Source organism: Perca flavescens, chromosome 9, assembly GCF_004354835.1.
Source record: "Perca flavescens isolate YP-PL-M2 chromosome 9, PFLA_1.0, whole genome shotgun sequence".
NCBI classification, from domain to species: domain Eukaryota; kingdom Metazoa; phylum Chordata; class Actinopteri; order Perciformes; family Percidae; genus Perca; species Perca flavescens.
Genome location: NC_041339.1, coordinates 37,778,951 through 37,923,129, shown reverse-complemented (window position 1 = coordinate 37,923,129; position 144,179 = coordinate 37,778,951). Strand labels below are relative to the sequence as shown.

General features: G+C 43.2%; 3 protein-coding genes and 1 long non-coding RNA gene across 13 annotated transcripts in view; all 4 read right to left on the bottom strand.

Annotated features, from left to right (window-relative positions):
* The window catches only part of LOC114561488 (polypyrimidine tract-binding protein 1), a 45,335-nt gene extending 41,638 nt beyond the window's left edge, over positions 1–3,697 (bottom strand). The window contains exon 1 of one of the 2 annotated variants that reach the window (XM_028587540.1): positions 3,616–3,697. In XM_028587540.1, coding sequence (XP_028443341.1) covers positions 3,616–3,623 — 8 coding nt within the window. In that variant the 5' untranslated portion in view covers positions 3,624–3,697. The remainder of the gene's footprint in view (positions 1–3,615) is intronic. The other variant, XM_028587541.1, reaches the window with a different exon arrangement.
* A 9,727-nt stretch (positions 3,698–13,424) lies between these two features.
* LOC114561484 (NACHT, LRR and PYD domains-containing protein 12) lies at positions 13,425–34,856 on the bottom strand. 6 transcript variants are annotated; one of them, XM_028587536.1, is made up of 15 exons: positions 34,750–34,792; positions 33,421–33,551; positions 32,921–33,024; positions 29,651–29,724; positions 28,356–28,449; positions 28,163–28,253; positions 26,714–26,802; positions 24,252–26,094; positions 21,261–21,434; positions 18,506–18,679; positions 17,190–17,363; positions 16,274–16,450; positions 14,699–14,872; positions 14,142–14,315; positions 13,425–13,711 (listed from the first exon to the last, which is right to left on the bottom strand). In XM_028587536.1, the coding sequence occupies exons 6-15, from the start codon at positions 28,243–28,245 to the stop codon at positions 13,684–13,686; spliced, it is 3,090 nt and encodes a 1,029-aa protein (XP_028443337.1). In that variant the 5' UTR covers positions 28,246–28,253; positions 28,356–28,449; positions 29,651–29,724; positions 32,921–33,024; positions 33,421–33,551; positions 34,750–34,792; the 3' UTR covers positions 13,425–13,683. The 6 variants fall into 6 exon arrangements, with proteins under 6 accessions (XP_028443337.1, XP_028443333.1, XP_028443334.1 ...); XM_028587532.1 differs by lacking the exon at positions 29,651–29,724 and having other exon boundaries at positions 26,714–26,829; positions 34,750–34,856; XM_028587533.1 differs by lacking the exon at positions 29,651–29,724 and having other exon boundaries at positions 34,750–34,856.
* A 9,143-nt stretch (positions 34,857–43,999) lies between these two features.
* On the bottom strand, positions 44,000–128,275 carry LOC114561480 (complement C3). Of its 4 annotated transcripts, none has more exons than XM_028587521.1 (47): positions 128,038–128,275; positions 126,825–126,914; positions 126,603–126,686; positions 125,855–125,997; positions 125,435–125,641; positions 122,829–123,849; positions 113,889–114,084; positions 113,568–113,730; positions 113,282–113,376; positions 110,452–110,540; positions 109,955–110,037; positions 109,751–109,838; positions 109,471–109,573; positions 109,242–109,362; positions 108,585–108,700; positions 108,058–108,204; positions 90,949–91,048; positions 90,727–90,821; positions 90,425–90,616; positions 90,195–90,350; positions 88,440–88,569; positions 84,252–84,320; positions 83,657–83,774; positions 83,454–83,542; positions 83,186–83,325; positions 81,738–81,950; positions 81,147–81,210; positions 80,955–81,044; positions 62,014–62,220; positions 60,752–60,827; positions 60,460–60,619; positions 60,224–60,319; positions 59,229–59,379; positions 58,609–58,694; positions 54,339–54,416; positions 54,085–54,240; positions 53,919–53,981; positions 49,438–49,519; positions 49,287–49,332; positions 49,031–49,121; positions 48,836–48,925; positions 48,647–48,749; positions 48,423–48,509; positions 45,745–45,837; positions 45,518–45,601; positions 44,709–44,853; positions 44,000–44,531 (listed from the first exon to the last, which is right to left on the bottom strand). In XM_028587521.1, exons 6-47 carry the CDS (start codon positions 122,903–122,905, stop codon positions 44,390–44,392), a joined length of 4,770 nt encoding a protein of 1,589 aa, XP_028443322.1. In that variant the 5' UTR covers positions 122,906–123,849; positions 125,435–125,641; positions 125,855–125,997; positions 126,603–126,686; positions 126,825–126,914; positions 128,038–128,275; the 3' UTR covers positions 44,000–44,389. The 4 variants fall into 4 exon arrangements, with proteins under 4 accessions (XP_028443322.1, XP_028443323.1, XP_028443324.1 ...); XM_028587524.1 differs by lacking the exon at positions 44,000–44,531 and adding an exon at positions 45,096–45,121 and having other exon boundaries at positions 44,763–44,853; XM_028587522.1 differs by lacking the exon at positions 84,252–84,320.
* Positions 128,276–131,771: 3,496 nt separating this feature from the next.
* On the bottom strand, positions 131,772–134,128 carry LOC114561500 (uncharacterized). The gene is made up of 3 exons (XR_003693368.1): positions 134,091–134,128; positions 132,332–132,499; positions 131,772–131,804 (listed from the first exon to the last, which is right to left on the bottom strand). It is a non-coding gene; the product is annotated as an uncharacterized LOC114561500 (long non-coding RNA).
* Between the last annotated feature and the right edge of the window lie 10,051 nt (positions 134,129–144,179).

Below are 144,179 nucleotides of genomic sequence, written 5' to 3'. Positions count from 1 at the left end.
TGTGCAAAAAACACACACACTCTAACACTCCCCCAGACCCCCCCACACAGAGACACACACACACACACACACACACACACACACACACACACTCCCCTCCAGACACACACACTTACACAGAGACACACACATACACAGGCACGCACACATACATACACACCCAGACCCCCCCCCCCCACACACACACACACACCCCTCCAGACACACACTTACAGAGACACACACACACACACACACTTGTAAAGTCCATTTACTCATTAATACCACAACACTTTCAGCTCCAAAGTTTTCATATTCACTCTAAGTTAATCTGTCAAGTACTGCAGTAGTACTGGTTCTAGTAGCAGCCCTGATGTATTTACTGCAGTAGTACTGGTTCTAGTAGCAGCCCTGATGTATTTACTGCAGTAGTATTGGTTCTAGTAGCAGCCCTGATGTATTTACTGCAGTAGTACTGGTTCTAGTAGCAGCCCTGATGTATTTACTGCAGTAGTACTGGTTCTAGTAGCAGCCCTGATGTATTTACTGCAGTAGTACTGGTTCTAACAGCAGCCCTGATGTATTTACTGCAGTAGTACTGGTTCTAGTAGCAGTAGTACTGGTTCTAGTAGCAGCCCTGATGTATTTACTGCAGTACTACTGGTTCTAGTAGCAGTAGTACTGGTTCTAGTAGCAGCTCTGATGTATTTACTGCAGTAGTACTGGTTCTAGTAGCAGCCCTGATGTATTTACTGCAGTTGTACTGGTTCTAGTAGCAGCCCTGATGTATTTACTGCAGTAGTACTGGTTCTAACAGCAGCCCTGATGTATTTACTGCAGTAGTACTGGTTCTAGTAGCAGTAGTACTGGTTCTAGTAGCAGCCCTGATGTATTTACTGCAGTAGTACTGGTTGTAGCCCTGATGTACATGTCGGTGTCCTGTGTAGGAGTGAGTCCTTGAAGCAGAGCTGAGGGAAGTTAACGTTAGATAAGAGAGGAATGAGAGCCGGCTGGTTGGGCCCAAGCTGTGAGTGTTCAGACTGTAAACCAGCTGGGAAAAGACCCCTCGGGGCAACAACGGGCCTGACACAGCACAAATATGGCTCACAGTGTGCAACTCACACTGCAGCCAACACAATATTTATTAAAAACTAGGGATCCACCGGTTACCATCCGTCTATAATGTTGTCAGACACTTAGAATAATAATCTGAGTCTGTCCAGGTTGGATTTTCTTATTGTTTAACATAGCCCCTAAATCACCAGCAACAAACACCACCAGACTCCATGTAAATAATCAGGACTTTTAGTGTGTATAGAGCCAGCATATCTCCACCAGACTCCATGTAAATAATCAGGACTTTTAGCGTGTATAGAGCCAGCATATCTCCACATGTAAATGGGTGAATTAAGGGTTTATTTCAACCAAACCAGAGGAGTGATTGTTGGAACAGTGGAAAGATGAACCAAGACGGCTTTTGGTAGTTTTATTTAGTTTCTGTCCACTTTGAATAAAGTGTGTTTTACGATGATAAAAGTCCTGATTATTTACATGGAGTCTGGTGGAGATATGCTGGCTCTATACACGCTAAAAGTCCTGATTATTTACATGGAGTCTGGTGTAGTTTGGTGATGGGGATTTCGGGGCTGTTTCATGTTAAACTAAAAGGATCTTACTCTTTAACTAAAAGGTCTATCTCTGTAGGGATCCATCCCATAATGTTGTCAGACACTTAGAATAATAATCTGAGTCTGTCAGCGGCAACAACAGAACTTTTAGTGGACATTAGTCCTGTAGGGTCAATCCCATATTAAAAACCAACAGTGGAAACAACAACCTGTCTGTCTTTAGAGGTGTGGTAAACAAACATATGAATATTATTGTTATTTTAATCAATGAAACATGTCCGACTCTACAGCAGCTGCAGGATGAACAGGTTGGTTTCATGTTTCCTCCCTTTGCCAACAACACAAAGGAGTTTCATTTCATACCGGTTCTGTCTTTCAGAGAGCTGCACTTCTACCTGTTAGAAATACAACCATTTAAAAACCAAAAATATATAAGCTTTGAAAACTACATTTAAGATACGGTCAGTTTAAAAGAAGACATGCGCCGTTTAACAACATTTGAGCATAATTTACTTTCTGTTCGCTTTCAACAAAAACGAACGTTACGCCAAACTCCATGTAAAACATCGCAATTTTAAAAGTTCTCTTCTTAATCCTCAGGACAACAAACAGGACAGAACATGGGTCTTTTCATTTAAACTAATCATCTGGAAACACTCTTCAATTCGGCACACATGCAACACACAACATGTGGCAAATAAAACTGAACTCCATATGAAATATCGTGAATTTAAAGTTCTCTTCTTAATCTTCTAAACAACAAATATGATAGAACATGACTCTTTCATTTTAAACTAATCAACTGGAAACTATATTCAATTTGGCACACATGCAACACACATTGTTACATTCATTCATAGTAAAAACTAGTTTTATGAGTGACTTCCGTTCGCTCTCAACAAAAAACCTTACGCCAAACTCCATATGAAATAGCATACTTTTAAAGTTCTCTTCTTAATCCTCACAACAAACATGAGATAACATGGCTCTTTTCAATTTAAATGGGCACACATGCAACACACAATTTCACATTCATTTTTTATTTTTAAACTATAGTTTTGAAAGTGACTTGCTTAGGAGACAAAACAATTAGCTTTTTCCCAACATCTGAGTTCCCGAGCAAGTAAAACTGAACTCCATATGAAACACCGTCATTTTAAAGTTCTCTACCTAATCCTCAAAACTACAAACGATCAGATTACGATTACTAAATTACTAAAAAATTACTAAATTACTAAAAAATTCTACTGGGAACATTATTCAATTCGGCATACATTCAACACACAATGTTACATTAATTCTTAATAAAAAAACACGGTTTTATAAGTGACTTGCTTAGTGACTTCCGTTCGTTGACGAGCATGTACAACCGAACTCCATATGAAATTCCGTCATTTTGAAGTTCACTTCTTAATCCTCAAAACCACAAACTATCAGATTATGATTACTACACGTTAAACAATTCCACTGGGACCATTATTCAATTCGGCAGACATGGAACACATGAAGCTACAACCATTTACACAAAATCTAAACTTATATATGAGAGAGACTGTATAAAACTGTAAAATAAACACACAGTGGGCGTGAGAACATCGTGAAGCTATACTGGAAGTTTTGCATGTTACTAAGTGATTCTTCCCACAACGTATCCTCCAATAACATGTTAAGAACACAGTAATATGTTAAATAAATGTGCGTTTTTCGCAGGTAAACTCGGCCACGTTTAAACTAAATGGCAGGTTTTGTTCAATGGAGTTTGGTGTAGAATTGCTCCCGCAGAGAATGGCCCGTTCCGAGGCTAACACTACAGCTAACGCGGCTAGCTTCCTGCTAATTACCACAAACAACAACTTTATCGACAGTTAAGCAAACAAGAAGAACACAAACTGCTCTCCGGAGAAACATTATCTGACGCCATGTTTGTGTTATTGCTCTCGGGTGTGAGTAACACAGCCAGAAACGACATATAATCTGAGTGTACAGGTAAAACGATGGGATAACTCACCCGTCCATTGCACAACACGGAACTACGGAGCAACAGGTTCCAGCCAGCGGCCAGGACACCAACCACCGCTGCTGTACACTGACAAAATGGCGACCAGCCCGGGGAGCTCGCTAATTGGACAGTTAGCAAAAATTGTAGGCGTTTCAATACCGGAGCCTGGCGCTGATTGGCTGGTTGGATACAGAGCCAAAACAACAACAAAGACCTGAAATTCCAGCGACCAAGGATTGTTCTATAAGATACATATGTTGGATGTGATGCTGTAGGCCAGGGGTCACCAACCTTTTCTAAACTGAGAGTTACTTCATGGGTACTGAGTCATACGAAGGGCTACCAGTTTGATACACTCTTCTGAAATAACAAATTTGCTCAGTTTGCCTTTAGTTATATATGATTATTAATGATTAATGATACTCATTTATGTGAAGACACTGATCATGTTAATGATTTCTCACAATAATTATCAACAATGACTTAACAAGGTGGGTAACCGATAATATCAATCTTCAATTTTCATTTTTAGAACAGGCCTGAGGGCTACTCATGTGGTCCTTGGGGGCTACCTGGTGCCCGCGGGCACCACGTTGGTGACCCCTGCTGTAGGCTATTTTTTTGTCAAGATAAGATTGAAAATAACATGATGTATGCATACAAGTATTTATTATTTTTTGGAAGATTCCATACCCATAAGTAAAGTCAGGAACCACTGGACACAACTGGGACAGAGATGGCAAAATTAATCCCAAGCTTGGAAGTATAAAGGTAAAAGTAGCCTTGCAAATGACAACAATTTTGTATGCAAAGCTACACTAATGTCACTAGAGTGCAAGCTGAGAAACTTCAGTGGACATGGAGAAAAGACTCTTTATATGCCATTCGCTACATTTTAAATGGATGTCTGCCAATAGGCCTAAAACATCCCATATATGATTATTGTGACAAAGACTGGGACTCCAGGTTAATAAGATTCTGACTGATATGAATTCAGTTGTGGTTCTGTGAGAATTCACAGATCCAGTTTCTCTTTATTAATCTTCCCCTTCACATCTAAAGGAATCTACATGTATGTGTGTGTGCTCAAATATGGCTTCTGGAAAGAAAATAAGGGATAAAATATGAATTAATAAACAGACAAGAAGTTCCTCATAATTTTACAGTTACAACTAACAACCACTAGATGGGAGTATGATAAATGATATGACAGCCAGCACATCTCAAACATGGAGTGCTAATAATAATACATGTAATATGTCAGGCTCACAATTTTTACAATTGAAGTGCTATAGAAGTTGGAGAAATTATAAATTCAATGTGCATTGCATTAAAAAAAATCTTTATTGATATGCAAATAGACAATAGACATCCAGCAAAAGAAACATGGCAAGTGATGTATGCCCTTAAATCTGTAGATTTGCATGGATTTGTCCAGAATCCCTTCAAGAACTCAGGAGCAACTAGGGTATACAGGCCTTGTGTAGTGTAAAGTGTCATAACGTTATTGTGTATAGGACAGTGAGTAAGTGTGTGTGTGTGTGTGTGTGTGTGTGTGTGTGTGTGTGTGTGTGTGTGTGTGTGTGTCTGGGATGGACAGGAGAGAGAGACTGCAAGTGATCAAATGTATACCTCAAAGTCTGTGTGTGCTTGATGTTGGGTGTGTGTGTGTGTGTGTGTGTGTGTGTGTTCTTGTTTAACTATATTTGTGGGGTCCAAAAACCAGGAGTCCAGTATACTTATGGGGTCCCGAACAGCTTTGTGGGGCCAAAATGCTGGACCCCCCCAAGTTTAAAGGACTGTTTGAGGGTTAAGACTTGGTTTTAGGATTAGGGATAGAATTAGGTTATGGTTATGGTGAGGGTAAGGATTAAGGTTAGGCATTTAGTTGTGATGGTTAAGGTTAGGGTTAGGGTTAAGGTTAGGCATTTAGTTGTGATGGTTAAGGTTAAGGTAAGGGTTAAGGTTAGGCATTTAGTTGTGATGGTTAAGGTTAGGGTTAGGGTTAAGGTTAGGCATTTAGTTGTGATGGTTAAGGTTAGGGTAAGGGTTAAGGTTAGACATTTAGCTGTGATGGTTAAAGTTAGGGTAAGGGGCTAGGGAATGCATTATGTCAATGACAAAGGGTGGTGATGGCGCAGTGGATATAACACATACCTTTGGTGCGGGAGACCTGGGTTTGATTCCCAGTGTGATACATCAACCAATGTGTCCCTGAGCAAGACACTTAACCCCTAGTTGCTCCAGAGGTGTGTTACCTCTGATATATGTAGCAATTGTAAGTCACGTTGGATAAAAGCGTCAGCTAAGTGAATATGATGGGTCCCCAAAAGATGTGCCAAATCTGTGTGTGTGTGTGGGTCCCCACAAAGATGTGTGCCAAAAATGTGTGTGTGTGTGTGTGTGTGTGTGTGTGTGTGTGTGTGTGTGTGTGTGTGTGTGTGTGTGTGTGTGTGTGTGTGTGTGTGTGTGTGTGTGTGTGTGTGTAACACATGCCCTTTTTTGGTGTAAAAATCAGCGCAGCAGTGCTGAACAGTCTCTCGCAGGCAGCAAAGGCAGGTAGTGCAACCCACTCTCATGGCAGTTCATGAAATGGTCACGTAATTTAATCTATTTGATTCGTGTACATGAACACGTTTATCTAGTTTTTTTCGTGATTGAAAAAGAGCGACTACGGTAGCAAGTAGTACGATAGCTTGAAAATCCACATAAGGAGGTTGGTTGGGGTGGATGGGCCAAAACAACACTGGAGACCCGGGGATCATGTCCCGCATGTTGTTTAATGCTTCCATCTTGTGGCCTCATCGGATATTACATCTTCTTTACATGAACTGTACGTTAAACTAAGCAGAAATGTATGGGCCATAACTACATAAATACATGCATACATGAATGAATGTATGTGTTGTATAATTAAATGTCTTAATTTGTATGTATTGATTTATATTTTAATTTTATACTTTTATGTATCCATGGTGGCACAGAAGGAAGTACATCTGTCAAACTCAGTCATCAAAAGTCAGGGGGGCGGGTTAAAGCTTCTGATTGGTGAATGAACATGTTACAGTCCCAGTAGGTTCAACTAGCTATTTGTTTGTGCTGTAATGAGTCCAGCAGATAGAGATTAGGCAGAAAAAAGGCATACGATTCAATATATGTAAAATATGTCCTTTTATTTCATTCATTTCTGTGTCACTAAGGGCTGATGTTCTTATTCTCTCATCTCAGTCTTCCATCACATGTAAAAAGGCATTTGAATTGACACTTGTGTACATTTGGTCCACTATAGCAACATTTCTATAATGGCACAAGCAAGATTTCATTCAGATCCTCCATGGCTACAGGCGCTGCCATCTTCTCTTTTCTTATTTCTAATTTCCTTATTTGATAGGTGCTTGAATCCCGGGCTGTATTCAGCAATGCCTACTACATACTACCAATGAATGGATATGCTGTAGTGGTTCCTACTGTGTTCATCACTAGTCTGGCAGTATGAAACTGTTAAATGGATTTATACTGCAATATCATTGTGGTCATTCAGGTCTGGGTCAGTCGCTGGTCCTCTACTGATTTCCCCGCTGGTTCTTCTGTCCATCTACAGCCTTCCTGTCTGTGCTTCTACGATGAGAAGTATATATTTAAATATATTAATACATTTGCTTGCGATGAGTGGCTCTCTCATTTGTCTCTATGTCTAACAGCTGTATGTCTCTGTTTGTCTCTATAAGACCTGACACACAATGGTCGACAGAAAAGCCAGTCGGACTGATCAGTCGGCTCCCCGAGGTCCAAAAAGTTGATTGGACGAACGTGTCACGTGGGTCTGATTTCTCCGGAAATTCAAAGCCAGACTGTCATGGAGGCTCGTTCAGAATACGATCTCATATCGTACAAAAATAGTTCACCAAAACATGTTTCTGAGAACATTTGAAGAAAGAAATAGGCCGTGCAGTTGCTGAATCTGTCTTCATTTCAGATCAAGGTCACTTTAAAAGATTTTCATCAGATTTTGAGAGACGCTCATTCCGTCATTTCCATGTTAGCTCTCCACCAATCAGATGAGTCATGGAGTCCGACTGCCCGCCCTCCGACCCGGCAAGTCAGGTCGGCCAAAATGAAGGCTGGCCGCTCCTCTGACGGACAACAGCACGGAACAGACTTGAGTTAACTCGGGTTAGAGGGGCTGTCCATGGTGCTGAAATGGACTGTTCTTACTAAAACAGAATTGGGCTGTCCATGGTGCTGAAACAGAGCAGCATTATTAAAACAGAGAGGGGCGGGGGGGCTGGCCAATGGTACAGAAATGGATAATTATTACTAAAACAGAGGGAAGCTGTCCATGGTGCTGAAATGGATAATTATTACTAAAACAGAGGGAGGCTGTCCATGGTACAGAAATGGATAATTATTACTAAAACAGAGGGAGGCTGTCCATGGTGCTGAAATGGATAATTATTACTAAAACAGAGGGAGGCTGTCCATGGTGGTGAAACAGAATTATTAATAAAACAGAGGAAGGCTGTCCAACAAAAAGCATTGATTTCAAAATTACAGAAGCCCTGAAAGGCAAGGCAAAATAAAAATAAAATGCTAGAAACGTTTATCTTCTAGATGGGAGATATTATCTCCTACGTACAACCTAAACCTTAAGGCTTAGTTAGGCTGTTTAAACGGCAAGAAAGTCATACAGAAGAAAGATTAGTGCTCAAAACAAAGGGAATTTAAAGTTCAGCCAAATGCAGCATAAACAAAAAGGTTTTACATTCTTAGTTAACTACAAATATCTTCTATATAACATGATGGAACGGTTCACCCCTGCCAACTTGGGTTGAACCGTGTTTGGTAGTTATCGCTGTAATCGCTTGGAAGTGATATTTAAAAAGAAAATTTCACACTTCTCTGGTGTACCTTAGCACTAAATGCAGTCTAACTGGAATTGAGTCAAACCATTACACAGATTGGCTGGTTGGCTTTTGTGCAAATAGGAATTAATTATAATCTATTAGCATTTTGGAAGATGACACACACACACACACACACACACACACACACACACACACACACACACACACACACACACACACACACACCTTCCTCTGCAGAATCAATCAAGGTTTATAAATGTTGGACTGTTCCTTTAACTGGTAGGAGAGACAACTCTGACATTATGTGATCAGTGAGTTTGTTATATTCTCTGAACATAAGTGATCTTAAAACTACAAAACACAAACTAAAGTCGTAGAGCAGCACATCCTGCAGAACATCCTAGATTATTTACACGGCAGTGAGTCCACACTGATCACATTTTATTCACTTTATTGAACTGCTCCATGAGTTCTTTTCCACTGTAAAAAGCTTTCTGACCTGTTTTTGTGTCAGCACATTTCATTTCTTTTTTTTTTTTAAACAGGAAAAGATTAAAGAAAATTGGGCCTGACTCAGTATAAAACTGATTTTCAGCAGGTTCCTGCTCTGCAGAACATAAACACCACATACACAACAGAAACTCCTAGACAGAACAGTAACAAACACACAGACCAGGAGAATGAGCAACAGGGCAAAGCCATAAAGCTGACTCAATGGTCACAGGTATACCTCTCCATTAAATAGCGAGCAAATGTTAATTTAAATAATGTTATTGACGTTAAAGTTCTGATGTGCTGTGGAATGTCATTCCAGGCTTTAATGAGCACATAGAAAAAAGATCTCTGTCCATAACAGTTTCTAAAAGCCGGTAAAGGCAAAAGTCTATTTGTAGCAGATCTCGTAATACGCTCGGACCTTGAACTGGGTTTTGGGACCAACGTAAACAGAGCAGCTGCAGTGTGACCATTTAAAATTTGATAATACAATTTTATCCCAAGGCTTAACTTATAATTCTGAAATGTCAAGGCATTACACAGAGATAGTGCAGTACAGTGGGGAGTCCATCCAGGAAGCCTAACATTTAACTTATAGGCTTTGTTATAGAGTCTTATTACTGGTTCAAGAATCTCATTTGTTGTGAGTGACCAAACAGGTAAACAATACGACAAAGTTGACATAATGATGGCATGAAGATAAGTCATTGAGACAGAGAGCAGCAAATATGGTCTAATTTTACTATAAACAAATACCTTTTGGTTTAACTTTCTGGTTAGGGTTTGGACATGCTCACAATAAGTGAGATGTGAGTCAAGAGAGACTCCAAGATACTTATAAGTGGATACAATTGAAAGTTTTTGATTAGAAAACATGATGGGATTGGATATGGATAAATGTCTCCTAGATGAGTGTAAGTACATGCATTCTGTTTTCATGGTATTAAGTGTTAAATGATTATCTTGCAAACAGTTATGTTAATGCTGGAGATCTTTGTTAAGTTTGTGATTAATTGTATCAATATTTGAGCCAGACAAAAAAATAACAGTGTCATCAGCATATAGCAGAGAGCTAGAAAAATTAAACACATAAGGAAGATCATTCATATACATAAGGAAAAGTAAAGGACCTAAAATACTGCCCTGTGGAACTCCCGTAGAACACACTCGTGGCTGTGATGTTGCTAAGCCGATTCTCACAGTCTGAGATCTTTCACTTACATATGATATAAACATATCTATTGTAGAGGAGGACAAATAAAACGTAAGAAGTTTATTTAACAAAATTTGATGATTAACTGTACCAAAAGCTTTTCAAAAATCTATGCATACAGCTCCGGGTAATCTGGCCCTTTTTTAAAGACGCACGTATCTTCTCAGTAAAAAGCAGCAGAGCCGACATAGTTGACCGCATAGGTCGAAAGCCATGCTGGTGATCACTGAGCAGATTATTGTCTTCAAGGTAATTGACTAGTTGATTATATAATGCTTTTTCAAGTAACTTGGAGATAGTTGGGAGAATTGCAATTTATCGGTAGTTAGAAACATTGGTTTGATCATCACTTAAAAATTGGGGTGATCTGGGCCATTTTCCACATGACAGGAAATACTGATTGCCTAATACACAGATTAACTAAGTGATGAAAAAGTGGTATAAGAGTACTGGCATGTGTTTTAAGAAAGATCATATTTAGATTATTTACATCACAGGCATGGGAAGCGTTCAAAGAACACAATATATAAATATTTTGTGTAATTTCAGAAAAGGAGAATTGCTGAGATGCCGTTGATACCGATGTGAGAAATGAAGGAGCAGTAAAACTAGAAGAATTCTTGTACAGATGTAATAAAATACTCAAAAGAATTAGGGATTTTATCATGATCAGTGAGAAGTGTACCATTTATGGATAGTTTTAAACTATTATTTTTAATTTTGTTTTCACCAGTTATAGATTAGTTTGCCATAATGTTCTTGGATTAGAAGCTGTTCGATTTGATATTCAAAATAAATTTGTTTTTCTTTGTACAATTCAAAATTACACTTGTTTCTGAGCTATAAAGATGTTTTTAATAATCTGTAGGTTTTCAGATAGGAGGCCTACTTTTTTTTAAGAGCTGCAAAATGTCTGGAGTTAACCAAGGTACTGTATTTTGCCTAATATGTATTTTACAGGTAGTGGTACATTTTTTACGTATTGTCTCCACTCTATGAAAATTTGACAGAACATGATCGGGATTTAGCACAGACATCTCATCACTCCAATTAGTATCAGCAAATTTGGCATTAAACAGACAATTTTGAATTTGGTACTTTAATATAATTATTTTTGTGACATTTTGGCTGTTTAAAACATTTCCTAATGACATACAGTACAGGCCAAAAGTTTGGACACACCTCATTCAATGAGTTTCCTTTTTATTTTTATGACTATTTACATTGTAGATTCTCACTGAAGGCATCAAAACTATGAATGAACACATATGGAATTATGTACTTAACAAAAAAGTGTGAAATAACTGAAAACATGTCTTATATTTTAGATTCTTCAAAGTAGCCACCCTTTGCTTTTTTATTAATAAGGGAAATAATTCCACTAATTAACCCTGACAAAGCCCACCTGTGAAGGTAAAACCATTTCAGGTGACTACCTCATGAAGCTCATTGAGAGAACACCAAGGGTTTGCAGAATTATCAAAAAAGCAAAGGGTGGCTACTTTGAAGAATCTAAAATATAAGACGTTTTCAGTTATTTCACACTTTTTTGTTAAGTACATAATTCCATATGTGTTCATTCATAGTTTTGATGCCTTCAGTGAGAATCTACAATGTAAATAGTCATGAAAATAAAGAAACACATTGAATGAGAAGGTGTGTCCAAACTTTTGGCCTGTACTGTATTTAAGTGAGTGATCCGAGACTGCTGTATGTATTACCCCAGATATACCATACTAGGAGGGTTGATTAGTGAAAATAAGGTCCAGGATAGAATTTCGTGTTTTACCAAATCTGGTAGGATCTTTGATTAATTGACGAAGACCAAATTCTATGGCAGTTGTGTTTAGATGAATTATCAATCCAATTCAGAATAACATCACCAAGAATAAGCTCCTTTGTTTTAACAGATTTTATTAAGTCAGCAAACTGCAATAAGTATGCAGTAGAACTGACGTTTGGAGGCTTGTGACAATAGTAACTGAGAATTGATTTGTAAAGTGAACAACTAATTGGAGTGACTCTGGTACTGTGGAAGATTTTACTATAGAATGTGTAGATTTTGCATTTACATAAAGAGCAACACCACCACCACCCATTTTATCAGTCCTGTCTCTGCGATATGCGTAGTTTTCAAAAGAAAGAAAGTTTTTGCAAGAAAGGAATCTGATATAACAGGAGTCAGCCATGATTCAGATATTGCCATGATATGAGCCTTGATATGCCGTTTGGGCAATGATGATTTTAAATTTATCCAGTTTGGGAACAAGGCTTCTCATATTTAGAGGACAAATTTTGAAACCTCTAATTCTACCAAGTTGGCATAAAGGAACAGAATTTTTCCTTAGACACAATGGTCTTTTTTGTGCTCTGACAGGTCTTAGAATTAGAGCCTGGAATAACAGGAGGAGATTTAAATAACAACTGAGGTACATTCGACGTGCCTATAGGTTGGTGAATGCACTGTAGTTGAGATCCTCCTTGTTACATCACTCCAGCTTTAGAAATATTAAAATAGCTGCACTTTGTATGTAGAAATTAATAACTTTACCTGTCCTTGTTCATGTAGTTTTCATAAGATCTGGGTACCAAAAGGATTGAATGAAGGGATCGTTTGACTGGAGAAGTTTGGGATCTAAACTGTAAAAAATAATGAAGGTAGCTACCTTTTAATTTCTGTAAATGTTATCTTAACATTAAAGCCTAAATTGTTGTTCTAAAGCTTTGCACCATGTTTGTATAATTCAAAAAGGGACAATACTAAATAATTTCTATTATTTGATATGGTCATTAAGTTATTTTTCTAAAGAAACATCCGAAACAGCAACACGTGTGATCAGAGGGTTGTTAAAACAGCAAAGAAACATGGCTGAAGGTTGTTTTGGGCTTTACTTCTAAAATGTTTTGTGTGGTTTTGTGGAGTAACACTCCGTTATGTGGCTTCACTTTTGTTTTGAAGGTAAATGGAAACTTTTCTCATGTGAAGAAAGTTACTGAATAAAAACAGCGCTGTTGTACAGAAAACATCTTAGTTTCTTTAATATGCAGATGATTAAAACTTGTCTTTTATATTCACACACTTCAGATACAACTAAAAATAAGTGCAATGCCACCGTCAAAGTGAACTCAGGTTTCCCACCAAAACAAGTTCTTTCCTGAGACTATTTAGCAGAGATACCGTCCCTGCGTCTGGAGCTTAGCACCACCCATTTGTTTGGTTTAAAGAAATGCAAACAACCCAGAGTTTTTTTCCCTCCTATCCCAGAATTCATCTGTGTTGTAACCAGACCTTCCTCCACAGCGCTGTGGAGATAGAGCTGGACAATAGAGACTAAGTGTTGAGCAGAAGGAGTGAAGGAGCCTCAGTGTGTCTGCAGAGACTTTGTAGAAGGACAGAGCAGCAGCAGAGCAGTCCAGATACACTGATGATACTCAGTCAGATCCAGAGGAGAACACACTGATGATGGAGGACTCCACATCTGGTCACAACATCCTCCTTTCTGATCACTCTGGGTCAGGCTCCTCCTTCCATCTGATGAGAGAAGAACAGGAGGAGATAAATGAGTGTTTCCAGAGATCCTGTTCATCAGCTGTCAGCACATCCAGTATAAAGAGCAGCAGAGACTTCAGTCCTGTTCAGACACCAAGTGGACCGGCTGTGTAGTTCAGCCTGCTTCCTTTCAGCTCCCATGTTAATGTGTTGGAGTGAAGATTTCACTGAAGTACAGGTAGAAGTTTCCTGCAGACATGAACCCAATAACCGTTGTCTTCACATCAACTCAAAGACATGATCCAACAAGCTTCTGGCTCATATGATTGGCTGTCTGTCCTTTCTCTCCTCTCCTAGCTTCACTGAGAAGGTTGGAGGTTTACAGGAAATACTGGATCTTTACTTTGATATTAACTGTGTTTTGTTCAATACTGCTGAGACCAGCATGGACAGACTCCAAAACTCTACTTACTCCAGAGTCTCCAGTTGATCGTTTGGACTCTCCACAAGATCACACAGCAGCTTCACGTCTGAACCCCGCAGCCTGTTGTCATTCAGGTCCAGCTCTCTCAAATGGGAGGGGTTGGACTTTAGAGCTGAGGCCAGATTAGCACAGCTGATCTCTGAAAACCTGCAGTCCTTCAGTCTGAAGAAAGAATAAATGAAGACAATTTTTTTTTTAATCCAATCAATACTATATTGATCCTTTAAAAAGTAACATTTGGAAATATGCTTTGGTTCATTGTTTTTGTGTGTGTGTGTGTGTGGGTGTGTGTGTGCGGGGGGGGGGGGGGGGGGGTGTGTCTGTGTGAGCGTGTTTGAGTTCCTGAGGGATCATTATGAATGATCAGACATTTGAAATACAGAAAGCAAATACATATTTCTATTTCAGCAAGTAAACTTTATCCATTTAAAAACCAATATTAGTTTAGAGGCTCTTCTGTAAACTGATGTGACCATTTACCAACAATTATAAACATTCATTTATTTTAACAACCAACATTGTACTAAATCCAACCCTATACTTACTTCAGAGTCTCCAGTCTACATTGTGGACTCTCCAGAAAACCACACAGCAGCTCCACTCCTGAATCCTGCAGCTTGTTGTAGCTCAGGTCCAGCTGTCTCAGATGGGAGGGATTGTACTTCAGTGCTGAGGTCAGAGAACCACAGCTGATCTCTGACAAACTGCAGTGGTACAAACTAAAGAAAGCATAGATGAAGACAAAAAAATGTATTTGTAATCTATTCAATAATATACTGACCCTTTAAGCAGCTGCATTTGGAAATATGCCTTGGTCTATTTGCGTGTGTTTCTTGTGTGTGAGTGAAACCAACAGGATGACTCATCTTTGGGTCTTGGTCAGGTGCCTTTGGCGTTGTTATAGACACAAAAAGGGGTGGTGATGGCGCAGTGGATATGACACGTGCCTTTGGTGTGTGAGATCCGGGTTCGATTCCCACTGCGATACATCAACCAATGTGTCCCTGTCCAAGACACTTAACCCCTAGTTGCTCCAGAGGTGTGCGACTTCTGACATATATAGCAATTGTAAGACGCTTTGGATAAAAGCGTCAGCTAAATGACTTTTAAATGTAAAAAAAAAAAAAAAAGTCTCCTTTAGTGTCATATTTACGCTACGTTCAGAAAGCGGGCAAGTTGTCCAAATATGATGTCAGATGTTTTCAAATAAGATGTAGACCACTTTCATACGCGGTCCCTGAATCAGACCAAGGTCTGATTTTTTTTTTTCAATGTGGCCACAGTGTGAACAACCAAGTTGGATTTTTAGGTCAATGTACATCAACATTTGTCACAATTATTCACCGGCGGTAGATAGCCCTAGACACACAGTTCCACCACTCCTGGCTTCATCTCTGCATCCACACAGATCTCTAGTGAATTTTCAGCCATAACCCAGCCAATTTGGCTGTCTCTCTTCATTGTTGTCCTCCCCAGCACTTTGTTACGGCCATTACACAAACAATTTGAAATAAAAGTGAGAATGCTTAATTCCTCCATAACTTTAGTGCAACAGCTTGCTGCGTCTGATGTCATTGTTCTTGTGCGCATGCGGGTCAGTTTGACCGCAAACAGTTCACACTGGAATCTGATGTAGTCCACATTTTAAAAAGGTAATTTTAACAGCCCAAAAAAAAAAAAAAATGGTGATCTAAGCAAAAAATCTGAATTAAGCATGAAGACTTGCGGTGTGAACGCATTGTTCGACATGGACCCTTGGCATATATATATATATATATATATATATATAACTTTGACAAACTAGTCTGTGATCATCTCAACATCCTCTGATCTTAACCATTAGTCAAAATAATTCACAATTTCTGCTTTCTAAACTAAAAAGATCTGGCATATAATTAGGTATATAGACCATCATATTTTTTAAGCATTAAAAAAAGTGAAAAAACTCTAAAAGCAAAGGGAAAATGGCCAAAAATGTTGAGGAAAATAGCACCAACCTTGAAAATAAGAACAAAAGAACATTTACAACTTGATAGATCTAAGTTATGTTGGTACATGAAATAGTTTCAGTTGTTAATTAAACATACAAGATCTCAAATGGTAACAGTCAGTGAACGGACCTCAGAGTCTCCAGTCTACAGTGTGGACTCTCCAGAAAACCACACAGCAGCTTCACTCCTGAATCCTGCAGCTTGTTGTCACTCAAGTCCAGTTCTTTCAGATGGGAGGGGTTGGACTTCAGAGCTGAGGCCAGAGAAGCACAGCAGCTGATATTTGACAACCTGCAGCGCTCCAATCTGAATAAAGAATAAATGAAGATTAAAAAAAATATTTAAACTATTCAATATATTGATCCTTATATGCCCTATACAGCTGCATTTGGAAAAAAAGCTTTGGTCTCATTTTCATCTTTGCATCCAAATTTGTGTGTTTTATCCATTTAAAACCCATTAGTTCAGAGAATCTTCTGTATACAGATGTGACCATTTACCAACAATTCTAAAGATTAATTTACTTTAAAAACAGTGGATATTTTGCTCTCACACACCTTGTGTTTGTTATTGATGCAAAAATGTGTTATGTCATGAATTAGGTATATACACCATGTTTTTTAAAGCATTAAAAACATGACAAAAATCTTCAAAAGCAACGGAAAAATTGCCAAAAAACAGTGAGGAAATGGCACAAAATAAAAAGGTGCATTTTCAATTTTGACCCCCGAAGGACAACAAGTTCATGGCCAATGTGAAGACAACACAAGGGTTAATAAACACAAGTCTTCTGGGACTGCAGACTAGATGTACTACAAGAAACATTCACAAAATGTAATTTAGCTAACTGCTATACATCAGAGGTCCCACACAAGTGTCTTGCTCAGGGACACATTGATGTAACGCAGTGGCAATCACACCCAGACCTCCCATACCAAAGGAAGGTGTCTTATCCATTATCGCCACCACCAGATGTAAGTTTGTGCATTAATTGGGTTAAGAACTTAATTAAACACATTGAGTCTATAACAGTAAGTGACCTGACCTCAGAGTCTCCAGTCCACATTGTGGACTCTCCAGAAAACCACACAGCAGTTTCACGCCTGAATCCTGCAGCTTGTTGTATCTCAGGTCCAGCTCTCTCAGATGGGAGGGGTTGGACTTCAGAGCTGATACCAGAGAAGCACAGCTCATGTCTGACAAACTGCACTCCAACAATCTGAATAAAAGAACAGATGACATACATAAAAATCTATTTCTCAGTCAATCAGAAAAATAGTAAATTGATCCTTTAAAAACAGCTACATTTGGAAACATCTGTCCATCCATCCATCCGTCCGTGTGTGTGTGTCCGTCCGTGAGTGTGTGTATGTTGGGAGTGAGAATAGGTTGGACAGGAAGCCTCGTACACATGTTAAAGTGTCATTGGTGAGAGATCAGACACGACTAAACCTACTTTAAACAGCTGCTTTTAGAAATATGCTTAACTCTCTCTGGGGTCCTGTATGGGAGTTTAAGTATCTGACAGAGACGGCCGTTATTATACTCTATAGGTTCTGTAAAATAGTGTTTTGAACGTTTTATATGAAAAGACCTTCTTGAAAAAGGCATTGGACTTCAAGGTCTTTTAATTTATATTTACTGAACATGTCTCCATCATATGTCTCAGTTTGAGTTCAGACTAAATTTGTTCAAACTGTTAAGACTGACACTTTAAAGTTGTTCTGATTTGTGCTCAGAGAAACCCAGAAAACAAGTGAACTGAAGGGAATTTAAAACTTCAACACATTGCCCAAAAATAACATGGATGCATGAATGTGATTCACATCTATAAGTAATGATTACTTTGATTGAACATTGGGTGTTTTATTCAATTTTAATGCATTTGAGTTTTTGTTCTTTTTTTTCTCAAATTGTTTCAAAACCGTATCCTGACTAAACTTTGACATAAACCAGTCCGTAATGAACTCAACGTCCTCGGATCCCAACTATTAGTAAAAATAATAATTCACAATTTCTGCTTTTGTAAACAAAAAAATTAGATATGTTCTATATATTGGGCTTATAGACCATGATTTTTAAAAGCACTATAACCATGACAAAAACCTTCAAAAGCAAAGGACAAATGGCCAAAAACGTTGAGGAAAATAGCACAAAGAACGGTTCATTTTCATTGCCAAGGGGAACAAAACACGAGGGTTAATAAACAAGTCTTCTGGGACTGCAGACTAAATGTACTACAAGAAACGTGAAAATATGAATTGAACATTTGCAACATTATAGATATGTTATGTTGGTACATGAATTAGTTTCAGTTGTTAAACCTATTAGATCTCAAATAGTAGCCGTCAGTGAACTGACCTCAGAGTCTCCAGTCTACAGTGTGGATTCTCCAGAAAACCACACAGCAGCTTAACACCTGAATCCTGCAGCTTGTTGTAACTCAGGTCCAGCTCTCTGAGATGGGAGGGGTTGGACTTTAGAACTGAGACCAGAGAGGCACAGCTGATCCTTGACATCCTGCAATTCTCCAATCTAAATAAAAGGTTAAATGACGATAAAAATCAATTTCTAATTCAATCAATATATTGATCCTTTAAAACCGCTGCATTTTGGAAATATCCTTTTGTCTGTGTTCATTTATATAGTGTGTAAAATCCATTTAAAACCAATATTAGTTTACAGGATCATCTGTATACAGATGTAACCATTTACCAACAACTAAGAGTGAACATTTTATAGTTTCTTTAAATGTCCCATGACATGGTGCTCTTTGGATGCTTTTATATAGGCCTTCGTGGTCCCCTAATACTGTATCTGAAGTCTCTTCCCCAGAATTCAGCCTTGGTGCAGAATTACAGCCACTAGAGCCTGTCCCAAAATGAGCTTGGGGGGTTACCTTGACAAACTGCCACTTTGCTTGTTTGAAGGCCATGATGTCTTTCTAATGGGCAGGCCAAATTCTCTGGGCGGGAAAGCAGAGAAAACTTTCCCCTTGTGACCTCATAAGGAGCAAGAATACAGATCGGCCCATCTGAGCTTTCATTTTCTCAAAACCAGAGAAGGATAACCAGGGCTCGGTTTACACCCATCACCATTTCTAGCCACTGGGGGACCATAGGCAGGCTGGAAGAACTTATTAATGTTAAAACTCATAAAAAAGTAAATTTTCAAGCCATGGGACCTTTAACAAACAAGTCTTTTGTGACTGCAGACAAAATATACTAGAAGAAACATGAAAATATAAATATTTGCAACTTCCTAGATTTAAGTGGTTGTCATTATTATAAATCTATAAGCTCTGTAAAATATTGTTTTGAGGGTTTTATATGAAGAGCCCTTCTTGAAAAGGCCTTTGACTTCAAGATCTACATACATACAAATTGAGACACTTGAGTTCCGACTAAATATTTTCACACTGTTCAGACTGACACACAAACCCAGAAAACAAGTGAACTGAAGAGAATTTAACAGTTCTGTTATGGATTTAAAGCTGTCAATCTTCCTCTATGATAGCATTCAAATTTCATTTATTTTTTATAATCAAATGATTTTCGAATATTTGATGTTCAAATGCACCCTGTTATCAATATGCAATACACCATTCAGGCTTATGCATCGTCAATTCCACTATAAGAATGTAGTTGTTACGCGTTCTGTCCACTAAAGGGACTTCCAACATCAGCCTGGCCTTAAATTAGACTTAAGTCATGGTGCATTGCATTTCTGGCACGCTGCTTTGTTTACATTAATTTTCCACCACGAGTACACAGCAACAAACACAAATCAATCTCTATAATGAAACATTGTGTAATAAGTTTATTGAAGCGGCTGTTCATCTGTTGTGAAGGCTAACTGTGCTCGGTTAGCACAATGACATTGTTAGAAAGCACAGCCGAAACGGTGGTCGTTTCTCAATACCAAGAATGCAAAGTACGGACTTGTGTTCTTGGGGAGAACGTTCTTGGTTGTTCTTGGAAGAATAAACTTACAAGTTCACAAGCACAGAAAACGCTGTTAACAGTTTGAGACGATGCGTCCTTCCTGTTATTGCTTAACACCCCCAGCACAGAGGCTACCTGCAAGGCTCCAAAATAACAGCTAGATATAAAAACCACAACAATATAACAACTTTGTATTAAAACAATCTCCGGACAAGAAAACCTCATAATGCTACAACTATAGCAATAATATTAAAAAATAAAACTAATTGAGCTTTAACTTTATTTTTTATGGTTTAGCTCAAACACCCTTTACTTATTCAAAAGAGTGGAACGCAATCCCTATTATTAGTGTATAAGTTTAAGTCAGTTTAAATAAAAAAAAAATAAAAAGGCATATGCACTGGTGTGTCCTATGTGTTCCCATTAGTATTATGTGGAATTATAATTTCTATATTATTGTAGTGCACTGTATATGCCCAGGGAGATGGAAATTAGAAATTCAAATTATAAAGGTTGGCGTCTCCCCTGTAGTCTACATAACATGTCATAGCATGTTACCACTTTATGTACAACTGTTCATTTATCATACAGACTGAAACTCAATTTCTAATAAATCAGAAAACAAATACACCAAAAATATGAACTAAATACTAAATATAATGTAGGCTATAGCCTATGGCATAATTTAAACAAGTCTCCCAAAAAGAAATGGGCATCAAGGCACTGGCTCAGATCTGGAGCTGGTCCCCGGGCGCTGTGATTGGCTGCCCACTGCTCCCTTCAGGGATGGGTTAAATGCAGAGACTGAATTTCACTACATGTATGTGTATGTGACAATAAAGTACCTTTATCTTATATAAAGTGGAAGCTAACGCTGTCAACTGTAGGGCAGCTAACAAACTTTAGCCATCTTCCTGAATGTAACAAGAACAAGCTTACGGATGGTAACATAAGCATTTTGGCTCGGTGGATTTTAAAGTCATGTTAAGCCCATCCTCTTTCCAATTTCTAGCCACAGCCTGTCACTCCCCCTGTACTAACATTACTCCGTACGTAGCGTTAGCTCCTTAGCCTCACAATGTCCGTTTCTCATTCCATTTATCCACTTCACATGTGAGTAGGTCAAGGCGGGAAGAGGTAGATTAGCACGTGTGTAAAATACATGAACTGACCTCAGAGTCTTCAGTCTACAGTTTGGACTCTGTAGTCCCGCAGACAGACACTCCACACCTAAACCCTTCAGGTTGTTGTCACTCAGGTCCAGCTCTCTCAGATAGGAGGGGTTGGACTTCAGGGCCGAGGCCACGACTTCACAGTCAGTCTCGGAGAGTTCACAGCCAGAAAGTCTGTGATGACGGATAATAAAAACATTAATATAATCAAATGACACTTTGGCTATCACATTTTGATCAAAAAGAAAATTCACAAGGATCTGAATCAAAGATCAGACATGTTAAGGTGAAAGGTCAAGGGACCCCTTTCAAAATTCCATACAGACAGATTCATTTTGGATTTTTTTCTTTGATACTGGATCATTCAAAGGAAAAAAAACAATCCCTATTCCCTTACAGTAACATTGATAAGGTTTTGGTAAGTAGTTTTTTCCTTTTTAAACCACTGTTTAAACCACCTTAATGACTAAATAAAATAAATAAATCCTGCTTAATTTTTAGTATGAGAACAATCACTTCTGAGCTTGAGGAATATAGAATGCCACCACTATAGTGAACCTGCTGAGCTCTCCTTCACTGGCAGAATGAACCTGGAGATCGTGCCAGCAGCTGACCGTGTGATCAGCTGCTTTCTCAGTAAATCAGGACTAATTCAATAAAAAACAGTGCTAATGTGTGTTGCCATTTTCTCTGCCCATCATATACATACTGTCTATTATTAAAATCTCAATTTTACATTAAGAACTGACCCCAAAGCAATTCCATTAAAAAGGAAAACTACCAGGGACATCACTAGGATTTAAAGACAGGGGGTGCTTAGCACCCAGGGTGTTTGTAACTTGCGTTTGCAAAATCTTTGCAGTCACATCTTTTGTTACTGTATTAGAGCCACTTACTTTATGTCAACAACCAGTCAAACCAAGATGTTAACAAGTAAAAAGTGACAGACCTATCCTTTTCTTCCACTTAAACTCTGTTCAACAAAAGTTACTGTAATGTTAGCTTTTAGACACAAAGCTGCATGGGGGAATTTACTTAGGCCAGACTTTTCACCTGATGAGTTCTTCTGTAAACAATGACTGTTTGCTAATGTAAATGTGTGACAAAGTAATAGCATACTATATCCAATTCCTCTCTATAAGATTAAGTTTTCCAAAGAATGCTATATAATTACACCAATTAGTGTAACTGCGCTGTGGATTGGTTCAATGAGTGTCATTTTGCTGTGTAGTTTGGCGTGCATACAGTATAACCCAAGAACAAGAAGTTTAAGGTCATAGTGAAATTATACAAAAGTGAGCATTTCTCAAAGAAAGATAATTTATTCTGCCAAATGATTTATACAATGTATGATATAAATCAATTATTGATAACGAGCCTATTTAAAGTAGCTACTGTTTAAATATAATAAACTTAAATGGTGGAAGGAATAAAAGATTTGAGCAATGATTACTGTATGTAGGATTGCTTTAATTTTATTTTCACGTGTGTCTGGGCATATGCTCATGATTAGCCTGGCCTACATTTAGGCAACATCTACATATTTATTTAATTTATCACAGCCAATGAATGCAGAAAGTTAATTCGATCAGAATATAGCTAGCATATAAAATAAATATGATGAAATAATTTAGGTTTAGGCTATGCCTTAGTGCCTAAACCTACAAACAAATGCTTCTTGTTAGAAGCAAACAAAAAACACATATCCCTAGACCTGTAGACCTCTACTGACCTAAATTGTGCTGGCTCCTTCAGAATCAACTGCCCTGCCAATCTCCTGCTTCTTTCTCTCTGCTAAAATATCTTTGAATATCCATCTGCCCAATCTTCCTTCATGCATCTGTTCAGACCAAAGAGTAACAATGAGCCACATCCTCCAGTTACTTGCAACACTCTGGTCTGCAACGCTCTGAAAGCTGCCAGTTCATACCACTGTAACAAGACTGTGCATCATCTTGATAGCACAACAACTCTTTGTACTTCTGTCTAACTTCCGATTTTTCGGCTATTTTGTAGCTTGATTTGTTGCGTCTAAATATGAATGGGGACACGGTTAGTGATAATGAGGTTGATACAGTTGCAGATGCTTTGATTATCTCGTTCGTTTAAATACTGCTTGGCTCTTTTCAGTAGATAACTACCTTGCTCATCCACATACCATTTGCAATTTTCATAAAACAGCACATATCTGAGCTTGACATAGTGGATTCCTTGCATAAAAAAAGTCTCAGAAGTAAGTTTAGAAATGGAATAGTAGACGAACAATGTATACAATTTCTGTGCAGTGTGTGTGGCATGGTGTGCATGGAGCGGCACGGAGGGGCTCTGTGTGTGTGTTTTAACCAATCAGTGTGCAGCTCATCTAAATATTCATGAGCATACCATATAAAAAAGGGAAGAAAACTTTTTGTTTCACTCTGTGCTTTTTAAAGAGTGTTGCATCAGGGCCCATAGAACAGCACCTGGGCCATTTTCAGCCCAACCAATGTTACATACCCTATTAGGAGACCAGTGAGAACAGTGTGAAATATCCTATATAATAATTTCTATTTTTCATGGGAAAATGAAGAGAAACATCCTTAAAATGAAATAGTTCAGAAACAGTTTATAAATAATAAAATTAACTAAATGAAAGTTATTATGAAAAAGTTTAAACTTAATGTGATGTCAGTTCAGCAGATCACAAATAATAAATGTCTATATAAAATAGACACTATAGAAACACTGCTGACTGTACTTTAAAAAGGCTGTCTGTTGTGATTAAATGACAAGATACTTTAGTTACAAACACAACGATCATCATTTAATTCTCACAGCGTTTGAGACAAAGAAATTTGCAGTGTAACATGTAGAATTATTTACAATAAGCTGGTTTATCTTTTATAGTGTAAGTTTAATATTGTTCATGTGTGTAAAGTCTGTAGGTTTACTCTAATACTGATGGCCTCTGCTTCACACGGATTTAAAAATCATAGTCACATCTGGACTTACCGAGCCTTTCTGCAGTTCCTCACAATTGGAATCAGTCTCCAGCGTCCCTCTGGTGATGTGTAGTACTTCATCATGTCCAACTCATCCAGAACCTCCTCCGACATCTGCAGCATGTAGGCCAGAGCTGAGCAGTGGATATCAGAGAGTTCCATCTCTAATCTGTTCTCTGACTTCAGGAACTCTTGGATCTCCTGATGGACTGAGTGGTCCTTCATCTCCGACAGACAGTGGAAGATGTTGATGCTTCTGTCAGGAGAGATCCCATAACTGTTCATCTCCTTCAGTTTGTTGATGGCTCTCTGGTTGATTTCTGGACTGTTGTCTGTCTGACCCAGCAGGCCTCCTAAGAGTCTCTGGTTGGACTCCAGAGAGAGGCCATGAAGGAAGCGCATAAACAGGTCCAGGTGGCCATTTTCACTTTCAAAGGATTTCTCCATGGCTCTCTTCAGGAAGACATCCAGGGATGGGTAATGATGGTAAATAACTCTGTTTCTTCCCAGGGATGGACTGATGTAGCCATCATCATCCTCATCATTTTCCCAGTCCAGTCCCAGGAAGTCCTCCAGAACCTCGTTGTTCCTGTTGGTGTAACAGTGGAACAGGTAGACTGCAGCCAGAAACTCCTGAACACTCAGATGAACGAAGCAGTAGACTGTTTTCTGGAAGATCACACTCTCTCTTTTGAAGATCTCTGAACAAACTCCTGAGTACAGCGAGGCCTCTGTGACATCCAGACCACAGCGCTCCAGGTCTTCTTGGTAGAACATGATGTTTCCTTTCTCCAGCTGTTCAAACGCCAGCCTCCCCAGCTTCAGAAGAACTTCCCTGTCAGCCTCCGTCAGCTCCTGTGGACTCGTCTCATGTCCCTCAGCATACTTGAGCTTCTTCCTCTTTGTCTGAACCAGCAGGAAGTGTGAGTACATGTCAGTCAGGGTCTTGGGCAGCTCTCCTCTCTGGTCTGTAGTCAACATGTGGTCCAGAACTGTAGCAGTGATCCAGCAGAAGACTGGGATCAGACACATGATGTGGAGGCTCCTGGAGGTCTTGATGTGGGAGATGATTCTGCTGGACAGCTCTTCATCACTGACTCTCTTCCTGAAGTACTCCTCCTTCTGGGCATCAGTGAAGCCTTGTACTTCTGTTACCCTGTCAACACACGCAGGAGGGATCTGATTGGCTGCTGCAGGTCGGGAAGTTATCCAGACGAGAGCCGAGGGAAGCAGCTTCCCCTGGATGAGGTTTGTCAACAGCACGTTGACTGATGACTTCTGTGTGACATCAGAAACAGCCTCATTGTTGTTGAAATCCAGGTAAAGTCTGCTTTCATCCAGGCCATCAAAGATGAAGAGAAGTTTAGAGCCAGCGAGCTGCTCTGCTGGGACCTCCTGTAATGATGGATGGAAAACACGGAGCAGCTCCAGAAGACTGTACTGCTCATCTCTGATCAAGTTCAGCTCCCTGAAGGAAAGAGGAATCACCAGACTGATATCTTGGTTCTCCAAACCCTCGGCCCAGTCCAGACAGAACTTCTGCACTGAGAAGGTTTTTCCAACGCCAGCGACGCCGCTCGTCAGAACCACTCTGATGTGTTTCTGTTGGCCAGGTGAGGCTTTAAAGATGTCACAGCACTTGATTGGAGAGTCATGGAGGGTCTTCTTCTTGGAAGCTGTCTCGAGCTGCCACTCCTCATGTTGGGTATTAACCTCTTCACTCTGTCCCTCTATGATGTAGAGGGCAGTGAAGATCCTGTTGGGGATGGTTTCACTTCCTGTTTCTTCTCCTTCAGTCACAAGTTCAAATATCTCCTTCAGCCTGATCTTATGTTTCAGACGACCAACATCCACTAAAAAAAAAAAAAAAAAAAAAAAAAGACAAAGGTGAGAGACAGAATAAGAGAGATAATCTGGTGATTTTTAATCACGAATATGAAAACAATCCAGTGAAATTTCAGATGGACTTAAACTGTAATGATATTAAATTAAATACATGTTAAATGTCTGCGCTAGTGAAGCATGATATACAAGAATACGTGTTATGCAATAACTGGTGAATATTGATATATACCATAAATAATGACAGTGTTCTCAGTTCTGCGGCTTTCAATAGTGTGCTTAAATACAACACTTGTTGAATTAAAAACAAATGAAATTATTTCCATCTCTTACATTAAACAAATTGAACTGAATATAAAACAATTGAACTGAATATAAAAAGACAAAAAGAATGAGTTTCATTTTTAAGTTAGTTAAATATTTCCTTTCAACTAACCTGAAAAATGTGTCTCTTGATGTGCATATTGAGTTAGTTGATCTCGCTAATAAAAAAAAAAAAAAAAAAAAAAAAAAAAAGATATGTTGTGCAGCCCTAGTCTGTGCTGTCTGACTCAACAAATGTCTCAGTATTCCAACAACCAGTGGTGTGTTCAGACCTGAAGACATCAGCAGACAGATGGACAGACTTACTTTGTTCAGAGCTGCTCTGATTGGCTGTCTGCATTCCAGCTCTAGATCTGGATGGCTGCTCCTCAGAAACCTCACTCTTCTTCCTCTTTCTGTGAAAACATTGAGCCAGGGGGAGTCTGGGGGTTGTCCCCCAGGAAATTCTGAGCGTAAGAGACTTCAATTCTTGCTTTCTGATACATTTTTAGGAAGGCCAATGAGCAGGGTTTATGGTCACTTAACCCACCACCCCCAAGTTGAAAAATGTAGGATTACCTTACAGAGGCTACTGCTTTTACTGCTAGTATGTACAATAATACAATAACATTATGGATACAAAACGTTATTAACTGTAATGTTTTCTACTTTATACTTATAAGTAATGTTGAACCACTGCAGTTCATGCATACACGCCCTACTACACCCTGTAATGCCATGAACTACTACATCTATTATTTCTGGTCATAGTCCCATTATCTTTATTGTGACTATTATTGCCACTGTTCATCACACCCACAACTGACACCGCCTACCAAGAGCCTGGGTCTGTCCCAGGTTTCTCGCTAAAAGGAAGTTTTTCCTCGCCACAATAGCTTTAAATACTTGCTCTTTTTTTTAATACACACCATGTACAAAAGCGCAAATAATTTTTGGTCTATATAATACAGTGATGTTATGTGATATATTTACTAAACAGCCTTGCACCAAACTTCCAAAAAGTAGTAACAACTTTTAAAAAACACAGTAGAAAGAAGGAAGGCAACAAAAGGGTGACAAAAAAATATTCCAAAAAGTGACAAAAACTTTGAAGAGAAAAACAGAAAAAAGTAAGGAAGAAAGGCAAGAAAAGGTCAAAACAAAGGACAAACAAAAAAAAGTGACAAACTTCAAAAACAGTGACAAAAACTTGGAAAAAAAAAACTTGAAAAAATAAATCAAAAAAAGACAAGTTAACTACAGCCTTGTAACTGAAAAATATTTAGCAAAAAATGTCACGTAGCCCCTGCAATCCTCCAAAGTACCCCTAGGCGTACATGTACCCCCATTTGAGAAACACTGCCCTAGAGCAGCATGATCACTGGGAGAGACCGGTTCAGCCTGAAATCTGCAAATGGATATCTGTTAGGGCTAGCTTCATCGGAGCATTAAGGTCCATTCAATACGATTAGCAGTGTAATCAACACCATCTGCATGTGTAAAATATATATCAGCTGACAATGAGAGGGAGGCTGGCTGCTGAAAATCTGACGCTTTGGCGCTGGCTATAAACTTCTTTAAGGGGGGTTCGCCAAAACTCTCTATACAGGGAAAACTCAGAACTATTTTGATCAGTTACAGTATATACTGAATATTTTATTATTTTTTTTTATTGTGGACAAAACAAGACATTTATTTAGGGCTGTAACTAACGATTATACATTTTTTTCTTATTGTGGAATAATGTGGATTTTTTAGTAGTAAAAGTGTGCTGACCTGTTGCAGTAATAGACGGCGTCCTGAGGTTTGATGGCGATGGCCTTCGAGTCCACAGCAGTTGAAAAGTTCTCCACTTTCATTTGGTTATCTGCAGATGAAAACATCTCGTTAATGACAATAAAACCAAACTCAACAGCAGCCTCTTTTAAAGATCACACACACACACCCCCACTCAACCACACACCCTCACCGTGGGTTTTTAGAGCCTCTTCTCTCTGTTCCTTGCTGAGAGAGTTCGGAGGCTGTCGGGGAGCCGCGTTGTTGACCTGCGACTCAGCCGGAAGCTGTAACACACAAACACACATGACTTTCCGAGCCATTCCACTGTCGCAGATTATTTTCTCCAGCACCAAACAGAACGCAGCAAATTAATAAAGCCAGTGATGTTTATGGTTGCTATGGCACCATGCTAAGCTAAACGCTAAAGAGGGAAAGTTGCTGATTTTCAACTATTCATTTCAACCAACTAGACTGTATATTTCATTAATTTCTATTTTTACAGGAACATTTTAAAAGCAACAATTTAAAAAGGTATAGTGGAGGATTTTCTTTTTCCGGGTGGATCATCAAGACTATTGGTCCTCTTGGTTGTCAATCATTCTAGTGATAGGTTTACGTAAGACCGTTGTACGTGCACGTCCCGAGCTTTCAGGTGTGTATGTGTGGTGAGCTTCAGCTACGGTTTCAGCCATTCATTGAAGCATTGAAGCTTTTGGGAGAATATTTCACACGCTGGCGTGCGCTAAAAATCACAGGTTGGGCTTCCCACTGATGCCTCAGTCGTGAAGTTTCTACACCACAGGTAAAGTTTGGCTATTTGGAGAAATCCATTTAAAATCACTGCTAGTAAAAGTTGATGTAAGCTATGATTAGCTATGCTAGCCCTGGCACAAGTCACGCACACACGGTAAACATCTCGATTTGTGAAAAAGTGCAAATCTTTTGGAGAGTAGGCTTGTATGAGCCATGCCGACAGAAACTTGTAAACCGTGCACTCTTGTGCACACGTTTAATAGGTGTTCCCTCTCGGGAGCAGGCAGAGTGTTGCACATGTGCATTTTTTCAAAAAGTACAGAGGGCGGTTCTTTTCTAAAATTCGGGAAAATCCTCCACTATACCTTTAAGTTACAATAAAAACGGGCCTAACTCAGTTTAAGAACTAGTTTCCAGCAGGTTCCTGTTCTGCAGCAACATAGAACATTGAACACAACTTCGACACAACCACACAAAAAATTATTGTCTAGACCAATAAAAACAAAAATACGAAAAAACAAAACTAAAAACAATACATGAACAATAAGTGTGTGCAAGTATGACTATCAAGAAGAAACAGTTTATACGACTTTTTGAAATATGTGATGGATGATAATTTTCGAATGTGATGAGGAATGTCATTCCAAAATTTTGTGTAAATGTAACAAAAAGGATTTCTGACCGTGGTTGTTTTTGTATGAGGGAACTGGAATGAGAGCCTGTGAGACTGACCTAGTGAAGCGTACTGGTCTCAAATTGTGTGTCAGAAGAAGAACTATAAATGCTGGTGAAGAGCCATTTAGAATCTGAAAATAAAATGAAATAGCATGGCTGTTTACGTAGTTCTGGTTAGTCAGAGAGTTTGTGCGTGTAAGCGCACTGCAATGATGACACCACTTTGGAAGATTACTGTGGATCTTAAGTGCTCTGTAGTATAGTTGTGCTATTGGTTCAGTAATTTCCTTAGTGGTAAGAGACCAGATTGGAAGACAGTAGGACATTGTTGAAAACATAATGGCATGTAGGTAGGTTTCAGAAACCGAAAAGGAAAGATATGATCTAATCTTGTTATACACAGTTTCTGATTCAGCTTTTTTGTTAATTTAGAAATGTGTTCCCGATATGTAAGGTGTGAATCAAGTAGCACACCAAGGTAGTTGTAGGTCTTTGTGACAACAAGATCTTGGTTTGCAAAAGTAATAAAAATCAGTAAAAGAAAGAGATGGAGTGACCCTGCCCGGAGGAAGCCCGGGGCCCCCGTCTGGAGCCAGGCCCAGACGGCGGGCTCGTCGGCGAGTGCCTGGTGGCCGGGTTTGCCACGGAGCCCGGCCGGGCACAGCACGAACAAGCTACGTGGCTCCCATCTCTCCAGCCCATGGGCCCACCACCTGTGGGAGGAACCGCTGGGGTCGGGTGCGCTGCCACATGGGTGGCAGTGAAGGTTATTCCTGGATAGGGGTTGGACTCTTTTCTTCTCCGGAGTTGCCCAGGGTGTGAGGCGCCGGGCGGGTGTGGGGATACTCACAAGCCCCCGGCTGAGAGCCGCTACGTTGGAGTTTACCCCGGTGGACGAGAGGGTCGCCTCCCTACGCCTGCGGGTTGTGGGGGGGAAAACTCTGACTGTTGTTTGTGCATATGCACCAAACAGGAGTTCGGAGTATTCGGCCTTCTTGGAGACCTTGAGTGGAGTCCTGCATGGGGCGCCAGTGGGGGACTCCATTGTTCTGCTGGGGGACTTCAACGCACACGTGGGCAATGATGGAGACACCTGGAGAGGCGTGATTGGGAGGAACGGCCTCCCTGATCTAAACCAGAGTGGTTGTTTGTTGTTGGACTTCTGTGCTAGTCATGGATTGTCTATAACGAACACCATGTTCGAACATAGGGATGCTCATAAGTGTACCTGGTACCAGAGCACCCTAGGCCGAAGGTCAATGATCGATTTCATAATCGTTTCATCTGATCTGAGGCCGTATGTTTTGGACACTCGGGTGAAGAGAGGGGCAGAGCTGTCAACCGATCACCATCTGGTGGTGAGTTGGGTCAGGGGGTGGGGGAAGACTCTGGACAGACCTGGTAAGCCCAAACGTGTAGTGCGGGTAAATTGGGAACGTCTGGAGGAGGCCCCTGTCCGACAGACTTTCAACTCACACCTCCGGCGGAGCTTTTCGTGCATCCCTGTGGAGGCTGGGGGCATTGAACCCGAGTGGACAATGTTCAAAGTTTCCGTTGCTGAAGCTGCTGCGAGGAGCTGTGGTCTTAGGGTCTTAGGTGCCTCAAGGGGCGGTAACCCACGAACACCGTGGTGGACACCGGTGGTCAGGGAAGCCGTCCGACTGAAGGAGTCTTTCCGGGATATGTTATCCTGGAGGACTCCGGAGGCAGTTGCAGGGTACCGAAGGGCCCGAAGGGCTGCAGCCTCTGCCGTGAAAGAGGCAAAGCAGCGGGTGTGGGAGAAGTTTGGAGAAGACATGGAGAAGGACTTTCGGTCGGCACCAAAGTGCTTCTGGAAAACTGTTCGCCACCTCAGGAGGCGGGCGGGAACCATCCAAGCTGTGTACAGTAAGGATGGGACACTGTTGACCTCAACTGAGGAGGTAATAGGGGCGGTGGAAGGAGTACTTTGAGGAACTCCTGAATCCGACTAATACGCCCTCTATGTTAGAGGCAGAGCTGGAGGATAACGGGGATTGTCGTCGATTTCCCAGGCGGAAGTCACTGATGTAGTCAAACAACTCCACAGTGGCAAAGCCCCGGGGATTGATGAGATCCGTCCAGAAATGCTCAAGGCTCTGGGTGTGGAGGGGCTGTCCTGGTTGACACGCCTTTTCAACATTGCGTGGAAGTCTGGGACGGTGCCAAAGGAGTGGCAGACTGGGGTGGTGGTTCCCCTTTTTTAAAAAGGGGGACCAGAGGGTGTGTGCCAATTATAGGGGTATCACACTTCTCAGCCTCCCTGGTAAAGTCTACTTCAAGGTGCTGGAAAGGAGGGTTCGGCCGATAGTCGAACCTCGGGTTGAGGAGGAACAATGCGGATTCCGTCCTGGTCGTGGAACAACGGACCAGCTCTTCACTCTCGCAAGGATCCTGGAGGGAGCCTGGGAGTATGCCCAACCGGTCTACATGTGTTTTGTGGATTTGGAGAAGGCGTATGACCGGGTCCCCCGGGAGATACTGTGGGAGGTGCTGCGGGAGTATGGGGTGAGGGGGTCTCTACTCAGGGCCACCCAATCTCTGTACGACCAAAGTGAGAGCTGTGTCCGGGTTCTCGGCAGTAAGTCGGACTCGTTTCAGGTGAGGGTTTTCGTTCCTACCCTCACCTATGGTCATGAAGGCTGGGTCATGACCGAAAGAACGAGATCCAGGGTACAAGCGGCCGAAATGGGTTTCCTCAGGAGGGTGGCTGGCGTCTCCCTTAGAGATAGGGTGAGAAGCTCAGTCATCCGTGAGGAGCTCGGAGTAGAGCCGCTGCTCCTTTGCGTCGAAAGGAGCCAGTTGAGGTGGTTCGGGCATCTGGTAAGGATGCCCCCTGGGCGCCTCCCTAGGGAGGTGTTCCAGGCACGCCCAGCTGGGAGGAGGCCTCGGGAAGACCCAGGACTAGGTGGAGGGATTATATCTCCAACCTGGCCTGGGAACGCCTCGGATCCCCAGTCGGAGCTGGTTAATGTTGCTCGGGAAAGGGAAGTTTGGGGTCCCCTGCTGGAGCTGCTCCCCCCGCGACCCGACACCGGATAAGCGGACGAAGATGGATGAAAAGAAAGATATTTTCTGAATGAATGAAAATACATACATTCAGTTTTCTTTACATTGATGGTAAGAGGATTCTTTTTCAACCAATCATGTAAGAGATCAGATTATAGTTTATAGTAGAATTTAAGACATTTGGATTTGAATCGGAGAGAAAAATCAGTGTAATCAGTGTACAGTAAGCATTTTGAGTGTTTACACACTCGTGGAAAATCACTGATCTATAAAAGGAAAAGTAACACGGCTCGTTTGTACCTTGGCTGTGGCCATGGCGAAGATCTCTGGTAAGGTCATGGGGACGGCGAGCATCTGGTTGTCAGTCGAAATTTCAAACGCCGTCTCCAGACACTGGACAGCAACTGCAGCGCAAACAGCAACATAGCTTTAGAAAAATGAAGACTAACGAGGAGTCAAAAAAAAAAATTATCTGATAACACATCAATCACCACAAGTCTTTTACTGGGTAAAACTAACCCAATAACAAATAGCTCTGATGGTCATATCTAAAGGTTTTTGGGGCCAGCAAATAGTTGAATCTAGATTGAAGGACAGCGGGCGGATAGATAGTTGGGCTGATTACGATTTCAGCTTCCAACGATCACAAAAACGGTCATAGAAAAAAAATGTCAGGGAAATGTCAGTTGAAGGAGTTTTCAGTTTTGATTCGTTTAACTTTTTCGCTGTTCAACAAATGCAACATCTTTCAAAAAGTCAAATTCTAAATCGTGGACAGACAGACCAACCAACAAACAGACCTTCTAGACTCTCCTGGGATCCGGGGGTCAGGCTCCCGGCCTGCAGCTGGTCATGGAGGAACTGGAGGAAGGAGAAGGCGAGACGCTTGTTGTCTGTCATGGTGACGGAGGCTCACTGACGGAGAGAGACCCTGGAAATCATTCATAAACAAGGAGGAGGAAAGTCAACTCAGCTGGTGAAGGTATACAGACAGTACATGTCAGACATTCTCCCATGTTCTGCTATTTTAAACTTTTATGTCTCAGAGGAAAGTATTGTTCATTCTTCTCCACTACAGGGCTGTTTTTCTGAGACCATGTCATGTTTCACAAAAAAAGTCTTAATATTTCAACAAATAGTATTCATTTTTAAAGAAAAAAAAAGTAACATTTACAGGAAAGAAAGTTCTAATATTTCAACAAGTTTATAGCTGAATATTAAACTACCCTGCAGTATATAAAAAGGAGTTAAAATGAGCACAACCTTAAAACCTACAGCTACAGTTATTACGCTCAGTTTAGCCAGCCCCCTTTAGCATTAGCTTGTAGAAGATTCTAATAAGTCAGGCTAAGTATGAGCTAACCATGACCGTCTTAGTAACGCCAACACCTACCGCCTAACACTATCCATCTTATCACATGAATTGTGATGAATACAAGCCGATAGTAAGCAGACGGTTAGCTGTGGGGAAAGATAAGGGACGTTTTAAACACAAGGTCAAGCCGAACTGGAACTAAATTGCAATGAACAAAGTTAGAAGGTCCCTTTTAGCGTATCTTGCCAACAAAAATACAAAAACACAGGCTTAACATTCATTTAAGTTTCATTCGGTAAAACGGTTTATGTGAATCCCCTGACGAAATTCTGGCAGTTTAAACATGTTTTGTATATCAGAGAAAGAAAGTAGGTGTTGGAATGAAATTTAGTAATAATGGAAGCCAATATGTTTCAGGTAAATTTGGCAGCGAATCATGTCAACAGAGTGTCACTTAAAAGTCTTATTTACGCTATTTAAGTAACATCACTGGACCATTATTGTACTTTGTATATCTTTGTATTTGAAATTACTTCTGCATTACGTACTTGGAACAGCAGCCTGAACACTGAGGGTTTAAACACATGGATCCACACATTTCATTCATACTGTTACATCCTCTGGTTTGTGTCTTTTCTTTAAGACTCAAACCAAGGCTCAAAACTAAAGGGATTCTCCCTAAATTACCTAAAAAGGGTAAAATAATCCTAGAACAAACAAAAGAGGTGAATAATCTCCAGCTCAAACTAACACAATAAACTAAAACAACAAAACTCCAGCACCTAAGTGTGCATGGAGGTTGGGAAACACAAACCTGCTTATGGAGAAAATAAGGTGCGGAGGAATCTCCTCACTAGGGTGCTACTAGTGTGTGCTCTCCATGTGCCTCTGTCCCTTCACTCTCTGCCTTCTTATCACCTCCCCCACTCTACCTGAGCACTGATTACGCTCAGGTGTGCAACAGGCAGAGAGAGGAGGGCAGAACTAGGGACAGAGAGGGACAGAGAGAGACAGAGGAAGAAAACAAGACACACCAGAGGCACATGTAACACATACATTATATAACACTTTGTGCATATTCAATAAATGAATATTTGTTAACCCTCATATTGTCTTCCCGTCGACTGTGCACCTGTTTTCTTTTGTTTTTCATTACATTCTTAGCCAACTTTATTCAATTCAATTCAATTTTATTTATAGTATCAAATCATAACAAGAGTTATCTCGAGACACTTTACAGATAGAGTAGGTCTACACTCTAGAAATTCCAAAACACCAACAATTACAGTAATTCCCTCAAGAGCAAGCATTAGCAGTGGCTATTGCTGCAGTGGCGAGGAAAACCTCCCTTTTATGGACACATATAGCCGACGGCCGACCGTTGACAGAAAACCGATATGATCAGTCGCGTCCCCAAGGTCCAAAAAACTGCCACAGAACAGAACAAAAAGACGAGAGGAGACGAGACGTAATACATCTCTATAACAGCAGGCGGCGCTAATCTGTATTGTTGCCCAAGAAATGAAAACCTCGGCAGACCCAGACTCTTGGTAGGAGGTGTCTGACGGGGCTGGTTGGAGGGGTGATGATCAGTGGTGATAATAGTCATAATAAAGATAATGGAACAGTGACTTCGAAGGTCATCGTGGAAGTTCATGTCGTAGCAGGGCACATTGTGTCATACTGAGTAGTGCAGTCTCCTATACCGGATCCTGACTACTCTGTGGTATGAACATCACAGCAGGGCGTAGCGGGATGTAACGTGGTGCTGCAGAGCACGGGTGGATGCTGCGGACGCAGCAGGACGCAGCAGGACGCGGCCGAGAATTTGCAGAGAATCGCAGAGCATCGCTAAAGAGAGGTGCCTGGTCGGGATAGAACTCTCCCCAACCTGATCGGGCTGTACTGGCCTGCCTCCCTCTACTCTCGCTAGATTATTGATTATATGATAAATAAATCTGATGACTACGAAGACCCTATCACCTCTAGTTTTACACTTCTTTTTAAAATCATGGTAAATAAACCTCTTTGATATCAAATTATACATAACATTTGAGTAAAGAAAGCAGCAATTCTGAATTATTTTGACAAGGTGATAAAAATGTCCAAAATAAGGTGAATTCCACAGCTTCCAGTCCGATGTCTAACATTCTCCGCTTTGCACAAAACAAAGAAGAAATCAAACATACCACAACAGAGCAACCTATAAAGTGTCCAACTAGAGCCAAACACCTTGTACACAAAACCAGACCACAGACACAAAATAATGATGAAATAAGAGGAATGTCACTTCCAGACAGAGAATCATCGATATAAAGGAAAAACCAGCCTACAACTGAGAACTACAACGTGACAGCGTGCAGCGATAGTTTCCTTCGTGTCGGACAAACAACAAAGTATTTAAAGTCAGACATTCGGTGAAACTTCAGTTCAGTCTTCAATTTGCAGAAAGAACTTTTGGTATGAATTACAGGAAAATCTTCTCCATTTAAAACCAAATAAAGATGAATTTATAACTTATTTATTATATGAAACTTTATTATTCTTCACATCAGTAGCGTAGCCAGAAAAGAGTCTGGGTGTGATTTAGAAAAACTGTCTGAGCCACATTTATTGTCAGATTAATGTGCATCTCTACAAATATATTTCAACAGGCCTTCATATTAGCTCTCCACTCTGCTTCAAATGGAGGAAGTTACATTTTAAAATCAACAGTAGCCCATGCATAGAAAAACATTTCATATTAAGACTATAAAAAATAATTCTGCATCTATATTTTTAGAAGTGCCAGCTGCCACTGCAGGTGGCACACAAGTTTTAAACGCGTTTTTAGCCTCTAAACGTGTTCGAAATGCCATTACTAGTGCTTAGCCATGTGCAGTTATTCCTTACGAGGGAACACAGCAAATTTGACGGCAGTAGATGTGAGAGAAAGGCTTAAAAGTTGTGTTAATCCTTACCTCTGTTTATGTACTGCTTTCCGGTCAAGTCCTCAACAATCGAGTGCCGATCTCATACAATCCAATATTCCAAAATGTATTTTTTCCACAAAAAAACGATTTCCCGAGGTCCTGTCTATAGTAATGAGCATGTATCAACAGGCTGTAACCTGACACCGCAGTGAAGCGGAGCTGACCTGCAGTTCAAGAGTTCAGCAGCTCATTTGCATAGGTAACCTATGATACTGGAGGATCAAAGGTCTGCTGGTCAGGTCGGTCCCCGGGTGGCTGCAAACTGCTCGGTTAAAGAGGAGGCCCCCACTTCCCCTTTCTGGGGGTCCCTGTTCACACGGGTAAGCGGCAAAAAAGAAGAAAAAAGGAAAAAAAGGAAAGAAAGTCTTCTAAAAGAGCAAAAAAAGACTCACAAGGTTTTTTGGGTCACCTTGCTCAAGACGAACACAGGTTGTTTTATTATTTTTTTTAAAAAGCAAAGAGTTAACAAGCAAATAAAATAAATAAAAAATGAACAGAGTTCAATCACTCAAAAAATGCTCTAAGACACAGGAGGTCCCTACTCGTAGGGTTTTGGTCAAAAGAGCAGAAAACAAGCCCAAGGGAGAGAGAGAGCGCTTTTTGGCAAAGCACCCATTTTTATATGTACATTTCTTGGGGTTCAACCCCCCATCACAGCGAGGTGTGTTTTATCGCATTTGTTTCACCTTACATGGTAATACAGTCTTAAAGCAAGCATCAGGTTGGATATACGTAAAAACCATCTCATATGATGATATTTCCTTTATACATATGCATGTTTCTATCTAACATAGAATCTAACGGCTCAGTTCGACTGCATTGATCAATAGGTCAGAGCAGTAACCTTTTCACCTCTTATGTGCACCCAGAGCCCACCCCTGTACTGTCCTCTTTCCAGCTGTGCAGGTTCAGACAGACAGTTACACAAAGCAACTTCTGCATCTGAAGCCTCTTGCAGACACTTCCTCTTCCCGACTGCAGGGTCACATAGGCAGCTTCACACCGTAACTCACACTAAAATGTCTCTAAGCATGTTTATAGTAATATCAGTAACACAAAAACTTAGCATGATTATATTTCTAAAGGCACATTAGCACTCATAAACCAAAATCAAAGGCAGTATTATAGTCTCAAGAGCAGAAATATATTTTAGCTGTTTTTGGGTTAACTCATGTCAAAAGCATCCCCACTGTTCTTGAGCTGATACATTTCAAAAGCAGAAGTATAGTTTTAGCTGTATTTTGGATTAATACAAATACATTTCAAAAAGCAAAAATATTTCAAAAAGCAGGAATATAATTTTTAATTGTTTTTTGGATTTGCACATACTCTCGTTCAACACAAACAACAGAGCTACGGGTTGAAATCGACCGGAATTCTCTTTTAACAAAAAAGTGTGAAATAACTGAAAACATGTCTTATATTTTAGATTCCTCAAAGTAGCCACCCTTTGCTCTGATTACTGCTTTGAACACTCTTGGCATTCTCTTGATGAGCTTCAAGAGGTATTCACCTGAAATGGTTTTCCAACAGTCTTGAAGGAGTTCCCAGAGATGCTTAGCACTTGTTGGCCTTTTTGCCTTCACTCTGAGGTCCAGCTCACCCCAAACCATCTCAATTGGGTTCAGGTCCGGTGACTGTGGAGGCCAGGTCATCTGGCGCAGCACTCCATCACTCTCCTTCTTGGTCAAATAGCCCTTACACAGCCTGGAGGTGTGTTTGGGGTCATTGTCCTGTTGAAAAATAAATGATGGTCCAACTAAACGCAAACCGGATGGGATGGCATGTCGCTGCAGGATGCTGTGGTAGCCATGCTGGTTCAGTATGCCTTCAATTTTGAATAAATCCCCAACAGGGTCACCAGCAAAGCACCCCCACACCATCACACCTCCTCCTTCACGCTTCACGGTGGGAACCAGGCATGTAGAATCCATCCGTTCACCTTTTCTGTGTCGCACAAAGACACAGCAGTTGGAACCAGAGATCTCAAATTTGGACTCATCAGACCAAAGCACAGATTTCCACCGGTCTAATGTCCATTCCTTGTGTTTCTTGGCCCAAACAAATCTCTTCTGCTTGTTGCCTCTCCTTAGCAGTGGTTTCCTAGCAGCTACTTGACCATGAAGGCCTGATTCAGTCTCCTCTTAACAGTTGTTCTAGAGATGTGTCTGCGGCTAGAACTCTGTGTGGAATTCATCTGGTCTCTAATCTGAGCTGCTGTTAACTTGGGATTTCTGAGGCTGGTGACTCAGATGAACTTATCCTCAGCAGCAGAGGTGACTCTTGGTCTTCCTTTCCTGGGGCGGTCCTCATGTGAGACAGTTTCGTTGTAGCGCTTGATGGTTTTTGCGACTGCACTTGGGGACACATTCAAAGTTTTCGCAATTTTCCGGACTGACTGACCTTCATTTGTTAAAGTAATGATGGCCACTCGTTTCTCTTTAATTAGCTGATTGGTTCTTACCATAATATGAATTCTAACAGTTGTCTAATAGGGCTGTCGGCTGTGTGACCTGACTTCTGCACAACACAACTGATGGTCCCAACTCCATTAATAAGGGAAAAAATGCCACTAATTAACCCTGACAAGGCACACCTCCATCCATCCATCCATCTTCGTCCGCTTATCCGGTGTCGGGTCGCGGGGGGAGCAGCTCCAGCAGGGGACCCCAAACTTCCCTTTCCCGAGCAACATTAACCAGCTCCGACTGGGGGATCCCGAGGCGTTCCCAGGCCAGGTTGGAGATATAATCCCTCCACCTAGTCCTGGGTCTTCCCCGAGGCCTCCTCCCAGCTGGACGTGCCTGGAACACCTCCCTAGGGAGGCGCCCAGGGGGCATCCTTACCAGATGCCCGAACCACCTCAACTGGCTCCTTTCGACACAAAGGAGCAGCGGCTCTACTCCGAGCTCCTCACGGATGACTGAGCTTTTCACCCTATCTCTAAGGGAGACGCCAGCCACCCTCCTGAGGAAACCCATTTCAGCCGCTTGTACCCTGGATCTCGTTCTTTCGGTCATGACCCAGCCTTCATGACCATAGGTGAGGGTAGGAACGAAAACTGACCGGTAGATCGAGAGCTTTGCCTTCTGGCTCAGCTCTCTTTTTCGTCAACGGTGCGATAGATTGAATGCAATACCGCACCTGCTGCGCCCGATTCTCCGACCAATCTCCCGCCCATTGTCCCCTCACTCGCGAAAAAACCCAAGGTACTTGAACTCCTTCACTTGGGGTAAGGACTCATTCCCTACCTGGAGAAGGCATTCCATCGGTTTCCTGCTGAGAACCATGGCCTCCGATTTAGAGGTGCTGATCCTCATCCCAACCGCTTCACACTCGGTTTTGCGAACCGATCCAGTGAGTGCTGAAGGTCGCAGACCGATGATGCCATCAGGACCACATCATCTGCAAAGAGCAGCGATGAGATCCCCAGCCCACCAAACTGCAACCCCCCCCCACCCCGACTACGCCTCGATATCCTGTCCATAAATATTACAAACAGGATTGGTGACAAAGCGCAGCCCTGGCGGAGGCCAACCCTCACCTGAAACGAGTCCGACTTACTACCGAGAACCCGGACACAGCTCTCACTTTGGTCATACAGAGATTGGATGGCCCTGAGTAGAGACCCCTCACCCCATACTCCCGCAGCACCTCCCACAGTATCTCCCGGGGACCCGGTCATACGCCTTCTCCAAATCCACAAAACACATGTAGACCGGTTGGGCATACTCCCAGGCTCCCTCCAGGATCCTTGCGAGAGTGAAGAGCTGGTCCGTTGTTCCACGACCAGGACGGAATCCGCATTGTTCCTCCTCAACCCGAGGTTCGACTATCGGCCGAACCCTCCTTTCCAGCACCTTGGAGTAGACTTTACCAGGGAGGCTGAGAAGTGTGATACCCCTATAATTGGCACACACCCTCTGGTCCCCCTTTTAAAAAGGGGAACCACCACCCCAGTCTGCCACTCCTTTGGCACCGTCCCAGACTTCCACTCAATGTTGAAGAGGCGTGTCAACCAGGACAGCCCCTCCACACCCAAAGCCTTGAGCATTTCTGGACGGATCTCATCAATCCCCGGGGCTTTGCCACTGTGTAGTTGTTTGACTACATCAGTGACTTCCGCCTGGGAAATCGACGACAATCCCCGTTATCCTCCAGCTCTGCCTCTAACATAGAGGGCATATTAGTCGGATTCAGGAGTTCCTCAAAGTGCTCCTTCCACCGCCCTATTACCTCCTCAGTTGAGGTCAACAGTGTCCCATCCTTACTGTACACAGCTTGGATGGTTCCCCCTTCCCCTCCTGAGGTGGCGAACAGTTTTCCAGAAGCACTTTGGTGCAGACCGAAAGTCCTTCTCCATGTCTTCTCCGAACTTCTCCCACACCCGCTGCTTTGCCTCTTTCACGGCAGAGGCTGCAGCCCTTCGGCCCTTCGGTACCCTGCAACTGCCTCCGAGTCCTCCGGGATAACATATCCCGAAAGACTCCTTCTTCAGTCGGACGGCTTCCCTGACCACCGTGTCCACCACGGTGTTCGTGGGTTACCGCCCCTTGAGGCACCTAAGACCCTAAGACCACAGCTCCTCGCCGCAGCTTCAGCAATGGAAACTTTGAACATTGTCCACTCAGGTTCAATGCCCCCAGCCTCCACAGGGATGCACGAAAAGCTCCGCCCGGAGGTGTGAGTTGAAAGTCTGTCGGACAGGGGCCTCCTCCAGACGTTCCCAATTTACCCGCACTACACGTTTGGGCTTACCAGGTCTGTCCAGAGTCTTCCCCACCCCTGACCCAACTCACCACCAGATGGTGATCGGTTGACAGCTCTGCCCCTCTCTTCACCCGAGTGTCCAAAACATACGGCCTCAGATCAGATGAAACGATTATGAAATCGATCATTGACCTTGGCCTAGGGTGCTCTGGTACCAGGTACACTTATGAGCATCCCTATGTTCGAACATGGTGTTCAAGTATAGACAATCCATGACTAGCACAGAAGTCCAACAACAAACAACCACTCTGGTTTAGATCAGGGAGGCCGTTCCTCCCAATCACGCCTCTCCAGGTGTCTCCATCATTGCCCACGTGTGCGTTGAAGTCCCCCAGCAGAACAATGGAGTCCCCCACTGGAGCCCCATACAGGACTCCAGTCAAGGTCTCCAAGAAGGCCGAATACTCCGAACTCCTGTTTGGTGCATATGCACAAACAACAGTCAGAGTTTTCCCCCAACCCGCAGGCGTGGGGAGGCGACCCTCTCGTCCCACCGGGTAAACTCCAACACAGCGGGCGCCAGCCGGGGCTTGTGAGTATCCCCACACCCGCCCGGCGCCTCACACCCTGGGCAACTCCGGAGAAGAAAAGAGTCCAACCCCTATCCAGGAGTATGATTCCAGAACCGATACTGTGCGTAGAGGTAAGCCCCACCAGATCTAACCGGTAGCGCTCCACCTCCCGCACCAGTTCCGGCTCCTTCCCCCACAGAGAGGTGACGTTCCACGTTCCACGTCCCCAGAGCCAGCGTCTGCCGCCCGGGTCTGGTCCGTCGAGGCCCCTGACCTTCACTGCCACCCATGTGACATCGCACCCGACCCCAACGGTTCCTCCCACAGGTGGTGGGCCCATGGCACACCTGAGAAGGTAAAACCATTTCAGGTGACTACCTCATGAAGCTCATTGAGAGAACACCAAGGGTTTGCAGAGTTATCAAAAAAGCAAAGGGTGGCTACTTTGAGGAATCTAAAATATAAGACATGTTTTCAGTTATTTCAAACTTTTTTGTTATGTACATCATTCCATATGTGTTCATTCATAGTTTTGATGCCTTCAGTGAGAATCTACAATGTAAATAGTCATGAACATAAAGAAAACGCATTGAATGAGAAGGTGTGTCCAAACTTTTGGCCTGTACTGTATGTAAAGGAACAATTAACAATAATCAATAGTAAATATAATGAAGTAAAAAAGTGTCAAATAAAATATAATATAAATACTAAATAACACGCAAACTGTAGCAGCCAGTTTCATTATCAAATGTGGCCATCAAAAGTTTTGCTAGAATAATTATTCCCAAGGTGCTTGGTGCTTGATCAATATCCTCCTACCCATTGAGAGAATGTGCAGTCATTGTATTTAGTCTTGAGAAGACATTTGACCAAATTGAGTGGGAGTACTTGTTTAAGGTACTTGAAAGGTTTGAATTTGGATCCAAAATCATTCCCATTGGATTAAGGTTCCACATGAATCTGTCTTGGCGGCTGTATGACTACATAATGGAATGGAATGGAAATGGAAATTGATTTATTTGAAACAGGGACAATGCACAAATAAACATTAAACTTGTTAAACAAGAGAATATGTCTTGGGCCAGGTTATAGCAACAATTGCTAATTTCCACCTGTAGTCCCTGGGCAGGTATGACAAATTTAAAACAAAACAATTTACAATTTTAAATAGAAATATTACAAAACTATATATAAATGACATGATGTGCATAGTAATTAAGAACAAACTGTTTAGTAAAAACAGGGGCGCCATCAGCCCACTCACTCTCTCTTTCTCTCCCCTCCCAGCACGCACACTGAAAAAAAAAAAAAAACTTCAGGAGCAGCTTAGGCACATTAGAGTACATTCTACTCCAGATATTCATTCATACAAGGATACACACACACACACACACACACACACACACACACACACACACACACACACACACACACACACACACATTCACACTCACATACACACACACACCCACATAAATACAGTATCCTATATATGTGAGCAAACTTGTTTACTCAACAACCAACTCTTTGTTAGGCATGAGAAGGTGTGAGAATTTGTACATAAAATATGTTCCGTGGGGAGGGCATTCCACTGCCTCATGGCAACACATGAGAAAGAGGAACTCCCAAATTGGGTTTTACGTTGTGGGATGCTACACTCCCCCCTTGTAACGCTTCGAGTTGTTCGCACCGTTATTTCGGAGCAGAGTGTTACAAACCTAATAACATGTCTTTGAGAGGAACAAGGGTTCCCATCAGTAGCGTCCTTGTTGTTGTATGATGATGCTCATAAGTAAACAAAACAACGTGATTGGTTGATGTCTTTATTTTATCGCGGAAAGAAATTACACCGCTTTATTGCTGTGTAATATTCATGTGAAAGTAAAATTAATAACAACAACGAACAATATAAAGAATAATTCCTGGCTTCAAAGAACATAAGCTTTGCTATATGCAGATGACATGCTTCTGTATATACTAAACCTTTGTCACGTCTGCCAATATAAGTCACAACCAATTTGAAATTTGTTTCATTTTAAATTGAACTGTATGCATCACTCCACTGAGCTCAACATTATCAATTTCATAAAATTATTTATTAAACATGAAGTCAACTATACCGTTATTACCATAACAGTAATCAGTGTATATATATATATTTTTTTTTTTTTAAATGAACATTTTCTTTTCTTGAGTTTCACTACTGCTGACACCCAGAGAGTTGGTGCTGAATCATCATCTCCTCCATGTCCAAACAGGTAATTCTGTGTTCTTTAGTTTGACACTCTGCTGCTGTGGGCCAGTACTCGATCCAGATGCTCTCTCCGAATACATACTGATACCTGAGGAAAGCAAAGTGAACAATACACATCTTTAACACTCTTTAACATAACATCAAAAGCCTCCTCATCCCTTCCCACAATCACTATCGATATCAACACTAACACTTAAGCTAGAGTACAAGAAAGCTTTACTTGATTTACTAAAAGAAAGCAGTGACGCAAAGACAAAAAACTTACAATTCAGGTCCGTCAACTCTGTGAATATCGTTGGACGTGCCCATGATAAGGTAGGTTTTTCCCATCCTCAGACCTAAAGACTTCCTGCAATGGGGATGACTAAGGAATGTGCGCTGTTTATTCAGAGGACCCACATCAAGACTTCCTGTAATTCAAGAATAAAGAACAAAGAAAAGGTACTTTAGGATTTAGTTAAATGCATACTGTAGCTAAAGAAGTAGTACAAAGCATTAATGATGTATTCTTATATATAGCCATGCTTAAAAAATTGACATTTTGGGAAATATGCTTATTCACTTTTTTGTTGATACCACTGTCATAGGAAATATGCAGCCAATAGCCGGCTTATTTAGCTAAATCTTTCCAATGGTAACAAAATCCACCCACCAATGCCTTTAATCTCCGTGTTTACTCTGCACAAAGAAATAAAGTGTCAAAAACTTTTTTTTTACAGAGGTTACATGGTTGACTATTTATTGGCCCGGGACCAATAACCTACTTAAGTATCTGCTGGTTGCCTGGCAATGCAAGATAAGTTAGCTGGCTGCTACTGCTACAAACAGTGAAACATTAAACATGACCTATATTCTAATATATCTTTCTGCAAGAAAGTTAAGGAGCATTTTTCCTTAATTGTTGAACCAAGCCAAGACTTTTTCTGTTTGACACCATTAAGAATCAATGTGTCCATAAGAATTCAGAAAGAGGATAACAAATTGTTATGTCACTATCATTGTCATGTCACTTTAAGGCACCTTAGGAACTTCAGTTTCTAGTACATTTCAGGCAGTTCAATGATAAATACATACCTTCTTTGATGACTTCCAGTACCTTCACTGTGAAAATGTCAGTGGACAAACCTTCTGTAAAAGTTTCCAGTCTCACTTTGTACACTGAGGACAGACAAGTTGCAGATTGTTAGCTCACTTTCTCCCTCATTTAGTCCTACTGTACTTATCCTCTCAATCTCTAAGTCACACAAACAAACACATCCATTTTTGTGTGATATAAAATAAATTAATTTACACTCTCTTACCAAAATCTATTATGCTGGTCTGTGTATTCTCACAGACCTTAGCTGTTCGCTGTTCATTGGGGATTTTTTCCTTCTTCTGCATACTGCAGTTCTCTGAAAATACACAATAGGCATAAAGTATATACACAACTGATTAAATAACCACATGTTGATGGGTTGATGGGTGAGTGAAGCTGTAGTCACTATTTAAGTATTTTAATGAACTATTCTTTAGCTGGACCACTGCTCTGATCTTACTAGATCCTGCAGGTGTTGCCTCGACGAAATGTTCATAAAGTTCGCTGATGACATCATCGGCCTCAACACCGACATCTTGGTGCCAAGACAACAACCTCCATCTCAATAATCAGCAGTGGTGGAGGAAGTACTGAATCTCAGTACTTAAGTAGTACCACAATTACAACCCTACTTAAAAGTAAAAAGTACCTGCTTTCAAATGTACTTTAAGTATTAAATGTAAAAGTACTTGCGTAATTATTTATTCTCTTAATATCTATATTCTAATAATTAAAAAAAGGCTTAGATTACATTCTGATTTACAATGTGGGTTATCTATCAGGGTGATCTGCATGGAGCTTGATTTTGCATTATATCCCACGGGACAGTGAATGCTGCACACATTTATCTAGCGAGAACACACAGGCTTGGACAACAAGTACGTGGCTTCACAGCTGAGGAGGACCGGGAGTGTTTTTAGGATAAATATACGGGTTGTATATCAACCCTATGTGAACTGATGCTTCACATACCGTATATGACCATAGGCTGTATAATATTACAGTCTAAAAATATGACCAAGCAGAGTATCGGGAGTAGCGGTAGGGAGGCTCTTGGCGTGGCCAGTGGGATTGGTAATATTGCGAACGGTACCAGGAGCTGGACGGACTACTGCCAGTGCAGGAGTATGGAGTTAGAATCATGCCAAAACCTCACACACACACAAAACGTGTTTTTCTCACGCCCAACGATTCACAAACAAACTCAGTGTGGTTTGCAAATACAAAACATCATTCACAAACTAATGCATTTTGTTCTGCAAATAAGAAACCTACCTATCAAACAAATACAGTATGTTTTACACATACAAAAATGTATTTCTTCAATGACAAAAAATATCCTGCAAGTACAAACTAAAATCTTTCAAGTAAAAAAAAAAAAATCTTTCAAGTACAAAAAAAAATCCTTCAAGTACAAAAAAAAATCCTACAAGTACAAAAACCTGTCACGTGACTTTTGGCACTAACTTTCCGCCTTGCTGAGTAAAACACGTTTTGTGTGTGTGTGTGAGGTTTTGGCATGATTCTAACTCCATAGGGGAACACTGATCAGAAAATGTAATGGAACATTGTAGAAATGTAGTGGAGTAGAAAGTAGAGATAATTGCTGCAAGATGTAACGAAGTAAAAGTCAAAAGTATTTTATTTTACTTAAGTAAAGTACAGATACGTGAAAAATGTACTTAAGTACAGTAACGAAGTATTTGTACTTTGTTACATTCCACCACTGGTAATCAGTCAGTAAATAGAAGAAGCTGATTGTGGACTACAGGAAGTGACGCAGAGAAGAACACATCCCCATCTCCATCACTGGGACTGCAGAGGAGAAAGTCAGCAGCTTCAGGTTCCTCAGGGTTCACATCAGTGAGGAACTGACCTGGACTCACGACACCAACACCATCACTAAGACTGCTAGACAGCAGCTCTTCCTCCTCCACAGGCTGAGGAGGTTCAACATGCTGCTGCCTGGTATGGGAGAGGCACTGCCATCAACCATGCTCTACACAGGGTGGTGGAAACAGCTCAGCGCATCACCAGGACGGGGGAACTCTACACCCAGCGGTGCAGGAAGAAAGCCAAAAGGATTACCCAAGACGGAAACCACCGCAGCCACAAACCAGGTTCAGGGACAGCTTCATCCTATAGGCCATAAGACTGTTGAGCTCTGAGCTCATCACATGTCACTTTACCTAAAAAGTGTCTTTATATCCTTACTGTTATTTTGGTATACTTAATTATGAACTGTTATATCTCTCTCTCTCTCTCTCTCTCTCTCGTTAGCTCAGGTCCTCTCTACCAGGCCAAGTTTTGCACTATTCTTTTGTCCTAGATTCAGATTGTATTGATAATATGCCTGAGGCCTAAGATTTTCATTGCCAACGACTACTCTAGTCATTTTTTTGCAATGAAGAACCTCAAACTTTTTCAAAATCTTAATTTGTGCGTTATTTTTGTTTATGACCAAACACAAAAAAAAAGTCACATTGCATTACCGTGCTTACATGATAACTAAGATGGTCATTGATGTTGACAATGATAATCATTATATGTGCTAATTTACAGCATGTAAGCATTGCCATTTTGAGCATATTAGCATTAAGCCTAAAGTGCTGTTGTATATACAGTAGGTACAGCCTCTAAGAGCCACTAGCATGGCTGTAGACTCTTTATCTTGTCTAATCTTCTCTCAGCCTTAAGTCCCCCAACTTTATTGAGGTCAAATAATAAATGACTGCTGTTAACAGACAATGCAGGATGATAAGCCCCCATTATTGACCAATGCGTTATCTCTATGAAGAACAATGTTAGTGTTGGGTTTAGGTGTTTGTTCAAGAATTTCAGATTTAACAAATTTATGTTTACAGACAATGGATTCATTCAGTTTTACATCATCCTGGTTACCTTCTGCACATCTGCATTCATCATTTGTACAGAGCACTAGCTTTCCAGCTTTCCTCTCTGGTTGGTAGAATTTCACACAATGCGTTTCTGCAATGGGAAGGAATGATTTCAGAAAATGTACGTAAAATAATGTTATTTTTTTGCTTATCCAGTGTTATCTACTCTGACATCTATTGGCATGAACATGGAGGCATCCTATGTTTCAAAGTGTGTCTGAGACTCACGGTCATAGTATTCATAGACAGACACAGCAGCTGGTTGTAAGACTCCCACTTTCAGCTCCTGATGGATCCTAAAAGTGATCTCCTCTGGTCGTGTGTGAGAAACCTGTGGACCAATGTGAGATAGAGATAAAGAAAGGAAGAACGAGGCAGAGAGAAAAAGTCCAGAGGTAGTAAACAGAGATGTCTAACCTTATCCAGGTAGATGATGAGTGAGCCTCTTTCTGACAGGACTGTGTTCATCTCATATTTTGCAATAATGCTGGCTCTTCCTTTAGACAACTACACACACACACACACACACACACACACACACACAAACCATTATAAAATACTTGTGAACTGCATGTGAGTATTATGCCTTTGTGTATCTGTACAAGTTCTTACTAAGTCCAGGTCATTTGTGTTAACGGTGAAGCCAGTTAACAAGCCAATATCCAGGATTGACATGGATGCATCTCTGTCCTTATCCTTATAGCTGTACACAAAATGGACAGAAACATTAAATAACAGAACAGGTTAATGTAGGGGTAAAGAAGATATAGAGAAATAAAGGAAAAACCCTAACAAAAACAGAAAGGTTAATGTAGGGGCTAGCTGGTTATAAATGTCCATGTTACTATAAGAGTTTGATTGTACTTACAAAATCTCCATTTTCAGCTTGTATATGTTCTCATTCCCATCCACATCTGCAGGAGCAAAATAATGTTGAGTATTTGAATATTTTGTTTCTCATAAGGTAAGGTACTTGGCAGTAAGATGAATAAAGAAAGAGCCAGAGGGTACCAAGTTACCTGGGAGGAGCTGCACTGACAAGTTAAACTTCTGACAGTCACTCTCCTTTTCTTTAGGCATAGCGTAATACAGAGACACCATCTGTCACATAGATAAAAGTGCATCTTAATATGTGATGAACTAATTGACATCTACTTTAAAATGATCTAAAATAAGTCTTTGGTCTCTATTCAAACAGGACACAGTGATGGAGAAATAATATGCTAATTTTCAGTTTCTTTTATTTTAGGGAACTTCTAGAAAATGTTTCTGTCACTGTAACATAATGTTAGCTTGGTATTTATGTATACAAACGCTTTAAAGGAACACGCCGACTTATTGGGAATTTATCTTATTCACTATAACCCCCAGAGTTAGACAAGTCGATACATACCCTTCTCATCTCCGTGCGTGCTGTAACGCTGTCTGACGTCTCCAGCAGCATCAGGCCAGCACAGAACCTGCAGGTGAATGGTTCCAGTAATCCTACTGCTCCCAATAAGTGACAAAATAACACCAACATGTTCCTATTTACATGTTGTGATTTATAGAGTCACAGCGTGTACAAAAAACAACGTAACATGAGACACAGCCGTCTTCTAACTGTAAACAAACCGGAACCATATTCTCAGGAAGAATATAGTACTTGGGCGGAGTGATATGCTCGCAGCAAGCCTGTCTGAGAATATAGTTCCCGGTTTGTTTACAGTTAGAAGATGGCTGTGTCTCATGTTACGTTGTTTTTGTACACGCCAGACTTCTACAAATCACAACATGTAAATAGGAACATGTTGGAGTTATTTTGTCACTTTTGTCACAATTGGGAGCAGTAGGCTAGTTGGAACCAGTTACCTGCAGGATCTGTGCTGGGCTAAGCTAATGCTGGAGCCGTCAGACAGCGTTACAGCACGCACGGAGATGAGAAGGGTATGTATCGACTTATCTAACTCTGGGGGTTACAGTGAATAAGCTAAATTCCCAATAAGTCGGCCATCCATCCATCCATCCATCCATCTTCGTCCGCTTATCCGGTGTCGGGTCGCGGGGGGAGCAGCTCCAGCAGGGGACCCCAAACTTCCCTTTCCCGAGCAACATTAACCAGCTCCGACTGGGGGATCCCGAGGCGTTCCCAGGCCAGGTTGGAGATATAATCCCTCCACCTAGTCCTGGGTCTTCCCCGAGGCCTCCTCCCAGCTGGACGTGCCTGGAACACCTCCCTAGGGAGACGCCCAGGGGGCATCCTTACCAGATGCCCGAACCACCTCAACTGGCTCCTTTCGACGTGAAGGAGCAGCGGTTCTACTCCGAGCTCCTCACGGATGACTGAGCTTCTCACCCTATCTCTAAGGGAGACGCCAGCCACCCTCCTGAGGAAACCCATTTCGGCCGCTTGTACCCTGGATCTCGTTCTTTCGGTCATGACCCAGCCTTCATGACCATAGGTGAGGGTAGGAACGAAAACTGACCGGTAGATCGAGAGCTTTGCCTTCTGGCTCAGCTCTCTTTTCGTCACAATGGTGCGATAGATTGAATGTAATACCGCACCCGCTGCGCCGATTCTCCGACCAATCTCCCGCTCCATTGTCCCCTCACTCGCGAACAAAACCCCAAGGTACTTGAACTCCTTCACTTGGGGTAAGGACTCATTCCCTACCTGGAGAAGGCACTCCATCGGTTTCCTGCTGAGAACCATGGCCTCCGATTTAGAGGTGCTGATCCTCATCCCAACCGCTTCACACTCGGTTGCGAACCGATCCAGTGAGTGCTGAAGGTCACAGGCCGATGATGCCATCAGGACCACATCATCTGCAAAGAGCAGCGATGAGATCCCCAGCCCACCGAACTGCAACCCCTCCCCACCCGACTACGCCTCGATATCCTGTCCATAAATATTACAAACAGGATTGGTGACAAAGCGCAGCCCTGGCGGAGGCCAACCCTCACCTGAAACGAGTCCGACTTACTGCCGAGAACCCGGACACAGCTCTCACTTTGGTCGCACAGAGATTGGATGGCCCTGAGTAGAGACCCCCTCACCCCATACTCCCGCAGCACCTCCCACAGTATCTCCCGGGGACCCGGTCATACGCCTTCTCCAAATCCACAAAACACATGTAGACCGGTTGGGCATACTCCCAGGTTCCCTCCAGGATCCTTGCGAGAGTGAAGAGCTGGTCCGTTGTTCCACGACCAGGACGGAATCCGCATTGTTCCTCCTCAACCCAAGGTTCGACTATCGGCCGAACCCTCCTTTCCAGCACCTTGGAGTAGACTTTACCAGGGAGGCTGAGAAGTGTGATACCCTGTAATTGGCACACACCCTCTGGTCCCCCTTTTTTAAAGGGAACCACCACCCCAGTCTGCCACTCCTTTGGCACCGTCCCAGACTTCCACGCAATGTTGAAGAGGCGTGTCAACCAGGACAGCCCCTCTACACCCAGAGCCTTGAGCATTTCTGGACGGATCTCATCAATCCCCAGGGCTTTGCCACTGTGGAGTTGTTTGACTACATCAGTGACTTCCGCCTGGGAAATCGACGACAATCCCCCGTTATCCTCCAGCTCTGCCTCTAACATAGAGGGCATATTAGTCGGATTCAGGAGTTCCTCAAAGTGCTCCTTCCACCGCCCTATTACCTCCTCAGTTGAGGTCAACAGTGTCCCATCCTTACTGTACACAGCTTGGATGGTTCCCCGCTTCCCCCTCCTGAGGTGGCGAACAGTTTTCCAGAAGCACTTTGGTGTCGACCGAAAGTCCTTCTCCATGTCTTCTCCAAACTTCTCCCACACCCGCTGCTTTGCCTCTTTCACGGCAGAGGCTGCAGCCCTTCGGGCCCTTCGGGCCCTTCGGGCCCTTCGGTACCCTTCAACTGCCTCCGGAGTCCTCCGGGATAACATATCCCAGAAAGACTCCTTCTTCAGTCGAACGGCTTCCCTGACCACTGGTGTCCACCACGGTGTTCGTGGGTTACCGCCCCTTGAGGCACCTAAGACCCTAAGACCACAGCTCCTCGCCGCAGCTTCAGCAACGGAAACTTTGAACATTGTCCACTCGGGTTCAATGCCCCCAGCCTCCACAGGGATGCACGAAAAGCTCCGCCGGAGGTGTGAGTTGAAAGTCTGTCGGACAGGGGCCTCCTCCAGACGTTCCCAATTTACCCGCACTACACGTTTGGGCTTACCAGGTCTGTCCAGAGTCTTCCCCACCCCCCGACCCAACTCACCACCAGATGGTGATCGGTTGACAGCTCTGCCCCTCTCTTCACCCGAAAGTGTCCAAAACATACGGCCTCAGATCAGATGAAACGATTATAAAATCGATCATTGACCTTCGGCCTAGGGTGCTCTGGTACCAGGTACACTTATGAGCATCTCTATGTTCGAACATGGTGTTCGTTATAGACAATCCATGACTAGCACAGAAGTCCAACAACAAACAACCACTCTGGTTTAGATCAGGGAGGCCGTTCCTCCCAATCACGCCTCTCCAGGTGTCTCCATCATTGCTCACGTGTGCGTTGAAGTCCCTCAGCAGAACAATGGAGTCCCCCACTGGCGCCCCATGCAGGACTCCACTCAAGGTCTCCAAGAAGGCCGAATACTCCGAACTCCTGTTTGGTGCATACTGTATGCACAAACAACAGTCAGAGTTTTCCCCCCACAACCCGCAGGCGTGGGAGGCGACCCTCTCGTCCACACCGGTAAACTCCAACGTGGCGGCGCTCAGCTGGGGGCTTGTGAGTATCCCCACACCCGCCCGGGCGCCTCACACCCTGGGCAACTCCGAGAAGAAAAGAGTCAAACCCCTATCCAGGAGTACGGTTCCAGAACCGAGACTGTGCGTAGAGGTAAGCCTCACCAGATCTAACCGGTAGCGCTCCACCTCCCGCACCAGTTCCGGCTCCTTCCCCCACAGAGATGTGACGTTCCACGTCCCCAGAGCCAGCGTCTGCTGCCCGGGTCTGGTCCGTCGAGGCCCCTGACCTTCACTGCCACCCATGTGGCAGCGCACCCGACCCCAGCGGTTCCTCCCACAGGTGGTGGGCCCATGGGCTGGAGAGATGGGAGCCACGTAGCTTGTTCGGGCTGTGCCCGGCCGGGCTCCGTGGCAAACCCGGCCACCAGGCGCTCGCTGACGAGCCGAATAAGTCGGCGTGTTCCTTTAAACAGTAAACATACTGTTTACATTTGTCTTTACAGCATACCTGCCAAGATTTAGGTTGGGGGGGATACAATGGAAACTATTCAGTTCTACTGGTGGTGTAATTTGTCATCCTGCCATGCTGTTTTGACAACAGCTAAGCTAACAGCTACGTTAGGTTAGCTGGCTGACCAGAGATCAGCTGAGCTGCACACACGCCCCTTGAATTAGTTTGTGGGTTGCCAGGTTGCCAGAATGACGACTGTTTCAACAAATGAGACAAAGTGATTGAGAAATACTGAAATACTGTAGGTCACCTGTACACACAACAGATGATAAAACAATAACAAATTGTACTTACTGTCACTGTTGCTTCTCCTATGCCTGTTGCAGTTACTGTTACATTATGGTTTATACCTTCGATCTGGGGGATTTAAATATGCAAACACTCACACACACAGGCATCAGCAGAAAATACATACAGAAAACATCAGGAATGATGATACTATGTTTGTGTGTTTTCTCACTTCAGATGTTCTGGTGGTGTAGTAGTTGTCCCTGTTGAAGTAGTACCTGTCAGGCTTTGACCTGCCCGGCCAAAAGATGTCCACATTCAGATCATAGTCTGGTTCTTTAGCACTAGCCCAGTACTCCGCTATAGCCTGGTACACCATTATAGTAGCCTAGAGAGAAAAGAGTGAGGGAGGGGATTTAAAAGACGAATAGGTTATGAGGTAACATAAGCTGCAGGTATCAAGATGGAGAGAGGGGTCTGTGTTACCTGAGTTGATCCATAGCCTCCGTGAACCCTCTGCTGTGTGTTGAACCATCTGACAACAGGTCTGGCTTCTTCAAATGCCTTTATTAACAGAAGACAAATCAATGGTTGAAATTCTCTTTGGTTGACTTAAAGATGCAGTAGGTAAGTCTTATAAAAGTAACTTTCTGTTGTGGTTGTGGACATTTCCGTTGCTGTTTTGTATTCTGTATTTCTGTTCCCTGTTGTGTATACTTCTGTTCCTTATTCCCCTGTTCATTGTGTGTTTGTTTATCCTGTTTTAACTGTGCGTTTGTATTGTGCATTCCTGTTCCTTGGTAATTATTTCTGGTTCCGGTTTTATTTTGATAGTCTGGTTTTCTGTCTTGTCTCGTCCAATTTACTTCCTGTGTTTTCCCTCCTTTGTGATTGTCCTGCCCCGCCCTGATGTGCTTCACCTGTTGTCTCACCTGTTTCTGATTTACCCATCACCTCATGTATTTAGCCTCTGTGTTACCCTTGTCTTGTATCAGATCGTTTTGTGGTCATGCCCTTGTGTTTCCTGCATGTGCTTGTTCCTGCATGTGCTTGTTCCTGCATGTGCTTGTTCCTGCATGTGCTTGTTCCTGCATGTGCTTGTTCCTGCATGTGCTTGTTTGCTCCTGCCTATGTTTTGCCCGTCGGTTTGTTATTTTGTAAGTGTTCCAGTCCTTGTACTGCCGTTTTTTGTTGTATTAAATCTCTGAGTTCCACCATCTTCTGCCTGCCTGCCTCTCTCTGCAATTGGGTCCTCACTCTCCCGCTACACATCATAACAACTTTCTGTCATATTTGCTGAAACTGACCCTATGTTCCAGTAGAACTACATGAATTATGTAAAAAAAAAAAAGACAGCTCCTCCTAGTCATGATGGGCCTTTATTTGTAATGGACGAAAGAGGGCGAGAGAGAGGGAAATAGGCCTACTCTTAAATAGTGGTATCAAACTTAAATTGTTCTGTTCACATGGGCTTCTGTTTTATACATGATTTTGGGGGCCACTCCAGTGGCATTTCGTGAGTGTTTTTGTTATTATTTCAGATCGGATAATCTGTAGATTGGTTAAACCTGCGATCCCCTTCAGGTTCTTTAACAGAGGAGGATCAAGGACAGTGTTATTGTTCATGTTATGGTTGTTATTTTTATTTATTTTTTCTCTTTTCTCCACCCCTCCTTTTACCTTTTATGGGGTTAGTGGGAAACTAGGACACAAGCCTTTATCACAGTCTTATCTACCTCAGCCTTATGTAATGCTTTATAGAGCACCTGTGAACCTCAAACGCTTCTGTTACAGCTTTAAAACATTACCATACACCATTATACTCCTATGGCTACTTCTTACAATTTGAACCATAATTCACAAGTACGTTTTGTTTCATGGAATGTTAAGGGATTGAATGGTCCAGTCAAAGGATCCAGAGTTTTCGCCCATCTTAAATCTATCAATGCTGATATTTTGTTTTTACAAGAGACACATTTACGCCTAAAAGATCATACCCGTTTGCGTAAAGCTTGGATCAGCCAAGTCTATCACTCTAGACATAATGGTAGTTCGAAAGGGGTTGCCATTCTCATTAACAAGAAGGTGCAGTTTACACCAACAGAGGTCATCACTGACCCCTACGGCTGCTTTGTCATAATTTGCAGTAGTCTTTTTCAAACCAGTTGAAAAGTTGACAAGCTCTTCTGGTAAATGTGTACTCCCCAAACTGGGACGATACTGATTTTGTTAATAAACTTCTGTCATCGCTACCAAACCTGGATACTCATAAACTAATTTTGGGAGGCGACTTGAATTGTGCTATCAACCCTGCATTAGACAGATCATGTCCCAAAAAATCATCTTTGTCAGGCATGGCAAGGGCATGATCAGCATTCATGGCGCAGAGTGGTTGGATAGATCCATGGTGGCTTCGTAACCCGAATTTGAAACTGTTCTCTTTTTTTCTCCCCAATTTACCGCTCCTTCTCTCGCATAGATTATTTCTTCATTGAAAGCGCATTCATTCCTTCAATAAAATCTGTTGACTACTTAGCTATTGTTATTTCTGATCATGCCCCTGTTGTTTGAGATATTTCCTTTGCTCTGAATATAAAGCAGCGTCCAATGTGGAAATTGGACCCTCTTTTACTGGTGGATAAAGACTTTTGCAAATTTTTGGCAACCAATATAGATGTCTACATCAGCACAAATAAAACTGATGGGATCTCATATTCCCAACTTTTGGAATAACTTAAAGCTTACCTTAGGGGGCAAATTATTTCACATGTGGAACTCTCCTGTATCCTCTGGGCCAATGCCCTCCTTTCCTTTCCACCTTTCTGATTCTGGTTTCAAATATTTAGGAATTACTATTACTAAATCTCGCCTCATTTCAGTCATCAAATTTCACAGTATTAGTTAACCGAATGAAAGATGACTTTAAAACATGGTCTGCTTTGCCACTTTCTTTGACAGGCCGTATAATTGCAGTGAAGATGACCAAAGTTTTCATACTTATTTCAATGTTTACCACTATTTCTTACTAAATCATTTTTTCAGTCAATCAATCAAATGGTAAACTTATTTATAAGGGACAATAAAGCCCGTAGAGTTAAGAAGAACCTTTTACAAAGGCAACGTAGTGTTAGTGGACTCACTTTGCCCAGTTTCATCCATTACTACTGGGCTGCAAATATCCAAAAGATACTTTCTTGGTTACACTCTCCTTGTACAAACGGTGTGTTCTAGAGGAGCAGTCATGTCAGCGTTCTAGTATTAGAGCTTTAATTTACTCTTCTTTACCTCTAAAACCTTCTCGCTTCACCTCTCATCCTATAGTGCTATCCACTCTTAAGATTTGGAACCAATTTCGCTCTCACTACAAGTTTGTTTCTGCCTCTATCCTTGGCCCCATTCACAAAAACCACCTATTTCCTCCATCTACTATGGATCTGTCCTTTATGGAGTGGTGGAAGAGGGGTATTTATTCTTTTCAAGACCTTTACAACTCTAAAGTCCTAGAGAAGTTATGAAAATCTACAGAGACTTCATAACCTACCTTTCAATATCTTCAAATACGACATTTTCTCTTTCTTCCCCACCCTACCAGCACACGAATCCTGGGATGAGTTAACTCTTATAAAGCCAGGAAAAGGATTGTTGTCTGTATTATATCAGAAAATAATCTCTTTAGAGAACCATAACCTAGCCAGGATTCGGTCTAGCTGGGAGGACAAGCTGGGAATTGATCTGGAAGAGTATTGGGAAGGTGCACTGACAAGAGTCAATTCATCATCATCCTGTGCTCTTACTCAGTTTAAAGTGCTACATAGAGCACATTACAGTAAAGCTAAGCTAGCTGAAATATACCCAGGAGCTGATGCAAGCTGTAGCAGGTGTTCTTTTTCCCCTGCTAATCTTACTCACACTTTTTGGTCCTGTCCTTCCCTTGAAATATATTGGTCAGGGGTGTTACAAATTTTATCTGAGGCTCTCAATATAACTATCGAACCGAACCGCTTGATTGGGATATTTGGTATCCTCTCAGAAACAATTACTAGAGCCCAGTCCGATGTTATTGCATTTATCTCTCTGCTTGCCCGCCGTAGAAGCCTTCTAGGGTGGAAATCCAGAACACCTCCATCGCTAGCCCGTTGGCTGGAAGATGTTATGCTTTTTCTTAAGTTAGAAAAAATAAAATTTACGTTGAGAGGGTCAATGAAAAACTTTTACTTGAGATGGCAACCCATCATTACCTATTTTGAGAACTTAAAAGAACTGGAGTCCGAACCCATATGATCTACCTCACATTTCACACATCTCACATCTTTTTTTCTTCTTTGTTTTTTGAGAATGCGCGGTACAGAGGCTCTAAAACACCTACTTTTATGCTACAATTTACAAAGACTATTGTTATCAGTATTATTATGGCATTTCGATATGATGCCTTGATGTCCCCCCCACCCTTTTTTGTTTTGTTTCATTCATTCATTTATTTATTTTTAATCTTTATTTTATTTTTTGTGTTTTTAGTTTTACATTTGATTTTAGATTTGACTTTACTCTTAATCTTTTATTTGTAGTGTTGTAATGCTAGTTCAAGGCATTTTGATGAATGTTGTCTATGATGGTTGTTTGAAGAAAATGGTTAGAAAAAATGGAAATTATTGTTTTGCTACTGATACACACTTTATTCTATGTATTTCCTGTGCAATTTCCATCAATTAACAGATTTTAAAAAACAAAAACAAAAACACAATTAGGACATGCTCACCTCAGCTTTGACCAGAGCGAGAAGAGCGTAAGCTGTGGCCTCCAGTGTGTAAACGTGTCCCGTAGATACTGGCCAGTGGGACAACTCTGAGGAAGACACACACAAATATATTTATAGCACGATGCTGTACCAAAATTTATTTACTAATAATTCCCCAATCCCTCATCTATATTTAATATTATTATATTATATTTAATATTATGTTTAATTTTAACTAAACTTGTTATCCTTGTAAGGTCATTTAGTCCTTAGAAGCAGAGATTTACATAGAGGCTTGTGCATATGACAGCCCGACTGAGATTTTTAAGGTCAATATATATATATATATATATATATATATATATATATATATATATATAAAAAAATCTGATATTTGATTTTTAAACTTTTTACATTAAGATCTTATATTTTGTGAATTTACGGTATTTACTGAATATATATATTTATAATCCTGTGAGTGAAAATTATTTCATGATATCAACCATACCATGTGTGTCGGTCGGGCTCTAATAAACATGTTATAATTATTATTCATGGATGTGTTATATTTTAATCTTTACAATACACCATATACTATTATTATCTACTATTAGTTTAAGAATGTTGCTGTATGACGATACCTTGGGAAGCAAATTTGTAGAGGATCTCCTTGTTCAGTTTCTTTTCATTGGCCAGTGCATATGACGTCATGGCAACAGCATATGAGTAGGTGAGGTGGGGCAAACGCCTTTCCAGATAGGCCACTGCTTTGTGTATACTGGTTTGCAGCATCTGAACAGAAGGAAAAGACGAAGGAAGGAGAAAGGAGAATAATGGGAGAACAGTCGGATAACAGTAATCCATTTATTTCAATCCATATCTGTTCAGGAATGTTGTAACATTTGATCCTGGGAGAAAAGCTGAGACTGGAATGTCCCCTCTCTCTTCTGTGTCTTATGAGCTATAGTGAGCCGCCATTAGTTACAATTACTATTGGGGTGTGGGGTAGTGATGTTGCTCTCAAAACAGACTACTCCACACAGTATCGACCTTTGAAAGCAAGTGTATCACAGCAAGATGTTTTGGTGCCTCTCTTTAATTCACCTCAATCATGTGACCGACAGAGACGAGGCCTTATTACCTCACACTCATATCAGAGAGGTGTCTGGGACCCTTTTCCACCTGGTATTAAAATCTGTCCTGAGTGATCCGATCACATCAAATACGTTTTGAGTGATCTCATTTCCCTACTCTATATGCAAATAAGCACGTACATCATTTCTGTTTGCATATAGGCTGGTGGTGTTTGTGTGTGTGAGGGTGTGTTTTGTTGAGTCTTCCTTTGTCTGAAATAAAGAACCAAATAAAAAAAGAATATTAATAATTTTGAGTCGAAAACCCATGCCTGTTCTTATTGGAAACTGCATTATGTCCTGTGAGAGAACAGAAAGCTGGAAAGGAGACTGGAGTAGCAACAGTACCTAAGGGGGGGTGGGGCTTTGCAAATGGTCAGATGCTTTATAGTGGTTCAGTGCTTCAGTCTTTGTTTCGTTATCACTGGTGTGGAGTCAGTACATGAAGAAATGATAGAGGTGAGGGAGAAAGAGAAAACATTGTTTTGATGTGAGGTACTCACATTAACACTGGCAGCACATAGTGGGCGAGACTCCTGCATGGCAATGAGGCAGAAGGCTGTCATGGAGGCATCTGACTCTCTTTCTACCACCCCACTCTACACACACACACACACACACACACACACACACACACACACACACACACACATTTTACTCATATCATGTTTTCATCTTAATTAACTCTTTTTGTAGCACCAAGATGAAGAACTGATGTCAATTAAATCAGTACACGCACACGTATTGTGTTACTGTACATAAATCCAATCTCTCGAAACTCGCCATCAGTTTGCTGTGCGTTGAGAATCAGAAACCTGATGGCTTCACAGATGTGTTGACTTTGCATTTCCACCAGATTGTTAGCCATGGCAAACACCTTGGCAACATAAGCTGTCAGCCTTAGAGAGGAGAGGAAGCTTAGTTTCATTTATTCACACATGACAAACACCATCCTCACATTGTGAGAATCTAAGTTAGAGGAAGATGTGCAAACAATTATATATGAGTTCATGGATGTTTAGATGCCTCACCAGGTGCTGCTCTCTTTCTGCTGAAACACAGCAAAAGACCCATCACTTTTACGGAAGACAAGCTCATTCTGGTAGCCTGGACACAAACAACACACAGCCACTTTGAGAAGTCCTGTTACATTCAGTGATTATAGCATCTGCCAAATGATTCTGATGGCATAGGTTTCTGTTTGTATTGACAACCCTGGTTAAAACATGGTCTATGAGTCTATGGGCTAGATTTATCAAGCCGTTTGCGCCTGTTTCCAGGCGCTATTTGGTCGCAAAGACGGACGTAACCGATGTGGGCTATTTACAAACAGGGACACTTGGGTAAAATCTCAGATTGTCCTCCACATGAGCGAGAAGAGACAAGTTGCGCTTTCAATATGTGTTTGTGGGAGGGTCGTGGGGAAAGTGGGAGTTCCACCCAAAAAGGTGGGAGGATAAGCGCAAAGTGCACCTAATTATATATTCCGCGGTATTTACAAAGACTGTCAGTAAGAGCCCGCATCTATTCTGCGGGGGAAATTCTCCGCCTCTTAAAAGCAGGTCTGAACCAGCCACAATCGAGTTTCCTCGTAGACCTTTATGCCGCTGGTGAAATGGCAACAGTAATTTGAGCAAGACGAAGACATAGGCGAGGCTGAAAATATTTTTAACACAAGAATCACACTTTGTCAGTGAACACAACATCATTTAGCGTTACAGATCGAGCAGCCGTGCAATATTAGAGTTACTGGAAGAAATCAAAGATGAAATTGAATCTCCGACTCAGCGTTCACATCCCATTCCAGCAGTTGTTAAACTCCTCGCTACATTACACATACTGGCATCAGGATCATTTCAAACAGTCCTAGCATCAGCAGTGGGAATATCGCAGTCTGCACTCAGCCCTATCATAGCACAAGTACCGCTTCGCTACAGCACAATTTACGGTATAGTGGGCGGAGAAAGATGCTGATTGGCTGATGGGTGTCAGGGTTGATAAATACTACACAAAATGTGGAAGCATAGCGTGCGCTATTACCGAACTCTCATAAACAGACGCAGCGCAAACTGCCCTAGTGTTAGTAAATCAGGCCCTATGTGTTGCATTCAGACAATTAATTCTCTCTAGCTCGTTTATGTGGTGCAAGGATATAGCATGCATGACTGTCTACCACCCTGCCTTTTTTATACCAATTCTGCCAATCAGGAACTTTAAAATCCCACACAGAGGGGAATCAATCAATCATTAATATTTCTGTTATCTGTGCTAATAAATACATCTTTGAGCCCACCGGTCTTGATGTGTTGGAGGGCTTCGTTACGTTTCTGAAGGCCCACAGTTTCCCACTGGTTGGTTTTGTCCAAATATGTGGCTGCAATGACTGGTAGAGTCATGCCGTCCATGTTCAACAATCCATTGCCACTGGGCTGGATGATCAGAGTACCCATAGAGTTCCCACTAACCACGTTCTCCACCAGCGCAGAAACTTGTTTTCTCCCTACACACACACACACACACACACACACACACACACACACACACACACACACACAAAACAAAATGTTATAAATCAACAGGAAGAAACAATTAAACAAACAAAAAAAGGTTCCCACAACTAGTAAGGTGATCATTTACCAATTAAAGGTGCAATATGTAATACTGACTGCTAGTGTTTAAAATAGTTACTGCAGTACAAATTCAAAATACTGGAGAGAGTTGTCTCCCCCGCCCCCTACTCCCCAGACTTGAAGTTCCCGTTGGTTGCCAGGCTGAGACTGGAGCATCCAACAATGTTCCTAGACGCTTGTCTCACATAGCCAGACATTACTCCACAGCACAGCGGAGTAGCTAACGTTAGATGCTGGCTATATTGAATATTCATAAAAGCCCATTCTCACGCGGAGCTCTGTACCCAACTAACAGACACACTTTTATGGCTTAGAATTAGAGTAGGAACTGCTACAAACCCCACAACCTTGCAGGCCTTTCCACACGCCGGTCAGACACACTTCCTCGGCTTAGAATTATGATAGGAACCGCTAAAAATACCACTACCTTCCTTTTCCACCTGACTGAAATACACACTTTATTGGCTTAGAATTACAGCAACTTACGCTAAACACACTGCAAACCGAAGGTTCTCTCTTCCCGATTTACAGCCCCACTCTCTTGGTTTCAAATAACTCACCGTTGTCTGCTACGGCCGCTGAAGAGGCTACAAAACAAACAAAAACAAAATAAACAGCCGTGGGCTGCTTGCCTGGTCTTCCGGTAACATTAGCAGTTAGCAGGGTTAGCATGGCGGAGTTAACCAAGACCAGTCGGGATCGCTTTACTGGCTGTGTCTCAATTGTGTTTGCGAGGAACAACTCGGGTACTCCAGCTATATAATTCAATGTGAGTACACAAATGTTGAAATGAAATAAAATGCCCGTGCATTAGCTGTGATAAATTTGCCTGAAGCTAATTGCTTTTTTTGTTTTTTGTGTTTTTCCATTGAAATGTAGTCTGAGATAAAATTTGTCCAGTGATTCATGTGGCAAGATTTCGTTGATTTACAGTTTTGGAGGACTACTTTTTTACCGACAGCTAGAGAAATAAACAATGGATTTCCGAATTTTTGCGGGATGTTGATTTCGGAAATGTCCACTGTTGGAGATGATGGGATTCTGTAGCTCAGGGGGGTGGACAGTGTCTCAGTGACCGTGATCCAGAAAGAGTGAACTGGTTGACAGAGCCACATGGCGTCCAGATAGTGCTACCTAAGGTGCAATGTGAACAGATACCTATGTTTGCTAGGCCCACTTTAAACATTTTCCTTTGGGTGATGTGAGTTCTGTGAATGACTTTGTATTTTACATCACTATGCCAACAGCTAGTCACGTACCTTTGTTAGCTACACAGCTAGCACATAGCGAAGTAGTTTAGTGTGTGTGTCTACAAGTGTGTCCTTTTGTCTGTAAGACATTAGTGTTGAGACTTTTAACTCACACATGAAAAAAAAAAAAGAAAAAGAAATGGGTCTGATGTGTATAAACATAATGGGAACGAGTGTTTTCTTTAAGTTTCTCGGTTGCTCATATGTTACGTTATGTGCGCATGCGCAGCTTCACCTAGAAACGTTAATTATGGCACCTGGCAATCATTTCATCCTCACCCAGACAATCATCAGGAGCACACAGCCCGTTGGTATGTAACTGCTAACTACCCACGTAGGCTAGTAATAATGTTTTATGTTTGTGCACTGAACGTTTACCTCACTGTGTCGGTGTTAGTTGGCCGTGAGCGACTTGTAGCGGTTGCTCGACAATCTGGTTGCTGCATTAGGCTATCATTAGCCGTTTGCGGTGTGCTGAATGTTCCGAGCACTCTGCTGGTTTCTGGTGTCAGTGGTGATGGTGGTGGTTTGGTTCATGATCCGTGGTGGAGCGCCGCGTTATGTTGCGTTTTTGCATGTGTTAATCTTTTGTTGTACAAGGCACATGGTGACATGGGTTCTGTGTCCTGTGACAGCGTCTATAGCAACCAGTGACGGCAGAGCTCCTCTGGTGCTAGGCATTCTGGGTGATGTAGTCAATGTCATTTTAAGCCAGATTAGCCACATTTGATGGTGTTGCAGGCTGCTTTTGATTTCATTATTCATTCATTCATTATTTACGTTATCATTATCATCATTATATTATTTGAGTAATATATTTACATGGTATATATGATTAAAATATTGTCATTATTTGTTTGTTGTATTTCAGGTTTATGACATGTGGTCATTTAATGTAAAAATAGCCCAGACTGCGTTCACTAAAAGAGCCAATTACCTTGCCTCCAAAGTTAGGCCATGTCCACACGAACACGGGTATTTTTATAACCGTGACTTTTTTTACGCGGTTCGGCCTTCCGTCCACATGAAAACACAGTTTCAGGGCACTGTAACCGAACATTTTTGATAACTCCGGCCAGGGTGAGCATTTTCAGAACCGCCGGTTACAGTGTTGTCGTGTGGACAGTATAACCGGGTTTTTTGCCTTGCGACGTCAGAGTGTGCGCCGTTATCCGCTGTGTTTGACGTCATATTGTGCGCCGCTAACTGCTTTGTTGGTGTTTGTTGACAATTCTTTGCAATGGCGGATGAGTAGGATGTAACTTTTTTCTAGGCACTTTGAATTGCCTTGTTGCTGAAATGTGCTATACAAATAAAGCTGCCTTGCCTTGCCTTGCCTAGGCTTATGATTGGCCAAGGTGATTTTACGATTTGGGTTATATCGCCGCCTGCTGGTGTGGCATGCTCTTGACAGCGCTTGCCAGCGTGTTTTTGCGATTTCATGTGGACGGAGATTTATTTTAAACCGATGCATGGGTGGACGGGTTTTTTTTTTTAAAACTGAGGAGAAAAAAACTCTTTAAAGTGGAACTTTAAAGTGGATCACTCCAGAGTAAGAGATGCAGGGTTTGAGTATGCCACAGCTCTGAGGGAAGTGGACGACAATGAAGTCAAAAGTAAGGCGGAAAGCATTGATGGGAAAACAGCAGAATGTGACTGTAAGTTTGACGAAAATGAACAAATTATTTTGATCAGCTTCTGGACAAGGTTCGCCGAGGAGGAAATTACCACCCTCACTAAAGACGCTGGATTAGCCATGGACCAGGCTGAGGCAACGGACCACCAGCATATGACCAGGAGGGAACGTGAACTGATCCATAGGAACCTGGAACGGGAGGTTTACAACCTTGAACGGGGATTGGATGAGTGGAAAGACTTGATCCCTTGGTCCAAGGCAACAGAGTCCAAGGACCCGATCCGGAAGTTGAAGAAACGGCGTGAAAAATTGTGGGATAAGTGGGCATGGCAAGGCGGTTCTCAATCCGACGATGAAGAGAAGCTGGGAAAAGAGGATTGTGGTGCAGGAGGAGCCAGTTGGGGCTTACAATCACAGGCCCCAGATCAGCCTAGAATGTGCACGCTTGCCCATGTTTGCTGGAAATATGAGGGATTACTACCGATGGAAAGCTGAATAGGAGGACTTGCAACGTCTGGGAAACCCTCATGGATTGGAAAATGTGAGGAAGTTCCATCTCTTGGGAAGTCTAGATGAAAAGGTCAAGAGGGACCTTGTATTGTCCAGCTGTGGATCCGCCGCCGACGTGTTCAGGCTCATGGACAACAAGTACGGAAATAAGCCCAAAATAGTGCTGCTAATTGCACAAGAAGTGCAAGGACTGTTCCCCATCAAAGGAAACAACCTGAGGAAGACGATCGAACTGATCCAAGCCACGGAGAGAGCTCTTCGTGACCTGCAAGTCTTAGGGGAGGAAGATGCTGTAAAGAACCGAGTGGTTGTGCAGTCAATTGAAAGTAAACTTCCTGACTCCTTGAAAAAAGAGTGGTTAACACACAAAAATGACCCTGGAAGCGGGTTTTTACCACGCAACCACTAAGACTGTCTACTGCAGTACTTGAAAAAGCAGAAGGACATTCTCGAGGAGCTAGACCAGCTACAGCCCAGCATGGCGGACAATACTGAGAGGTCAAGCGAAAGGAAAAAGGAAAGGAGGGCATTTACCAGAGCCACGTCAGGAAACACCCAAAAAGGCTCTCAACCAAGCTTATGAATCACGTGTGGAGACAACGAGCATGGAGGAAGGCTGTTCGCCTGTAAAGTCTTCCAGAAGGTCAATCTGACAGGTAAGAAGGCTCAGCTTAGGAGAGCAGGAGTATGCTTTAAGTGCTTGCGCATTCATGGTGACGACGGCGGCTGCATTCAAAAGTATCTATGCTCAAAGGGCGACTGTCAGAAAGAGGGCTCTTCAGACCACAATTACTTGCTCTGTCCAAAGCCACAGATCAAGAAGAAAGAGGAAAAGAGCGGAGAGCAGAGCGATGCAAAATGGGGGAAAAGGGGGCTTGGACTAACCAACAAACAGAAGGAGCTCCTTGCTAAACTTTCTCCAGAACTGCGAGCAGAGTTCAAGGAAGCCTTTTCAAATAAGATCACAACAAAAGTGTGTGCTAGCACTGGTTGTGAGCCAAAAGAGTGCCCGGTCATAATGATGCTGTTGAATGCGACGACGAACTCTGGCTAGCTAGTCGGTACGTTGGTTGATCTCGCTTCAGATACCAATTATATCTCTAATAAAGCAACAGAACGTCTCAAACTGAATGGTGAGAACATTAAGTTGATTGTCCAAGGTGTTGGAGGGATGGAGAAAACCATTACTACCAAGAAGTACACTCTGAGGCTGAGGGTAAAAACTCCTAAAGGTTCAATAGCAGAGCACAAACTCCTTTTGTTACAGCCTGGAAGATGTTGCGAAGGTGAACCAAGCTGTCACGCCACAGCAACTGCAGAAGTTCTTCCCAAACATTCCACTCAAGTACTTGGTCTGGCCCGAAGAGATCGACCTGTTGATTAGCCACAGGGAGGGTCGCATGGTCCCACAGCCAGTCCAAATAGTGGGAGACCTCGTCCTCTCGGATGGCCCCCTTGGGAAGACTGTTGGTGGAATACATGACCTCTTTGAAGTGATAGACCTGGCAGGGCACAGGTCTGAAACCCATTTCGTGAGATCAATGAGAACAGCTTCAAGGGCGTACAAAGAGATTCTCGTGGAAACGGAAGGAACCACTAAAGACTTGGTGGAAGGAGAAGGCGCAATCCACCGAAACACTGCAACCACCAACAAAGAAGTCTTTGAATGGTTCCAGTGGGACAGTATTGGTGCCGCCTGTGATCCTCAGTGTGGTAGCTGCAGATGCGGAAGGCAAGGAAATGACCCTAGGGGAGGAAAGAGACTTAGAGAAAATAAAGGAATGTCTCACCTACGTGCAAGCGGACAAGCACAGCGAATCCCCTCACTGGGATGCAGCTTACCCTTGGAAAGGAGACCCCGCCACGTTGCCTGACAATCGACGTGCAGTGGAAGCCACTTTTTTAAACACTGAGAAACGACTGGAGAGAGAGCCGGAATGGAAGGCTGCATACAGAGAGCAAATCCACGATATGCTCTCCAGAGGGGCCGCTGTTAAATTCACCCAAGAGGAAATTGAAAGCTGGAAGGGACCCAAGTGGTACATCAGTCATTTGGTTACTCCTAATCCTCACTTAACCGCCACCCCTGTAAGAATTGTCTGGAACAGCAGCCAAGAATACATGGGAATAAGTTTGAATGATTTACTGTACAAGGGTCCTGACGTTCTAAATCAGATAAGGGGAGTGCTTCTGAGATTCAGGACAGGGTTGTATGCTGCCTTGGGCGACGTGAAAAAAATTTACAACTCTGTCTGGCTAGAAGACAAAGAAGTACACCTCCATCGATTCCTCTGGAGAGACAACCCTGAGGAGGTAATTGAAGTCTTTGCTGTCGTCAGGGTCAACATTGGCGATAAACCTGCTGGTTGTCTTGCCCAGGTGGCTATGAGAGAAACAGCCAACCTGCCCCAGTTCGCAGCTATGGTTGAGGAGCGCCGAGTTTTAGTAGAAGATAGTTATGTGGATGACCTCTTGCTGTCCCACAATGACTTGCGGATACTGGAGAAAATCACCAAAGGAGTGGAAAAGATCTTAAGAGCTGGAGGCTTCTCCCTTAGGCCGTGGGTCTTATCGGGCCAAAGTGGGAGGTCCATAACCACACCTGATGTCATTGTCAGTAAGACAACTGTGAGTGTGCCCAAAACTCTGGTGTTACCCAACCAGATGCGGGACAACGACAGCAAAGCACTTGGAGTCGGCTATGAACCAGAGACTGACAAACTTTGTGTGTTGGCATCCGTAAACTTTTCAAAGAAGAGAGGAAAGATGAGGACAGGAGTTGATTTGTGTGAAGAGGAAGTCAGACGTAAAACTCCAAACCCCCTGACCCGTTGGATGTTGCTAAGCCAGATTGCTGGATTCTACGACCCCATCGGTCTTGCCACACCCGCTAAGCAGAAAGGGGTGATGCTTGTGAGAGAAGCTTACCAAGAAGTGAGTGTTAGCAATCTAGTTAGAGACACTTGGGATGACCCACTCTCACCAAAATTACGGGAGGCTTCCATAAGACTCCTTGCAGAATATGTGAGACTTGCCCAGATCAGGTTTGATAGAGGCCTCACACCAACTGGGGCCATAGGCCAACCAATGGGAGTCACGTTTTCAGATGGAAGTGAGGCTTCCTACGGCGTGGTGCTCTATCTCCGTTGGGAGACAAAGAACGGGGTCGTAGTGCGGCTGGTCGAGTCAAAAGCAAAGCTTACCCCTCTCAACCAGAAAGGAGACGTAATTAAGGCAGAGGTATGTGGTGCTGTCTTGCGATCCGTCTGACAAAATACTTTGTAAAACACTGCCGCATCAAGGTCGCACGCTGGGTCCACTTCGTGGATAGCCAAACGATCCTGGGAGCAATTCACAAGGAAAGCTATGGCTACCAAAGTTTATTCGCTAACCGCATCGGAGAGATCCAGAAGGCTGGACCAGTGGAAGACTGGAGGTGGATTGAGGGCAAGCTAAACATAGCAGACATCATCACAAGGGGAGCAACTCCTGAGGAACTCGATGGAGGATCAGAGTGGCAACAAGGCCCAGAGTTTCGGAGTTTGCCTGAAGGTGAGTGCCCTGTGACGACGGCCAGCGAGATAGTGACTAGCGTTGCTAATGACGTTAAACGGTTGCAGAGACGAGCGTTCTCAGCTGTAGTCACCAAGTCTCAAGAAAAACTCTCAGGTTCCAGCAATACAGATGTTGGGGAAGACTCGCAAGGAGGCCCTGGGGTGTGGCTCTATTGCGCCTAGCTAAACTAGTCTAAACTAGTGTGGAATAGTCTAGCTAGTCTAAACTGTGTGGAATAATCGCCTGGGTTCGGAGAGCTGCAGAAACCTGGCTAAGAACAAGCTACCCAGCCTCAAGTCCAGCAAAGTGGGAGGTGAGGGGCCCCAGGCTGGCTGTGGAAGAGAGAACGGCGGCTTTCCAAGACCTAGCCCTTGCGGCCCAAGACAGTGTGAACTTTCAGGATACAACTTTAAACCGCCTTGTTGTGATCAAAGATGACAACAATGGACTCTTACTTTGTGGTGGTAGAGTCCAGTCTTGGAATGAAGACAGAACAGCTGTACCATTAATTCCATTCCAGTCGTGGCTGGGGGCCTTGCTTGCTAGGGAAGCTCACGAAGCGAATCATGAAGGGGTTGCTGCCACATTTCTGCACACCAAAAGAAAGGCCTGGGTTGTGCAAGGTCGGAGGACCGTGAAGAAGGTGATCAACAAGTGCATCACTTCCAAGAAGCAGCGAGCCCGGCTGTGCCAGCAAGTGATGAACGCTCTTCCTCAGGAACATACCAGTAGAGCAAACCCATTTAAGTATACTACACTGGATCTCTTCGGACCTTTGGAAGTGAGGGACGCTGTTAAGAAAAGAACCAAGAAAAAGGTCTGGGGAGTTGTGTATTGCTGCATGGCTTCTAGAGCCATCCATGCTGATCTCGTTGACGACCAATCTTCTGAGAGCTTTCTCCAGGCCTTCTCTCGATTCACTGCTCTGAGGGGGCATCCCAAAAGATTATGGTCAGACAGAGGCACACATTTTTTTGGGCGCCAGGCCCGCTCTGAGAGAGCTACACAAGCACCTGGCCTGTTTGCAGAAGGCATCCATTGAGGACAAGGCTGCCAAAAATGGCACAGAGTGGCAATGGGACTTTCATCCTGCAGACTCGCCACATAGGAATGGAGCAGCAGAGGCAGCTGTCAAGCTCATTAAGAGAGCTCTTAACAGTCTTGGCGGAACAACTGGCTGCTACACCTGGGGGGAGTTGACCCTTCTCTATTTGGCAGCCAACTTGACTAATGAGCGACCCATCGATGCCAGGGCATAGGAGCAGGAGGACTCAGTGGAGTACTTAACCCCTAACTCCCTTATCCTGGGGCGCACTGGACAAGGAGGAGATGTACGTGGAATCGACATGGAAACCCGCTCATGGCGCAGACTGAGGGCTGTCCAGGCTGGAGTCGACAGGTTCTGGAGGAAATGGAGTGAACTGGCAGGACCAAACTTGTTCATACAACACAAGTGGCACCATGCAGAAAGAAGTGTCAAGGTTGGAGATGTAGTCTGGATCGCGGACCAGAATGCTCTGAGGGGGCAGTTCCGGCTCTGCCGGGTTGCTGCAATGTATCCGGATGAGAAGGGCATCATCCGGGATGCGGACATAACAACCTGCATGGGTTTTCCTGTTCCCTTGCAGTATAGTACGTATGCCCACGACCATCGTCATTCGCAGGGATGTGAGGAGGTTGGTGGTTTTGATTCCTGCTGAAGATCAAGAGGAGGTAAGATAAGTCCTCGCCATGGGTACCCAAAGACTGTGACTCTGTTCTTCTTTGTTCTTAGCTAGTCGGTAACCCTGGGAGGCAACTGAGTGCTTCAAGGGCAAACCTACACTCAGTAGGAGGGCAGGTGGTGGAGCCTACCTCCTTAGTTAAAGTAATATGTTTGTGCCTACAAAGGCTGGCTTCTAGTTCAAGATTCTCATTGAGAGACTCAAGAGACTGTGCCCTCCTTGGCTCTTTGATCAGTCGGCCAAGTGGGAGGTGTTGAGACTTTTAACTCACTCATGAAAAAAAAAAGAAAAAAAAAAGAATAAACATAATGGGAACGAGTGTTTTCTTTAAGTTTCTCGGTATCTCATATGTTACGTTATGTGCGCATGCGCAGCTTCACCTAGAAACGTTAATTATGGCACCTGGCAATCATTTCATGCTCACCCAGACAATCATCAGGAGCACACAGCCCGTTGGCCACATTTGATGGTGTTGCAGGCTGCTTTTGATTTCATTATTCATTCATTCATTATTTACGTTATCATTATCATCATTATATCCATCCATCCATCCATCTTCGTCCGCTTATCCGGTGTCGGGTCGCGGGGGGAGCAGCTCCAGCAGGGGACCCCAAACTTCCCTTTCCCGAGCAACATTAACCAGCTCCGACTGGGGGATCCCGAGGCGTTCCCAGGCCAGGTTGGAGATATAATCCCTCCACCTAGTCCTGGGTCTTCCCGAGGCCTCCTCCCAGCTGGACGCGTGCCTGGAACACCTCCCTAGGGAGGCGCCCAGGGGCAACCTTACCAGATGCCCGAACCACCTCAACTGGCTCCTTTCGGCGCAAAGGAGCAGCGGCTCTCTCCGAGCTCCTCACGGATGACTGAGCTTCTCACCCTATCTCTAAGGGAGACGCCAGCCACCCTCCTGAGGAAACCCATTTCAGCCGCTTGTACCCTGGATCTCGTTCTTTCGGTCATGACCCAGCCTTCATGACCATAGGTGAGGGTAGGAACGAAAACTGACCAGTAGATCGAGAGCTTTGCCTTCTGGCTAAGCTCTCTTTTCGTCTACGGTGCGATAGATTGAATGCAATACCGCACCCGCTGCGCCCGATTCTCCGACCAATCTCCCGCTCGATTGTCCCCTCACTCGCGAACAAAACCCCAAGGTACTTGAACTCCTTCACTTGGGGTAAGGACTCATTCCCTACCTGGAGAAGGCATTCCATCGGTTTCCTGCTGAGAACCATGGCCTCAGATTTGGAGGTGCTGATCCTCATCCCAACCGCTTCACACTCGGTTGCGAACCGATCCAGTGAGTGCTGAAGGTCGCAGGCCGATGATGCCATCAGGACCACATCATCTGCAAAGAGCAGCGATGAGATCCCCAGCCCACCAAACTGCAACCCCTCCCCACCCCGACTACGCCTCGATATCCTGTCCATAAATATTACAAACAGGATTGGTGACAAAGCGCAGCCCTGGCGTAGGCCAACCCTCACCTGAAACGAGTCCGACTTACTACCGAGAACCCGGACCAGGACGGAATCCGCATTGTTCCTCCTCAACCCAAGGTTCGACTATCGGCCGAACCCTCCTTTCCAGCACCTTGGAGTATACTTTACCAGGGAGGCTGAGAAGTGTGATACCCCTATAATTGGCACACACCCTCTGGTGCCCCTTTTTAAAAAGGGGAACCACCACCCCAGTCTGCCACTCCTTTGGCACCGTCCCAGACTTCCACGCAATGTTGAAGAGGCGTGTCAACCAGGACAGCCCCTCCACACCCAGAGCCTTGAGCATTTCTGGACGGATCTCATCAATCCCCGGGGCTTTGCCACTGTGTAGTTGTTTGACTACATCAGTGACTTCCGCCTGGGAAATCGACGACAATCCCCCATTATCCTCCAGCTCTGCCTCTAACATAGAGGGCGTATTAGTCGGATTCAGGAGTTCCTCAAAGTGCTCCTTCCACCGCCCTATTACCTCCTCAGTTGAGGTCAACAGTGTCCCATCCTTACTCTACACAGCTTGGATGGTTCCCCGCTTCCCCCTCCTGAGGTGGCGAACAGTTTTCCAGAAGCACTTTGGTGCCGACCGACAGTCCTTCTCCATGTCTTCTCCAAACTTCTCCCACACCCGCTGCTTTGCCTCTTTCACGGCAGAGGCTGCAGCCCTTCGGGCCCTTCGGTACCCTTCAACTGCCTCCGGAGTCCTCCGGGATAACATATCCCGGAAAGACTCCTTCTTCAGTCGGACGGCTTCCCTGACCACCGGTGTCCACCACGGTGTTCGTGGGTTACCGCCCCTTGAGGCACCTAAGACCCTAAGACCACAGCTCCTCGCCGCAGCTTCAGCAATGGAAACTTTGAACATTGTCCACTCGGGTTCAATGCCCCCAGCCTCCACAGGGATGCACGAAAAGCTCCGCCGGAGGTGTGAGTTGAAAGTCTGTTGGACAGGGGCCTCCTCCAGACGTTCCCAATTTACCCGCACTACACGTTTGGGCTTACCAGGTCTGTCCAGAGTCTTCCCCCACCCCCTGACCCAACTCACCACCAGATGGTGATCGGTTGACAGCTCTGCCCCTCTCTTCACCCGAGTGTCCAAAACATACGGCCTCAGATCAGATGACACGATTATGAAATCGATCATTGACCTTCGGCCTAGGGTGCTCTGGTACCAGGTACACTTATGAGCATCCCTATGTTCGAACATGGTGTTCGTTATAGACAATCCATGACTAGCACAGAAGTCCAACAACAAACAACCACTCTGGTTTAGATCAGGGAGGCCGTTCCTCCCAATCACGCCTCTCCAGGTGTCTCCATCATTGCCCACGTGTGCGTTGAAGTCCCCCAGCAGAACAATGGAGTCCCCCACTGGAGCCCCATGCAGGACTCCAGTCAAGGTCTCCAAGAAGGCCGAATACTCCGAACTCCTGTTTGGTGCATATGCACAAACAACAGTCAGAGTTTTCCCCCCCACAACCCGCAGGCGTAGGGAGGCGACCCACTCGTGAGGCGCCCGGCGCCTCACACCCTGGGCAACTCCGGAGAAGAAAAGAGTCCAACCCCTATCCAGGAGTATGGTTCCAGAACCAAGACTGTGCGTAGAGGTAAGCCCCACCAGATCTAACCGGTAGCGCTCCACCTCCCGCACCAGTTCCGGCTCCTTCCCCCACAGAGAAGTGACGTTCCACGTCCCCAGAGCCAGCGTCTGCCGCCCGGGTCTGGTCCGTCGAGGCCCCTGACCTTCACTGCCACCCATGTGGCATCGCACCCGACCCCAACGGTTCCTCCCACAGGTGGTGGGCCCATGGGCCCATCATCATTATATTATTTGAGTAATATATTTACATGGTATATATGATTAAAATATTGTCATTATTTGTTGTTTGTTTGTATTTCAGGTTTATGACCTGTGGTCATTTAATGTAAAAATAAATAGACAAACACGAGTCGTGACGTGGTGTGCTTCCTGTAAGCCTTTTCGGAGGGGAAATCAGAACAGTTAGTTTGAGAGCTACCTGGCTAGCTTAGCCACGTGGTGTTACATCACAGCCCAATACCGCCCTCATGAGGCTAAATAGCTTTTGTGCAGCTACCACACAGCCTGGCTCGAATGAGCTAACGGCTAGCTAACAGCTAATCTGGGACGTCGCCTAGCAGAATTAGTGCACATGCGCGAACGCTGCATGCTGCCTGTTACGTGCTCCAGCTTTTGCGTTCACTTTTTAAAGTTTTTTTAACTTTTTTTAACTTTCGTTCTCTTTTGTTCGTTCTTGTTTTATCACTTTAACTATGTGAAGTCCTGTCCTCTCTAACGAGGTTGCTTTGGTGAGTTTTTGTGCTTTATTAGTGTTGTTTTTATCAATGCCGCTTTCACCGGGACATGCTGCCTTTGTTTACTCCGGAGTACAGCTGATCGCTCTAATGCCGGCCGGCATTGTGGCCAGACCAGCGAATATACCACCCGAACTCTTGAGAAAAACACACTGAGGACGCAGAGGAGGGAAGCAACGTCGGGGGAATAGAGGAGGGTCGAGACGGGACGGATGTATGGAGAGGAGAAGATTTAAGCCCTGTCTCCCCTCTGTTGTTATCGGATATGTACGATCCCTTAGCAACAAAATGGACGAGCTAACAGCACTAACGCGGAGCCACCCAGAGTACGGTGAGTGCAGTCTGATGTGTTTCACGGAGACATGGCTGCACAGGGACATTACAGACCAGAACGTCTCCGTGGATGGCTTCCACACTGTTCGGGCGGACCGGGTTTGCACCGAGAGTGGTAAGCGGAAAAGGCGGGGGGCTTGCCGTTCTAGTAAACAGCAGATGGTGTTATCCCGGGCATATCACGATTAAAGAACAGCTCTGTAGACCGGATGTTGAACTGCTGGCCGTTGGAGTCCGTCCATACCATCTGCCTAGAGAGATCCCGCATGTCATCATTGTTGTTGTGTACATCCCTCCCTCTGCAAACCCAACATCTGCCTGCAGCATCATTCACACCACCATCTCCAAACTACAGACTCAACACCCCAGTGCCCTCATCATCATGTCGGGAGACTTTAACCACGTCACCATGAATAGAGTTCTGACGTTCTAACAATATGTGAGCTGTCCTACCAGAGAAGAGAGGACCCTGGATCTGATGTATACTAATGTTAAGGAAGCATACATCTCCTCTTCTCTCCCCCTTCTTGGCAGGTCAGATCACAACCTGGTTCACCTCAAACCCTGATATGTGCCTCTGGTGAAGAGGAAGCCTACAACCACAAGAACAGTGAGGAAGTGGTCGGAGGAGGCTTATGATGCACTGCAGGGCTGCTTTGTTGCCACATTGATGGGCTCACAGAGCGCATCACTGACTACATTAATTTCGGTGTGGACTGCAATGTCCCTTCTCGGACTGTAACCTCCTACGCCAATAATAAACCTTGGATCACCAAGGACATCAAGGCCATCCTGAATGAAAAGAAGAGGGCGTTCAGAGATGGCAACCGTGATGAGGTGAGGAGAGTGCAGGGGGTACTCAAACTCAAAATCAGGGAGGCTAAAGACAGTTATAGAAGAAAGCTGGAGAGTAAACTCCAGCAAAACAACATGAGGGATGTGTGGAGCGGCATGAGAACCATCACTGGGTTCCAGAAGACTGGTGGCTTGGGGTTGGAGGGCTGTGTGGACCGGGCCAATGATCTGAACCTATTTTTTCAATAGGTTTGATACTGTAGCCCATCCCCCACAAGTCTCTGCTGCTGGATGCCCAACAAAAACTGCCACTTTAACTCCTCCTCCTTACAGACCCCTTGTCTGCCTCTCACCACCTCTATTCACACCCTCCTACTCCACCCCTCCCCCCTGCTCTACACCATGTCCTCTACAACCTGAGGACCTCACCCCTCCCCCACGGTCACCTCTACAGTGTCCTTCACACCTGACCTGGTGAGAAGACAGCTGACAAGACTCCACTCTGGTTAAGCTGCTGGCCCAGACGGTATATTTCCTAGGGTGCTTAAAGCCTGTGCCCCCCAGCTGTGGGGAGTACTAAGTCTAGTCTTCAGGCTGAGCCTGCACCTACAGAGGGTCCCCGTCCAATGGAAGACATCCTGCCTCGTTCCTGTGCCAAAAACGCTGCGTCCCATCGGCCCTCAGGACTAGCAGACCAGGGACTCTGACGTCTCACATCATGAAGACCTTCGAGAGACTCATCCTGGAGCAGCTAAGGCCTATGATCAGGCCCTTCACTGATCCACTACAGTTCGCCTACCAGCCCAGCCTGGGAGTTGAGGACAGTATCATCTACCTGCTGAACAGAGTCTACACTCATCTGGACAAGCCTGCGACCACTGTGAGAGTCATGTTCTTTGACTTCTCCAGTGCTTTCAACACCATCCGTCCAGCTCTACTGGTGAGAAGATGACTGCGATGCAGGTGGAGGCCCCCATCGTGTCCTGGATTGTTGATTACCTGACGGGCAGACCACAGTACGTACGCCTAAAGAACTCTGTGTCTGACAGGGTGGTCAGCAACACTGGGGCTCCACAGGGGACTGTCCTCTCTCCCTTCCTCTTCACCCTCTTCACCTCATACTTCAACTATTGCCACCTGCCACCTTCAGAAGTTTTCTGATGACTCGGCAATAGTTGGCTGCATAGAAAAGGGTGATGAGAATGAATACAGGACTATTGTGGACATGAACCATCTGCAGCTCAACGTGACAAAAACTAAGGAGCTCGGAATGGATCTGAGGAGGGCGAAATCATCTGGGACCCCTGTTTCCATCCGGGGGGTACCTGTGGACACTGTTGAGGAGTACAAGTATCTGGGGGTGTACTTAAATAATAAGCTGGACTGAACTACAAAACGCTGAGGCTGTCTACAAAAAGGGCCAAAGTCGACTATTTTTCCTCAGGAGGCTGAGGAACATCTGTCGGTCGATGCTGAGGATGTTCTATCAGTCTGTTGTGGCCAGTGCCATCTTCTTCGCTGTCACATGCTGGGACAGTGGGATGAAGGTCGCAGACACCAACAAACTGAACTAACTGATCAGGAGGGCTGGTGATGTCATGGGGGAGGAGCTGGACACACGGACGACCATGGCTGAGAGGAGGATGCTGTCCAGGCTTCTGTCCATCTTGGATAATGTCTCCCACCCTCTCTAGGACACACTGGCCCAGCACCTTCAGCAGAAGACTCCTCTCACCCAGATGCACCACAGAGCACCACAGGAAATCCTTCCTGCCTGTGGTCATTAAACTCTACAATGCCTCCCTCGGAGAGTCGAACACTCACTCTCTGTAATCTCTCAAACACCCCTCCTCCTTGCACACGCTCTCTCTCTCTCTCTCTCACTCTCACACACACACACAGCACCTCACCACATGCTGGTTTGTTTTTGCTTTGTTTTGTTGTAGTTAAAAAAGTATATTGGTTTTAATTTATTGAAGAATTACTGATTGTCCATTGATCATTTTTATCTATAATAATCTATCTCTATGTTGCCTGTGATTGTTTTGTGTATGTTGTTGTAATAATTGTTGGTTGACCACAGGTAGTGCTTGAATTCACCCTTCCTTTTTTTTTTTTTTTTTTAAAGAAAACCAGATAGATTAACCAAGTTAAGATTTGTATTTTAAAGGGAACACCACCTAAATGAGACTGTTTCACCGTTCGATTATTGGTCCCTGACTTCCAGGATGGTGCCCCGTTTTGATTGTTTGTCATTTTGGTGGAGTTATGAATACACATATTCATAACTTTATTAACATGGATGAAATATCTTTGATAATTTGCCAATAATTGAATCTGTACCCTACGAAATTCCCAACATAGGGAAGTTCCTGCCAGACTTCTCCACAAAGCTATATCCTATCACTGGCCTGCTCAGGAGAGAGAGTAAAATGGGTTTGGGGTGAAATGCAAGAACCGGCGTTTAACAAGGTTAAAGCAATGCTCGTGTCAGCCCCAGCACTGGCATATTATGATGCCAATTGGAAATCTGTGATAAGCGCAGATGCAAGTAGCTATGGCTTAGGAGCTGCATTATTACAGTAACATGAGGGTGACTTATAGCCAGTGTCATTCTGCTCTGACATGCTGTCTGACTCTGAGAAGAGATACTCTCAAATAGAAAAAGAGTGGTTGGCGGATGTGTGGGCATGTGAACATTTTGCACGTCATGTGCCCTGGTGCCCCTCATAAACACTTGGAGAAAGCCCCTCCAAGGTGCCAAAGACTCCTCATGCACCTTTTAAGGTCCATGTAGTTGCCAAGCATGTTTGCCTAGTTTATGACTAAAAACGTGTACGCTCACCAATAAAGAAGGTTAAACTCATGTCGGACTAACAGGTTCTTTCTTAATTATTACTCTTCATGACACTGAATGCTTATCTGTTCTGGAGGAAATTAGCCAACTTGGCGTCCTTTTCGGCTCTAAGCTGTCTCCATCTTTCAAATACATCTCCAATATTTACCCAGGGTTTTTTACGTCACTGGTGTTACAAACTGTTAGAAACATGCCGTTTTTTTTTAGGTTGGGTAGAATTCCGTTTGTTTGTTTGCTCATTTCATGGCTGTACTAACATTACAGCTGTAGCACGCTAGGTTTACGTTTTTACAGGTATACAGTACAGGCCAAAAGTTTGGACACACCTTCTCATTCAAATGCGTTTCCTTTTATTTTCATGACTATTTACATTGTAGATTATTACTAAAGGCATCAAAACTATGAATGAACACATATGGAATTATGTACTTAACAAAAAAGTGTGAAATAACTGAAAACATGTCTTATATTCTTCAAAGTAGCCACCCTTTGCTTTTTTATTAATAAGGGAAATAATTCCACTAATTAACCCTGACAAGGCACTCCTGTGAAGGTAAAACCATTTCAGGTGACTACCTCATGAATAGGGTTGGGTACCGAAACTCGGTGCCAATAGGGAACCGGTGCCGACGTAAACGGTAGTAATGAGACCGAATAATAACGAAAATTTCGGTGCCTCATTTCGGTGCTCGACTTTACACCACACCTGACAGCATGTAACGTTAGCCTACCTTTAGCTAGCAGCTGGATTAATCACGGTTAAACGTTAAACAGTGTAAAGTGTGACTGGATTTCACTGTGGAGGACTTCTACAGCGGGATGTAACAGTCTGCTCTGCAGCGCAGCAGCTGCCGTTGTCGCAATTCATAGATATACAGTATGTTTATATGGTCGGAATTAAACTACACAGACGGTGCGTTCACTTGCAGCTGCCGTTGTCAAAATTAAACAACACAGACGGTGCGTTCACTTGCAGCTGCCGTTGTCAAAATTAAACAACACAGACGGTGCGTTCACTTGCAGCTGCCGTTGTCAAAATTAAACAACACAGACGGTGCGTTCACTTGCAGCTGCCGTTGTCGGAATTAAACAACACAGACGGTGCGTTCACTCGCAGCTGCCGTTGTCGGAATTAAACAACACATACGGTGCGTTCACTTGCAGCTGCCATTGTCGGAATTAAACAACACAGACGGTGCGTTCACTTGCAGCTGCCATTGTCGGAATTAAACAACACAGATTCACTTAAAACAGGTAGCCTTGTGGTGCATTCACAGTAATTGTAAAATACCCTTTTCCCATCTGGGGTTCAACAGCAATTTACTGGTGAAATAAGTTATTGTTATTGTTATAGTTATTACATTATTATTAAATTTTTAATTTTGACCATGGCCTTAGCAATAAACTAGTCACTGACTGTTGTTTACTACACTTATTTTTTTCTTCTTCTTTTTTTTTACTTTATTGAAAAGTACCGGTTCAGGCACCGTTTAGGCACCGGCACCGTTTTAAAAGTATCGATTTAGCACCGGAATCAAAAAAAAAACCAAACAATACCCAACCCTACTCATGAAGCTCATTGAGAGAACACCAAGGGTTTGCAGAGTTATCAAAAAAAGCAAAGGGTGGCTACTTTGAAGAATCAAAAATATAAGACATGTTTTCAGTTATTTCACACTTTTATGTTAAGTACATAATTCCATATGTGTTCATTCATAGTTCTGATGCCTTCAGTGAGAATCTACAATGTAAATAGTCATGAAAATAAAGAAACACATTGAATGAGAAGGTGGGTCCAAACTTTTGGCCTGTACTGTATCTGGCAACCTGGCCTGGCTGTCAAACTGGGCAGTTGATAACACACAGGCCAAAACACAAACAAGATATTTTGTCACGCAACGGAAATTTCAAAAGGAGAAAATACTAGCATTAGAATTGTTGTCAGAAAAGATAGTATTTCAACTTAGCATGTTTCATTAATAGCTGATGATGCATTGGTGTCATTTTTGGATTTATTCCAGTACATATATTACATATTGGACCTTTAACACCTATGCAGAGTTCATTGTACAGCCACTGTATGACATAACATGCCGAAATATGATATAATATCTGACCTGTTACAAAGAACTGTGTGCTAGTAGGTGTATTTCGAACCAAATCTTTGAAAGGAATTCCACTGTTGAGAGTTTCTTCTTGTTGACCACCTAAAGGGAGAAACAGTGGGCAAGTCGGGGTATTAGGTAGAAAATGGTAAAAACATATTACTACATTACTATATATTGTGGCTAATTAATGGGTAAACTCACCTACACCTTTAGTAGTGGGGTCTAGGAGTATAATCTGAGGAGATTTAACCAGTACGCCTTCAGGCTGGAAAAACAATAGCAAGGACAAACATTAGAAATTACAACTATTCTGGAGTGATGGCTGATTCCGTTAACTGACATTAACACAAGAGTTTACAGGTTTACTGTATCCAACCGGCAGTCAATGTTTTTTTTTTAAAACCTACAATAACTATAATTTACTAACCTTTAACACATGCTTTTTACTGTAACCACAACAACAAAGCTCAACAAGCAGTACTTATTTTAACCCAAATGTTTTACCCAAAACATGATTCTTTCCCTACACCTAACCAAGTCGTTTTTCTGCCTAACCCTATCCATAGCATTGTCATATCATTAAATGGATAATAACAGTGATTTTGGATAGCCCAGACAAATCAAGCAAGTGACTGCCTATAAAATCCATATACTGTACATTCAAACCATAACGCTGTAAATGTATATGTTAAGTTTAAACTTTTTTTTTTGCAGCTTGAACATTAAAGAGAACAGTTTGTATATGATATGACTAAGATTTAAACCCCCTAGATGGAGTCTGTTTTTTCTTACCACCACCAGCAACTTCTTGATGATTCCATCATTGAGCAAAGAATCCTTAACAGCTGCTTTGACCTCAATATTATATTTTCCTTCTTTCATAGGAATAATGATGAAGGGTACAGCTTGTGTAGTTTGGGCCCCCATTTTGACTTCCTGGCGATACTTCCCACGTTTAAAAGCTGAACTGCATACATGCTCCTCCTCAGTCAGATCCACAAGCACCTTAAAAAAGGGGCAAATATGGAGAAGGAGACTGTATGTCAGTCCAATATGTACTGTTGTCTTTGCCCTTTTCTTTGCAAACTCCTGCAAAAAATTAATGAATGAAAAATCTCCACAGCACTGCGGAGCATGTCTTCTGGAACACATGCTCATACATTTTAAACACATGCACGTAACACCGCAGTTGCAATTTTAATCACACAACTGCTCTATTCAATGTAATGGTTGCAGTCTTAAACATTCAGTTTACATCATGAAACTGAACAACATCACTTTAAGCAAAAATACTTAGTAATGGTCAGAAAAACATCTGGGGCTTTAAATGAGTCACGTAAAACTACTTCAATGAAATAGTAACAATGTCATGGAGTTAAGTTGGTAAAAGTTGGTTAATTTTTTATAAAAGTCTTATCTTACTTGTCTTTTGGTTTCAACATGTTTGCTCCCACATTACTAAGGCCACTAAAGTTTCCACCTAACACCAACCGTACATGTACAGTATGTCGTTATAAGCTGCTTGCACAATCACCTTAACGGTCATCAGTTCTCTAAATCCCAACCAGTTAATCGGTCGTCGTACAGTCTGGCGAGGTCAGTGGCTCGAGTCTGTTAGATGTGTTCCATTGGAGGGGGCCATCAAGCTTTATTTTCACGGATCTAGCCTGCATAGTTGGGAGGGCGAGCACTGCCGGCAGTCGGACTCAAATGACCCATCTGATTGATGAATTTCCGTAAGAACCAGACCCACGTGACGTGTTCGTTCAATCAGCTGTCGGTTGTCAAACGTGGATGACTAGAGTCTCTCAAAATCTGATGAAAATCTTTTAAACTAACCTTTCTCGATCTGAAATGAGGACAGATTCATACACTGCATGGCCTATTTCTCGCTAAAATTGTTTTCAGAAACATGTTTCGGTGAACTATTTTAGTAAAATTTGACCGATGGTTTGGCCGTTTGAAAAACCAAAAATCCGGTAGCAGCAGCCAAACCCACGTGACGGGTTCGTCCATTCAGCTGCCGGTTTTCATTTTTGAGCGACAATACAGATTAGCGCCGCCTGCTGTTATAAAGATGTATTATGTCTTGTCGCTTCAGTGTGTTCCGAGGCATTTTTTTGATTAACACAGGGAGACTGCCTTTTCTGCCGATGGTCGGCCAGTCTGGTCAGTCTGCAGAGGCGATTAGTGAGGAAGGTCTGGACCTGAAACACCAGAGCAGAGTAACACAGACTTACAGTGAGAGGATCAGGGCTGTTGTTGTGGAGGATTGCCTTAATTTCCAGCTGCTCTTGACGGACAGCAGAGTACGGCAGCCTGAGATCAATGAAGAATTCCTTCCGGATAATGACCTCTAATGGCTCCCCAACACAGATTCCTTTAAGTTGAGATGAAACAAGTAATGAAACAGAGAAAAACAGAGGAGTGAACTGTAATAGATGGGAGAGGATTAAGGGTAGAGGCCCAATTTAAGCACAAGGAAGCTTTTAGTCACTGAATCCTCACCGTGAGTTCTTGACAGACTAATGCCAGTGAACTGCAAGGTTGTCATTGAATCTAGCAAAGGAATGGTTTTCATCAATGTTGTAGTGTCACTGAAACAAATAAAAGTGTTAACACTTTGAGAGGTAAAGAACAGCTCTACATCCTAGTGGTGTCATTAGGAAGTCATCAGTGTATTGTTTGTGTCTATATTTTAGTTGACTCACCAGTTAGGGTTTTCCTGAGGACAAGCAGGCAGTATGAAGTCTGACCACAGCCAACTTTCATGGAAGTAGGTGCGAGAAAAAATTTCATTGCTGTCCATGTAACTGTTGTCTTCCTCACCTATAGTGTTATTAAAAATGAGGTAAGAAGATACAGGGGGGGGAAGAAGAATTCTGAACTGGAAAGCTGTTAGAAATGTTTCTATTTGTTATTTAATATTCTAGTCAGGTCAGTTTTAATAAAATAGAGCAAAATCACAATCAGTACAACATGGGACACACTATCCTAGCACAAAAAAATGGAAAAAGGAGGGGAAAACCTGCAAGAAATGAGGGATCCCTGTCTCTTCAGTATGGAAAAGAGCAGTATGAAGGAACAGATTGACATATAAAGTAAATGACGTATGAAGTAAAAAGTGTTTCAACTCACTTTTATCTTTCCACTTATATATAGCATGGCAAAGGTAAGTATTGTAAAAGTCAACGACACAAGATGTCCAACTACAACTACTACAATGAGATTGTGCAGAGCCTGAACTGTGTGACAGAAGATGACTGAATATGGGGTTATTGGCTAGTTTAGAGCTGTGGTTCTTACCTAAGCTGGTTGTGATGTCCATTATAGTAGCAGCTCGTTTCCTCCTGCTGGGGGCCGGGCATTTCAATTCTGGAAACGCAACGCAGATAATATCTTTATGAGAACCCAACCAAGCTGTAACTAGACTTGAGTTTTGCTCTGTATAATTGATCGGGTGCGATGCCACATGGGTGGCAGTGAAGGTCAGGGGCCTCGACGGACCAGACCCGGGCGGCAGACGCTGGCTCTGGGGACGTGGAACGTCACCTCTCTGTGGGGGAAGGAGACGGAACTGGTGCGGGAGGTGGAGCGCTACCGGTTAGATCTGGTGGGGCTTACCTCTACGCACAGTCTCGGTTCTGGAACCGTACTCCTGGATAGGGGTTGGACTCTTTTCTTCTCCGGAGTTGCCCAGGGTGTGAGGCGCCGGGCGGGTGTGGGGATACTCACAAGCCCCCGGCTGAGCGCCCCGCTGTGTTGGAGTTTACCCCGTGGGCGAGAGGGTCGCCTCCCTACGCCTGCGGGTTGTGGGGGGGAAAACTCTGACTGTTGATTGTGCATATGCACCAAGCAGGAGTTCGGAGTATTCGGCCTTCTTGGAGACCTTGACTGGAGTCCTGCATGGGGCTCCAGTGGGGGACTCCATTGTTCTGCTGGGGGACTTCAACGCACACGTGGGCAATGATGGAGACACCTGGAGAGGCGTGATTGGGAGGAACGGCCTCCCTGATCTAAACCAGAGTGGTTGTTTGTTGTTGGACTTCTGTGCTAGTCATGGATTGTCTATAACGAACACCATGTTCGAACATAGGGATGCTCATAAGTGTACCTGGTACCAGAGCACCCTAGGCCGAAGGTCAATGATCGATTTCATAATCATTTCATCTGATCTGAGGCCGTATGTTTTGGACACTCGGGTGAAGAGAGGGGCAGAGCTGTCAACCGATCACCATCTGGTGGGAGTTGGGTCAGGGGGTGGGGGAAGACTCTGGACAGACCTGGTAAGCCCAAACGTGTAGTGCGGGTAAATTGGGAACGTCTGGAGGAGGCCCCTGTCCGACAGACTTTCAACTCACACCTCCGGCGGAGCTTTTCGTGCATCCCTGTGGAGGCTGGGGGCATTGAACCCGAGTGGACAATGTTCAAAGTTTCCATTGCTGAAGCTGCGGCGAGGAGCTGTGGTCTTAGGGTCTTAGGTGCCTCAATGGGCGGTAATCCACGAACACCGTGGTGGACACCGGTGGTCAGGGAAGCCGTCCGACTGAAGAAGGAGTCTTTCCGGGATATGTTATCCCGGAGGACTCCGGAGGCAGTTGCAGGGTACCGAAGGGCCCGAAGGGCTGCAGCCTCTGCCGTGAAAGAGGCAAAGCAGCGGGTGTGGGAGAAGTTTGGAGAAGACATGGAGAAGGACTTTCGGTCGGCACCAAAGTGCTTCTGGAAAACTGTTCGCCACCTCAGGAGGGGGAAGGGGAACCATCCAAGCTGTGTACAGTAAGGATGGGACACTGTTGACCTCAACTGAGGAGGTAATAGGGCGGTGGAAGGAGCACTTTGAGGAACTCCTGAATCCGACTAATACGCCCTCTATGTTAGAGGCAGAGCTGGAGGATAACGGGGATTGTCGCCGATTTCCCAGGCGGAAGTCACTGATGTAGTCAAACAACTCCACAGTGGCAAAGCCCGGGGGTTGATGAGATCCGTCCCAGAAATGCTCAAGGCTCTGGGTGTGGAGGGGCTGTCCTGGTTGACACGCCTCTTTAACATTGCGTGGAAGTCTGGGACGGTGCCAAAGGAGTGGCAGACTGGGGTGGTGGTTCCCCTTTTTAAAGGGGGACCAGAGGGTGTGTGCCAATTATAGGGGTATCACACTTCTCAGCCTCCCTGGTAAAGTCTACTCCAAGGTGCTGGAAAGGAGGGTTCGGCCGATAGTCGAACCTCGGGTTGAGGAGGAACAATGCGGATTCCGTCCTGGTCGTGGAACAACGGACCAGCTCTTCACTCTCGCAAGGATCCTGGAGGGAGCCTGGGAGTATGCCCAACCGGTCTACATGTGTTTTGTGGATTTGGAGAAGGCGTATGACCGGGTCCCCGGGAGATACTGTGGGAGGTGCTGCGGGAGTATGGGGTGAGGGGGTCTCTACTCAGGGCCATCCAATCTCTGTATGACCAAAGTGAGAGCTGTGTCCGGGTTCTCGGTAGTAAGTCGGACTCGTTTCAGGTGAGGGTTGGCCTCGCCAGGGCTGCGCTTTGTCACCAATCCTGTTTGTAATATTTATGGACAGGATATCGAGGCGTAGTCGGGGTGGGGAGGGGTTGCAGTTTGGTGGGCTGGGGATCTCATCGCTGCTCTTTGCAGATAATGTGGTCCTGATGGCATCATCGGCCTGCGACCTTCAGCACTCACTGGATCGGTTCGCAACCGAGTGTGAAGCGGTTGGGATGAGGATCAGCACCTCTAAATCGGAGGCCATGGTTCTCAGCAGGAAACCGATGGAATGCCTTCTCCAGGTAGGGAATGAGTCCTTACCCCATGTGAAGGAGTTCAAGTACCTTGGGGTTTTGTTCGCGAGTGAGGGGACAATGGAGCGGGAGATTGGTCGGAGAATCGGGCGCAGCGTGTGCGGTATTACATTCAATCTATCGCACCGTTGTGGACGAAAAAGAGAGCTGAGCCAGAAGGCAAAGCTCTCGATCTACCGGGTCAGTTTTCGTTCCTACCCTCACCTATGGTCATGAAGGCTGGGTCATGACCGAAAGAACGAGATCCAGGGTACAAGCGGCCGAAATGGGTTTCCTCAGGAGGGTGGCTGGCGTCTCCCTTAGAGATAGGGTGAGAAGCTCAGTCATCCGTGAGGAGCTCGGAGAGCCGCTGCTCCTTTGTCGAAAAGGAGCCAGTTGAGGTGGTTCGGGCATCTGGTAAGGATGCCCCTGGGCGCCCCCTAGGGAGGTGTTCCAGGCACGCCCAGCTGGGAGGAGGCCTCGGGAAGACCCAGGACTAGGTGGAGGGATTATAACTCCAACCTGGCCTGGGAACGATCGATCCCCAGTCGGAGCTGGTTAATGTTGCTCGGGAAAGGGAAGTTTGGGGTCCCCTGCTGGAGCTGCTCCCCCCGCGACCCGACACCGGATAAGCGGACGAAGATGGATGGATGGATGGATGGATAATTGATAGGGATGCCTTTAAAAACCATGTGTATTATTTTTTGCAACCTCTGCTGGAATGTGCCCACAACTCACTTCCAACCTTAAGACCTGAGCTGAAGTAGGCCAGTGTGATAGCGTCGACTATCCGGTGAGAACGTCTTTGTTTGTTTAATAATGGGCTTACATCTGTGATGCGTTGGACTCAAAAAACTGGTCCCCCTTTTCTTGCAGGTCCTTTTTCTTGCCACATTTTGGTACAAAAGCAGGATTGGGCTTTAGGGTTACCAGGGGTGAATCGTGTACAGGCAGGATGCACAGACAGAGTGAGATATCGCTCACATGTTTATCTGTTACTAACACCATAACCCTCTGTGGTGCACAGGATTCAGTCTGAGAAAAGAAAAAATCTCTTATGTACAGCCTGCCACCAACAGTGCTGACACCATCAGTCCCAATAGCCTGAGACACAGACCGTACAGACCTGTTTCCAACCAAATGTGCCAGAGTGGAACTAAAAGAGTCCACTCCCTGTGAGCAAATTTAGTCAGACATGGAAAAGTTGTGTCCCTTCTCGGTGTTAACTCACTCTTTTCCTTGTTGACCACCAAACCCAGATCAGCCAGGTTTGGCAACATAATTTCCGAGCACGGCAGCAGTAGCCATTTGTCCAGGTTGGCGACCCGGTGGATGCCCCGCTCCCTGAGGCGACTATAGCTGCCTCGACACGTTTGTGATGACAGTTTTGTTTAGTTTAGTTTAAACAGCTAGAACCTCGTTTAATATACTCGCACTGTGGATATTTTATATGGTCTGTAATATTTTCTCTACCCTCACCAGACCAACAGCATTGGTAGGTTTACTCTGCATGGCGGTGGATGTTGTTTTTTGAAGAAAATAATTTATAATTTATTTCATATTGGGTGGCACAGGCACACCTCTGGTAACAGTATGAATGCAGGGCCCTGACGCGTAATGATATATCAGTGTGTCTGTAAATACGAGAGGGGGCTTAACCCAAAGTTAGACAATAAAATGAATTCTGAAGGGAAGAAAAATCAGTGTCACCTTGTCTGTCAGGAGTCCCCGAAGCTGTGTTTGACTCAAACAACAGCCCAGCATCGTAGAACACACCCATTCCATCCTTCCCTCCACCTGGTGTGCAGCCTGTGTCGTACTTCTCTACAATATCCCACACCTGAGCAGAGCGAAAGTCATTCACACACACAAATACAACCAGACAAGACATAGGGTCACACTAGTTACATAAGTTAAACGGACATATCTATAAACTCATATGACAGTTAAGTTACGGCAATAAACACATGTATGAGCAGTGGCAGTTCTACATTGAATGACGCTCCGGACGAGACCCCCTTCGAGCGCATCAGATATATATATTAAAAAAAAGCAGAGAGCAACAATAATATAAAATATTAAAAATAATATGAGAATAAAATATAGAATAAATATTCTAAATAGCACAAATCCTTCATGACACAAATGTGAAAGACACCCTAAAGAGAATCTATTTATTACACTATAGCACTAAGAACAGAAAACAAACTAAAACTTAAACCTGACCCTTCTGGCCTTCCTTGATGCAAAATCATCAATGATGTCATCGTATGAAATCTGCTAACCTATTGAGTGATTGGGATGACGGAAAGGCCAGTGATCCGCTCCTGGGACATGGTTGACATGGCTCTTCTCTGCTTGAGCCACAGTGACTGACAGAGTAAGGGCAGTGCAATTATCATGCGTAAAAGTGATGAGCTCAAGGAGTATCATGGTCCCACGTCACCCCCCCTTGTCCTGACCATTCCATTTGCGAGACCCAAAGGTGAACTGCACCCCACCCATCTCGCTGCAGCCCGTGGTAAGGCGGATGTCCCCGCCTCTTGAAGAGATGCTCCTCTCTCAGGAAGTAGGGTGCCTGCTATGATAAATAACAGAAAACCACTTCGCGGCACAGAGGATTTTTTTTTTAAGTTCTCGTGCCGTCCCCAATGTGTCATGAAAAAATGCCGCCCTAGGCAGCTGCCTGGTTCGGCTGTGCCAAAAACCTCTACTGTTTACGAGACACATTTACACATGCTGTCACGCCTGCCCCGCTCTTATGGTGTTTTTTGTGTTCCATTTAGAAGTATTTCTGTTCCCCTTAGTGTTTCTTCTTTTTTACTTCCTATCTTTTGGTTTTCCCGCCTTTGTTATTGTCTGTCTTTGACCTGTTCACCAGTCCTTGTGTCAAGTTTCTTTGTTGTAGTTGGTTTCATGTTTCTATTGGTTTTCCCATTTCCTGTTTTATTTTGAAGTCTGTCTTTTCTCCCTAGTCTTCCCACCCTTGTGATTGCCCTAATGTGTTTCACCTGTTTCCCTCTCCTTGTGTCAGCTGTCTCTTGTTTACTCATTTACTTGTGTATTTAGTCCCTTTGTTTTCTGTGTCTGTTGCTGGTGGATTGTTGTCATTCGTTGTTCCGTGTTACTGTGTTTTTCACTTTCGCCTTACTCACCTGTTCTGTGTTCCTGTGTCTTTTTTGGATTTGCCCTGCTTATACTTTTGTAAGTCTCTTTGAGTGTTCATTAAAGTAATGTTCTTTCTTACTGCTGCCCTCTCCTCGTATTCCTGCATTTGGGTTCAAGCCTACAACCCTGACACATGCAATGTATTTACTGCAGAACAAATTTATACTGGATATTATTTGAACCCAAACACTAACAAATATGAAAGTTAATGTGTCATTTTTTATTAATAGCTTTGTATTTTTTTTTAAATGAAACTACTGTCAGCTATTTTTGTTAAATATAAGTTAAAGAAATTACCTTTTTCTGGGTGAGACGGTGCTTGTTGTTGAGGACATAGACGCCTTTGTCAACTGCCACCAGTCCCACTGTGGCCCCTGGGTCTCCAGTGATCTTCAGACCAAACCTCTTTCGAGGCCCATAGGACCGATAGGGGTTGGATGATTCCAGCCTCAGCTAAAAATAAAGGGGAGGTCAATGAATGAGGCAACGTTAAAGCAGTTACACACATCTTACTATCTGTGTCTCACCGAGCCCATGCAGGAGTCCTTTACATCCACCCAAACAGAGTCTGATACCACTTCATTGCCATTTGTGTGGTAGTAGGCTATGATGCGGAACGATGGCAGCATTTCTTTGGTAACAGTGACTTTCAGGGTATTCACTACATGGCTTCTTGTGTTGAAACGGCCATTTTTCACCAGTTGACCTCTGTTCAGGATCTATGGACATAGATAACATCAGTTCTTATCCGACATGTATAGACTACACAGGTTGAGGGATGCAACACAAAGTTATATATGCACACATGCAGGTGTAAAACATCTCTCACCAGGTATGTGATGTCCTTGTCATGATTTTCCTGCCTCTTGAGGATGAGGTTGACTTTAAGGGTGTCTCCCAATTCCAGCTCAGCTGTATCCACACCTGCAAATGTATCATGTTGTGATGAATTTGGACATTAAAAAGATGTAGTGCATTGTGCGTACATCGCCAAAGCCACCAAGCCATAAAATTCTTTCAACATCTAATGTTATTTCAGGATGTCTCTTACTTATGTGGATGTAGTTGTTACTTCGAGTGGTATATGGGAGAGCTACCATGGTGGCTGATACTTGCCTTTCATGTGAAATATGAGGATCATTGGTCCTTGCCTGCAACACACACAGGTAAGCATACACATACCACTGAATAAAAAAGTCTCAAGTCTATCCTATCCTGTGGAGTCCTTGCTTCGCAGTAGCCTAGCAATAAAAAATCACTTTTATGGACTAACAAAAAGACATACACTGACAAGAATTGATGAGAATTTTCATACAATAGCTTGACAGTACAACAAAAAGCTGGCCATTGGTATGCTACTTTGTTTTGTTTCATAGCTGAATTAAATGTTGTCATTTAATTGAGCAAGGTACACTACGCCCTGCAGTGCCCTGCTACGCCATGAACTATTACAACCACTAGTCATAGTTCCATTATCTTTATTGTGACTATAATGTCTACTGTTCATCACATCACCAACTGGCACCGTCAGACACTGCCTACCAAGAGCCTGGGTCTGTCCCAGGTTTTTGCCTAAAAGAACGGTTTTCCTAACAACTGCTAAGATAAGAGACTTAATTAATCCCACAGTGGGGAAATTCCTATGCTACTGCAGCTCAAAATAAAATGTACATACATCAGAATAACACCAACATTAAGTAGACATAGGACAAAACAAATATACATAAAGTATAGGGAAAGGAAAATAGAATATAATTAGTTATAATAATAAAAACAACCATATTTACACAATAAACAACCTTATATAAACAGACAGTATATAAAACAGATATACAGAAGAGTAAGGTGCAAATGAGTGGAGATGACATTGCACAGTTGGAGGTGACACAGAGTAATAAATAGATAAATGTGCATAGTAGGGAATATTGTCCATTGATGGCTCATATTGCAGGAACAGCTAGCAGTTCTACATTATGATGTTGCATTAAAGAGTCTGCCTGCTGCTGGAATGAAGGACCTGCGGTAGCGCTCCTTGCAGTCTGCTGCTAATGAAGCTCCTCAGGGAACTCACAGTCTCATGTGGGGGGTCAGAGGTGATGCCCATGATTGATGCCAGCCTGGCTAACATCCTCCTCTCCCCCACCTCCTCTATGGTGTACGTGGGTCCAGGGCAGACCAGAACAGAGCTGGCCCTCTTCACCTGTCTGTTGAGTCTTTTCCTGTCCCTCTCTGTGCTCCCAGCTCCCCCAGCAGGCTACTGCATAAAAGATTGCAGATGCAACCACAGAGTCATAAAATGTTTTTAACAGAGTCCAGCACACACCAAAGGACCTCAGCCTCGTCAGCATGTGGAGACGGCTTTGGCCCTTATAGTACAGGACGTCTATGTTTTTTGTTGAGGTGAACACCCAGATATTTGTATGTCTCCACCATATCAATGTCGACACCCTGGATGTTCCCCAGTGTGGTACCAGGTGGCCTCCGGCAAAAGTCAACCACCATTTCCTTTGTATTACTGGCGTTGATATGAAGGTGGTTTGACTCACACCAGTTGACAAAGTCCCCAATGACCTCCCGGTATTCCTGATCATTCTCCTCTGATACCCTCCGAACAATGGCAGTATCATTAGAGAACTTCTGCATGTGACAGCTGCTTGTGTTGTACCTGAAGTCTGCTGTATACAGGGTGAAGAGAAACGGGGCGAGCACTGTACCCCGTGGTGCTCTTGTACTGCTCATCACCACATCAGACACACAGTCCTGGAGCCTCACATACTGTGGTCTTTCAGTGATGTAACTGATGGTCCATGCAGACAGGTGGGGGTCAACACCAGCTCCCAATAGCTTCCCCCAGAGCAGTGATGGTTGAATTGTATTGAAAGCACTGGACAAATCAAAAAACATGACCCTCATAGTGCTCCCAGTGTTCTCCAGATGTGACAGTGAACTGTGTGATAGATAGATAATGGCATCTTCCACCCCTATGCCTGGTTGGTAAGTGAACTGTAGGGGGTCCAGTTCTGAGCTCACCGGGGTTCTCAGGTGCCGCAATACAATCCTCTCCAAGGTCTTCATCAGGTGAGAAGTTAAGGCCAGGGGTCTGAAGTGGTTGGGCTCCCTGGGATGTGCCGTTTTTGGAACCTGGAACAACACAAAAAGTCTTCCACAGGACTGGAACTCTCTCCAAACTCAGGCTCAGGTTGAAGATGTGCAGGATGACCTCACTGAGCTGATCTTCACAATCTTTAAGCAGTCTGGAGCAGATTCCATCTGGGCCCGGGGCCTTCCTTGCCTTGATCTTTTTTAGCTCCTTCTTCACCTGATTGACTGTCAGAGAGAGAGTGCTGGAGGGAGGTGTAGGTGCTTCCTGGAAGGATGGGGAAGGTGGGTGAAACATCCATGAATGAAGAATCACAAGCAGTGGGCAGGTGTGAAGTGGGGGGTGCTGATGTCTCGGAAGCCCTGGGGGATGAGGTGGTCCGCAGTGGCCAGAGAGGAAAAGAGTGAGTCACTGACATCTGAAGTCTGGTTGGAGGGGGGAGGTGAGGGGGTAGAATCAAATCTATTAAAAAAATGATTTAATTAATTTTCCATGTCACGGTCACCAGAAACAAAGTCTTTACAATTGTCTTTGTTTTGACCAGAGATGGTTTTCAGTCCCCTCCAGACCTCTCTTGTGTCGTTTTGTTGGAGGCACGCCTCCAACTTCTTCCTGTAGCTTTCTTTTCCTTTCCTTATCTCCCATCTGAGTTGTTTGTGAACCCTCCTCAGCTCTTCTTTGTCCCCAGATTTAAAAAGTCTTTTCCTTATCATTCAGCAGGGCTTTGTGTTCAGGAGTCACCCAAGGTTTGTTGTTGGAAAAACAGCGAACCTTCTTCTTAGGTCTGGTGTTCTCCACACACAGATTAATATTGTCTGTAACACAGTGAGTGAGACTGTCAATGTCCTCCCCATGTGACCTACAGAGCATTTCCCAGTCCGTCTGTGGTCTCAAAACAGTCTCTCAGTCCACATGGAAACGTTTTTTTGTGCAAACGCACATGTTTTGCATTGTTTGGGCCGACTGTCCAGATGAATCCTGCAACCGCACTGCCTGAAAACGCACTTTTTTGAAACCAGGTCTCAGGGTGAAAAAACCCTAAAACGGCTCTCGTTTGGCTTCGTATGGATGGTAAATACGGATCCGTATCGATGATGTCATCGCCACAACCCTCTTTTACACCCTCTCCCACTGCCGCACACAACTGCGGTGAAGCTAAGCGAGCACGTCCCATCTCCGTGGTCAAACCAGCTCACTTCATCTAAATACTGTCTCTGCTCCCTGACCCTTCCCTTTGGATTCTAGACAAGATATATTGCTAACGTTATGTAACCAACGTTAAACATTGCTAAAGTAGCTGACCGCTCCAGCAGCGAACGTTATCTGCTATGGCTATCTGTTTATAAAGTGGAAGTAGATAACTTATCAACTAGCCAGCTAATCTGTCTGCTTATCAACTCCTTGAACGGATTATAGTAACTTTTACCACGGTTTATTGTAGAAAGACTACTGCAAGAAAAACGTATAGATTATTAAAAAGACATTTGGTTTGTTTGACTGCCGATGTTAGCGCGCTAATGTTAACTCGCTGCTAGCGCGCTGCAATCATGCAAAGTAAAAAGCAATCCAACAGCAGATTTTACAACGTAAACAAAGACACATTTTCTTGCGCTGGCCTTTAAAATAAGCAGTGGTGAAAGTTATCATAGTCCACGGATGTCCATCCATCCATCTTCGTCCGCTTATCCGGTGTCGGGTCGCGGGGGGAGCAGCTCCAGCAGGGGACCCCAAACTTCCCTTTCCCGAGCAACATTAACCAGCTCCGACTGGGGGATCCCGAGGCGTTCCCAGGCCAGGTTGGAGATATAATTCCTCCACCTAGTCCTGGGTCTTCCCCGAGGCCTCCTCCCAGCTGGACGTGCCTGGAACACCTCCCTAGGGAGGCGCCCAGGGGGCATCCTTACCAGATGCCGGAACCACCTCAACTGGCTCCTTTCGACGCGAAGGAGCAGCGGCTCTACTCCGAGCCCATCACGGATGACTGAGCTTCTCACCCTATCTCTAAGGGAGACGCCAGCCACCCTCCGGAGGAAACCCATTTCGGGCCGCTTGTACCCTGGATCTCGTTCTTTTGGTCATGACCCAGCTTTCATGACCATAGGTGAGGGTAGGAACAAAAACTGACCGGTAGATCGAGAGCATTGTCTTCTGGCTCAGTTCTCTTTTCGTCACAACGGTGCGATAAATTGAATGTAACACCGCACCCGCTGCGCCAATTCTCCGACCAATCTCCCGCTCCATTGTCCCCTCACTCGCGAACAAGACACCAAGGTACTTGAACTCCTTCACTTGGGGTAAGGACTCATTCCCTACCTGGAGTAGGCACTTCATCGGTTTTCTGCTGAGAACCATGGCCTCAGATTTAGAGGTGCTGATCCTCATCCCAACCGCTTCACACTCGGCTGCGAACCGATCCAGTGAGTGCTGAAGGTCACAGGCCGATGATGCCATCAGGACCACATCATCTGCAAAGAGCAGCGATGAGATCCCCAGCCCACCGAACCGCAACCCCTCCCCACCCCGACTACGCCTCGATATCCTGTCCATAAATGTAACAAACAGGAATGGTGACAAAGCGCAGCCCTGGAGGAGGCCAACCCTCACCTGAAACGAGTCCGACTTACTGCCAAGAACCTGGAGCAGCTCACAGCTGCCACAGCTCTCACTTTGGTCGGACCCGGTCATACGCCTTTTCCAGATCCACAAAACACCTTTTTAAAAAGGGGAACCACCACCCCTCTGGGATAACATATCCCGGAAAGACTCCTTTTCTTAAGTCGGACGGCTTCCCTGACCACCGGTGTCCACCAAGGTGTTCGTGGGTTACCGCCCCTTGAGGCACCCAAGACCCTAAGACCACAGCTCCTCGCCGCAGCTTCAGCAATGGAAACTTTGAACATTGTCCACTCGGGTTCAATGCCCCCAGCCTCCACAGGGATGCACGAAAAGCTCCGCCGGAGGTGTGAGTTGAAAGTCTGTCGGACAGGGGCCTCCTCCAGACGTTCCCAATTTACCCGCACTACCCGTTTTGGCTTACCAGGTCTGTCCAGAGTCTTCCCCCACCCCCTGACCCAACTCACCACCAGATGGTGATCAGTTGACAGCTCCGCCCCTCTCTTCACCCGAGTGTCCAAAACATACAGCCTCAGATCAGATGAAACGATTATAAAATCGATCATTGACCTTTGGCCTAGGGTGCTCTGTTACCAAGTACACTTATGAGCATCCCTATGTTTGAATAGGGTTTTTGTGTCAGAGCCTATGTTATCAGCTTCTTGGATGGCGAGGCGCTACAGTGGGCAGGAGCAGTATGGGAGACCCTGGTACCAGGTACTGAGTCCTACACCGCCTTCACGGGGGAGATGCGTAAGGTGGCAGTGTAGCGGAATATGCCATTTCTTCATTCATTTCTATTGGCGGCTTTAAGCAATGGTTTGAATGAGGGCATTAAAGAGGAGTTGGTTTCCTACCCTGAGCCCAATACCCTTGATGGCTTAATAACTGGAGGGGAGGATGAGAGAGAGACGGAGAAAAAGAAGGAGCAGGAGGAGTCAGTCACCACCACCGTCACGATCTCGAGGGGGTGACGCTCATTCCCCGGTCCCTGTTCCGACCCCCATTACAACTCGGGCGATCTCGCCTGACCGAGATGGAGAGAAAGAGAAGGATGGACGAGAGACGTCGCCTTTATTGTGGGGAGATCGGGCATTACTTCTCCACCTGTCCAACACGTCCGGGAAACGGAAGGGCTCGCAGGGAGTGAGGGTCACCCTTGCGAGCCAGACCACAGCCACCACCGGATCACGGACCCACACCACACTCCAGGCTGTCATCAGCCATAAATGTCAGTCTTATCCTTGTCTTGCCTAAATTGATTCGGGGGCGGATGACAGTTTTATCGATGATGATTTGACCAGGCGAATGGGGCTGAACACAGTACCTCTCCAGAGGAGAATAGAGGCCAGGGCCGTAGATGGACGCCTGCTGTCTAATATCACCACTAGGACAGAACCCCTCAAACTCCAGTTGTCAGGCAACCACTATGAGAATACCAGTTTCCTTGTTATTCAGTCCCCTCAGACACCAGTTATCCTAGGCCATAACTGGTTAGTGCGGCACAACCCACAAATTGACTGGGTCTCGGGAAAGATAAAGGGATGGAGTACACCTTGTCACTCTCTGTGTTTACAGTCAGCCTCTCCCAGTGTTAAGGTCCGCATAGACACACCTGAACCCCCTGTGGACCTCGCTACTATTTCCAAGGAGTACCATTGCATCAGTAAAGTGTTTAGTAAAGACCAGGCGCTTACCTTGCCGCCTCACCATCCATATGACTGTGCCATTGACCTGATTCCCAATGCCACTTTCCCCAAGTCAAAACTGTATAGCATCTCTAAGCCAGAGAGGGAGGCATTAGAGGAATATATTCAGACAGCACTTACAGCGGGTCAAATCCGCCCGTCTTCATCACCCCTGTGGGCGGGGTTTTTCTTTGTGGGGAAAAAGGACGGGGGTTTGCGTCCCTGTATTGATTTCCGGGGCCTTAACGATATTACTGTCAAGAATAAGTACCCACTACCGCTTATGAACACGGCTTTTGATTCCCTACAGGGGGCGAGCATTTTCACTAAACTAGATTTACGAAACATACCATCTCGTCAGAATGAAGGAAGGTCATGAATGGCTTACAGGTTTCAACACCCCCCTCGGCCACTTTGAATATACCGTCAGGCCTTTCGGATTAACCAATGCTCCTGCAGTGTTTCAACATTTCATAAATGACGTCCTGAGGGATTTTATTGGGAGAAGCGTGTTCATGTATCTGGATGATATATTGATTTTCTCACCAGACTACTCCACCCACGTTCAGCATGTCCATCAGGTCCTCGATCGTCTCTTGGAGAATAGACTGTATGTCAAGGTGGAGAAATGTGTTTTCCACACATCCACCACTTCGTTCCTGGGATTCATCGTTTCCAAGGGGGCAGTAAGCATGGATCCCACCAAGGTACAGTCCGTCCTAGATTGGCCCACACCAAGCAATCATAAACAATTACAAAGCTTTCTGGGGTTTGCCAATTTCTACAGACGTTTTATAAGGGATTACAGTCAACTTGCCTCTCCCCTCACAGCACTCACCTCCTCTGCTCAGCATTTCCTTTGGACCCCTGCAGCCGACCGGACCTTTCAGAACCTCAAACAGCGATTCACCACAGCCCCAGTGTTGACGTTACCTGACCCTACGCGTCAATTCATCGTTGAGGTGGATGCATCCGATACAGGACTTGGAGATGTCCTTTTCCCAGCGCTCCGCCACCGATGGTAAGGTCCATCCATGTGCTTTTCTCTCCAGGCGTCTCCTACCGGCCGAAAGCAACTACAATGTGGGCAACAAGAAACTGCTAGCGGTCTTAACCGCACTCAACGAATGGCGTCACTGGCTGGAGGGGGCAGATCTGCCTTTTGTGATATGGACGGACCATAAAAACCTCCAGTACCTGCGCACCACAAAACGTCTCAACCCAAGACAAGCCAGGTGGGCTCTGTTTTTTGAACGTTTTCAATTCACTATAACATACCGTCCAGGTTCCAAGAACGGGAAGCCAGACGCCCTGTCCCGCATGTACGCGAAGGAGGATAACGAATGCCCATCCCCTGACAACATCATCTCCAGCCAGTGCGTCATCGGGGCCATTACATCACAGATAGAGAAAGAGGTAATGGAGGCTCTTAAAACCGATTCCAACCCTGGTAACGTACCACCTAACCTCTTGTTCGTTCCTGCTACTGTCAGATCTTCTGTTTTAAAATGGGCCCACTCCTCACGCCTTACCTGTCACCCTGGCATAAAACGCACCCTGTTTTTCCTCAAAAGGAGATTTTGGTGGCCCTCCATGAAAAATGACGTGACTGCTTATGTTTCTGCCTGTTTGTGCCCTCAACAAGACCCCGAATCAACCCAGTACTGGTCTCCTACGCCTACTACCCATTCCCAAATGACCATGGTCCCACCTGGCCCTGGACTTCATCACCGGCTTACCTCCATCTGACGGTAACACTGTTATCCTTACCATTGTGGATCGTTTCACCAAATATGCCTACCTACCTCTACCTAAACTACCCACTGCTACAGAGATGGCGGACATCCTGGTCCGTGAGGTGTTCCAGCGTTACGGTCTTCCTAGTGATGTCGTATCGGATAGAGGACCTCAATTTGTGTCCGCCGTCTGGAAGTCGTTCTGTCATGCCATTGGAGCCACGGCAAGCCTCTCCTCTGTATTCCACCCACAGACCAACGGGCAGGCGGAACGCGCCAATCAGACACTCAAAACCACCCTGCATTGCTTGGTGTCCACTGAACAACATTGGTCATCACAACTGCCTTGGGTGGCTTACGCCCACAACACCCTGCCTACAGCTGCTTCCAGGATGTCCCCTTTCCAATGTCTTTTCGGTTACCAACCACCTCTGTTCCCCTCTTTTGAAAGAGACTTGGCGGTGCCCTCTATGCAAGCCCACATTCGCCGATGCCACAGGACCTGGCACCATGCACGGAGGGCGCTGTTACAGACCTCCGCTCTGTACCAACAACACGCCAACAGACCCAGGCACCCAGTTACGCCCCTGGAGACAAGGTTTGGCTGGTTTCCAAAAACATCCCTGTCAGAACAGAATCCAGAAAACTCCAGCCCAGGTACTTGGGCCCTTTTGTCATTCAAGACGTAATAAACCCTGTCACCATGAGACTGAAACTGCCACAGACCCTCAGAGTACATCCTGTGTTCCATGTCTCCTGTTTGAAGCCTGTCCGTCTCTGTCCCCTGTTGCCCCCGCCTCCGCGACCTCCGGCCCCGCGCCACCTGGACGGTGATCCCATCTACACCGTCCGCCGTCTGATGGATGCCCGGCGGCGGGGGCGTGGGATCCAATACCTGGTAGACTGGGAGGGCTACGGTCCCGAAGAAAGGAGTTGGGTTCCTCGTCGCCACATCCTGGACCCCTCTGTCATTCGGGATTTCTATTAAAGCCATCCTGATGCTCCGGGTGGACCGCCCGGTGGCGTTCCTAGGAGAGGGGGTCCTGTCAGGGCCCCACCTCCCTGAGCTGTCTCCCCTTCCCTTTTGTGTGTCTCCCTTACCTCTCCCCCTTTTTGTGTCTGTGTTGTTTGTCTCCGTCCGTCTCTTTTTGTTCCTCAGTTTCCTGAATTCCCACTACCACTGAAGGCACCCCGGCACCAAGGCTGCTGCAATCACTACAATCTACTACACCTGCTCCAGTCCACGCACCTGGGGCTGATTGCCACTTTCCCTATATTAGGGAGAGGTCTGCTTTCAGTCCCCGCCAGATAATTGTTTCAGCCACGTAACTATCACTTGCGTTCCTGTGCATTATTTAGCTATCTCCAGTTCTAGTCATTATCCTGAGTTTTTTTTCCTCATCGTGTTTTTGTGTTCTGCCTCCTAGACGCCGTTCTCCCTCCACCGCCGGCCACTGCCTTTGTTCCCTCCTCAACTGGATCTTCTGTTTGGAATCCCCGTGCTGACCTTTTGCCTTGCTCTCAATGTGTCTGTACCCCCAGCCTGTTCCCGACTCACTCCCATAACCTCCACGACGGAACACCATCTACATTATTCATTTTCTAATAAACAGTAGTATTATTGAACTCGCCCTGTGTTCTGCTTTTGTGTCCTACCCCGTCCAGAGCGTGACAGTTTGTTATAGACAATCCATGACTAGCACAGAAGTCCAACAACAAACAACCACTCTGGTTTAGATCAGGGAGGCCGTTCTTCCCAATCACGCCTCTCCAGGTGTCTCCATCATTGCCCACGTGCACGTTGAAGTCCCCCAGCAGAACAATGGAGTCCCCCACTGGAGCCCCATGCAGGACTCCAGTCAAGGTCTCCAAGAAGGCTGAGTACTCCGAACTCCTGTTTGGTGCATATGCACAAACAACAGTCAGAGTTTTCCCCCCCACAACCCGCAAGCGTAGGGAGGCGACGGTCTCGTCCACCGGGGTAAACTCCATCGCAGCGGTGCTCAGCCGGGGGCTTGTGAGTATCCCCACACCCGCCCGGCGCCTCACACCCTGGGCAACTATGGTTCCAGAACCGAGACTGTGCGTAGAGGTAAGCCCCACCAGATCTAACCGGTAGCGCTCCACCTCCCGCACCTGTTCCGGCTCCTTCCCCCACAGAGAGGTGACGTTCCACGTCCCCAGAGCCAGCGTCTGCCGCCCGGGTCTGGTCCGTCGAGGCCCCTGACCTTCACTGCCACCCGTGTAGCAGCGCACCCGACCCCAGCGGTTCCTCCCACAGGTTGTGGGCCTATGGGATGGAGAGGGAGTTTCCACGTTGCTTCTTTGGGCTGTGCCCGGCCGGGCTCCATGGCAAACCTGGCCACCAGGCGCTCGCTGACGAGCCCGCCATCTGGGCCTGGCTCCAGACGGGGGCCCCGGGCTTCCTCAGGGCAGGGTCACTTCACCTCTTCTACGTTGTTTCATAGGGTTTTTGAACCATTCTTTGTCTGGCCCCTCACCTGAGACCACTTTGACTTGGGAGACCCTACCAGGAGCACAAAGCTCCAGACAACACAGCCCTCAGGTTCATAGGGACACACAAACCTCTCCACCACGATAAGGTGATGGTTCCCGGAGAGTGTCCACGGATGTATTAAGAGAAAATGATAATCTAGCTACTCATGTTATGATGGGAAGTGGAAGTGACTGTGCTCTTCTTCTCCGTTTTTGGTGAATTTCTGTAGCAGAAACAGCGCCGCCTATAGGCCTGGCATATGAAGTAGCGTATTGAGTCATTTACAAATGGATTCGTTTGGACGCAACTATTCTTGAAACAAATCCAGGGAAGATGGGTAAAAAAAAAGATTGTTTTGGTACGTGTGGACTGGGTCTCAGTTTCCTCACCTACCTTGTGGTGGGGGGTTGTTTACTCACCAAAGGTGTGCAAGCAGGCAGGAGATGGACCAGGTTGTGATCTGAGCGACCCAGCGGGGGGAGGTGTGAAGATATGTATGCATCTTTAGTGTTTGCATACAGCAGATCCAGTGTTTTATTGTCTCTTGTGTGGCATTTAACATAATGGGTGACGGTGGGAAGTGTTGAGGACAAGGGAGCATGATAAAAGTTTCCGGGGTGCAATGTCTGTAGCTGTGACATGACAGTGTGTAGGAGCTCACATGCAGTTGTAGCATTGGCTGAAGGGGGATGAAGACAGTAATCACTGTCACACACATAACCGCTAGCAACTCAATGTCTTTGGTGCAATACTGCTCCTTAACACTGACGTGCCCGCTGTTACACCATCTGTCGTTCACAAACATCGCTATTCCCCGACTCTTCCTCTTACTGCACTCCTTTGCTCTCCTGTCCGCTCTCACTATTTGAAATCCATCCAGTGTAACCAGTGAGTCCGTAGTGAGTTCATTCAACCAGGTCACTGTGAAGCCCATGAAGCTGCACTCCCGGTATTCCCTCTGCAGCCTGGTTAGCGCCGTTAGCTCTTCCATCTTATTGGGGAGAGATTTTACATTCCCCATAATAACAGACGGAAGACACGGTTTGTACCGTCCTTTCTCCTCTCTTGTGTTTAAGTCCAGCTCTGCATCCCCTCCTTCTCCTAAAAAATTCCCTTAGGGATCTCCATTCTTTCAGTATGATGAATCCTAGTGCTCAGTGCTAACAGCTGTTCCAGAGTGTAAAGAATGGAGCTGCGGCCGAATGGTTCTACCATTGCAAAGTTGTAAAGTCCCAGAAAAAAAAGAGACAGCCTTTTCTCCACAGTTGTACATCCAGATATGCACATACGTTGAAGAAAAGTTTGGAAGAAGAAAATATTGTGAAAAAAGAAATACAAATATGAGAAATACACTAAAATTCACAGAAAAATCTCGGAGCTGCTGCAACAGGCTACCATGCACGCGGCGCTATCTTGAGTATCTTTAGTTGCACTAAATGCTTGCTCTTGGGGGAATTATTGGAATTGTTGGGTCTTTGTAAATTATAGAGTGTGGTCTAGACCTACTCTATCTGTAAAGTGTCTTGAGATAACTCTCGTTATGACTTGATACTATAAATAATATTGAATTGAATAAAATTAACATCCAATAAGAATCGGCTCAAACTACAATGAAACTTAAGTTGACAATGGCACTGACTATTTTCATCCACCTTACCCTATTCTGTTTATATTACCTAAAGCTGCATTATTCAATATTTTTTTAATCAATTCATCTTCAGACACAGAAAATTTACATTAAATCATTGCCTATATTCCATTTCCTTATAGCTTTGTTTTGGAGAAGATATCTTGGTCTTGCTTGAAGATGCTCGACTACAGTATGTTCACCATTTACATACTGTACAGTAAAAATGTTTGAGCAGCAGAACCAAGAAAATCAGCTGTGAAATCTCCAAATCTGCATAGAGTGGAGCTGAGTATAGCTCTACTTGATTACAAGTGAATATCAAAAATGTTGATTAATGTAGGTTGTTAAGGGTAACTGGTTGAAGGGACTGATGGGAAAAACAATCTTAGGCCAGTATTAAGCAAGACCGTTGCAGTCGGCGCTGGTGAAACAAGCTGTAATGTAATGATAATGTGTAATTGCGCACCTGCAATTAATAACGTCCACGTTTGTTTTGCCACTGACATGCTCAAATTATTATTCTAAGTGTCTGAAAACATTATGGAAAGGATCCCTACAGAGGTCAACCTTTTTGTTAGTAACAGTAATCTTTCATTCTAGATTTTTCGAGCAGGCTGAAGGAGCAGCTATTATTATACACATGGATATTGCTTCAAACCCTCCATGATAATGTTATTTCTGATCCCAATAGGCGATATGTAATAGTATCAGGCAAGTTACAAAGTAATCCGGTGTTCCTGGCCTCCATATATGCCCCGATTTGGGATGATGAGAAATTTATAAATTCTCTTTTTGCTGCTTTGCTTCCTAATCCCAATGATCATAATATCAATTTTAGTGGTGATTTCAATCAGGTTCAGGACACGGAACTTAATAAATCCTCCACCACACGACTTGCACTGTCGAAATCAGCTAATTCATTAAAGTTCCATGTGGCAAAACTGGGAATAGTAGATCCTGGAAAATGATTTACATTCTTTTCGCTCATCCATCGACTATTATTTATTTGACAAAAGGCTTCTGCACAACCTAATAAATAATCAAATGTAAATATCACATATAGTATAGTATAGTAAGTATAGTTATATCTGACCACGCCCCTACTTCCATAGATATCCATTTTGCTCACGGCAGTCAGCCTTCTAAATTCTGGAGCTTCAACTCCCATTTGCTATGTGAGCCCAAATTCTCTGATTTTCTATCTTCAAGAATTCAGTTTTTCTTTGACGTTAATGACATGCAGACATCTGTAACAACACACTGTGGGAGACCTTTAAGGTATATATATGCAGAGGTGGGTAGAGTAGCCAAAAATTGTACTCAAGTAAAAGTACTGTTACTTTGAAATAATATGACTCAAGTAAAAGTAAAAAGTAATCATCCAAATAATTACTTGAGTAAGAGTAAAAAAGTACTGAGTAACTGTTGTGTAACGTCTGATTTATTTTTTAACACAAGCATTCAATCAGACGGACAAAAATACAAAATAATCATCTTTAGGCAAATTATAGTTCATCCAATCAATTAAATAAATTAAAATAAATTAATTACAAAATAGCTTAAATTAAAATAATGCAGGTAAATTCAAGTACTTAAAAATAAAATCAATAAAATAATAATACATAAAAAATAAATAAGCACAAGTAACACCAATTTCCAAACCTTTATACTTTTTTTTACCAGGCTCTGCAGGCAGAACTAGAACAAGGTAATGGAGCTGCTGTTTGGCACTTTTACTAAGGTAAACATGTTCATTATGAGGCCAGAGGCCTGGACTACGAAGCAAGATTTGGGGTTAACGAGGTAACTTCTGGTTCAACCCAGGGTTTTCTGTATTACATATCGGCTATTTCTCGGCTTCAGCGGTTTGAATTATGTTTTTAATATTTTTTATTTGCTCTCACGATCGCTACCTCTGCCAGGGTTGCAACTGAAATAAAAGGCTAAAGCAACGGCGGTTTATGGAAAGCACCAGTGTAATTATGGTCAGATCTTGTGCCTGACTGATGGGGAAGTGATAAGAGTTGTGCGCATCTACCTCGTCGGCTATTTGTTTTTTTGCCAACTGTTCTCCTGTTTTAGGAAGCAGCGACTGAATTGCGTTTTGCCTGTAAAACCGTGTCTGTGTTCTTCATATTTATGTAGAATTATAGTTTGCTATTCTTATGTAAAATATGTGGCTATTGTTGGTCATGTTGTGCAAACATCACCTCTTTTATGTGAACACGCGCCGCTGGATTGGGAAACCCTGATGGTTGATTGAACTAGTTAACCACTGTTGTGACACAGCTTGCGGTACCGCGGTGGTTAGGTTAGGTGAAGCCGGGGAACTGAAAGAAATCCAGGACATGTTGATCTGGCCTCTGGGAGGTTCCTCCAGATCTATGTCTGCATTGCCGACGGTTGATTCTGACATTGTCATTTTTGTTTTGCTGCGACTGTAGCTAACCCATCCGCTGAGATTGAGTATGGTGACGAGACTGCACAACTACGTGTGATTGGTGAAACACAGTCACATGGTAGAGCCTTTAGCGGAAGTCTCTCTCTCTCTCTGTCAAAATAAAACACTAAAATAAGGCGTACACGAGGGGACAAAAACAATGACACGTAGAATACCAAAGAGGTAAAAAGAAAAGTAACGAGCTCATTGTAGCCTAATGTAGCGGAGTAAGAGTACAGTTTCTTCTTCACAAATCTACTCAAGTAAAAAGTATAGTGATTTAAAACTACGTATAATAAGTATAATTTTTTCAAAAACTTACTCAAGTAAATGTAACGGAGTAAATGTAACTCGTTACTACCCACCTCTGTATATACGGAGACAAATTATGTCTTTTGTATCCTACTTTAAGAAGTCTGAGTGTGACGGGGCGCATAGTTGCCTTCAGGGTAGCGATGCGCTACCTAGTTTATCTCTCAAAGACCTGTATTACCTGTAAATGTTTAGTTAGCGTGTCAATATATTCTGTTAATTGTCACACTTTTTCCAAATCATCTGTAAGCCTAGCCATTCATCAAATCCCCACAGTAATCCCGTAGCTTTCTTGCGTACATATTTAACGTCAAGACTGCTGTGATTTAAATGTTATAGCTACATCCATCAATACATCATTCTCTATTGTTTAAAACCATACCATTTATTTCACAAACAACACCAGTTATAATAATCATGCTACATTTATGTCATTGTTATCTACAAGGTTGTTTATTTAGGTTAAAAGGTAACAGAGGTTAACATGTAGTCTGTGTAGCTTTCCGGCGTCTGCTCTCTTTGTTTATAAAGGAACGTTTGCAGCTATCGGCGAGTTTAAATGACGCTAGGATGTCCGGGGTAACAGGTAGTTACTGGAATTATGAGTAATTATTTTATTGGCCGTCAAGGTATCTTGTGGCTTTGTGAATGTTTCTGTGAACCGTGTAAATAATCTTCGATAAATTTCTAGTCTAATAGATTTATTTATTTTGGCTGTTTTTAGCTTTTATTGTCTACTCGCCTGAGCCACCCTTGTATTGTATTTTGTTTTGGTATGTTCCAATTCCAGGGGCGCGATTAGGGTCTATATGGTCTGACAGTTTCAGTTGCTAGGGAGGGCGAGATGAGTGAGGATGTAAGTCTGTGGAAAGCTCTTATGACTAGTTAAAAAAAGTCAAGTGGTATACAGCTGTATATTGTTATTATTTAACCATTTTTTGACTCTCATGTCAATTTATTTTATTTTTGTTAAAGTATTGTTTTTCATTTCTTTTCTTTAATTGTGGTTTTGTTAATTGATTAATTTTGCCTATGGGCCATATTTGGGTGAATAATAAAAATCCTATCTCTTCAACTTCAACTCTGACTCATTCTGAGTGTTTACACCAGCTCACGACTACTCATCTAAATCTACCCTCAACACCGAGCAAGCAAAATTAAGAGAAATATCAGACGATATCCAAAGACTTAACATCCAATATTCTGACAATCCCTCTGCTCTGGTTTATAAAAAGCAGCTCCAGTTTAAATCTGAATATGATACGGGTAAGGTTGAGAGGGAGCTATTGCAGACGAAACAGCATTCTTTTAAGAAGGGGGACAAGGCGGGCAAACTGCTTCTAGGCAGAGCACTGCAGACCAGGTTTTGCCAGAGGATCCGGGACTATGGCCAAATAAATTAACAGATGATCAGAGAGACACCATAGTATGCAGGTTGGTAAGTAAAGGTACAGAGAAAACCAACAAAATATAGTAGTAACCACAGTAAAGTAGGCTAGAGTATGTTGAGAAAGGAGGTTTGAAATGTGTGTCATCAGGCTACTTTAAGCATTACAGTTAATAGTTATTACCCTATAAACATCTAGGCCTACAGATTCATGTGTACAGAGGCCCGATTATTATTCATATTTTTTTATTTACTTATATTTTTTTTGGGGGGGGTGTTGAGGAACATGGGGGCCTACCAGGACTGCCTAGGGTCTTGTGCTACGCCCCTGTCTACCACACTTATCACGTCCAAAACTGCAAAGCAAGTGATTGCATTTAGCACACTCCTCGCTAGGAGGCTCATTCTTCTTAAATGGACTCACCCCTCCCCTCCCACGCATAACAGATGGGTTGATGAGGTACTGAAATGTGTAAGGATAGAAAAGATCAGATTAGTTTTTTTTGTGGGTGGGCTATAGGGACCTGAAAGACAGGTGTGAGGAAGATCCAGTATATGGGTTTGAAGCTCCTTTTGTTGACACTTATCTGTAAGATACATTGTTTATGTGAATTTCACTAACTTGGAACTGATTAAAGAGATTGCGGGAAAAAAATAAAAAATATAAACAGTAATTACATCCTTGTAAAACATACTTCATTAACCTTTGCTAAACAGGCTGTAATGCAATGAAATATATTAAATACGAGGGACTTACGGTGATTGTCAGTCTTTGTTCCCTCGCCTCTGTATTGATGGAAAGCTTTGCCATGCCGTTGGCTGTGGTTAAAGCCTGCACCTGGCCTGGGTCGACCACCACTGGAACACGCTCTGCCGGAGTGCCGTCAGGATTCACAACTTCAACCTGCCATCAGAGACACAAACAGCTGAACAATCAGAACATTTTTTATTAAAACATATTAAGTTCACTCATGTTATGAGAATAGTTTCAATGCAAACTGCACTAGCTGTGCACTTAGTACTTTGATTTATAGTAGTTTATAGTGACCCAAATGGGTGAATTTCTCTTTTTCTCTGGAATCTCACCTGTTTGAGAAAATCTGCTTTTGCTTCATAATGACAATCCATGACATTTCATATCAATTACAGTTATGCAACTTTTATATTCAGAATATGTTTCCATCTGTGTTTGTATCTGTGCTTTGTAGAGTAACTGTATTCACTAATGAAATGTTTTCTGTGAAGGATTTTTCTTATTTAAGTAACCATACTTTTGTACTTTACCGCAACATTGAATAAAATTCCTGGTTTAAAATATTTGGGAGTTTTCTTAAAGGTGATAGTGTAAGGTGATGTAACAATCTGGATACTTCTCAACTCTGCCTCCACCATTTCACCACCTGTCAATAAATGCAGAAACACACAACAGATTTTAACATCAATTTACTTTCTTTTAGATTAACTGATACAGAACAACGTATCCTCAAATCTGTATTTTCTTTTTTCCTTGAGTTCTTGCTTGGAAAATTATTGTTATTATTATTATTATTAATATTATTATTATTGTTGTTGTCCACATTGCTGATATGAGTTATTTTGTGGGGGAGGACAACGCTCTTGTTGCCATTGCTAGCCAAAGAGCAACTAGTGTGTACATGGTTCAAAAGGTGAGCCCCATTTTGCCCAGGCTGCTATAATAATAATAATAATAATAATAATAATAATAATAATAATAATAATAACAACAATGATGATAATAATAATAACAACAATGATAATAATTATAATAATAATAATAACAACAACAATAATAACAATAATAACAATAACAACAACAACAACAACAACAACAATAATAATAATAATAATACTGACAGTTAATTTGACACACACATGATCAAACATAGTGAACAAGCACAAACACATGTCTCTCTTTCTTACCGCTCTCCGTCAGCACACTGACAGCTACATATATGGACCTCCCCACCAGTTCAAGGATGTTTGGGAAAGTCTGTGTGATGTGCTCTCTCTCCAGTTTGACCACTCCAATACCTTCACTTATCTAATGTGACATAATAGAAAAATGCATCTTGAAATACAAGCCAAGCTGCATAACATATAATGCATACGGCAGAACAAACAATCAACAGTCGTCGAAGTATGTGATCACCTGCACTCTCTGAAGAGAACTTGGAAAGCTCTTCTTACTATTTTCTTGCATAACCCCAAACACCACGTAGGCCATCCCGTCTACCTCTTGACCAAAGAGATAGCTAAATCCACAAGAGAGGGACAAGGTAAGTAAAAGAAAGTAAATAAAAAAAAGCATCAATTGACTAACAGACTAAAAGAGTAAGAGGCCCAACAGCCTCTGAACATCCCCCTTTATTCTTTCCTGCAATCAATCGCCCAATCAGGTCTCTAGCCACGAAACCAGAACCTTCACTTACCTCGCTTTGATGTTGACGGTGAGCTCTCGACTGTCCACGTAGAAGAAGGAGCTTTCAGGTATCAGTTTAACTTCAAAACTGGGCAGCACTGAAACATGAAAGGAGTTTTACTGTGGGTATTAAAATAAAATAATGTTAAAGTTTTTTAAATGTTAAATATAAATACTTTAATACGTTAAATAAAAGTGCTGTCATGGGGCTAACCATATTCTTTGACCTCGAACTCTGCAGAATAACTCTGCTGTGGGTTGCTCTTGAACTTCGCCACCACTTTCCACAGTCCGGTACTACACACACACACACACACACACAGACATAATTATTATCATAATTAATATTATTTATAAGCAAAAAATATACATATTCAATTAGAAGTGAATCTGAAGCTATTTATGTCTTACACCAATTGAGATACCCTTCACATTTATACTACAATACAGAGAGCAATGACTACAGAAACACAGAAGTTGAGGAAATAAAACAGGTTTAAAGTTCTCAGGTTGGTCAGCAAACTGCGCAGTGTGACTTCATGTTATCAATTGTCATCGTAGAAAGATATAAACATATTGACATTTGCTTTGCATAATCTTGATTTAAGACATTTATGTTTTCAATTAAGGTCGCCTGTGTTCCATGTTAACATCTAAATGCACCACTAAAGAACAGAATGTATAGACAGTAATTAAAAATAAAATACTAACCTGATAGTTTCAGCGAGTGGGAAACCTCCAGAGTGGATCCCTGATCTCAAAAAGACTGTATCACATGGTAAAATGATGCCTTCAGGGGTCTAAAAATAAACATTATTCAACAACCATAAACAGTGAGTCATGCAAGTTTACAAATAGATTTAGTAAGTCCATGGTATATTTTATTCATGTCTTTTGTCTACCAACCACTTTTTCAGGTATTTCTAAATCATCTCCACTGAAAGAAGAGTTCAATGTGCAACCTGATGACTAGATTTATTTTGTCTTGCTTTTATTTTTACAATAAGTAGCAGGACATGTTTAATTAGAGTCATGAAACCTAACAAAGACAAGTTTTACTGTGGATGTGTTTTTTAATTTCGGTCATTTGTAGGGAAATAATCTAATCTAATCTTTCGGTCTGTAGCTCTCAACTCATTGGTGATGAAGACTTTTGAGAAGTTGGTTAAGCAGGAGTTACTGAAGCAGGTGGAAGAACAGCTAGACCCTCTTCCGTTTGCTTACAAGGCTAGCAGAGGTGTTGAGGATGCAATACTTACATTGCTAAATTCCCTTTATCAACATCTGGAATCCTCAAAGACTCATGCAAGGCTCCTTTTTTATCGACTTCTCTTCAGCATTCAATACTATTCAGCCTTACTTGTTGACTGAGAAACTTCAGTCTATTTTTAACTTGAACCATAACTTAATTGGCTGGATACTGGATTTTCTGTTGAACAGGTTGCATGCGTTAGGGTTAATGGAGTCTTATCCTCAAAACTCCAAAAACTCTTTCTCCATTGCTTTTCATTGTATACACAAATAACTGTAGGAGAAAGTATAGAATAGGCACTGTGTAAAATTTGCAGATGACACTGTTATAGTGAGCCTTTGGAACAATGATGAGGCGGGGCATGGCCCTGTAGTTGATGATTTCACGGTGTGGTGTGAAAACTTCTATCTGTATATCAACGTTTCTAATACAAAGGATATGATTATTGATTTCTGTAGATCACAGCACAGTGTTTCACAAACTGCATATAAAGATGACATGAATGTTGAGACAGTAGATGAATATAAATATTTAGGAACCATCATTGACAGTAAATTATCTTTTGAGAGCAACACAGATGCTGTAAAAAGGCCCAACAGAGACTTTTTTTCTTGAGGAAGATGAAATCATTCAGCGTGTGCAGACTGTGATGACTTTGTTCTACCAGTGTTTTATTGAATCAGTCTTGACATCTTGTATCGTGGTGTGGTACAGTGGTCTTCCAATGACCAATAAGTGTAAGGTAACAAACTGGTAAATGTAGCGTCTAAGGTGGTTGGGGTAAAGTTATCACAGCTGCAACATATAAATGATAAACGGGTCAGGGGTAAGGCTAACCAAATTTTAAACTGCTCGTAGGCCTTCATGAAGTCTCTGCAGAGTGGTGAGAGCGGTTGAGAGACAGAGTTAAATGGCGGAAGACGAGAGTGACGTTGTGGCTAGCTTAATAGCATCGCCTTCTTCCAGGCGGCCTTCCACAGAAAAACTTGAAATAATAAAAAACTGAAGACTAACTCCAGAACTGGAATTAAAAGAAAAGGTTAAGAAAGTGGAAAGGCATTTCAAGACTGAAAATGATCAGCGATATCCATGGATGACAGGCTGGAAGAAGCTGTACTGCTGGAGTTGTTTACATTTTACAACTGACAAGTCATCCACCTGGGTCAGCGGCGGATTTGTCAGCTTTACAAATCTGACAAAGTCAACCCACCGACATCAAGATTCTGCGACACACCTGCAAGCGACGGTCAGTTTGAAAACTTTTGGGGACACAAGAGTTGATCTTCAGCTAGATGAGCAGCGCCCACCTCCTCCGTGGAGTGGTCTTTCTCGGCTCTGAAGCACATCGAGACGCACGCCAGGAACAGTAATGGACAGGATCGCCTGGGAGCTTTGGCACTGATGTCCATAGAGAAATCACTTCTTTTGGAGCTCAAATCACAGGACAAACTATACGACGCCGCCATTGCCCACTTCACAAAGAAAGACCGACGAATGGACTTGGTTTTCATGTAAAGTAGGCCTATGTTATAGGCCACCTTGATTATTATTTCAAGGGATTAAGATTACTGGCCAAGTGGACATTCAGGAATTTGTATTTATTGCGGAGGTTGTCCCAGCGCAAATTGCCTTTAATTCAATTTTATTCCCTCCCATGCTCACTTGTCTGTCCCTTTCCCTGTGGAGAATTAAGGAGGTATAGTAGAACCTATAAATTAAAATTTAGACTTTAATTTATTGCACTATGCATAATTGCGCATGGAGAGGCATTTGCACTTCATTGCAACTTTAAAACATAGTCTTTGTATTATCAGCTTTGTGTAACTTTTGGCGTATTGTGATTTTGAAATTGTATTGTAGATTGATAATGCTCATGGATTTATTTGTCAATGTGTGAATGATTTGTAATGCGCTGTGATTTCATAGCGCTATCCATGGTGACGGGGTGACATTCTGGGAGACCTAATTTTATATTTCCAGATTTTGGCTTTAGAGTGTGTTTATTTAATTTCAACTATGTAGCCTAAATGGTCTTCAGTTTTCTGAAGTTAATGTTGAGAATGTTATTGACATTATGCTCTATTTGTTTACATCCTTGTCATCGTTAATTAAAGGACTGCACTTGTTAAACCCTTTCAATTCAGCGTACTGTTGCTTTTTTCCGCGACGATTTCTTTTCTCGGTGGTGATGGCCGAGGTGAAGGCCCAGCTGTAGTACTCAGGGTTCGCCACTGCATTACAATGTGTGCTTATCAAAGATAAAAAATACAAGATATAAAAATACAATACCACAATCTCGATGGCAATAGCAGCATCAGTTTGGGCTTCGGCATCCCTCTCTACGGGCTCCATACGGGGGGTCACTGCAAACATCCTGTAATGAACTGACAGAGAAAGAAAGAGGTTGATTTTGCTGCTGAAGGTTGGAGGAAGGTGTATCTATTTTTTAATTTACTAATCTGCTTATGTCAAGAGGGTTTATTTTACTGTAATTTACAGTGCAATCATTCAATTTAGGGAAAACAAGTCTCTCAGTGTGTTTCTTAACAGTTATGTAGCCTAGTATTGAAGTCACCTTTGCTGTTGGGGGTGTAGAGGGTCTTGTCAGTCTGGATGAAGATGTACCCGGACTGGAAGGACACTAAGACCACCTTCTCCAGCACTTTGTCAGGGAACTGAGCTTGCAGGTACACATACTGTTTCATGGTAGGAGCCTTACTGAAGTTTCCAACAGGGATCTGAAACCAGAATGATGAGACATAAGCAGTACGTGCATCAGGAGCAGGCTGGGGTACATCATGTACATTTCTGGACTCATTTCTAGATTCTTATTGGTCGTGTTAGAAAATGAAGCTAAGTAACAGTAACATGTATACATTGACAGTATTTCATTTACCGTAATTTGTCCGAGCTCCTGGAAGTTTCTTTCACTGGTAAGGGTCACAGATGTGGATGTCAGCCTTCTGGTTTTGGCTGGATGGTTCATCACGTGGATTTGGACCGGGATGTTTCCCCCGGTGCAGTCTTGACACTCCACAAAGATGTTTTCTGCTGTTCCTACCCGCAACAAGTTAGGGGCAGACATCAGCTTCCTGCAGAACAGCGGTGAGACAGAGAAAGATATTAATGGCACTATACTGTAGTCACTGAGCAGAGGTGACCACATGCTGTTTATGATGTACTGACAAACTTTTTTATTTAAAGAAGTATAAAACACACACATTATAATGGAGAGTTGCCAGTATTTATACCCATGGTTTACAGGTGTATCTGTTTGTACAAAGGTTTTAAGAGTGAATCTCTTACAGAAGTAGTTCCTGACCTGTTTTGTATGTGACCCCTTAAAAATGTCCTTGTAACCCTTTGTCACAGCTATTGGCTATTTTCGGCTATTATTACTAAGTGTAATTTTTTCTGTAAGATATGTATGTGCTTGAAGAGGGAAACATTTTCAGTATTTCACAAGAAAAAAGCTAAAATGATAGGAAGTCTAAAAAAACCTAATTATTTAAAACAGAATTATGTTTTTTTCCCGCCCCTTCTGGTGGACCTCGTGGGACCTACCTTTCGAAAAAATATGAACGGTGGTCAACGGGGATCCCGTTTGAATTGAGCCATGGATTACAAATATGTTCTTCAATTTAAAAGATAATTTTTCAACCGAAGAAAGTTTCAGTTAGCCGTAGCTTTGTCGTAGTACCACTTAGTTTAGTGTGAAACTGCTAAGACAACCACATCTCTCGTCTCACACAGTTTACCTCACCTAGCTTGATGCTCAACCTGCTCGCTAGCTAGCTAGCTTAGCTCTGTTCCACAACACATGTAACGTTATCTTAACTGCTGTGTTTTATCCAGTGAAGTGTTTTCAGCAGATAGGCAAAAGAACGAGCGAGATCCTCTGCTCATTTGAGTAACGTTACAACGATACACACGATACATACACACACATCGTAGCTTCAGCCAGGGACGGACTGACAATCTGTGCGTTCTGGAAAAGTCCAGAATGGCCGTCCAACTGACGGCACAAAAAAAGTCTATTAAAGCAATATTAACAGCCAACAGCAGGGGGCGCAAATACAATCACTTATATGCTACGTGTAAAAATAAAACTGAAGAAGAAGAGTAGGCCTACATCATTAGCTGATCATTAGATGTGAGTTAATTTGACATCAGCAATACTGGTAAGTGCCAGGAGAAGGAAAGATTATAGGCTGCCTTTATCCCTATCTTAACTTAGTCAGCTTATGAGTGTGCATCATGATTATGAAAATGATTGTGCCATTTAGTGCTGTCAAACTTAACGTGTTAAATAATTTCTGTTAGGTTAATTTGAAACATTAAACGTGTTAGAAATGAATCAAGGGTTGACTCACTCCGTGAAGTTGTACTGAGCCCAGTTTTGCTGCTAGGATGAGGTATTACATTAAACGGGAAAACATCAGCCATGCATTGGTACCACTCTAAACGTGCTAACAAACAGGGAAAATAAATAAGTCACCAAATGTAACCAAAAGTTTAACCAAAAAAAACCCAGCTTGCACTTTCTGTCAGTCTTCCATCAGAGTGCAGTCTTTCATATTTGCGTTTAATATTGTGGAACTGGCAAAGACCTGGTGGTTGGTTGTGAAAGTTGCACAGATAACATTGATAGGGCCTAGTCATTTCACAGCCTTAATATGAATCAAAGGTGTAATGTGACATTGACAAAATATTAAATAGGTTATTTAATGCTAATTCTTTAACACAAAGCAACACATGTTATATACATTTATATTTGAATAGTCGTAACTAGTAAATAGTAGTAACTAACTATCAGTGTAGTTTGGGTATAGGCCCACAGAATATCTAATCCCCATGTTCAGGTACAGCAAGTAGCCTACTTTATCTTTGAAAGTGTTGTCAGTAATACTCTGTACTGTTTTATAATTACAAGTTTGTGTAATTTGGGGTTTCTGTAGCCAGTGACATTTCATTATTTGTATTTTATTTTCAATGCAGATGTAATGGCATTGTACATTTTTCATTCTTTCATTCTTCATTAATAAACACAACCCCAATTATCATCATTGGTTTTGAGATGTTACTTGCTGTGAATACCTTGTCTGATAGGCTACAGTATTGTGGCAGATTATCAGGACATCCTGGCTAGTGTCTGCTGCGCACGACTAGGAGCGAATGGCCAGATGATGGGCCTATTTGGGAGAAACTCCAGGGCTGTTTTTTAGCCCCAGTCCGTCCCTGGCTTCAGCGAGACGTCATGTGTGTATGTAGCCTATTTACGTATTTTCACAGTCTTATACTTCAACAGTTCAACAATAAACTGAGGCTTTCTTCAGTTGAAAAACTATCTTTTAAATTGACGAACATCATATTTGTAATCCATGGCTCAATTCAAACGGAATCAAAAAATGATTTGCCTCTCCCCATTCACTACCGTTCATATTTTTTCGAAAGATAGGTCGCAATGGACTAGAAGTAGAAGGGCGCTGACCCCTCCCAAATAAGCACACATACGTCGCCACGACTTCCTCTGCAATTAATCGCGGTCATTCTAAAGCGTTGTTTAATGAGCGTCTGGATGTCTTATTATGATGGAAATCTATACGTTGCAGCAAAGTTTGAACTATGTTGGTTAGATGTATTACAAGTTCCTCAGTTGTTTGAGCGTTAGGACATCTTATTTTGATGGAAATCTATAGGCAAGGCAATTTTATTTATATAGCACATTTCAGCAGCAGCGCAATTCAGGTGCTTTACATAAAACATTAAAACACAGTTAGAAATGAATACAGAATTAAAAACAATTAATAAATATTATAAACAGTTAATACAAAATTAAAAACAGTTAATACAAAATTAAGAACAGATACAATATAGGAATAATATTCACAATCCAGTACATTGAATTAAAAAAAGGCAATGACAGGTCTTCAGCCTTTATTTAAAAGAGCTGAGAGTAGGTGCCGACCTACAGTTTTCCGGAAGTTACATATACATACTTATACATAGCAGCAACATACTATTAACTATGTTGTTACAATGTCATTCAAGTTCCTCACTTGATTGCTGGTCATTTTGAAGCATTGTCTAATGAGCGTCTGGATGTCTTTTACTTTACACACATTGTTGATGTGATGGACCATGAATCTGAATTCTGCCCAGCAACATATTCGCGCCACAGTCGATAAAGGAAGGAAAAAAGTTGACAGGCTGAACGGTTAGGATGGAGACTGCTTCGTTGCTACAGTTAAACCCCATGGTAAGCACTATTTCAGCTTAATGTAACACATATTTCGACGTTTTCGCATGCTTAAATTTAAATATCCCTGCTCTAGCTAGCTAAGTACTACTCTGACTGAACCTGAATGTAAAGTTAACGTTAGCTATGTCAGTTGTGGTAAGTTAATTTACTTGCTGTTGTTCCATAATTTAACATAATTTGGCTAACCATAACATTAATGTTACACAGGCCAGTAACGTGAGCTTAGCTAACGTTACTACTACGTTAGTTAATGCTAACGACTTAGGTTACACTTTGAATACAAAATGTAACCTAAGTACAACTTCCAATTTACTAATGTGCAGCGAAGGAGAGATACCACACGTCCTTCCTGCTGCTGTCAGACTTTATAATCAACACTGCTCCAAGTAGACCACACGCACCATATGTGACAATTTACTCATGTACATCTTATTATGCAATATCAATAACTCATATGCATAATCTGAATACCGTGTTATTAAACTTTCTGTGTATACTTGTTTGAACTGCTTTATTCTTGCATTTTTACTGATGCTTTTGTCATTGCACTTTCCCTTTGGTGCAGTATCACTGAAAATGTCCCCACTGTGGGACTAATTAAGGATCTTATCTTATATATGTCGCGGAGAGAGCGGCTACATGTTGCTGAAACGTCAAGCAGCGATGTCCCGCGAATGTCGTGCCAATGAGCAAATGAGCAATATGCTACGTATTCCCGCCGCATCTTGATTACATTGCCAATACATCGCGGCGACGTATGTGTGCTTACTAGGTCAGTTTCATGTTGGGACCCAAGCCCCAGGTTGAGATCCACTGCCTTAGAGTCTGTGAGTTAAAGTTTCAATTCAACCAGTATACCAAATGTAACAGAGTTGGGAGTAGCCTTTTTTTTTACAAAATTGATGTGTTGGTTACATATATTTTTGGAACCACCTGGTGGGTTAAGATGAAAGTTGACGCCACAGATGGCAGCCTTGGTACTGTACTGTTTATTTTTGTGCGTCTATTATATTTTCTGCAGTTTTTAACCCTTGTATTGTCCTTTGTGTCACGGGAACTGGTTTAGTTTATTCACTTTTTGTATAAGCCTCGCGGCCTCTGTCCTTCGGGTCCCGGGGACCCTCGCTTATTCTATGTTATTCCATGTCACACGCTTGCCTCGTCCTTCGGGTCCCCGGGACCCTCGTCCCTCATTTGATTCTACGTCGTACTAAAATCTACTGGCCTTGCAACGGCCTCTGTCCTTTGGGGGGTCCCCGGGACCCTGGCCTACTATTTTTATACACTTTGTCACGTCAACTACCGCGGTGGCAACTACTTGGCCCTTGGGGTCTCCGGGACCCTCGCTTAGTCAATGGCATGCATTTTTGTCTCTTGCTACTGGCCTCGTGGCAGCCGGTGTCACTCGGGTCCCCGGGACCCTTGTTGCAGTGGAAAGTTGATGTTGTGTTTTTTTTTTTTTTTTGTGCAGCGTAAAGTCAAAGTCGAAGCTCAAACTGCCGCGCGAGTCAAGAGGCTACTGTCTGACGCAGTCCGCGCAATAGGGCCGTGTGCAACTCCCGCAGATGTATCTCTGGCAGCCACCGCACACGGTGTGTGTCTTGCGGTCCTTTTTCTTTGGACAGAGCTGACACCTCTTTCGCTTGCTGGGCACTCTCGCCGCTCTCGGTTCCGCTTCCTCCTCGTCTTCTTCCTCGTCTCCTCGCTGGTCTTGTAGGGCTCGCCTGACCTCGGCGCGCCTGACCTCGCCGCGCCTGACCTCGCCGCGCCTGACCTCGCCGCCCCGGCTTTGACGAGCGCAGCGGACGCCTTCCTGCGAGGGAGACGCGAGCGTCTCTCGATGACTGGAGTGACGAGTGCCCTGCCCAGCTGCTCGAGGAAGGCCCTGCGCCTGTTGAGCTTGCCGCGCAGCCACTTGGGCCTGAGCTCTCGCCAGAGCACAAAGGTGTTGTAGCGGACACGTCGAGGATGTTGTGGAATAGGGTGAGGGGCCGGCGCGCCGTCTTCCTGCGGCAGCTGTACGTGCCGACGAGCTTGTCCAGGTTGTCCACGCTGCCCTTGGTGCTGTTGTAGTGCAGGATGATGTCGGGCTTGGCGGCCCTGGAGGCGTTGCCCCGTCCCCCGTGTGCAGCATGCTCAGCAGCACCACGTTCCTGTTCCTCTTGGGCATGTAGGACACCAGAGTGACGGTGGGCGTGAAAGTGAACCTGGACGAGAAGCAGCTCGGGCTTGTTTTTGTGCATCGTGCCCACCACGGTGAGGCGCCTCTCGTGGAGGAGCCGCCGGACCAGCTCGTAGGAGGTGAAAAAGTTGTCACACGTCACGTTGCGCAGACCCCGCACTCCCTCGGTCACGTCCATCACCACGCGGGCGCCCTGATTCCTCTCAGGTTCGCCGGCCTCCGACTTGCCAGTGTACATCTGCATGGTCCACACGTAGCTGGAGCCGGCGTCGCAGGCCACCCACAACTTGAGTCCGTACCTGGCGGGCTTGCTGGGCATGTACTGGCGGAAGGAGCATCGACCTTGGTGGACGTGACGGACTAGGAGGAGAACGATGAGAATGGGAGGAAAAGAGTGACGATGAAAAAGTTACAAAAACACATGCGCACACATAGACACACACACACACACACCGCGAAAGGGAACCAGCTGCTCGTCCACGGTCATGTCGGGGCCTGGGTTGTAGAGACGAGGCAGCCGCCGCACCCAGGCGTCCCACACTTCTCGTATGGCCGCCAGTTTGTCCGAGGCTCGTCTGGTGCCTCTCGTCTCGCGGTCGTTGATTTGCAGTAGTCGCAAGAGCACGTGGAATCGCTTAAGCGACATTTTGGTGCGGGAAATGGCCCTGCCGCTCTCCTCGTGCCACAGGCTCTCCAGGGCCTCGTTTCGGGACCTGTACATGCCGGCGAGGATCAGTAGCCCGAGGTAGCCGCGCAGCTCAGTGACGTCCGTCATTTTCCAGTCGTTGCCGCATTTCCTGAGGCCCTCGAAGTTTGTGGCGATCACCATAATCTCTAGTATGCGCCGCGTGACCAAGTGGTCGAATGTGGAGAGTATGTCGCAGACGCGTGTGGCCACGTACACTGTGGGTCGCGGGCTCTCTGGAGCGGTAGCGCGTCTGTGGTCTTGTTCTTGGTCTTGTTCTTCTCGTTCTTGTGCTGTGCCACGGCGATGTGGTCGAGGGCGACTGGGATGATATGTCGTTGAGGACCATTCGATTTCGCTGTTTCTTGACACAAACCTTTCGCTCTCCTCATCGTCCTGCTCGTGCTCCTCTTCTCCACCCTCATCCTCTTCATCTCTTTCTTCTTCATCTCCTTCTACTTCTTCCTCTCCTCCTTCTTCTTCTTCCTCTCCTTCTTCCTCTCCTTCTTCTACTTTCTCCTCAGCTTCTCCTTCGCTATCGCCGTCGTGACAGCAGTCTTTGGCTCCATCAGTCTTTGGCTCCATCACCATGTTCATCTTTGTCCTCTTCTGACGCACACCTGCCAGATACGCATTCGTGGTCCTCGTGACCGTCTTGCTCTTGCTCTTGTTCTTGTTCTGGGACGTTGGATGCGGCGCTGACGATAATCTGATGCAGCTTCATTTCGAGTCAAACGACGGGCCATGCTGAAGAACGACGACGGGGACAACAACAATGACAAAAACAACAACTCAAGACGTGAAGACACGTGTACAGTATGTGTGTGTGTAATAAAAGTGTTTACTAGGTCGAGGACGGGGTTTGTTTCTTTCCCCTTTCCCTTACCCTTTCTGCGTTATTACTACAACAAGCCAGGCCAGGGTTCCCCGAATACCACAGAATAACGTATGGGTCACAGAGACCCGAAGGCCAGGGCCGCGGTAGCAGGGAAATACCATTGAACACTGGCCAGGGTCCCCGAGACCCGAAGCGCAACGCCAGGCCAATACAAAAAGTCAAATAAACTGGCCGCGTATTCTGTGGGTCCTGGGCTCTCTGGAGCGGTAGCACGTCTGTGGTCTTGTCCTTGGTCTTGGTCTTGTTCTTGTTCTTGTTCTTCTTGTTCTCGCGCTGTGCCATGGCGATGAGGTCGAGGGCGACTGGGATGATAAGTCGTCGAGGACCCTTCGATTTCGCCATTTCTCGACTTTCGAGAATCTGCTTCTACTTAAACAAAGGTTGGTGTACAGATGCTACTGTGCTGAAAAATACGTGCAGCCCTCACTTAGAAACTCTCTTTATAAACTGTCAACTCTCGAACTGTGTTAGGGCTAGCGCTACTAGCTTGTCATCCAAATGTTACAGACAGTGTAACTTTATCCACGAGTAGCACTTTTAGTAGCATGCCAAGCTAATGCTAGTTAGCTAGTCACACACTTGCTGGCTGGCTCTTGGCCGTAATGTTTTCTAGTAATTTCAGATGGTAATTGTTCTACTCTTTGCTACACAGATTCACATCTGTGTAGCAAAGAGTAGAACAATTACCATGCTTGAAGTTGCATAACACACCGTTGATGAAGATTGTGTGCTGTTGTGATTTTGATACCACGTAGGCTTTGTTAAATGTGGGTTATTTACTGTATATTGTTACAATGTTTTTGCACTACGGCAATATGTTGTAAATAGAAAACAAAATGGCGATCCATTGTCCAGTTATTGTCTGTGGACAAAATGTGCATTCAGAATGTTTTAGTATTGCTATTGAAATAATGCTTTTGCTGCTCTTAAAACCTTACAAAACAATATGATCTTGAAGAGCTCATAGTACCTTACTGTGTGGCTGGGGGCTGTGTTATTGGTGGATTTTTATTTACTTTTTGAAACATTTCAGATAAGTTAAAAGAAAGCATTTGAATGCATCTGCCAATACATTTGCCAATTATTGTAAAATAAAAAATAATGCAGCAGAGTTTTTATGGACAGATTCTGCAACCTGAGGAAAAACAGCGGCCACAGATCACCTTCCTCATTAACCCTTTCACTGCTGAATCCGATTGTTTGAAAGCCCCTCTAGTGACAAATGAGTGAAAGAGTCTCTTCAAGTGGCCACAACCAAGTACAACCAGACCTAAAAAGGATTGTGGATAACAAAGACTGTCAGGTTTCCCACTGAGTCAATCTAAATAAGAAAAAAACCCTGTTGCTGTTGTAATGTGGACCTGCATGTGTTGTGTGGCGTTTTGCTATGGTGCGTGTTTTTTTGTGGCTCTTTATGCTGAACTGGTTGGCCACCCCTGGATTAGATAGAGACTCAGCCAAAGGCACAACCTCCTCTGATTGGCCAACACTACGTTTCCTTTCCTTGACTGGGTTACAGGTGCATAGCATCGGTGACAGACACACAGGACATTAAACCCGTTTCAAGCCCTTTGAACCTGTATTTGTTTGTCCTCTGTCACTAACAGACAAGTTCACAAACTCTCACTTGAAGCAATACAATTTATTTAAAAAAAAGTTTTGTATTATAATTTTTAGGGGGGCTGAGAATAGATTTAGGGGGGCTTGAGCACTCCCTAAAAAGGGTCTAAAATCGCCCATGATCTGGCTTAATGCATTGCTGTTCAAACTCTTTACAAGGGGGTGTAAAGGTAAGGCAGGTCTACTTACAATGCAGCTCCATCAGCCAGAGAAGTCAGAGAGACAAAGGCCAGAGAGGCCAGCAGCCACAGCAGAGTCCTACTCATCCTTCAGCCTGATCCACTCTGGACTGTCGATCTGCAGCACCCTCCTTTTATCCACTCCCCCCCCACCACCTCCACTTCACCTCTAGGATGTCTCACCAGTCCTCCTCTTCAATTTTCTCTCTCGTGTCAAGGTGCATGTTATGTTTAGGATAAATGAAAAACAATTATTTTCCCCTCTTACCTGTATTCCTATTTATTAATCTAAATCGTTTTGGTGTGAGTTGGATTTATTGGCAATAGTAGTACAATGGAACTAAATGGCAATTGACTTGTGGTGCTCAAAGTGCTGTGAAAATATAAATAAATAAAATTAAGCTATTTTTTTATTTTTAAATATTAGTATTTGTCATAAGGCATATGTTTTAGGTAATTGTGTTTTACTGGGTTCTGGTATATATGCAGTATATACAACTTAAACTTGTTTGAATTGCACTGTACAATGTGTTCTATTGGTAAAGATGTACAGTATTATATGACCAAATACAATTTATTTTGTGCAAGAAATGTGTTTTATGCTTTTTGCCATTTTTGCTTTCAAAAATGTACGATAGTAAATGTACTTCAAATATTTAGTAGGAACAGGAATAATGATGTACAAAATACTTTCACCAGAAATCAGATTTTAGACATTATCATGTAGAATTGATAAAACAAACATATCTAAGCTGTATAGGTCAATGGCGTGAGTCCTAACAGATTGGTTTGATTGAACATGAAAACATTCTGTATACAAGTTAGTTTAGTAATTGAATATATTGAACATAATGCAGAGCTTTTAAATACAAGACCTTTAAATTGAACATAAATTTAATGAATGAGATGGTATTATGTGCAACCGATATACATATTTTGTTAATCCAACAGATTTCTACAGCTTTGTAAATACAAACCCAATTTCACATGATTTCCCAGCAGCAGTTGAGAAACTGTTTGTTATCTCCGCTCTGAGTAAAAAGATAAACAGTAGAAAACCAATCAGGGTTTAGCATACAGTCGAATGACCAGTTCACTGCAAAATTACAGAAAAGGCTATTCTAAACTCATGTTTTTTTATAAATTATTACATTTTACTACTCTTGTAATTATTATTCTGAGCCTGCTGAACCAGCATACTTACACATAATCAAATATATTGCATAAGCACACAGACAGTGTGGGTCAAAGTAAAGAAGGCTATTCAGCAGCAAGGAATTTTCTCTAATAACAACAATAATTGTACTATGTGATTTTAATGTTTCTATGCATTTCTTGAAATTGATAATATTATTAATTATTATAAAACTAAGTATATATTTTGGAAAGTATCCAGATCATTCTTTGTATATTTGATTCAATGTTGTGGAAGTTATTATACATCCACAACATTGTATCAAAATTCACTTTAATCTTTTGAACTACACACAGGCTTGGGAGTTATGGGGCCCTATTTTAACAATCTGAGCGCACGGCGTGAAGCACCTGACGCTGGTGCATTTAGGGCATGTAAAAATCCACTTTTGCTAGTATAAACAGCGGAAAAAATGGTCCGTTCGCCAGGCGCATTGTTTAAAAGGGTTGTACTTACATGTCTCCATTAATCATAGCTGTGTTTTGGGGGGCCTAATAAACCAATCAGAGTGTCATCTCCCATTACCTTTAAAAACTAGGCGTGTTTGTACCTTTGCGCATTGCTATTATGATGGAGGATTTTCTAAGCAGGAAGGAAAGATTTTCAGGAGAAGAAAGTGATCTGCTCGTGCGTGAAGTTAATGCTGCGTTATTAACTTTAGACCAGGTTTTTGTTGGTCAATCACTTCCCACTGCCTCAAGATAGCAATACGCCCAGAATGCACCTTGACAGATGGTACTCCCTTATTCATGATTTCATCCTAACACTGTAAGGGTCCCATGCTCAGATACACTAAAATATCCTGTAGGCCCCCACCAAAGGTCATAGGTTAACATTACCTAAGTTGTTATTCAGCTATATGCTTACAGAATACATAACAACCCTGGACATCTAATCAATCAGGGCCTCTAACTTTTTATTCTCAGAATTTAAACATCTGGATCAGATCCAACCTTTGCACGCATAGGGCCTCTTGCCTTTCTGAGAATTTCTACATCGGTCTCAATGTACCACATTATAGAATATATGAAATATGAAAATACATTTGAGTAAATGCAGGCTTGATTATTCCACCTATCACACCTGAACACACTTCCCATTTTAAAGTGCATTTAAGTGCACATACTGTGGACCATCAAACACAGTTATCAGATGGCCACATTTACATTGGCTACAGTGAACATTCAGGCAAAGTTCAATCTGGCTTTACATTTTGTTTGTTGAATTTCAAAGAGTTTTTCCATTTAGGATAAGGTTGATTTGTCACCCTTTTAGAGCTCACGCTGAACATCTGCTTGAGAACTAAATTCTAACACTTTCCACCTATGCCACAAAGCATCTGGCTACTAGAAAAACAAAGGAAGCTTCTTTGTGTGACTTGAGTATAAAAAATGACATTAGGCCTATGTCTTTGTGCTTACCTTTTATTATGGTGGACTCATTTTTATTTAACTTTTAACTTCTGATTTTCCTTTCTTGAGTTTCACTACTGCTGACACTCAAAGAGTTGGTACTGATTAACCATCTCCTCCATGCCCAAACAGGTAATTCTGTGTTCCTCAGTTTGACACTCCACTTCTGTGGGCCAGTACTCTATCCAGATGCTCTCTCCTAATACATACTGATACCTGAGGAAAGCCAAGTGAACAATACACATCTGTAACACTCTGTAACATGACATGAAAAGCCCCCTCATCCCTTCCCACAATCACTATCGACACTGACACTTAAGCTAGAGTACAAAAAAGCCTAACTTGATTTACTAATAAAAAAAAAAAGTGAAACATTAAAAATGTTTAAATGCAAAATCCACAAACATTTACACAAAGAAGAAAACGTACGTTTGATGTATGCCATCTCTGTGAATATCTTTGGACGTGCCCATGATAAGGTAGGTTTTTCCCATACCCAGATCTAAAGACTGCCTGCAGTAGGGGTAACTGAGGAAAGTGCGCTGTTTATTCTGAGGACTCATCAAGAGTTCCTGAAATTCAAGAATAGGAAAAAGCAGAAAAGGTACTTTAGGATTTAGTTAAATGCATAGCTAAAGATGTTGTACAAAACATTTATGCTGTATTATCATAGCCAGTGGAATGCTTAAAAAATAGACATTTGGGGACATATGCTTATTCCCTTTTTTGCTTGGATTTGATTGATAGCACTATTTATACCACTGTCACAGGAAATATGTAGCCAACAGCCAGCTAATTTAGCTAAATCTTTCCAATGTAACAATCCACCCTCCAACGCTTCTAATCTCCATGTTTAATCCGCACAAAGAAATAAAATGTAGAAAACAACAATTCTTTTTTTACAGGGGTTACATGGTGGACTATTTCTTGGCCCGGGACCAATAACCTACTTAAGTTATCTGGCAATGCAAGGTAAGCTAGCTGGCTGCTAGAGGTAGCTTCATACTTAGTGTACAAACATCAGTGAACATTATACAAAACCAATATTCTCATCTAACTTTCTGCAAGAAAGAGAATAAGCGTGTTTCCTTAACTGTTGAACCACGCCATCACCTATAAAGCACATTAGAACATCAGTTTCTAGTACATTTCAGGCAGTTCAATGTTAAATACATACCTTCTTTGATGACTTCCAGTAACTTCACTGTGAAAAGGTCAGTGGAGAAATCTTCTGTAAAATTTACCAGTCTCACTTTGTACACTGAGGACAGACAAGTTGCAGATTGTTAGCTCACTTTCTCCCTCTTTTAGTCCTGCCGTACTTATTCTCTCAATCTCTGAGTCACACAAACACATACATTTTTGTGATATATAAAACGCAATTCATGTACACTCTTACCAAAATCTATTTTGCTGGTGTGTGTAGTCTCACAGACCTTAGCTGTTTGTTGATCATTGGGGATTTTGTCCTTCTGTATACTGCAGTTCTCTGGAAATACACAAGAGGCACAAGGAATATACACAACTGATTACATAGGCACATGGGGATGTGTGTGGATGGGTTGAAAGGTGAGTGCATCTGCATCTTAGTCACAATTTAAGTATTGCAGGTGCTTGTTGCCTTGACGGAATGTTCATAAAGTTTGCTGACGACATCATCGGCCTCAACACGGGAGGTCAGAGCCCCGACATCTTGGTGCCGAGACAATGTCAGTAAATCAAATAAGCTGATCTTGTCTTTAGTGTAACTGAAATGGAAAAGAAATGCGTTGTCTGACAGTTACAATTTTAGGGTGACCAGATGGAAAAGACGAAATGGGACAAGCTTAAAAAAATCAAAAGATGCTCGTTGTTGGAAACTAAACAATGTAAAGTTGCAGCTTTTATTTAACAAGGATGGAGATGTTTTGTTTGCCTCCCCTCACATCAAACAATAATTATAGATATTAGGGATGGTATTGCCTCTGATTTCCTGATAGATTTGATTCTGATTCACAAATTCAAATGTTTATTTGGGATATTTACAGTTTCAAAACTAATTTAGCTTGGATATGAAAGAGATGATACAGTTGTACAAGGTTCCCTCTAACCTGCTGCATAGAGACAGAGCGCATCGCATCATACTCTTAAAGCCACGCCCACTGGAGGGGAAAACAACTGTCCATTTCTATCTGTAAGCTAACACAGATAACATCGGACATATCATTAGATTGGTATGATGATGCTGTGGGATCCTACAGTCTTCACATTCTCTCTGCTGACTCCTCATATCAGGAAAAGTTAAGTTCTGGGTTATTTTGGTAGTGAATATCACCACACAGCAGCTTTTAGGAATGTTTCTATTGCTTTTTAGCAGAGGGAATAAAGACGAGGAAAACTTCACACAAAACAAGTCAATGGAAAGCAGAGATAGGTTTTCCCCTCTGGTGCGGGCGGGACTAGTGGTGTATTTCCGCTTATTTGCAGTGTAACATGTAGAATTATTTACAAGAAGCTGGTTTATCTTTTATAGTGTGTAAGTTTTATATTGTGTGTACAGTATGTATGTTTACTCTAATACTGATGACATATGCCTCACATTGATTTAAAATGATAATCACTTCTGGACTTACCGAGCCTTTCTGCAGTTCCTTACAGCTGGACTCAGTGGCCCTCATTTATCAAAAGTGCGTACACCAAATTTCCAGCGTACACCTGGCGTACACCCAAAACCACGGTGACTTTGAGATTTATCAATATGGACGTTGGCGTACGGCACACTCAAATCCTACGCCAGCTCAGGAGGTGGTGTACATGTACGCACGTATTGAGTTAGTGTGGAAATGCGCAGAAAAACAATTCCTAACACCACAAAACGCACTGACCAACTAAAAGAAGACCTCTATGCGCCGGTATGCAACATTGTTTTAGCCTGGGGGGGTCCTGTACAACATCTCGCAGGAAGACACGGTGCCATAAATGTAGCGATGGAGCCCAATGAGCCGATGCCCGGAGAGCAGTGTCCAGAACAGCCCCAACTGGGGGCTATACCAAGGAGACAGGATATTATTCCTCGCTTTTAAAAAGGTAGCCTATAGTGTTATGTTTGTCAATGATATTCAATACAGGAAACATGACGATGCACAACATTTATTTATTCTTCAGGTTTTTGTTTCTCTTTCAAGTGAATGATTTATTTCTGCCATTGACCAAGTTATTTTGGCTTGTTTTTCCAGCCCCTCTGCTGTCAGGAGACAGGGTCCAGCTCGGGGGGGCGGAGGACACGCGCTCTCCCTCAGCTGTTGCCTCGTTCCGACTCATGAAAAAAAACACGAGTAAAATAAAAGACACTGCATAAACTCCGCTACCGTGTGTTTATGTAAATATAAGTACACCTACATGTAGGCCTAAGAGATTGCAATAGAAGCCTGTATATTACTATTAGGACTATAGAAAAATGTGTCAAGGATGTATAAATTAAATAGGCTAAACTTCAGCTGGAGTCCGATTTACTACGGCAACACTGTTGACCGCATCAGTGATCTCCTTCCATTACGCATTCTTTCTACAGCCTTTAATACCAGTTTTCAGGCTGCCAAATAGTCCACACTTTAATGCAAATGAACCAGAGATATCAGGGTTTCAATCTCCACCTCTGAAAAGTGCCGCTTCTCAGCCGGATTACGTCTCGCCATGTCGTGAATTGTAGGGGCGAGGCCTCAAAACCCAGAATATATCGGGGCGTGTTATTCTAATGACGATCGTTTTCAGCCGCGGCATTTATCAAGGGCAGGTATTGCGTACACCTGGATTTCAAAGGTACGCACAGCTTCATAAATCAGGCGGTGAGAGGAGCGTAAGCATAATCTTACGCCAACATATACGCCCGTTTCTACGCAAGAATGATAAATGAGGGCCAGTCTGTTGTCCCTCCGTTAATGTGTTGTACTTCCACATATACAACTCATCCAGAACCTCATCTGACATCTGCAGTATGTAGGAGAGAGCTGAGCACTGGATCTCAGAGAGTTTCTTCTCTGATCTGTTCTCTGACTTCAGGAACTCTTGGATCTCCTGATGGACTGAGTGGTCGTTTATCTCCGTCAGACAGTGGAAGATGTTGATGCTTCTGTCAGGAGAGATATTATTACTGTTCATCTCCTTCAGGTTGTTGATGGCTCTCTGGATGATTTCTGGACTGTTGTCTGTCTGACCCAGCAGGCCTCCTAAGAGTCTCTGGTTGGACTCCAGAGAGAGGCCATAAAGGAAGCTGATAAACAGGTCCAGGTGGCCATTTTTACTCGCTAGGGATTTCTCCATGGCTCTCTTCAGGAAGACATCCAGAGATGGGTAATTGTCTTGTTCACTGTCAACATGGCTATCTTTATTTCCAGAAGACTTAAAAATCTTCTTGAGAAAAGACTTTGGGTTTGAGTCTCTGTGCTTGAAGTCTTCTCCCAGGAAGTCCTCCAGTACCTGTGTGTCCCTGTTGGTGTAACAGTGGAACAGGTAGACTGCAGCCAGAAACTCCTGAACACTCAGATGAACGAAGCAGTAGACTGTTTTCTGGAAGATCACACTCTCTCTTTTGAAGATCTCTGTACAAACTCCTGAGTACAGCGAGACCTCTGTGACATCCAGACCACAGCGCTCCAGGTCTTCTTGGTAGAAGACGAGGTTTCCTTTCTCCAGCTGTTCAAACGCCAGCCTCCCCAGCTTCAGAAGAACTTCCCCGTCAGCCTCCGTCAGCTCCTGTGGACTCGTCTCATGTCCCTCAGCATACTTGAGCTTCTTCCTCTTTGTCTGAACCAGCAGGAAGTGTGAGTACATGTCAGTCAGGGTCTTGGGCAGCTCTCCTCTCTGGTCTGTAGTCAACATGTGGTCCAGAACTGTAGCAGTGATCCAGCAGAAGACTGGGATCAGACACATGATGTGGAGGCTCCTGGAGGTCTTGATGTGGGAGATGATTCTGCTGGACAGCTCTTCATCACTGACTCTCTTCCTGAAGTACTCCTCCTTCTGGGCATCAGTGAAGCCTTGTACTTCTGTTACCCTGTCAACACACGCAGGAGGGATCTGATTGGCTGCTGCAGGTCGGGAAGTTATCCAGGCGAGAGCCGGGAAGCAGCTTCCCTGGATGAGGTTTGTCAACAGCACGTTGACTGAGGACTTCTGTGTGACATCAGAAACAGCCTCCTTGTTGTTGAAATCCAGGTAAAGTCTGCTTTCATCCAGGCCATCAAAGATGAAGAGAAGTTTAGAGCCAGCGAGCTGCTCTGCTGGGACCTCCTGTAATGTTGGATGGAAAACACGGAGCAGCTCCAGAAGACTGTACTGCTCATCTCTGATCAAGTTCAGCTCCCTGAAGGAAAGAGGAATCACCAGACTGATATCTTGGTTCTCCAAACCCTCGGCCCAGTCCAGACAGAACTTCTGCACTGAGAAGGTTTTTCCAACGCCAGCGACGCCGCTCGTCAGAACCACTCTGATGTGTTTCTGTTGGCCAGGTGAGGCTTTAAAGATGTCACAGCACTAGATTGGAGAGTCATGGAGGGTCTTCTTCTTGGAAGCTGTCTCGAGCTGCCACTCCTCATGTTGGGTATTAACCTCTTCACTCTGTCCCTCTATGAGGTAGAGGAGAGTGTAGATCCTGTTGAGGAGGGTTCTACTTCCTGTTTCAGCTCCTTCAGTCACACGTTCAAATGTCTCCTTCAGCCTGATCTTATGTTTCTGATGACCAACATTCACTAAGAAAAGAACAAAGGTGAGAGACAGAACAAGAAAGAGATAACAATCTGATGATTATTTTTATTACCATTATGAAAACATTCAGTTAAATTTCAGATGGACTTAAACTGTAATGATATTTATGTTAAATGTTTACGCTTGTGCAGCACGATATATAAGGAGAATACACCTTATGCTATAACTTTGTTGAATATTGATATATACGATACATAATCACAAAGTGTTCTCAGTTCTTCTGCTTTCAGTATTCTGCTTAAATACAACACAATGCTTGTTGAATTCAAAACAAATGAAAGGAAATGATTTGAATGTAAAAGACAAAAAAAGAATGACAGTTTCATTTTGAAGTTAGTTATACATTTCCTTATAACTAACACAAAAGTGTCTTTCTTGATGTGCATATTGAGTTAGTTGATATTGTTAATAGACGATCAAAAAACGATATGTTGTGCAGCCCTAGTCTGTGCTGTCTCACTCAACAAATGTCTCAGTATTACAACAACCAGTGGTGTGTTCAGACATGAAGACATCAGCAGACAGATGGACAGACTTACTTTGATCAGAGCTGCTCTGATTGTCTGTCTGCAGTCCAGTTCTGGTTCTGGTTCTGGACGGCTGCTCCTCCTCAGAAACATCACTCCTCTTCCTCTTTCTGTGAAGACATTTCTTCATCACTAAAATGATTTGCTGATTGTTGTTGAAACATATCAAGATTTGGCCAAACTGTCTAGAATCAGTTAGGCTTCAACAGAAGTTAGAAGTGGTCTGAATATTGAGGAAGACCAGCATGTAATAAACTTATATAGAATTTATAGAAATTTAATATACAAACACAAAATGAACAAATACATGGCATCAGCAGGAAAAACTGAAACTGACCCCTCAGTCATAGCTACAAGATATGTTTGGCATTTTATCTCATATATTTTGTTATGTTTATTGAGAAATAAATACTTTTAAATCCAAAAACATGTTTTTTGTGACTTAACAATACCTCTGACGTAACTTTTAAGACGTGCTTGAAGGTCGCACTGGGGAATTTCAGTTTACTGTTGCCAAGCAACCAGGGGTAGGCGAGGCATGCCCAGGAGCGCCCACAAGCGAGTGCTTGTCGCTGTCTTTTGTAGCTAATGTGACTGTGGGGTGAGTCATAAAATGAGTAAGTATCAGTTGTCTTACTTTGTGTCTGAGGGTCCAGGTTCATTACTGAAGGTCAGAGGCTGATTTATGGACCGGTCACTCTTCATAGACAGACAGCCAGATACTCCAGACTCTGCTCCGTCCTCCTCTTCCTCCAAATCACTCATCTTCTGATCTGAAGTCAGTCTGAGAGGTAAAGCAGGAACACTGAAATAAATGACACACACACACACACACACACACACACACACACACACGTGTTTTCTCGAGTTACAGCAGGTTTAATGTGTATTATTCAGCCAATCAGGACTTAACGTCGACAATCAAACTGTTGAATTCATTCTAGGGCTGAACAATTAATTGCATTTGCAATTAAATTTGATTTCCTAATCGCAGAGGCTGCAATTACACCCTGGTCACGTGACACGCGAGAATACAACTGCAGAGGAAGTTGCTGCAAACCATCACGTATTGTGCAAAACGTGCCTTGCTAATGTTGCTCCCTCACAGGGCAACATTCTCTCTCTATGGCTCTGGGCAACACCACTAACCTGTATCACCACTTAAAAAAACACCACAAAGCAGTGGACAGTGGTGAGTGTGTTTTTCAAAATGTTTTAATGAAGGATTTGTGATATTGAGAAATATATTTCTCTTTCACTTATGTTGTTATATATGGAGTTACGAGGTCAGTGATCCCTGTCGGTGGTATTTCGCTTACTTGACAGTTGACACCCTGGTGTTTGGCTTTTTAGCCATGCACCTATCGTACACGGGCAGTAGTGGTTTTTGGCACGGGTGAAGCGAGCATTTTTTCATGACACATGACATACATATATATACATACATATATATACACATACATATACACACACACACACACACACACACACACACACACACACACACACACACACACACACACACGAAATACCACCGACAGGGATCACTGACCTCGTAACTCCATATGAACATACTTCAGTAACAGAACGTGGAAATAGCAGTCAAAGTTTATCGTGAAAGAAAGGATGCTCCTCAGTAGTGTGATCCAGCCTGGGCTGACGGCTTTGATAAATACACTGGAGAAGCGGTACCACATGCCCTCCACACATCTTTTAACCAGGTCGCCATACCAAAGCTAACGTCCTACAAAAAAATGTAAAAGGAGTTTTTTTTCCGCTGCTACAACGGACGTGGTCAAGCCGTAGGATCACTTCGGCTGGCACTGCCATACTCGCTGTGCACATATACAGATTTAAAGAATGTCCAGTCAAGTTCACAGACAGTGTTTAAAAAGTGCTTTTCTGCAATCTGCGCTTTACTAAGTGTGATTTCTTACTGACTTTAATATTAATGTTTACACCAGGCTTATTTGTCAGTGCTTTATGTTGTCATGGTAATTATTACATGTCATTGTATTACAAGGCTGGACGTTCAACAAGTCAGTCACTGTGATTAAAGTAGTTTATGAATAAATAATGTCATATAAATTCATGCATCACCTAATTTATTCAATATAATAACAGTAAAGGACAGTTTATGTTTAATCCATCTAATATTGTGTTAGTCATACAATCATTTGTTTGTCTTTGTTAAATAATACAGCAGATAATGAGCTTAAAAAATAATCACATTTTAATTTGTAATGGCAATTTTGGAGAAAACAATCGCAATTAGATTATTTTCCAAAATCCTTCAGCCTTTGTTCATTCTAAAATGTCTTTCCTCTCCAGTCCTCAGGGAGAAAACAGACTCAGAGACATAACAGTAAAATACTAAATGTTGAAATAACACTCACCCTGCCTCAGCCTTCGGTTTCCTCCTCCTGCTCTCTTCTGTCCTCTCTAAATGGAGTCTAAAATGACTGGACAGTGTTGGGTCCCCTCTCCATTTACTGGAAATCACATGACTTCATCTGAGTGTGTGTGTGTTCACACAGATTAGCTTTTTATCTCGACTGCTGCTGGTGAAGCTGCCACCAAACACACCAAATAACTGATAATATTCAGCATTTACAAAGTTTTCCTTTTCTTTACTTTTTCTCCCCATGTTGTGAACTGCAACATGTCCACGCATTTATTTTTGCCATTTCTGCCTGACATTCTGTCTGATATTTTACTAGTCTCGCTTTAAGGACTGAAGCCAGTTGACATGATCATATAGTTTAGAGTTAGAAGGAGACTAAACTACCAGCTCCTTTCCTCTAAAACCCTCAGACCCTGCCTCAGGAAACTCTCAAGGAACTTTTGCAATATTTCCTATATAATCATGTGTACAGTTTTTAGTCAATGATTAATGCAGACCGGATTAATTTACCTATATAAAAACATACAATACCAAGTGATAACATTAAGTTTAATGTAAGAAATTTAGATTTGTTCATGCATCCGAGTCTTGAAATGTCATTTGGTTGGACAGAGACCGAGTTTTTAAGGGTTCAACCGATGCCTGGAGTGAGACGTAATAGTTTACTACCTACCAGTGTTGGGGAAGTTACTTTTAAAAAGTAGTGTTTTTGCATTACTCGTTACTTCTTAAAAAGTAATTCCCTAAAAAAATTAGTTCCGTGATATGATTTGATTTATTAGACAGTAACAGAAATAAATGCATAACAAGATGCCATCACAGTGACATCACACATTTAACAGAACTGTCGAGGATAACACAAGAAAGTTACAAACTTATTTTCCATTGTGGTCCTCGTATCCCCTATGGAAAGTAACTTTTTACTTTACTTGTTACTTTTAAAAGCAGGTGTCTGTGGCAGAGACTAAAGGTAATTATACAAAATCTATCTTTGACCATAAAGCCAATCTTTGGTTTATCAGTGAAGTGTCTGTACTAGGCTACATTGCAGATTCAGTCACAGATTGACGGCTGATTCATTATGAACAAGTCCAGCGCGGGTCATCAGCGTTACACGGTGTTAATGTGTAATGTCCATATCTACTTGTAGTACCGGGCGCGCAGCCACAATGGTCCGTGCATTGTCATAGACACATGCAGCCTCTTTTATGGACATCCTTGTGTGTCCGTGAGCCCGACACGAGTCCACAGCGGTCCGCTGCATGTAGCCTGGTGTACGTCTGAGCCCATCTCCACGGCATCCATCGCTGAGGTTGTCAGCTTTGTATCTGCCTGGCATGCTCTGTTTGTAGGGCAGCCAATTTAACCACCAGTTTAAACCATGCTTATGATTTATGTTTTAAATAATAAATTGTATGCTGCAGTCAGGTTATGAAAATAGGAATGGAATCTAGAATGACTAGCCTACTAAGGTAAAAACAGCTTATTTCTCTCCCCCTCTCTTCCTGTTTCTTGCAGATAGATTAGGTTAAAACCAACTATTAACATATAAAGAGAAACGCCTCTTTGAGTCTCCAACCTCCTGGTGCCAAGTCTGGGTTAGAACAAAGGAAATGCAAACTCTGTAAACTTGAGTATAATCAGCACTACCAAGATAACTGACCTTGTCTGTGACCTGGAGTTAATCTAATCAGAGGTGTGTCCTTAACCTGAGAGACACATGACCGATAGGGGAAAATTGTAGGGGAATATATGAGTTATCCGGAGAATGTCTCAGGACTGTTCTTCTGTAACTCCGCAAGGAGAAGCATGAGATCAGTCCGCTGTCAGCTGCAGTGTAACATTTGTGTTTTGACTGTTGTTTTCATCGTGATGTTTCATTAAACCTTTTGCTTAACTTTCAATTCGACCCCAGCCTCTCCTTCCTCCTCCAGAAATCAGAACAAACACGTCTTTTAGAGATTTCTTAACACAGTCCTCAGCGATGTAGTGGCATGTTTCACATAGCTCTCCGCTCAGAGCGCCATCCATTTAGCGTTAGCGTTGGCTGCAGCATTGCTCTGCTACCTACCAGCCTCTGTCACGTACCTTGTGGAGCTTGTTAGCGCGCAGCTGAGAAGGCAAATCGCTGTCAAATCTGTCCCTGGGAAAAGTAACGTTGTGCCAAATTGAAAAAGGAACTGCGTTTCGTTACCACATTTTCAGTAGTAACGCGTTACTTTACTTTTTCCGTTACGTTACTGTACTCCCAACACTGCTACCTACCCATCTGGTAGTCTGTGTAGGTCTTCATCTTTGTCTTCCTCTTTTCTGGAATCTTTGGTGGTTCATCCTCTGAGCAGGTCAGGATAGATATATAGACCGATAGATATATAACAGATAGATATATAGACCGATAGATATATAACAGATAGATATATAGACCGATAGATATATAACAGATAGATATATAGACCGATAGATCCTCCAGGATCCCTTCTACACACAATGTTGAAATGTTGTTCATGTAACGTTACCTTCACACAACGTTACTCTTCTCTCGAGCAGTGATTAGAGCCGATACAGATTCTAAAGGTAACGTTAATAAACTTGTAGTCTCGCATTGCCAGACCCTCCTCCACAGCGCTGCGGAGAAAGGTCTGGCTAGTCCACACAGCATTCCTGGATGGCAGAAAAACATGCTCAAACTGAAAAAGTCCAAACTGGCAGGATCCGCCCCCTGCAGAACTGCCCGGTAGAACCTGAATCGCAGTAGCTTAGCAACACAGCAGCTGACTTTGGCTAACGTTAGCTTACATTAGCAGATAACTAATCTAATAAAAGAGTAATGGAACTAAATTAAAGGTTTAACATGAAACACTTTGGCTCCTTAAAATCTCTATTAATGAGAAACCCTCTTCAAGCGACAACTGTAATGTCAAAAGTAACGTCAAGCAAGATCGATATTGAGACATAACTGTAATGTAAAGTTATGTTTCTGATCCCTTCACTAACATAACGTTTAACTTTCAAATAGTGACTTAACTTATCTTTAAAATGTGATCTTCTGTGTAGATAATCTCTCAGCCGGGCTGCTCTCAACATCCAAACGCTCCAATCCTTCTGGGAGAAACTCGTATGGTCTGACTATCTACAGTCTCGCAGGATTACCTCCCACTGGGTCTACTATCGTAGATATGTCATTTCATACGGTTCTCTATGGGGCTACTATGGCAGGAGACTGTAAATAATGGATCTCACGGGGAAGCAGATGTAAACAAACTGGAATCTTGTTGCAACAACTTGCTGAAGGAGATAACAGACCTAATGTGCAAATAATTTAAAAAAGTGAATTAATCTAGTCATCTAGGTTTTCTGTTTATAAAAAAAAAAGGACTTTTATCATCGTAAAACTCATTTCATTCAAAGTGGACAGAAACTAAATAAAACTATCAAAAGCCATCTTGGTTCATCTTTCCACTGTTCCAACAATCACCACTCTGGTTTGGTTGAAATAAACCCTTAATTCACCCATTTACATGTGGAGATATGCTGGCTCTATACACACTAAAAGTCCTGATTATTTACAATAAAATAAAATAAAAAAGTTTTTTTCATTTTCATATATTTATTTATTAATGTCTATAGCTATAATTTATGTTTTTATATTTAATAGTAGTCAGTATCTGTTCCTCTCCTAAAACGTGTTTCAGGGTGAATTCTCCACACATGACTCAACATGAGAACACTAATGCACATGAAGAATCCAGGTCATGTAGAAGTGATTTACAGTCTGGAACTTCAGGGGACGCTGATGGGATTTTAAAGTTGCTCTATGCCGCCTTCTTGTGATCACATTTGATATTACATATGTATTACATACTAGGAACTGCAGCCTGAATACTGAGGGGTTAAACACATGGATCTATTCGTTTCATTTAGTGTTTTCAGAGTTTGTTTGCTAGTTTTATTGATGATCAAACCAGGTAAAGAAAGAAAAAGGAGGAGAAGAAAACAGGGCAGAAGAAGCCAGAGAGGTTGAAGAGCCAAAGACCTGGATGACAGAAAAATAGACGGACAGGAAGTAAAGACTAAATGGAGTCACTTCCTGTCTGGGCTCTCCTTGCGTTCATGGACATCGGAAAAACGTTTTTCCGAGTGAAAACGTCACCATTCTCGTACCTTCCTGTGGGAATCAGAGGTGGGAAACTCAGACTGGATTTTCATAACCGAGTTTCCCAGTTGGTGACGCGTTGTTGACAACTGACGTTTGATGGAAGCGACTTTGGTTCACTGAACATATTTCAATGACAATAAACTGTTTATTGTGGACAAACGCCTCTGCCAAGAAACATACAAACACATAACATGTTTAAAATGATTCATAAATAGGCCCATGTATAAAAAACAAACATTATCCGTGTCTTTTCCCGTTGGTTGTGCTTCAGATAACACAAACAAACACCTGCAATGTGCTGTTTAGAGTTTAGATCGGGCCCAAAAAAATCAAGCCCGACCCAGCCCGAGCCCGTGCACGTTGTGTCCGAGCCCGGCCCGGCCCGACACATTAACTGGAATTATGAGCCCGATTTCAACCCGACACTTTTTTTAATCCGTGGGCCGTTATAACTGATGTTCTCAACTACAATTCAGAGTCGTTTGAACTGCAGAAATCTGTTTAAAATGATCTTAATGAATAATGCAACAGGAGCGAAGCATGTACACTGCGCTGTTAGTTTATTCAGAATGGAACGGATCGCAAATGGATCTGAATGAAGAAAAGTAAAAAACTCAACGTATTTCTCTGGGAGGGCTGGCCCGCTTGCCTCGCCCTCAGGGGGAGCCGACGCTCGGAGAACTAACAGAAGAGGAGGTTGAAGGCTGACTATCATCTTTTCTGCCACGGCGAGCCTGCTTCATGTGTCTCTTCATCATCCACGTCTCCGTTTTATTTGCTGTCATAGGCGAACAGCGTGCCGCACTTAATGCCCTCAACAAAGCCGACACATATGTTGTCACTGCCCACGACTTGTTTAAAATGGTTCCATACCTCCGACTTTCCTCCAAACTTGCTCAAAGGTAATTCTCCTGTTTTTCTTTTTTTCTTTACATCCTCAGGCTCCATGTTGCACTTAAGCTCCACCATACAGCCCGCAGCCTCGGTGTGATGTGTACGAGAGGAGGAGACTCCGCGCAGGACACATGTTGCATTTTGTAACTGTAGTCCAACTTGTGTAACTTTTTGGACACATTTGTTACTTTGGCCTAAATAGATAATAGTTCTGATTATGGCATAGCTTTCTCCCCACCCAATTAGGCTAAAGTAATGATTAAAAAAAACAAAAATGCTTGATCAAGGGTCCGGCCCGGCCCGGCCCGAGGATAGTGGCGGAAAATAACGGCCCGGCCGGTCGGGCTCGGGCTCGGGCAGAGAATCTAAACTCTAGTGCTGTTTGGATGCTCACATAAGAAAACAGCAGAAAATCTTTTGTTTTTGTGGCCTCCATGTTTTCACCACCTGATGCTCTCGGCTATGGCCAACCGTTGGTGGCAGTCATGCAAAAAGTTGTTATGCCAAACGCACAATATAACAGAAGAAGAAGAACACGCATCCCGACCATGTGAACGCTGCCAGTCAGAAAAACAACGTAACTAGGGGGGCGGTCCCTGTTATTCCGAGGTGGCATGAACGCAGCATCTGGCAGTGTTGAAACACTGCTTCATCTAGAAGGGAATGTCCCGGCTACTCATTTGGTTCAGACTCTTTTTGAAAACATATCAATAATAAAATGACATTACACTAAACGTGGGTAGCTGTGTCCAATCCAAACGTTACAGTGCTGTTGTATATTGTTTGTGTCCAAACAGCCTGAAACTGGCCCAGGTCACATGACTGTGTCAGAGCACTGGTTCTCCAACTGGTTTTCAGAATGTTCCCCCTTTGAATTGGGTTTTTAAGCCAAGTACCCTCTGACCAGCGTCTTTTTGGTAGAAGAAATAATTTATATAAAGAGGAACATTACAGCAATGTCAGCGATATATTTACTAAACAACTGCCTGAAAAATATTGAAATGATAAACAAAGTTGACAAAAATTTGGAGAAAGATGTTAGAAAGAAGGAAGTAAGTAAGGCAACAATAGGTCAACAAAAGTGACAAAAAAATTCAAAAAAGCAGCAAAAACTTTGAAAAAAAAGACACTCGAAAAAAAAAAAGAAGAAGGAAAGAACAGGTCCAAAGAAGTTAACAGAAACATCACATTTTTGGTAGAAAAAAGTCTCTATAAAGAAGAACAATGGTCTGGTACAACAGCCTTGGAACTGAAAAACTTTTTGTGGAAAAAATCTCCCGTACCCCCTGCAGTCCTCCAGAGTACCCCTAGGGGGACACAGACCCCCTGCAGTCCTCCAGAGTACCCCTAGGGGGACACAGACCCCCTGCAGTCCTCCAGACTACCCCTAGGGGGACACAGACCCCCTGCAGTCCTCCAGAGTACCCCTAGGGGACACAGACCCCCAGCAGTCCTCCAGAGTACCCCTAGGGGACACAGACCCCCTGCAGTCCTCCAGAGTACCCCTAGGGGGACACAGACCCCCTGCAGTCCTCCAGAGTACCCCTAGGGGGACACAGACCCCCTGCAGTCCTCCAGAGTACCCCTAGGGGACACAGACCCCCTGCAGTCCTCCAGAGTACCCCTAGGGGGACACGTACCCCCTGCAGTCCTCCAGAGTACCCCTAGGGGGACACAGACCCCCTGCAGTCCTCCAGAGTACCCCTAGGGGGACACAGACCCCCTGCAGTCCTTCAGAGTACCCCTAGGGGGACACGTAGCTGAAAATGAAGAAGAAATCCATCAGAGGGATAGCGGAAATGTCAGGAGTGGCCAAATAAACAGTTTGGAACATTTGCAGAAAAAAAAGAGCGCACTGGTGAGCTCAGGGACTCAAATAGGCCTGGACGTCCACGGAAGACAACAGTGGTGGATGATCGCAGGATCCTTTCCATGGTGAAAAAAAAAACCTCTACAACATTCACCCAAGTGAAGAACACTCTCCGGGAAGTAAGTGTATCAGTATCTAAGTCTACCATAAAGATAAGACTTCATGAGAGCAAATACAGAGGGTTCATCACAAGGTGTAAAACATTAATCACCCTCAAAAATAACAAGGCCAGATTAGACTTTGCCAAAAAAAACATCTGAAGAAGCCAGCCCAGTTCCTGACGTTCGGACAGATGAAACCAGAATGATGGGAAGAAGAAAGTATAGAAAAGGCTTGGAAAGACTCATGATCCAAAGCACACCACATCTTCTGTAAAGATAAAGTGTTTATTGATGTGACAGAAGCAGCCAGGTAATTTCTGAAGTGTATAGGGATATATTTTCTGCTCAGATTCAGCCAAAAACAGCAAAGTTAATTGGACGGTGCTTCCCAGTACAGATGGACAGTGACCCAAAATATACTGCGAAAGCAACCCAGGAGTTTTATAAGGCAAAGAAGTGGAATTTTCTGCAATGGCCGAGTCAATCACCAAATCTCAACCCGATTGGGCATGCATTTCATTTGCTGAAGACAAAACTTAAGGCAGAAAGACCAACAAACAAGCAACAATTAAAAACAACTCCATTAAAGGCCTGGCAAAGCATTACAAAGGAGGAAACCCAGCATTTGGTGATGTCCATGGATTCCAGACTTCAGGCAGTCATTGCCTAAAGAGGATTCTCAACAAAGTATAAAAAATTTACATTCTATTTATGGTAATGTTAATTTGTCCAATTAATTTTGAGCCCCTGAAATGAGCAGACTTTGTATAAAGATGGTTTAAAGTCCTAAACGTTTCATAGGATATTTTTCTTCAACTCCTTGAATGAAACCTTAAAGTCTGTACTTCATTTGCATCTCAGTTGTTTCGTTTTAAATCCAATGTGTCACTGTCCAAATATTTCTGGGCCTGAGTGTAAAACACAAGTCAAACTAAGATTTGTATGTATACACGTTTTAAATTGAATATAAATGCAGAGGAACCTGGGTATTTGTGTTGCTCCCATTACAGTTTAACCAATAACACTTTGAACATCAGGAAGATGAATAATTAAACAAACTGTATATTTTTGCTCTGTTTTCTGTATGGACTAACTAAAGCACATGGTGGGGTGTAAAGGTAAGGAGCTCCATCAGCCAGAGAAGTCAGAGAGACAACGGCCAGACAGAAGCAGGGCCGTGCAGAGACCTTTGGAGGGGCAGTATAAAAGTATAAAAGGGGCACATGGAACAAGGCTTAAAATAGGGCGGTGCTCAAAATATCAATACATCAATATATTGTGACCAGAGGTGAAAAACGTACTAAAATATTGTACTCAAGTAAAAGTACCAATACTTTGATAAAAATCTGAAAAATGACTCAAGTAAAAGTAATAAGTAGTTCATTTAAAATGTACTTCAAGTAAAAGTTACTTAGTTACATTTAAAAAAAAAAAAAGTAAAACAGGGGGTTTGTCAATGTAGAGAAAATAGGACAAGGAGTCATAAATCCAAAACTATTTTGTTTTTAACTAAAGAAAAATCTATACAAATGTATACACAAGTAATAACAACATAATACATGTCACACATGTTATTTAAGAACCTTAGAAAGGTATAATGTGCAATTTTAGTTCGGACCATCTCATACAATGTTTTCAAACAATCAATTGAAAGTAAAAGCACCATATTGTTAGTTCTGAGGGCCATCCTTCTTTTCTTCACTAACAAACAACAGTTATAATGCAAATCAAGGCCAAATCAGGTGTTTTGACTCCATAAATGAGTTAGACCCATAGACTGTTAATTATATTAATATAAACAGACCCTAATGTTAACAGCCCAGAATAGCAGCTAGCTTCTACACACCTAAGTAGCCCATATGAGCAAATTAGATGTATGTGAATTAATTTAGCAGGTCTCCTACATACCTTGTCCTGGCAGGAGTGGGCAATTCATTTTCCCAAGGGGTCACATGAGAATCAGGGACTGTTGTGGAGGGCCGGACCAATAGGCTAAACTTAATTCTGCTCAATATTAATTTTATGTCAGGCGACACGTTCTCAAACGTTTCTTTTTTTCTCTGTTAGCGCAGCAGAGTCCACCAAACACTCTCTAATAAACTCCCATTCAAAAAATGGCTTACTGTTACTTACGATTTTGTGGTTTGTCACAAAGCTGGTCTTGCCTGCTGCATGCCTGGATGCATTGTTGCTTTTGCAGCTTAACTAGCAAAGCTTCAGATGTCGGTGTAGACTCTGCATCAGTCCCAAAAGTGGATTTCCCAAACTGAATAAATCCTGCTCGCACATATCAACATAAAACTGCTTTGCTAGCTCCATCATGTTGTAACTAAGATATCTGCTGAAAAAAATCTGAACTCCATAGTGTTATTACCCAGTGTCCTTTGTTGAATGTTCTCAATGTTTTATTGTTTTATGTGAATACTAGTTTACTAGAGGTGTAACTTAGTATTTGAAGTAATGCAGTAATGCAGGTAGTGTGTTTAGTTTCCATGCTTATTGTGTTTCCACAACAATGTTAGTGAGTAAATCTAGTTATGATGCTCATAAGTAAACAACACAACGTGATTTGTTGTTGTCTTTATTCACGTCACGAAAGCTCAGAGAAATCCACCTCGTTTCGGAAAAAAACGACGGTGCTTTATTGCCAAGTAATATTCATGTGAAAGTAAAAGTAATAAAAACAACAGTTTGAAAAAATATATTGACATGTGAATTAATCGCACGAAAAAAACATCCCCAGTGTGTGAAGGACATAAATCCAATCTTGACAAAACATCAGACTGGTCCAAATATTGGGCCCCATTCACCAATATCTTCCTAAGTTTTCTCTTAAATATGTTCTTAAAGGGAAATTTCACCGCTGGAAAGCTGAATATATATTTAAATTGGGTCACTAATGTAGTAGAAATGTGAAAAGAAAATTGAAATTGGTGCCTTCTAGGCCGGAAATGTTATACACGAAAACACGTTTCACCGTGGCTCAAGTGGTGTTACACATTTAAAACATGCTTTTTTTTTGGCCACAGCATATACATTATCCGGACTTCTTTCAGCGGA

Bases quoted from the DNA above. Each gene is read 5' to 3' on its own strand.
- LOC114561484 (XM_028587532.1), bottom strand. From the start codon at position 33,520: ATGACAGACAACAAGCGTCTCGCCTTCTCCTTCCTCCAGTTCCTCCAT. The intron at 21,435-24,251 runs GTAAGTCCAGAT...CCGTCATCACAG, and splicing joins AGGAACTGCAGAAAGGCTCG to ACTTTCTGGCTGTGAACTCT. The intron at 14,873-16,273 runs GTCCGTTCACTG...TGCTTTCTTTAG, and splicing joins TGTAGACTGGAGACTCTGAG to TTTGTACCACTGCAGTTTGT.
- LOC114561480 (XM_028587521.1), bottom strand. From the start codon at position 122,905: ATGAGTAGGACTCTGCTGTGGCTGCTGGCCTCTCTGGCCTTTGTCTCT. The intron at 113,377-113,567 runs GTGACTTCAATA...TTTCTCTGTCAG, and splicing joins CTACACCCCCAACAGCAAAG to TTCATTACAGGATGTTTGCA. The intron at 90,351-90,424 runs GTGAGACACAGA...CTTTATTTTTAG, and splicing joins AGGACTCCTGCATGGGCTCG to CTGAGGCTGGAATCATCCAA.